Source organism: Schistocerca piceifrons, chromosome 2 (assembly GCF_021461385.2).
Source record: "Schistocerca piceifrons isolate TAMUIC-IGC-003096 chromosome 2, iqSchPice1.1, whole genome shotgun sequence".
Lineage (NCBI taxonomy): Eukaryota > Metazoa > Arthropoda > Insecta > Orthoptera > Acrididae > Schistocerca > Schistocerca piceifrons.
The window spans coordinates 576,553,990-576,698,168 of record NC_060139.1 but is presented as its reverse complement, the minus strand read 5'-3'; the positions used below and the strand labels follow the sequence as shown (position 1 = coordinate 576,698,168).

The 144,179-nt window shown below is 40.8% G+C and overlaps 1 protein-coding gene across 3 annotated transcripts; it reads right to left on the bottom strand.

Annotated features, from left to right (window-relative positions):
• Positions 1-31,968: 31,968 nt before the first annotated feature.
• Positions 31,969-111,460, bottom strand: LOC124776266 (inositol-3-phosphate synthase 1-A). Of its 3 annotated transcripts, none has more exons than XM_047251163.1 (10): positions 111,356-111,460; positions 110,899-111,045; positions 109,386-109,558; positions 56,834-57,104; positions 52,187-52,441; positions 48,721-48,963; positions 47,976-48,084; positions 45,215-45,447; positions 34,095-34,260; positions 31,969-33,511 (listed from the first exon to the last, which is right to left on the bottom strand). In XM_047251163.1, exons 2-9 carry the CDS (start codon positions 111,016-111,018, stop codon positions 34,102-34,104), a joined length of 1,563 nt encoding a protein of 520 aa, XP_047107119.1. In that variant the 5' UTR covers positions 111,019-111,045; positions 111,356-111,460; the 3' UTR covers positions 31,969-33,511; positions 34,095-34,101. The 3 variants fall into 3 exon arrangements, with proteins under 3 accessions (XP_047107119.1, XP_047107120.1, XP_047107122.1); XM_047251164.1 differs by having other exon boundaries at positions 34,099-34,260; XM_047251166.1 differs by lacking the exon at positions 111,356-111,460 and having other exon boundaries at positions 110,865-110,973.
• Positions 111,461-144,179: the final 32,719 nt, after the last annotated feature.

Sequence of the window (144,179 nt, the reverse complement as noted above, 5' to 3'; positions counted from 1 at the left end):
TTTGTTTCTCACATATTATGAACTTATCCTCAAGTTTAGCTGCTGCTATTGGAAGTTTTCTGTGTACACCATGGGAACAGACACTTGTAAGCTTTTCAAAGGTCACTCCTTTCTTTCTAATGTCACTTCACTAAAGACCCCTTCAAATTCTGTCTTATGAAACAATGAAAGAGGTTTGTTCCTTACACTGTGGTCTAGGTAAGCATTGTGTACTGGAATTTTGAGATGTCTTCCTGGTGATTTTTAAAGTTTAAAAAATTATTATATGGCATAATGCAGAAAATGAAAGTATGAGAATTCCTCTCACAAGTTCAAATGATTTTTGCTCCTTCTTCAAGTTGGTACGGTGGCACATACTTACTCTATCTTGGCATGAAGTTACATTCCATTTCTGTGTGACCTGTTTCATAAATGTGTGATGAATTACCTAGTTTTGGGTGGTTTTCTCAGACAGAAATGTAGAGTTCTTCTGATGACCCCCACATCCACCTGACATCATCCTCACTGGTAGCACCGTAATATAATCATACACATATGTCAATTTCAGGCAGTTCCATTTTGCTGTGTACATCATTTCATCATAACGATTTCAAAGATTGTATTAGATCAACTTGTACACTATAAGGTAAATTATTAAGGCCACTCAGTCCATTTGGAATGGTCAACATGGCTGGTAGATCAAAATTTATGGCCACAACCAAAAAATCGAGTGTGACATCACCAGTTATTCTATTTTGAAATCATTAACCCTCCAGTGGGCATGCCGATTTTCATAACATGTGTGGGTGCGTGATGTACTTTGTACACACATAAAGAATAGCTATCTTCATGTTACCGAGGTACACATGTATGAGGAAAATCAGAGTTTAATTTTAGTTTAATTAAACGACTACAAATTAAACTTACATTATATGAGCTAAATCACTATTTAATTAAACAATAATAAAATGAACTTTCATTGTACCACTTTAGTGTTGGCTACATGTGATTCTTGAGTTTTTCCCGGCGTATTTGATAATCAAAATATCCACGGGTGTGCTGCCGGTCTATAGTGTCCAACGGGCACAATATTTCGGCGATCATACATGTCGCCATCATCAGGTGAACTGACGGACTGAGCTCCTGTGAACGTGCCGGCACGGAGATCCGTACGCTATGGCTGCTCAGAGGGAACTGGGTTCGGTCTTTAGAAAAAAGAGATGGGGCCCCTCCACGCCCACACCAACGTGGTGACCAAACCAAAAGTTCTACTGTCACCTCCGTCAACATGTTAGTTGTCTAGTAAGTGGATCACAGGATGCTGGGCTGTGATGTTGTCCGTGCGTCTGGGTAAGGCTACGCATTAACACGGTCCATCAGGTGATAGATAGTGGACGAAACGAGAGTGAGGGTAGCGATTTGAAGAGCAGAGGGAAAAAAGTGCCATGGCTCGTGCCGTGGGAAAAAAACCTGTGCGACAGTGGGATGGGTAGTAAGAGCAGTAGTGGCTTACTAGCTGCAATAGCTCATGCAAGGTTGGATTTGTTAGTATAGGTATCATGCATCATTACCATGACAAGCAATGGCGATGTGTCCCAGTTGCTGCTGCTGCTGCATTCCTGGAACAATCAAGATCGTTATACAGTAGTGGGAGATCGGCCATAGATCATCTCACTGTGTAGGGGATGTGTGGAGCTTGTTTGCATGCAGTGTACGGTACGGCTTCCCTGTGTGGTGCCAGTTATTCGGCAGTGTATTCCAGCTGGATATCCAGTAATGGCGTCTGATTAACAGGGGCTCGCCTGTGCCGTTATGTTTGCATATGCTTGGCCATAGATGTTATGCCCTTAAAAGTATATCTTTTGGTCTTTTATGTTTCCATCTATGGTTGTGGTCGTAGTTCCCCAGATTCAGAATAAACGGGTTCTGCGAATGTCTGGAGTTTCTGTATAGTCTTGTGGTGAGTTTGTCGATTACCTCCGTGAGAGTCTCAAGTCGGTATTCCCGGTGAAGGTCCGCGATGCATGTGTATCGTGGAGCATTGCTTATGATTTTGAGTACTTTGTTTTGTATGAGCTGCAGATGGCGCAGGCATGTAGGCGCAGCGTATCCCCAGACAGGAGCTGCGTACATCATCGGGGGTCGGATAAGTGTCATGTACATGGACCTCGACACCCTCCTGTTCAGTGTGCTACGCCTGTTGAGCATAGGATAGAGCTGTTTGAGCCTCGCGCTAGCTCGGTTGGTCATGTGTTGTATGTGGTCCCCCCAGAGTAATTTCCGGTCCAGCCAGACACCGAGGTATTTAACTTTCTCGCGGAAACGTATTGGACGTGCATGTAGAGTTATTGGTCTGCAGTAGCGGTGTTTGCGCAGTTGCTTCGGTCTTCTAGTGAACAGAACGGCTTCGCACTTGTTGACGTTTACTCTAACACGCCATTTCTCCAACCAAGGCTCGGCCACTCTGAGTGCTGGGTTCGGTTGTGGCGGTGGCCGATTCAAATACCCTCCGCCCGCGGCACGCTCCCTCCGCCGTCCGCGCCCCGTGCCACGGTCGCGCGGTGCAACAGATTGCGACGGCATGAAGAATACTATGAACAAACGGAGGGAGTCGCCATGGGTAGCCCACTCTCACCGGTGGTAGCGAATTTGTACATGGAGAACTTCGAGGAGGAAGCCCTGTCGTCATCCGTACGGAAACCTACTTGCTTTTTCCGTTACGTGGACGACACGTTCGTCATCTGGCCACATGGTATGGATAAACTCCTTGACTTCCTTACACATCTAAACTCCATACACCCCAACATCAAATTCACTATGGAGACTGAAATGGAGGGTAAATTACCTTTCCTTGACGTCTTGGTCAAGAGAAGGGCTGACGGCACCCTAGGTCATGGGGGGTATCGGAAGACAACGCACACTGATCTGTATTTGCACGCAGACAGCTGCCACCACCCTTCACAGAGGAATGGGGTACTTAAAACTCTAGGACATGGGCGCGCTCTATCTCTGACGCAGAGAGTCTACCCCAGGAATTGGAACATCTGAGAACTGTATTTCGAAAAAATGGGTACTCAGAGTGGCAGATTCAACGTGCTCTCCGCCCAACCACTGCAGCACAACCTGTTGAGATGGATGAATTCACGAGGGAGGAGGTAGGCACTGCATTTATTCCATACACAGGCGCACTCTCGGGGAAAATCGCCCGCATTCTGAAGAAACACCGGGTCAGAACTGTGTTTTGTCCTCCAAATAAAACTCGTGCACTGGTGGGGAGCGCCAAAGATGACCTCGGTCTGAGGAAGGCCGGCGTGTACCAGATTCCGTGTCAATGTGGCAAGTCATATATTGGTCAGACGATGCGTACTGTCGAGGATCGATGCCGTGAACACCAGAGGCACACTCGACTGATGTATCCGAGCAAGTCGGCGGTCGCTGAACATTGTTTGTCAGAAAATCACGCCATGGAGTATGACCGCACGAGGATTCTGGTACAGACGTCGAGATACTGGGATAGCGTTGTTAGAGAGGCCATCGAAATTCGCACCAATGATGACCTCATAAACCGTGACTGTGGCTATAATCTTAGCAAGGCTTGGGAACCAGCGATTGGGTTAATCAAGAGTAAATCGAGCAAACATATAGTTGTGATGACCACGGCGGACAGAGCCATCACACCGACGTCACCTCAGACGCCGTCGCAATCTGTTCCATCGCGCGACCGTGGCGCGGGGCGCGGATGGCGGAGGGAGCGCGCAGCAGGCGGAGGGTATTTAAATCGGCCGCCGCCGCGACCGAACCCAGTTCCCTCTGAGCAGCCATAGCGTACGGATCTCCGTGCCGGCACGTTCACAGGAGCTCAGTCCGTCAGTTCACCTGATGATGGCGACATGTATGATCGCCGAAATATTGTGCCCGTTGGACACTATAGACCGGCAGCACACCCGTGGATATTTTGATTTGGCTACATGTGTTAGCCCATGGTAATGATCCCCTTGGAGGATTAAACAGCACAGTTGCATCAGATCCCAGCCAAACTCTTACTCAGTTACTAATTATCTCGTAGACAACAGCCTCATTGTAGGAATGTCCTGATAGTTCAGAATCTGGCATATTTTCTTGCACAGATTGTAAATTTTTTCTCACCTAACTAGTGGTTTATTCTATGTTACTGAGGCTCACTTGGATGTATAACAACACAACGTACCACTGTGTTAATTGAAGCAATAATGAAGGAACAGGAATGGTTTGCAGTTATAAAACAATAATAGAATGGTACATGACAAAGTTATTTACAGTTGGCACACTTTATACATAGGCATGCCCACTCAAGCATTAATTTACCAAGTATGTTGCATACACAGATTTGGCAGACAAGAGCATTAGTGCAGATAGCTGTCCAGAGGGGTGATTATGTGTGACCTGAGGATGTGAAGTGAGGAGTTGGCAGGGTGGAACAATGGTTATTACAGCACTGTCCAGCACTGATAGCATCATTCCTTCTGTATACAAATTTGGTTCCTGACCCATGATATATGAATGTTGTTAGCTATTTTATTTCACTAGTTCCAGCCTCCTCCAAGGCACAATGCAGGAGCTTGGTCCCAGCAACATGCAACTGGTGAAACAGGACAGCAGAATGTCTGATGTGCTTACCAGCCACTGCTCACCAACCTGGAGGAAAGCTTTCAAAATCAATAAAGAAATGTCAGCTGTGTAAGATTCTGTGTACTGGGCACAATGTAGAAATGTTATTCATCTAATTGAAGAAGTGAAACTCATTTAGTTAGGAGATGACAACAGCTTGAGCAGCCCAATATGTATATTTCTTGTAACTGATTTTACATCCAAGAATTCAGCATTAATTCTAAATGGTGGAAACATTATTGCCAAAGGAATAATCTTGTTGAACATTAGTAGTTAATCCTCGAGTGGGTGCACCATTGTATAAAGCACGCCAATGAAAATAACACTGTCTTGTACCATTCCATTGTTGTTAAACAATTGCGAGCCAATGCTTATTCCTTCATTATTGCTTCAGCTAACACCGTAATAATGTGTGTTGTCCAACTTTCAAGTGAGCAGCAGTAATATAAGATAAACAGCGAACTGGGCAAGAATAAATTTACGATCCGTGCATGAAAATGCCCCAGATTCCAAGCTTGCAGCACAGTCTCACAATGAGGTAGATGTCTATGAGATAATTAGTAACTGAATAAGGGTGTGGCTGGGATGTGATGCAACTGCACTGTTTAATGTTGCGGGTGGGTCATTACTGTGGGGTAACACTTGTACACAGCGACAGGGTGATACAATGAAACTTCAAACTTCATCTTATTATTGTTTAATTGAACAGTGATTTAGCTCGTATAAGTTTATTTTAACATTGTTTAGTTAAACTCAGCTCAAACTGCATTTTCGCTCTTACATGTTTATCATGGTAACATAAAGACAGCTATTCTTTACATGTGTACAAAGTACACCACACACCTACTTGCGTCATGAAAGTCAAGTGTATCCACTCCAGGGTTACTTTAAACTGACAAGTATGAGGAATCAGATTCCTGGTTAAATCATGATATGATTAATTTTTTAACTCAAAATGGAAGACTGCCTTGAGAGTTTAATACAAGTGTGGACTCTCAGAATGAAGAACATATAATTTCATGCATCAAATTGACCATATTCATTATGAGAGAGAGAGAGAGAGAGAGAGAGGGAGGGAGGGAAAGAATGGGGTCATTGTCATTGCTATCTTCATAACTGGAAAAGTCTAATGATACCTATATCAATAAAATATGCAATTATTAAACCAGTTCATAAGAAAGGTAACAAGACACACTTAAACGACTATTGTCCAGTTTGCCTGCTGACATCTTTTTCCAAAATATTCAAACATGTAATGTACTTAAGAGTAGTCACACACTTAAGTGGAAACAATTTACGTAGTGTATCACAGTTCGGCTCCCAGAAGGGTTGCTCGACTGAGACTGTTATTTATACTATCTCTCATCAAATAGTACAAGCCTTAAATAATAGCATATGACTGGTACTATTTTTTGTAATCTTTCCAAGGCACTTGACTGTAGATTATGATACACTCTTAGAGGAACTCAAATTTTATGAAACTGATGGGTTGACACACAGATGGTCTGAATCATATTTAACAAACATAATGCAAAAGGTTGTGCTGAATAATTCACACAATCTCGAAAAGGTAGAAAATTTCAGTGGCAGGGAGGGGAAATCACAAAGGGAATACCACAAGGTTTAATTTTTTGGTCCACTCATATTTCTTATATATCTGAATGACCTTCCACTTAAATTTCAACAAACAAAATTGGTACTTTTTGCATACAGTACTAGTGTTATAGTAAATACAATTAGAGAGAAAGCAGTGATATTTTCTAAAGAATTATTAAATGATACTCTGAAAATGGACACCCCCGGCCCATAAGCACAAGAGTCAGTAAATAGGGTAGAATGCTCCCAACTTTTGGTTGTACATATTGATGAAAATTTGAACCCAAAGAAGTATATTACTGAGCTTCTCAAACAATTAAGCTCAGCTACTTTTGCTCTTCGTACAATGTCTCTTCTCTGTAACAAATGTATCAACCTCCAGATGTAATTTGCAATTTCAACTCAATAACATTGTACAGAATAAATTTCTGGGGTAACTCATCACTCAGAAACAAAGTATTGATTGCACATGAGTGAGCAATAAGAATAATATGTGGTGTTCACCTATGGACGTGATGTAGGTGTACCATCATAATACATATATTCGCCAATGAAATTAGTCATAAATAGTACATCAGAATTTGATAAGAACAGTAATTTTGGTCATTTGCCCACCTGTCATTCAACATCCTCTTTGCCTCTGTACTGCCGCCTCGACTGACATCTCTGCCCAACCTCTTTGCATTTACATATGTCTGCCTGTGTCTGTGTGTGTGCGGATGGATATATATGTGTGTGTGTGTGTGTGTGTGTGTGTGTGTGTGTGCCTGTCCTTTTTTTTGCCCCTAAGGTGGGTCTTTCCACTCCCGGGATTGGGGTGGCTCCTTGCCCTCTGCCTTGGAACCCACATCCTTTCGTCTTTCCCTCTCCTTCCCTCTTTCCTGATGGGGCGGCCTTATGTTGTGAGGGCTTGAGGTTTTTGTGTGTGTTTGTGTGTTTTTTGTTGACTCTATCAGCATGCCAGCGCTTTCGTTTGGTGAGTTGCAGCATCTTTGTTTTTAAGAAACATTCCACATGGGAAAAATGTATTAAAAAACAAAGATGCTGTGACTTACCAAACGAGAAAGCGCTGGTAGATAGACACAATAAAAAAAAAACACACACACACACAATACCATATTCTCAAAACAGATCAGGTGTCAACTGTTCCCCCAGTACATCCTGCATTCCCATAATCTCATGCACAAACATTTTTGCAAGTCCTCAACTTTGGCCATTTTCCTCCCACTTTCTTCTCTTCACTTTCATTTTCTTGTATCTTATCCCTCATTGGCACAGGTTGGGCACAGGATTTGGCATGGTTAATCTAAGGGGTGGTCAGATGTTCTCATTGCCACCCTGTTACCTCCTCTGGGACAGAATATGTCTATCCCAACAGTTTACGTGTAGCATTATTAATGTGAAAGTTTTCTAAACGTGTTGTACTGCTTCGAGAATTTCGGAGTAAATTCTAGAACCACTCACCCTTCCACCGTTTCGAACACCTGATATTTTAGAGATGAGTGGGAGAAACGAATACGCCATACTGTGCATCACCTATTTCTATGAGCAGGTCAAAAAACAGTTACGAGAAAAAGGTGGACCCGGCCATTCAACGGTGGCAAACAGGTACCTGCTGTACAGTCCACAGAGTTTCTGTGTCCTCGTAGAGAAGAACAAGAAAAGTTTATGTACCGTGCTCTTTAGTGTCTGTGTTGATTGTAAAAAGACTAATGACCAATTGACTGTAGCTTTCTATGTACATTCACGTATTGTACTCACTTCAGACTAGAGACTTTTAAGTAACTTCATGGCTGTGAACGAAGCAAGACACATGTATGATGTTCATAAATTTTTTGGTTACCAAACCAATGATATTTGAATATGTGTAAATAAGCCTAATGTTTAAGGACTAAGTTAGCTTGCAGAAGTTGTCGTCTGTGGAAGTTGAAAATATAAAGTGATTGAACTGAGAAGTATTCTATGAGTACATAAATTATTTCAAGGATAGAGAAGTAGTTTAATAACTTCCTTTAACCAGTTATAGTCTTCGGAGAAGAAGCTTTTGGGAGATCAACGCAGCTGATTACCCAGAGAAGAGGATTGGCTACACACAACATGTAAGTTAACTGACTTGAGAGATGCGTGAGCCTTGTAACCCAATAGCACACTGTCTCTTGTCGTCCGAAAAACAAGTGCAACACAGTAGAAGACATGAGAAAGTAATAGTTGCAAAAATCCGGAGAGAAGACCTCAACCTTTCGACTAAGAAGATTGGGTGTGGAGAGTAAGCCATCTTCACACACATACATTGCACCGACACCAAAGCAGGAACCAGCCACCGATGCCAACAACATCAGCTGCTGTTCACTGGTGCTGACTCCGTGTTGACTCGCCGACGCTGAAACCAACATTAGACGTCGCAGGCGCCAGTGCTGTCCACCGGCACTGATTACACATTCACTCACCAACACAGCTGGAACTCTATGCTGGATGAGCGAAAAACTATTTGGTAAAGTTGAGGGAACTGTTGAATGATAAAACTGTTAATATAGTTATTATACTCAGAGATGAATTTCTTTTTAATGATCACCAGAGCTAAGAGTAAAAAGAATATGGATCAAGAACAGCAACTAGCAGAACCAGTCACAGCTATTAAAGTGACTAGGGAAATGCCAGACTTGTCTGTATTAGTGAACTTAATTAATGCCCAACAAGCAGATTCAGTAGCTGTAAACGCTCAAATTGCTGCTTTAAGAAAAGAGATAGGCTCAGTACATTCTAGATTAGATGCTAAGTTAGATGACCAAAAGGCTGATTCAGCCACTCTGTAATTGAAAAATTAGATGCTCAGAGTGAAATTTTAAGTAATCAAAGTGAAACCTTGAACAGTCACACAGCGAATATAGTTTTATTAAAGATTGACTTTGACTCTTTAAATAATAAGGTAGAAAATCTGAAGTTAGATTTAAAGAGTAAACTCATTAGTTCTTTGAATACTCACGTTAATCAACTATTTACTGAGTTTAACCACAGACAGGATGAATTTAACCACAGACAGGATGAGCAACTTCAAGATTCAACTAAAAAACTAGAATTTGATACTGAAGATAAATATAATAATGTAGAATTTGAATTTAGTGAAAAATTAAAATTTTTTAAAAATGTATGTAATGTTAAATTTCATTCCTTAAGGCAGGAAATGAATACTTTGAAAGAGAGCACAGATCAACCTAAGGAAGTAATGTCAATTATTCAATCGAAAATGCCAGATGTTGCTACACACATTGTTAGTTCACGAGTAGATAATATAGGACAAAGTTTCAAGGGAAAAATAGCCAAGTTTGACAGGATGACTGTGTCATTTGCAGTGATCACTCCAAGCCAGAAGGACGACAACAGTCACCCTTTTTTTTTGCAAAACTTGTCAGTCCAACCCTTCTCTTCATATGCCTGAGTGCTTCAACAGGTTATCACAAAGTAGCAAAGTACCGCAAGAACTTGTAAAATGTGGTTGCCTATCGAAAAATCGATATGCCAAAGTTGTAAAGTTTGTTTTAAGCAAATATTATGAAATTTTGTAGTTTATTGACATAAATTAAATTTTTCATCCTTCAAAATGGACTTTTTATTTTTCTCCCCACTGACATCCCATAGAGATAAAATTGTATTTTATATGCCATTTTAAAGCTAAAACTTTAAAGAATATGATACAACTAATTTTAATATGTCTAATTCAATGCATCACCTCTCAACTAAAAAAAGTAAAAAAAAATCAAATTTTTCATTTTTTTCTATTTTAACACCACTGCCAAGTCAAAAAGTGCGTGATATGGAATAATGAAAATAGTATGCCAGAAAAGAGCGTGTTTTAAGCTTCAAAAAAAAAAAAAAATTACACCGATAAGACAAAAACTGTAGCTTTTATAAGCGATGAAAGAAACATAAGGGATATGGAACCTGCACAGTGTAGCCGAATTGCTCCGCTTTGGGGAAACGCGCTCTGTCCTGAAAGGGTTAAAGATCGAGAAGTTACACGAGTATAATCTCCAGAAACATTTCAACGGTTGCTTTTTCTGAACTTAATGATGCTAGCAAGGTTATGGACCACTTATGCGAAGAATTCAAACTTGTCCATGTCAAAGTAGAAAATAGAATAACTTTACCTAATGTTGTGTTATCGAGTAAAGTGGTGATTGATTTGTTGTGGGGAGACTTTCACACAAAATTTAACGAGGAGTACTTGTTTGCGCTGCTCAATTAAAATTAATATCAGATCCATGGGATCCGGGCGGAGTCACATTTATCCCTCGGGGACATTAACGTTCTGAGTTAAGGGGTGGAATGATGACTGCTGGATCCTGAGTTGTTTTCAGTGTTTCTTCAAAATTAGTTTTCCTACACTGAATTCTCTTCAAATCTTAAACTATTCTGTTAACTATTAATGGATTCTTAAACTATCCTATAATTTTAGTGTATAGAAAACCAGATATGACAGAAAAATAATAGACTTAAGAGAATCATGGATAAACAGAGATCTCTGATCATTATGGAATGAATAGAATACAGTATTAGTGAAAAAATTATATCAAGGTACTATTCAAACAGAGTGATATCGAGATGACATAAACTATATGTATGTGTAAAAATATAGAATAAATTGAATGACTAAACAAACTATTTGATCGTAGTGTAGAATTGTCTATTTTTATAGAATATTTTATACCTTTTACGAGATGTTATGTATCGGGGAGGGTTTATATTAGTTTTGGAAGGGTTGGTTAGTGTAAGTACAAGCATGACTAACACTAAACACACACCACACCTTTCAGACAACCCTCGCAGACAAGTGTGACTGGTTCTTCAACATTTGCCATTCCATAGGGGTTGCTAAGATTATTCTTCAGGGACCTCAAAGGTGAAGGTGAGAATGTCTGTGCTGTAGGAGACGATTAACACCATATCTCCTCCGGCTTCTCACTCAAGCACTAGCAAGGTAGGGATCTTGGGGGAGGGGCGTGGGAAGGGTTTCCTGTCTTTGGGGCTCTCTTCTTTCATTTCTTCGATCTTAGCAGCCATTTCTACTTTTTCCTTTCTTACTTCTCATCTGAGTACCGGTCTATCTTTCCCTCTTTCCATATACATATACTTCTATTGCTGAAGTCCTTATTTTCCATGGTTTCAATAACCTTCAACTTATTTCATATAAGTAGGCCGAAGAATCAGGCTACACAAACACCCCTCCACATACACACTCTACAAAATTTTGTAGAAATTATTCTGGTAAGTTTGAATTCTATACTTCACTATTATGTTTTATAAGTGTCAATAGGAACACTTTTATTTTGCCCAGAGTTCCTCTAGACTACAAAAAGGTTATAAATAATAAGAAAATTGTTTACTAAAGAAGTAGTACAAAGAATCAGAATAGAGAATAAAGTACTCAAGTGTCGTGAACACCTGGACTTTGCGATTGGAAATTGAAACAGAGTCCTAACGAATCCTAACCATTAGGAAAACTTACTAGATCATGATGGAATATTCGGGGTAGATGTCAAAATAGAGTGAGAGTAGAATAAATGAAAGATTAGCTAAAGTTTATTCTAAATGAGTACAAACATCTATGTTGGAATGTTCATTGTTAGAATTGTAAGTGATATATATTTACATTATGACTGTATAAAATATCGCGTGTTCCATTTAAAGGGGGGGGGGGGGGGGGGGGGGGGGTGGGGGAATATGCGGTGCTTCAAGAATTACGGAGTAAATTCTAGAACCACTCGGCCTTCCACCATTTCGAACCCCTGATATTTTAGAGGTGAGTGGTAGAAACGAATACTCCACCATTTCGAACACCTGATATTTTAGAGGTGAGTGAGAGAAACGAATACACCCTACTGTGCATTGCCTATTTGTATGTACAGGTCAAAAAACAGTTACGAGAAAAAGATGGACCTGGCGGCCGAATGGCGGCTGACAAGTATCTGCTGTGCAGTCCACAGAGTTTCCGTGTACAGGTAGAAAAGAACAAGAAAAGTTTGTGTAGTATTCTGTGCTCTTTAGTGTCTGTGTTGACTTAAAAAGACTAATGAACAACTGACTACAGTTTTCTATGCACATTCATGTATTGGACTCGCTTCAGACTAGAGACTTTTAACTAACTTCATGTATTGGCTGTGAACGAAGCAAGACACATGTATGATGTTCATAAATTTTTTTATTATCAAACCAATGATATTTGAATATGTGTAAATGAGTCTAATATTTAATGACTAAGTTAGCTTGCAGAAGTTGTCTGTGGAAGTTGAAAATATAAAGTGATTGAACTGAGAAGTATTCTACGAGTGCCCTAATTATTTCAAGGATAGAGAAGTAGTTTAATAAATTCTTTTAACCAGCTATAGTCTTCAGAGAAGATGGTTTTGGGAGACAGACGTAGCTGATTACCCAGAGAAGAGTATCGGCTACACACAATGTGCAAGTTAACTGACTTGAGAGACGTGTGAGCCTTGCAACCCTATACCACATTGTCTCTTGTCATCTGAAAAACATTAGAGTATAACTGGGGTGGGACTTGGGTGCGATCCCATTATTCACCTACCAGAATGTGGGAAACTGCCTAAAAACCACAAATAGGCTGGCAGGCACACCAATGCTTATCGTTAATCTTCATGGTGGAATCGAATCGGGGCCAGTGCATCTCCCTCTTCCGGAAGGGGTGCTTTAACACGCATGGCTATCTGGGTGGGTACTTTCTTCTCCTTGATTTATCCTCTTTCATTTTCTGTCCCTGTGCTCTACAGGTCTACCATTTCACACTTTTCAGTTTTCTTTTCTCACACACCCAACCTTACAGATGTGTAATTGTTAGCAACATTAAACCACTGAAACAAAGAGCCAATATGTGTATCCATTACCTACTTGTCAAAACTTCGATAAACTCTCTGAGTTGCCACACAGCATCTCTACGCCCCCAACAACCTTATTGTTGGGCATGACAGTCACTCAGACAGTGGTTACATCATACTGGCTGACTACAATGACTACTTCCATTTAATTACATTTGAATATGCCAGCATTTTATGAGCAGAGAAAACAGTGATCCACTCATCAGTAACATTCAACAGCTTTCAGGTTCACTTCTATGAAGATAATGAGGTTGAAGTTCACAGGTAACAATTTTTAAATATTAATTCAACAAAGACTCATATTAAGCAATTTTACAACAGCAATAACGAAATGGTAGCACCAAAAGTAACATTGCCATTTACCCAATAATACACTTAGTGTACAATCCGTTGAGGGCCAGTTGGATACAAAGTTGCAATGGAGTCAACACACAGATAAACTAACAGAAGCTCAATTTAGCATGTTTTGCTTTTAGAAGCATCTCTCATTGGGTTGACCTAAAGACAAGTACATTGGCTTATTTTGCATTTCTTCAGTTCCTGTTGTCTTATGGGGTTAGCCTCTGGGACAATGTGCCCACAGAAAAATCAAGTGTTTATTTATCAGAAGTGAGCAGTGACATTAACAATAGATGGTGGAGTTCCTGACAGTCTAAAATGGTGGGAAATATATTCATATTTGAGTTCCTTTATTTTAGTGCTTATTAATCCCTACCTTTTTGAGAGTTAAAACAACAGTTATTTCATACAATAATTAATACATTACTTACTTAAACAATAAAATATCTTAACAATTTATCATTGCTCTTGCCGGCAAGTTTCCTTAACTGTAGGCTTTCAAATATTAAGTATTTGTACAGCCTTCGAGATACATTTAGTACATACAGTCCATATTACACTGGCATGTATTCTACATAAGACTCTGTTGTACAGGGTGTCTCACAAAAGACACCAGGATGGGTCCGAAGGCTGCACGGCATGGCCACCGCCTGTTGCCACCGTCACTGCATCCACCAGCGCCGCCAGGCCCTACACTCCAACACTAATCTGCCAGTAGTCGGCTGCACATGCACTTGCCCTGGATTAAGCATAAACAACGTTGTCATCTGATTAACTTAAGCTTACCTTTATTTACAGTAGGTGCTCAAGATGACGTCCCTCTGTTGTAAGAGAAGCCTGACATCTCCTGAAAACATTAGCAAATACTTGACGAAATTTGGCTGCCGATATTTGGAAAATGACTAGCTGAACCCTGTCTTCCATCTCTTCGAGCATAGTCGCATACCTCTCGTCTTTTAACATTTCCCATGGATAAAAAATCACATGGATTTAGATCTGGAGAACGATGAGGCCAGTCAACTATCCTATCATCAAAAACACTTCATACTGCTGTCATAGAAGCATTGGTGATGTGTGGTTTTGCGTCATCCTGCATGAAATAACTGCACATCTTATTGTTAGCTGTTACTTCTTGAAAAAAAAAAAGGATGCATTATATTGCTCACATAACTATCAGAATGTATTGTTTTGTGGAAAAACATTGGTCTAACAATTCATCTTGCACCAATTACACACCATATTCCTGTTTTCACATCGTGCAAAGGTTGTCGATGTATTTCATGAGGATTTTCGGAGCTCCAGTGTTGATTGCTCTGAGAATTTATATTCCCTAACAAATGCTAAGTCATGCTTCATCAGAAATAAAAGAACCTCAGGATCAACTTCATCGTGCACAGACTATAACAGCCAGTTGCAATAATGATGTTGAGCAACAGTATCCGAGTTCCTCAGTTGATGCACTGCCATATTTTTTACAGTTTCAATTTCAGTTTGTGCCTAGCTCTGTGAGCAGATGCTCTTGACACACCACTCTGAAGTGCTAAATGGCGCAGAGATTTCTTCAAACTTCTTCCTAACGCCTCCCCTATCACGTATAATTTATTTTCAGCTAAAACACTAGGTTCCCTCGGCTTTCATTTGTGTAGCACAGATCCCGTCTCTTGAAATTTCTTCACTAATCTGCATCCTCTTGGGTAAAATATTCCGGAGGTAAAATAGTCCCCCATTCGGATCTCCGGGCGGGGACTACTCAAGAGGACGTCGTTATCAGGAGAAAGAAAACTGGCGTTCTACGAATCGGAGCGTGGAATGTCAGATCCCTTAATCGGGCAGGTAGTTTAGAAAATTCAAAAAAAGAAATGGATAGGTTGAAGTTAGATATAGTGGGAATTAGTGAAGTTCGGTGGCAGGAGGAACAAGACTTCTGGTCAGGTGACTACAGGGTTATAAACACAAAATCAAATAGGGGTAATGCAGGAGTAGGTTTAATAATGAATAGGAAAATAGGAATGCGGGTAAGCTACTACAAACAGCATAGTGAACGCATTATTGTGGCCAAGATAGATACGAAGCCCACGCCTACTACAGTAGTACAAGTTTATATGCCAACTAGCTCTGCAGATGACGAAGAAATTGAAGAAATGTATGATGAAATAAAAGAAATTATTCAGATTGTGAAGGGAGACGAAAATTTAATAGTCATGGGTGACTGGAATTCGAGTGTAGGAAAAGGGAGAGAAGGAAACATAGTAGGTGAATATGGATTGGGGGACAGAAATGAAAGAGGAAGCCGCCTGGTCGAATTTTGCACAGAGCACAACATAATCATAACTAACACTTGGTTTAAGAATCATGAAAGAAGGTTGTATACATGGAAGAACCCTGGAGATACTAAAAGGTATCAGATAGATTATATAATGGTAAGACAGAGATTTAGGAACCAGGTTTTAAATTGTAAGACATTTCCAGGGGCAGATGTGGACTCTGACCACAATCTATTGGTTATGAACAGTAGATTAAAACTGAAGAAACTGCAAAAAGGTGGGAATTTAAGGAGATGGGACCTGGATAAACTAAAAGAACCAGAGGTTGTACAGAGATTCAGGGAGAGCATAAGGGAGCAATTGACAGGAATGGGGGAAATAAATACAGTAGAAGAAGAATGGGTAGCTTTGAGGGATGAAGTAGTGAAGGCAGCAGAGGATCGAGTAGGTAAAAAGACGAGGGCTAGTAGAAATCCTTGGGTAACAGAAGAAATATTGAATTTAATTGATGAAAGGAGAAAATATAAAAATGCAGTAAGTGAAACAGGCAAAAAGGAATACAAACGTCTCAAAAATGAGATCAATAGGAAGTGCTAAATGGCTAAGCAGGGATGGCTAGAGGACAAATGTAAGGATGTAGAGGCCTATCTCACTAGGGGTAAGATAGATACCACCTACAGGAAAATTAAAGAGACCTTTGGAGATAAGAGAACCACTTGTATGAATATCAAGAGCTCAGATGGAAACCCAGTTCTAAGCAAAGAAGGGAAAGCAGAAAGGTGGAAGGAGTATATAGAGGGTCTATACAAGGGCGATGTACTTGAGGACAATATTATGGAAATGGAAGAGGATGTAGATGAAGATGAAATGGGAGATATGATACTGCGTGAAGAGTTTGACAGAGCACTGAAAGACCTGAGTCGAAACAAGGCCCCCGGAGTAGACAATATTCCATTGGAACTACTGACGGCCGTGGGAGAGCCAGTCCTGACAAAACTCTACCATCTGGTGAGCAAGATGTATGAAACAGGCGAAATACCCTCAGACTTCAAGAAGAATATAATAATTCCAATCCCAAAGAAAGCAGGTGTTGACAAATGTGAAAATTACCGAACTATCAGCTTAATAAGTCACAGCTGCAAAATACTAACACGAATTCTTTACAGACGAATGGAAAAACTAGTAGAAGCCAACCTCGTGGAAGATCAGTTTGGATTCCGTAGAAACACTGGAACACATGAGGCAATGCTGACCTTACGACTTATCTTAGAAGAAAGATTAAGGAAAGGCAAACCTACGTTTCTAGCATTTGTAGACTTAGAGAAAGCTTTTGACAATGTTGACTGGAATACTCTCTTTCAAATTCTAAAGGTGGCAGGGGTAAAATACAGGGAGCGAAAGGCTATTTACAATTTGTACAGAAACCAGATGGCAGTTATAAGAGTCGAGGGACATGAAAGGGAAGCAGTGGTTGGGAAGGGAGTAAGACAGGGTTGTAGCCTCTCCCCGATGTTGTTCAATCTGTATATTGAGCAAGCAGTAAAGGAAACAAAAGAAAAATTCGGAGTAGGTATTAAAATTCATGGAGAAGAAATAAAAACTTTGAGGTTCGCCGATGACATTGTAATTCTGTCAGGGACGGCAAAGGACTTGGAAGAGCAGTTGAATGGAATGGACAGTGTCTTGAAAGGAGGATATAAGATGAACATCAACAAAAGCAAAACAAGGATAATGGAATGTAGTCGAATTAAGTCGGGTGATGCTGAGGGAATTAGATTAGGAAATGAGGCACTTAAAGTAGTAAAGGAGTTTTGCTATTTGGGGAGCAAAATAACTGATGATGGTCGAAGTAGAGAGGATATAAAATGTAGGCTGGCAATGGCAAGGAAAGCGTTTCTGAAGAAGAGAAATTTGTTAACATCCAGTATTGATTTAAGTGTCAGGAAGTCATTTCTGAAAGTATTCGTATGGAGTGTAGCCATGTATGGAAGTGAAACATGGACGATAAATAGTTTGGACAAGAAGAGAATAGAAGCTTTCGAAATGTGGTGCTACAGAAGAATGCTGAAGATTAGATGGGTAGATCACATAACTAATGAGGAAGTATTGAATAGGATTGGGGAGAAGAGAATTTTGTGGCACAACTTGACCAGAAGAAGGGATCGGTTGGTAGGACATGTTCTGAGGCATCAAGGGATCACCAATTTAGTATTGGAGGGCAGCGTGGAGGGTAAAAATCGTAGAGGGAGACCAAGAGATGAATACACTAAGCAGATTCAGAAGGATGTAGGTTGCAGTAGGTACTGGGAGATGAAAAAGCTTGCACAGGATAGAGTAGCATGGAGATCTGCATCAAACCAGTCTCAGGACTGAAGACCACAACAACAACAACAACAACAAACGTTTTATTTTACCTGTTATTTCTTTTATGTTGTAATTTCATGTACGACACGTTCCATGACTTCGGAGATTTATTCCATGACCTTGGAGATTTGCTGCTCAATTTTGTCCTACGGAACTAGACGTGTAAAATACAATAAAAATGCGCTACTTCTCACGGTGTTGGCATCGTGTTCATTACTGCGATCTTTTGAGCTCCGAACTAGCTTCAGCAAATATCCGCCTGTCAAAATAAACGTTGTACATACGGCATTCTCGACTGCAATAAATTCGTCTATCGATTTTGTAATAGTCAAGTCATGTGGCAACTTTTTCATACTAATTATTAAAATGTCGACTCAATATCCGCCTATTCTTGAGACGCCAATGAGTCTGGTACTGTTCTGAATCCCGCACGGCTAAATAATTTTCCGGCGTGTTTGGCGTCATCGTATTTCATTCAAAACGCAGCATGTGTAACGCTTCTAGACTGATGATGAGATTTTCTCTGCTTGCATCATCACCGAAAAAATCAGGTATGGTACAAAACATGAGTAAACATTAACATGAAAAAAATATGGCGCTCTTGACGAAATACAACGCAATGTGATATTTTTTCTTTAATTTCACTTCTCGGATGAGAATATACACATAGAAACAGCAACAAACCATGTTTACATATAACGTGTCCATTGTGGCGCAACTTGACCAGAAGAAGGAATTGGTTGGTAGGACATGTTCTGAGGCATCAAGGGATTACCAATATATTATTGGAGGGCAGCGTGGAGGGTAAAAATCGTAGAGGGAGACCAAGAGATGAATACACTAAGCAGATTCAGAAGGATGTAGGCTGTAGTAGGTACTGGGAGATGAAGAAGCTTGCACAGGATAGAGTAGCTTGGAGAGCTGCATCAAACCAGTCTCAGGACTGATGACCACAACAACAACAACAATCTGCATATTGTCGCATCACTGGGAACATACACACTGGAAAATTTTCATATGAATTCATGCCAACATTCCACATAAGATTCTGTTTTTGCATAGTTCAACACAAGAAACACTTATTGATCATTCTTGTGCACCATACCAAATTGAAACTCGACAGGAAACTTAAAACAAAACCACAGAACATTCTGTCACACAGTGTAATGGCACACACTAAGTATTGTGTCCAAGAATTACGCACAGCAGCAACCTGCAGACGCAGTGGCAACAGCCTGCAAATGCACCGTTGCGACCGACCCGCAAACCCCTCCCGGGCATCTTTCATGAGACACCCTGTACTTCTTACTCTGGTCAATGGAACCTGCTCAATGGTCGTAGCACAGGTGAATTTTGTTTTATGCGCACATTTTCCACAGTCTACTTTCTGGCATTGTTCCTGTGGCCTTTGCTGAGGCTGATTTGGCATTGGTACTGCTTTCTACATAATTTTGGTCCCAATCGTCCTCTTTTGGCTGTTCTTCTTGCTGCTCTTTTGTTCCCTTGAGTTTATTCACCAGCTGACTAATGAACTATTTCTGTTCAATTTTCTTGTTCATTACTATTTTGTAGATGACACCAGCATTTATTGCTGTCACATCCAAGATGATATAGAAGATACACATTGACCATCTCCTAGGCAAACTTTTGTAGTGTATTTATGAGTCATTTGTTCAAACACGTACACACTATGCTTTGTTGTATTGTAGAAAGTTATGGTTTTAGGTTTCTTGCTTATTGCTACTTCAGCATGCAGGGTACTCTAAAGTATGACGATGTTATTACCCTCTCGTTGATCTACAGTTATGGTGCAGCCTGTGTTGGTGGTTGAGTGTATTTGGCTACTTTACTTCTCTCTCTCTCTCTCTCTCTCTCTCTCTCTCTCTCTCCCCCCCCCCTCTCTCTACCCCCAAGTATTACATTTACAGGGTGTCTCTCCTAAGAGTTGTCAGGTACATTTTTTTCTGATGTTTTGAGATTTTGCAATTATGTTTTCTCATTGTGTAGCTGGTTTGAGCCAAAACAAATACTCCTCAACACTTTTTTCATGTGTCGTCCAGTATTGACAGGAAGCTTCAATTTGTTTCCCGTTACAAAGTTACTTTTAAAGCTGAATTTTGTGCACCCATTTGATAGAGTGGTCTCTAATTAGTATAGTGAGATATTCATTTTATCAATATTAACAAGATTAGTAATACGCAGAATAACCAGGACTCTGGCAGTGGCAGCACCACTCTGGCTCACATTGACTGCTACTGCTGTGCAGCAGTGCTGCTCAGTTACTGCTGGCTATTCATATTTTACTGTCCCTGTTAATTCAAATTAATAAAACAAATATCATACTAGACTTATCTGGGACCACCCTATCAAATGGGCACATAAAATTTCACTTTAAAAATAATTTTGTTTTCAACAGGCAAGGATGTAGCCAAAGAGTGAGTGGATGGGTGAGGGGGGAGGGGGTCCATGTGGTCTACCACTTAAATGAAAGTAGCTGCCATGAAGTGTAACTGAAAGATATTTTGATTTTTATATGACAAAAAAGGGATACGCTCATCAACAGCCAGCAAGGTCAACGGTAGATCTGAACTGTCTAACACATCAACAACACTATCAGCTATCGCCCATCTCTATTTTACTCAAGACCAATTGTTGGCCTTGCAGTCAGAACAGTTCTTACTTGCAGTTGAATTAATGTAAGTGCTACTATTTATTGTTTTTGTGCTGTGTGGTTGTGATAGTTTCTAATTATAAATAATTTTGTAACAAGGGGAAACTGATTTTAATTCATCTGCAAGTGTTATGGTGAGTTAAAATATGTGCACACTACTCTAATACCCTAATTACCTATCTACAGAAGTTTAGTGTTACAAGTGGAGTTGTTATTTGGAGGTTGATTGAACTTCAGAGTTGCCAATTTCAGTATTTCACACAGCAGCGAAGCAGTAAATATCAGAATAAGTAACATTAAATTAAAATCAGTGCATAAAAACACACGTGGATTTGACTGTTGCCCAAAAATCACATTTATCAAGAAAAATAGTGCCTAAATGGTGATTGAAGCATTTCCTTAAAAAGTTTGCTCAATATTCTATTATTAGTAGCCAAAATGGGAAAATATCACCCAATCTGGTCATTTGGGAGGTATCAATTACGAAAACCAGTCGCGATACAGAATGTTGGGCGGGGGGTGGGTGGTGGTGGGGGGGGGGGGGGGCGATGGTTTGTGGAGAGAAGAATGGATATACTGTGACAGCACATTCCATAGTTCGTTCATTTCTAAAGGATTTTTTTAGCAGGCTGCTTGAATTTGTCCTGAGTTGACAGTGTCCTTCATCCCTCCCTCCCCCTTTCATCCATAATCTATTTTTGCTGTTATAATACTGTAATAACTGAAGCCACCAATTTTACGAACAATTAAATCTTAAAATCTGTACTCATTCTGCACTATCAAATGACTAAACATGCACATGTAAGGAAAAAAACATGCAATGTGAGAATTCAGTCTTTTGTTGTGATGTATTTAATCTTATTTTATTTTAAAACAATGTATAACATAGTTTTTCCAAATCCTTCACTGTGTTCGGGTAGCTCTGCACGCTGAGCAGCTTAGCTAGCAACCCTGGATTCAGGAGGTGATGTGGTTTGAATCTACCCGCTGGCAACCTTGAAAATTATTTTCAGTGTACTCCCATTTTCAGTTCAGGCAAATGCTGAGGTTGGTCCCTTACTACAGGCCACAGCCAATTGCTTCCGATAACCTATCTTCCCCAATGGATTACAATTCCCTTAAAGATGTAACCCCTTTGCTTAAATGAAAAGAGCTACATCAAAGGTAAGCCGAGCATCTCTCCAGAGACAAATAAATGATAATCCAAATACTCCCCGTTTACGCTCATGCATTCATCTGCTGGGATGTTCTTTAATGCGGAAAATGATCTTTATTACATTGCAAGAATTAACACACGCATACTTAAATGAGGAAATTTGGGAAAGCATAAGGTTGAAGAATTCCAAATCATTTGCATTTTCGCCACCAAAAATTATTCTAGCTTCTCTGTCGACCAGAGATTTCTCTATCCCAAAACCCCTGTAGGTAATAATCACATTATCCTAAAAGATTAGTGCTCATGCATTCCTGATCACTTCCTTAGCTCAGATCCAGACTGAAAGAGAAAGAGTGTAAAATGACCTTGGATGGAGAAGGGAGGTTGGAACATGACTGATTCTTAGTGGCTTGCCAATATACAGCACTATTGTGTGACAAGGTTGAGTCTCCGCTTGATGAAAACGCCGAGATAAATTTTGAATGAAACTGTTTATTATTCTTTATGGGAATTTCCAGAATAAATGAGTCATCGTAAGATTCTCTGTCACAAATTGGAATCCCCTTTGACAAAATCCTGGCTACATCGCTGCAACAGGATAAAAACTTACGTTGTGCATTAACATCGGGTGTCACATGAAGGACAGAATGAGTACTATTTGTATGTGCTGATTCCAGTTAAACATTGCAAAAATGAAATTGCTACTATCTACTGATATATTGTTGCAGAATAAACTGAGTAGCACCGTGGTGTAGTGGTTATGATACTAAACTGTTGAATGGAGGGTCACGAGTTCAAAACTCACCTGGACTGTACAATTTTAATTTCTATATTCGGTTCAGATACATTCTAAAAGTATCCACAAATGTCAAGAATCAGTGTACTGGAATGTTCTGTAGCTGTATATATACTGTATGTGTTCTGGCCGGAGCCAGTTCGCACTGCACTCTTATATGTGCAAGTGCTGAATAAACCTTCGTTCAGTGAAGTTAGTGTTCGTCATTCATCTAATTACACCTTCTTCTACATGACATTATTCTGGCAGAGGCAGTGGGTATTGGAACTTGTGATAGCGAACATTATCGACGACACAGTGGCTCCCATCAGGCCATGACAGAGCCGCCGTTTATGTGGCGAGAAACCCAAGTTCGAGCCATATTCAACAGATCGCAATCTATCGGAGACAGAAGAAGACGACGACGTTACAATGACAGCAGCTGTGTGCCACCACATGAGACATCCTTCCAGGTTCTCTGGTGATGATAGCCAAGATCCAAACAAGTGGATGAAGGTATATGAGTGTATAGCCAAATTTAACAAATGGGATGACACCATGTGTTTGGCTTACGTATTTTTCTACTTGGAGGGCACTGCCAAGCAATGATATGAGAACAATGAGGAGAAGTTCCCGAGCTGGCAGAACTGAGCAAGCATTTCGGCGACACGCAACTACAGAAGTGCAAGGCTGAAGATAAATTAAAGTGCAGGGCACAGCATTCAGGAGAAACTACAGCATCCTCCATTTAAGACATCTGGGAGCTGTGTAAAATAGTGGATCCTAGAATGAAGAAGGAAGATAAGGTTGCACATCTCATCAAGGAAGTTGCTGAGGACATGTATCGAGCCCTACTCCTGAAGGAGGTTTCGACAGCAGATGGCTTCATAAAATGTGCCAGTACATTGAGACAATGCATCAAAAAAGAATTACACGCAGCTGGAGGTGATGCTCCCCAACACGCTGATCAAGGTCTCCATTGATATTTAGAAGCTCCAGCCAATCACCAAGCCACAACAACCTGGAAAACTAAAGGGTGCGACCTTCCTTGGAGGTGAGGCCGCCGATGAGAAAAATCACCCGCCGTCAATCACTAAAAAAATGATAGGAAACTACGTCGATATCCTCATGGATGGCCAACCAGCCCAAGCTCTTGGAGACTCTGGAGCATCATATTCAGTCATTTCGGAGAAGTACCATGGCCAGTTGCAGAAATCCGTATTTGTTGACAACAAAACACCTCTGCTGAAAGTGGCTAATAGGAAATATGTAAAGCTTACTGGAAGATGTACCATTCGTGTGGGTATAAGTGGCCATACACAGCCCTTAGAATTCATCATCTTACAAGAGTGTAGTCATGATGTCATTCTTGGATGTGACTTTTTGAAAGTTTCTCAGGCAATTATAGATTGCGGTCGCTCGAAGATTATGCTAGACAAGATGAGATACTGTGGACAGGAAGATGTGCATCCGAGTGTGTGGAGACTGTGTGCTGGATGAAGTGATCATTCCTGCAGTTAGCGCTAGAAAGGTAACTGTCACGTGTCATGCCATGCATCAACCCATGGATCTTTTAGTGGAATGTAAAACAAGCATACCACTGAAGAATAACTTGGTCATCCCAGCCTCTGTTGTCTCGTTTAAGAACAGATTTGGTGAACTGTGGTTAGTTAACTGTCACCGAGAACCGCAGATCCTTCCACGACGCATGAGCGTAGCAAACGCTGAGTGGGTAATTGAAGAACAGCTGGGTGTCATAGAAACTTTCCAACCTCAGTGTGTGGGCGAAATTAGCACTACCACTACGAGGCAAGATCTTCCAGCTCGACTATCACCAGATCTCACTAAGGAACGACTGAAGAAGCTACTTGCCATTCTTCAAGAGTTCTCTGAATGCTTCAATCCACAGGTGAAGAGCAAATTAGACAAATTGACGGTGAAGCACCAGATCAGAACTGGAGACCATCAGCCAATAAGCCAGAGAGCATACCGTGTGTCAGCAACAGAACATCGAATAATTCATGATGAGGTAGAGAAAATGATGAAGTATGACATCATTCAGCCTTCACAGAGCCCATGGTCGTCACCAGTGGTCCTCGTCACGAAGTAGGATGGCAGTTGGCGCTTTTGTGTTAATTACAGGAAGCTTAATAAGATAACTAAAAAGGACGTTTACCCTCTTCCATGAATTGGCGATACACTATATTGTCTGAACGGGGCTAAGTTTTTCTCAACCATGGACATGTACTCGGGATACTGGCAAATCGAAGTAGATGAGGCTGATTGTGAGAAAACTGCATTCATCACCCCTGAGGCCTGTACGAGTTTAAAGTAATGCAATTTGGTTTGTGTAATGCACCATCAATTTTTGAACAGATGATGGATAATCTTCTAAGGCATCTGAAATGGATGATGTGTCTGTTATTTAAATGTCATTATAGCGTTCTCAGAGACATTTGATTAACACACAAAAAGACTGAGGGCCGTTCTTATGTGTCCCCAACAAGCTGGACTGAAACTTAATCCAAGAAAGTCTCTCTTTGGAGTAAAAGAAATCAAAGTACTTGGGCATCTTGAGTCAAACGAAGACCCAGAAAAGGTGAGATCTATAACGGAATTTCCTATTTCTAAAAGTATTATAGATGTGCGAAGCTTCCTCGGATTACGTTATTACGTCGTTTTATCAAAGACTTTTGTAACAAAGCCAGGCCACTCCAAGAGTTGTTAAAAGCTGATGCTAAATTTATCTGGGGTGGTGGTCAACAAGATTCTTTCGATGTGCTGCGAAAATCTCTGACGACTGATCCTGTACTTGGGTGTGTATGATGAGAGAGCACCTACAGAACTACACATGGATGCCAGCGGGTATGGGATCAATGCTGTTCTGGTGAAAATTTCGGATGGAAAAAAGGTTATAGTCTATGCTTCTAGGACATCTACAAAAGCCGAGAGAAACTCTCAACTACAGAAAGAGAATGTCTTCTTGTTATCTGGGCCATGTGCAAATTTCAACAGTATCTCTATGGAAGGCCATTCACAGTTGTTACAGACCATCATTCACTTTGTTGGTTGACAGGTCTTAATGATCGAACAGGACGATTCGCCAGGTGGGCAATACGTTTTCAAGAGTATGACATTACCATAGTGTAAGAAAGTGGAAGAAAACACGAAGATGGCGACTGTCTCTCAAGAACCACTGTGCAAGACCATCAAGACTGTGACTGTCTCGCTACACTCCAGGATCTCTCTGCTGCCCTAAATTGGTCAGAGGATGTGAAAGGACAATTTAAGATAGTTAATGGATTACTTTGCAAGAAAAACTTTGATCTGTTTGGAAAGACGTTGTTACCAGTGATTCTTAAACAAATGCGCCTAGATGCTCTACAGAAATTCCATGAGACACCTGAGGCCGAACATTTAGGATTTATTAAGACATACAATAGAATCTGCAAGAGATTTTTCAGGCCAATTTTATTTAGGAGTGTCTGTCACTACGTGTCACACTGCCGAGACTGCCAGAGGAGAAAGGCAGTTCCTCAGAAACCACCAGGACATCTGCTAGTGGCAATAGATGGATTATTGTTTGCACAGATTATCTGACACACTATGTCATTATAAAAGCTGTGAAAATCGCCAAAGCATCCAAAGTAGCCAAATTCATCATGGAAGACATTGTATTAAAACACGGTGCCCCAAGTTCATTAATTACGAATTGAGAGACAGTTTTTCAATCGAATCTTGTAATAGAGATAAATCATCGGTGCAACATTACTCATCACATGACGACTGCCTACCATGCGCAAATTAACGTGCTTACTGAACCCCTTAATAAGACCTTGGCCGACATGCTATCAGTAGTAAATAATGTCGTGTGACGAGGGCCTCCCGTCGGGTAGACCGTTGAATGTTTGTCAATGTTGAACAGAGTAACTGGGATGAGGTGCTACCTTTCGTGACATTTGCCTACAACACCGCCAAACAAGACACCACAGGATTTATGCCATTTTTCCTGGTGCATGGGCGTGAGGCGACTACAACGATGGACACTGTGTTTCCGTTACAGCCGGATGACGTGGACAACAACTACATCGGCCAGGTATTAACCAGAGCTGAGGAAGCTCAGCAGTTAGCTCGACTCTGCATGCTGCAGGCTCAAGAAAACTATCGCTGAAGATATGACGCAAGCCACCGCCCTGTTGTCTACCAGCCTCGTGACCTCATCTGGATCTTCACTCCTGTTCGGAAGGTTGGTGTCTCTGAGAAGACCCTCTGGCACTACTTTGGACCTTATAACGTTGTAAGACAGTTGTCTGATGTTACTTATGAAGTTGAAGATTTCGACCCCGACACAAGATGACGAAAGATCAGAGATACCGTCCACGTCCTTCAAATGAAGCCCTATAGGGATCCTGCAACCCAGGGTAAATCCGAAGCTCCAGTGACAGGCAACAAGCAGAAAGGTAATGAAGAGCATAGCAGCAAAATAAGTCCTAAGAAGATCACCGTCAGAGCGAGAATCAGTCATCGGGAGTCGGAGTATGCATGAATGACGACTCGTTCCCAGACTATGAGGACATAACACCGAGACGCTGTTCTCTTAAGGAGCGAGCAATGTCGCAGAAGATGCTGAGTAGCACTGTGGTGTAGCAGTTACGATACTAAAATGATACTGGGAGGGTCGCGAGTTCAAACCTCACCTGGACTGTACAATAATTTCTATATTCAGTTCAGTACATTCTAGAAGTATCCACAAATGCAAATAATCATTGTACTAGAATGTTCTGTAGCTGTATATATATACACTGTATGTGTTCTGGCTGGAGGCAGTTCACTCCATGCTCTTGTATGTGCAAGTGCTGAATAAACCTTCGTTAAGTGAAGTTAGTGTTCATCATTCATCTAATTACACCTTCTTTTACATGACAATGTAGAGAAAATGCACCTCACGACTCTTCAGAGGGACAGCCAGTATACAATGGTCAGGGTGTATACGACCCGGGACAACCGGGAAAAACCTGGGAATTTTTTCATCCGGGAGAAAAGCGGGAAAAACCCGGGAATTTTTCATTGCTTTTGTTTTCAGTTAAATTTTTGTAATTTTGACTGGTAAGAACCGATACTCTAACAAAGGATATTACTGTATCCCTCTACTACAGATAATACTGCAGCAATAAAACATGAACGAGAGAAAAAACGAAAATAAAACTTAAATTGCAAAGGAAATGCGCCATATACAGCAACCAAACACAGTGCTCATATAAGCGTCTGCCAACAGCAAAATGAGCCAAGGCTGTAAGAAGACTATGCGATGCTTCGTAACAACAAATTGCCTCCGATGGGCGTGACGTCACAACTGTTTACATTAGATTCGTTTTAGCAATTACAAGCAGGATCAAGCGCATGCGCAGTTGAGTAGTACCTTCTCCCGCTTCTGGCTACAGAAATGTGGCTGTTGACTGTGTAAGCAGTCGCAGCAAGCAGCCAGATGCTACCGAGAAAAATTTTACTGGAGCGCCCGAGTTGCCAGATTCATGCATGCGCAGCAGGACCAGATCTAGGAGGGGGAGGGGGCGAGAAATTCATATTCTTGAGGCGATTAGCATCCAGCGCACATAAGTCTATTGATTATTCATATGACTTTGAAACGCATCCTTGTTGGTTTTTGAACACGTTCTAACTGAATGAATCGTAAGTTGATTTGTGAATGCATGCATAGTGTACATGATGTGTCTGTCAGGGGAATCCTAATCACATGTAGAAACAAACTTTCCTACAGACAAAAGCAGCTATACGAGCTGACTGGAGTAAAGCCGAACGGCTGAATGCCAACCGCTGTCTGATTGTCTGGTTGATTGGGTTTACGAATGATGAGCGTTGTTATAATTATTAGCAAAATCCACAGATTCAGACTACGGGAGTGGAAATAAATGAATAACAGGTAAGAAAGATCACATATTACCTTCTCAGTGTACCGAAGAAAATGAAATTTTGACGGAAAATTTTTGGTCAGATCGCTATACTAGTAAGGGCCAGTTGCATAGTCCCCAGCTAGCAGCCGCTTTAAGTTCTATTCTGGAAGAAGCGTGGAAAACACGTTGTACGAACATGTAAAAATGCCTAACCGGAGAATAATCGCGGGATAACTAAACCGGCGATTCTAGCAGAGTTAGTGAAGTTAACCTGTGAATAAGCTTTGACATTGGCAGGAATAGTTACAGAATTAGTGATAACAAGACTGTTTGTTAGAATGAGGAAGGAGAAGAAGTCGGGACATCACACAAATTATGGAACAATATGACGATTCCAAGTTTGTATAAAAATTTCGTACTACTACTTTTTGATCTCATGCTTGAGAAACTGGAGCATATGAATAAAGTGTGAAACTATTGCCTAACGTAAAGCTCTTTGCTTGTAGTAGGCCTAATAGGCATTTGATATTTCAATTGTTGCAGTATTTGAAAGGCTTAGTTTGTTTCATCTAGCAGACAGTGACAAAATAGACATAATCAGATCGGGAAACCACACCAGTCTTGGGCCCTATTTGTATTAACAGCTTTTGCAGTATTAGACAGCGACATTTCGATTTTTCATGTAGCAAAATGTTTGACGAACTTTCGCAAAAAGGGAAGTAGGACATGTAAAGCTGTAGGAAGATTACAGAGAAAAAAACTCTAGAGCTAAGGATTGAATAAATGTGTATTGTCTTGCTTGTCTCATGTCTTTACTGGGTCTATGCATCCTATATTTAATTTTATGTCACACAAAGCAGCAAGTTGCTATCTGATAGGGAATAAAGAGTGCATATTTTCTGAAGAGTTGTTTTTGACGTCCTATCCCGAACGCTCGAGGGAATGGCGGGGTATTGCCCCGGTTCGGGTATATCGTAGACCCGGGGCTGATGCGCAGAGCTGTCCAAACTATAGTGGGGAAGTGGGTAGTCTCCACGTGACCCGTGTTTACATTTAGTGATTTTGCTGTTTCCTCTTCATCTACTGCTCTCACGTCAAATGAAAACAAAACAGATTTCTGTAGCTGGGAGCTATCCAGTGAATTAAAATACATTCACATAATTATGGAAGGCTAAAATGTGTTGTTAGTTGCAGATTTTATTTTATTTCCACCTTCCTGACAGTCAAGCATTAATTGCCTTGCAGAACAATGAAGTTATTTTTGCCGATTTGTTAAAGAAATTTTCTTTTATTAATCTTTTCCGCTGAGGCAGACAATATATTTGAAACGAAGTGTTTAATTCCACACACTGTTCGCTGCATTTCAAGTGTGCATTTTTAACTTCTAGCACGTATGGCATTATGCCATAATAAACAACCAAACATGAGGTAACACAGTATTGGTACTACAAGAAAATTTACATCCCAAAAACCACATTGATAAGCTTAATATCAGGTCGTGGCCTACTTCACTGGGAATCTGGACATACGAATGTGCACTTTAAATGTGCACATTTTAGTATGGGTCACGAAATTCTGATGCTCTTGGAGTATCCTCTGATGTCTTGTTTCTTTTATGACATAATGTAAGATCTTTTAATGTTTTACACGTACAAACATAAGGGCTCCCTACGGCATCGTAGTTGCGCAAGCGCGGTGACACCTGTCATCTGGCGCTCTCTGGCAACTGCAAAAAAGAACCTATTTCTAACACGTCGCAGGAACATATTCCGAATGGTGGTTTGAAAAGCGTTACCATCAAAGCAAATTTCCTTTTACGCAAGTTGAATCATGTGCGAGAATGTATGATGAATTTCTTAAATCACAGAGCGTTTGACTTTCATTTAAAAATAAACTCTTTGATGACAAGCCATTTAGATGAATTTTGAGCCCAGAAGATCAGACATTTATGTTGTTATTAAAAATTTTACTGGCACATTTGTGTGATACATCGTAAATTGCAATACGTGCATAAAAGACCAACATTACATGTGAAAGCTTAGCTTCTCTTGCCACTTATTAATCTTTCAGACCAATATTATATGTGAAAGCTTTGTGTTTCGTGTAGCAACACTATGTATATTAATTTTAAACCGTTAACTTTTTCTGTTTGTGTGTGTGCGCGCTACTTACCAGTGATGTTGCTATTGGCTGACTACATCACGTGTCCTAAGCTCTGAATACCCGCTGTCATCGACTGGCGAGATCACGTGACATGAGCTATGACTGGCTTACAAAAGCACATCGCAATCTCGATTTCAATGCTCGGAAAGTAACATGCGGTTTTTGGTTCAATTCGAATTTATACTTTCGTAAAACATGTTGCTGCACATCGAAGATCTTTCCGAAACGTGTTTTTTTCCCCCCCCCGTGTTTAGTTTTCTAAAGCGCCGGGAAATTCTACGCCCGTGTATAAAACCATAATCATTCAAAGGACTGATAAGTTATACAGTTCCGAGAGAAACTATACTGTCAGTTAACAGGGAAAAAGTATGTTTTCACCCAGAAGAAAGTGTATTTTTAACAGGGAAATACGGGAGAAATCCGGGAATTTTGTTTCCTTGTCCACGTATACACCCTGTATGTTGCTACATCGACAGGAATCCAGAAATTGAGACTACATTTGCGGGATCTTTTCGGCATGAATTGAATGGACCTGCAATTGCTTGGCACTTATTGCTTGTCTATGGTTATATTTTCTCTAGGGTAGTAAGAACAAATAATTTCACCAAATTTAAGATACAAGAGTGAATTTATTGGCTGACAGGCAGTCAGCTTGGGATAAGTTTTTCTCAAAACAGAGAAATATGAGAAGCTTCAGAAACCTGTTCCTTGGCACAACATCCTTGGTGAAAGTAGTCCCCCCTCCCCTAAAACACACACACACACACACACACACACACACACACACACACACACACACACACACACACACAAAGGAAACATCAAATCATCATCTACGGACATTCCTTTTGCACAAAGTACACCCCAAGCATATAAAAAGCTATCAGTTTGCCAGTTCCTCATGTGACATGTTACAATAATTGTTTCTAGTGCTTTTTGAAAATTTGATTTATTTCTTCATGTGATACCAGCACTGCTTCATCACAAATAAGAGGGAAAGCAGAGTCATCTATTCATTGGCTAACATGAAGTAGGGGGACCTCTTCTCTCCTTTAGAACTTTTGCAGTCAACAGAAGAAGAAATGAAATGGGTAAAAGGAGAGCGTGGAGCACTTCACACAACAATACAAGGAAAAGGAACTGATAGCTTACTGTGTGAAGGACTATAAACTATAGGAGACCATCCGCTTGCTTTGACTAAAAAAATTAACATGCGAGTTGGACATTAATTTTCAAATATTTATTCAAAATTAAAATCAACACAAAAATAGTAACAACTACTTTACAAACATTTATAACAAACTATTAATTCTATTACACAGATTACATGAACAGTTGTGTATTTATTCATAATCTATATGTCTTTGGCCATTTTCAGACTTCTGTTACTGGTCCAATGTGTCACCTGTCCAGTTTCACCTTATGAGACCTGCAGTAGTCATCATAAAATGATCCATACTTTACCAATAAGCAGCACAGAATAGGAGGAATGCAATGTATAGCACCATAACACATTTGTATTCTTTAATATTTTAACATTTTTCTTGTGCCCTTTTAAGAAATTACGTCATTCAACATGAAATATAATGGGTTTCTCTCCTAATCACCACCAGGTACATTTTCTCCACTGTTTTGGCAGAAATTTGCCATCTGTTTATGCACTGTATAGCTGTAGTCTGCCTAAGCAAACACTGCCCATGATGTCTTTCATGCAACGTCCAATGTCAGTGGAATGCATCAGTTTGTCACAAGTTACAATCAACATGATTTTTAACGAGGAATTTTACATGCCCATTCAATAGGGAGGTTCCAAACTAGTTGAGTGCAACGTTGTTTAATTGACGTGTATTAACAGGGACAGTAAAACATGAAGAATAGCCATTTCTTTAAGTCAGCATGGGACAAGATGGCGCTGCTGATGCTGGATTACTGGTTATTCTTCGTTTTTCCTATTGATACTGGAGTACTGGTTATTATTCTTTTTTCAACACGTATCAATGAAACTAATCTAGCATTAGATTAGTCTGGGACCATTGTATCGAATATGCCTGCAAAATTTCACTTTGAAGATAATTTTGTTTTTAAAGGGAAACAAACCAATGCATTCTGTCAACACTAAGCGTTGCATTAAAGATGTGATGAGCAGTATTTCTGTAAGGATGACTGACTACACATCGCAAAATCAAAATTGCAAACATCTGCCAAAACACTGAAGAAATTGGGCCTCAGGTCTCCTAGGAGGGACACCATATATATTACCAGTTAAGTGCCACAAGAGGAATTCAAAACTTAAAATAATTGTCATTCCTATATTACATTAAATGACTAACTGTAATACTGAATTCAGATTCACTACAATAATTCTGATAACATACATACAGTGCATCACACAATTTCACGAGCCTATTTGCACATAAAGTTTACGTAACTATGAGATCCTTTTTCATAATACACAAATGGAGAAACATCAAATGCATGTATTATTCTACAACATATAGCAATTACATATTTTGATCTACACTGGTCACAAACAAAAATAAATGCATCTCATGATATGACAGTGGATTTCTTTATCTACAAATGTTTGTGGCTTAAATGAAATGGCACAAAAAGTTTTTGGTTGTTAGGAATTATATGGTTAAGTACACAATTTTTAAATGCATAACATCATGTTTGGCTGTTTAAATAATGAAATATGTGCTTACTGACAAAAAGTTATTGATCTGTAGTGATTTTCAGTACACGCACCCAGAAGCTCCACCTGTGAATGAAAAACCAGTACAAGCACTCTTTTCTAAAAGTTGTAATGGTACGGCAACAAAATAGTTTAATGGACATAATAAACACTGTCTAATAAACAGTCTGTCATTGTTTTTGGGATATAAACTTATCGACACCAGAAAGCAAATAATAAGAAATCTTTGAAAAATCATAACAGCTCATATATTGTTACAATCGTAAAAACACATGAAGATTAAAATTATGTAGGACTCAAAATGTTGGAATACTGGGTCTTTCATAATTGATGATCATGCTTAGAAACTTGCCTACTTTATTTGCACCAGCAATATGTCACACACAAAAAAAGCTGTCTCCCTAATGTCACTGCACACTATTCTATCTCTCATTTCTTAATGCACTGAGGAATGCATATGCTCATTTTGGGAACAGAACTCGTTATGATCTTTCTTAAAAAACAAAGTGTGGTCTGCAAAAAATCATGTGCAGTTTAAAATTTCAATTACTAAGAACGTGAATGATAGATGATAATCACTGACTAAAGAATTGGAAAATTTTCACCGTTGAGATTACAGCTATTAAAGTTTAGTATGAAATACATTTACCCATATGTCATGATGTACTCTCCAATAACGGAAACTGAAGTTTGTGCTCCAAAAGCATATTATTTTCTGGAGGAAGCCCAATACAGGCACGCATTATGTTTTCAATACAAGCACGCTGCTTTGCTAAGGCATTAACAACTGGTGTCCCTGGTGGAACTAAGGGAGCCTGAAAAGTAACAAGTGAAACCTATATCTGTAATCATTTTAGTAACAAAAAATTTTAAAAAGCACAAGAAGACAATACAGACATAATGAAAGCAGAAATATATTTAATTTATTTCACACAATTTGAACAATTCTTCAAGAGGAATACACATTTAACAAAAAACTTGTTTACCTGCTCAAATGTATTGTGCTGTACTGATTCTCGAATGGAAGGATATAAGTGATTGATATAAAACAGAGATAAGGTTTACAGCAAAGAATGCTCCGGTCTAAAAGAAATTATTTTATTGTTCAATATCTTTACACTGTTAAAGTTTTGTGCCTTTTTAATTGTGTCTTTTGAATATTGTGAAATAAAACCTAAGCAACTTCTTGGCAGACGATCCATGGGCCTTCTAGAGAATATAATCCTAAACCTTCTAATTTGTTGGCTGGGGGGGGGGGGGGGGGGTGGGGGGGGGGGGTGGGGGGGGGGGGGGGGGCAGTGGGTCAATCTAGTATGGTCGATACGAAGACAGCAGAGGATGGTAGATTCCTGGTAGGAGTGGCAGAAGCAAGGATGCCACCTGGCGGGTGCCCCTTAGTAGCACAAAGTTTATTAGGCAGGGGAGTGTGCCGCCAAGATGATCAGCAAACTCATTGCCCATGTAGTCGAGTATCCAACGGAAATTAACCAAACAAGCACCATGCCCAAGGTTGCCGAAAAAGTCATGGATGGTAGAAAGCAATAGATGGAATTGGGGGTGGGGGGGTGGGGGGGGGGGGGCGAGGGGACAGGTTATAGTCTAAAGGCCACTCATCAAGTCCTTACATAACAGAACTTCGTTGAAGTAGGGCCGTTTAACAAAGCACAGGGCCCAGTAAATCAGTTCCACAGAGATGGTGTTCCGTGACAGCAGAGGACATGAAGGCATATCACACAAAATCTGAAGATTTGGAGACAATGATGCAAAAAACAATAGCATCCCAAAACTTCAGTAAAAGGGGCAAAACAAACAATGCAACACCATCAGAGCAATGGAGGCTTTTGGATCGTGGCAGAGATCCGTATGAATCTGTGGTCAAGGAACTAACCAAGGGCGGGTGTTCAGAAGAGAACATGGAGAACAGGACAAAGATGGAAGACGAAAATCGAAATGGAGAGAAGCAAGGCAGAGCCCAAAAAGTAAACCCACCTAAAGGCTGGCAGTGGATGGGCAATGTCTTGAAACCGCAAAAAGACTAGAATAGAAGGGGTGAGTAGGGAAACAGTGGATATCGATGGTATAGGTAACCAGGGGCTGGGACATACAAACTGAAAGAAGAGGCTTCCAGGGTCAACCTGAAGACTATCGAAGAGGGTTAGTGCAAAAGGCACCTGTGGTCAAACTGATACCAAGATGGTGGACCAAGTCCGAGAGAAGCAGTGTGGAAGGGTCAGCAAAGCCACAAACTTAAGAACCATAGTCCACATGGAGGAGAAGAGTTTAATGATCTGTGCCCCAAGACGTGTGGGCAAGGAACCAAAGGTCACTGAGATAATGGAAACAGCCAATCTTTGGAAGGTGGATATATAAGCTTGCTGTTAAAAATAAGACCCAAAGAACAGAACCTGGGGAGCACTTAGGCATGGGGCATCGAGGTAGAGCTCTGGACTGGGATGGACCATAGTACAGCAACATAAACACACAACTCGTAATTTAAGCGGAGGGAACTGAAAACAGTGTGTGAGGGGGCCCCCATTACCAGCAGATGCCAAAGAAGCACGATACTTCTCCAGTGAGGTGGAGTGAGCAGCCCCCGGAGGGGAGTGCATGGGAACCGCAGGGGAGTGGGAGAGGAGAGGGGATAAGGAGGAGAGGGAAAAGAACATAACAGGAGCAAAGCTAGATGTCTTAGACACAGGGTGCACATGATCATATTTCTGATGGGCCTCAGTGTTGGATAAACGATCAAGGGACTTTTACTCCTGTCCCTTCTTTTCCTTCTTATAAACTGGAGAATGCAGCAAGCGTGGAGAGTGATCCAGAATGAAATTTCCACTCTATAGCAGAGTGTGCACCGATATGAAACTTTCTGGCAGATTAAAACTGCATACTTGACTGAGACTCATACTCAGGACTTTTGCCTTTCGCAGCCAAGTGCCCTGCAGACAGATAAGAGCTTCTGTGGAGTTTGGAAGGTCGAGATGGGGTACTGGTGGATCTAAAGCTGTGAGGATGGATAGTGAGACATGCTTGAAGGTAGCTCAGTCAGTATAGTATTTACTCGCAAATGGAAAATGTCCTGAGTTTGGTCTCAGTCAGGCAAACAGTTTTAATCTGCCAGGAAGTTTTCTGGAGAGTGATGGTCATGACAATTAACGCACAAGGGTGGCAGAACACAGGTGCTCCCCTCATGGAGTGGGTGTCCACATTCACTGCATACAGGGGTCCGCTGTACAGTGAAAAGACATCACCCCAAAACAAAGACACCGAAAACACCTCACAGGTTATGGGACGTACAGACTTCATGTCACACCGATAAACCACGACCTTGACCTTCTCCCGGGTGGTAAACCCCTCCCTTCAAATTCCAGTATCAATGTGGTTGTCCTTATGGCCTTTCTGAACACATCAAACAAAACAAATGCCCTGCTGCTCCTCGTCAGCTTGCAGGATGAGGTCCCTATGGAAAATGACACTGAACCATATTCAAAGACTGATGAGGAGTAATAGACATCGTGATGTTGTCAACATGGTCACATGCATCACGGGCTGCAGAAGGAGTTCTGATCAACAGGGAACCCAATTCCATCTTACTCAGAGTGTCCAATTTTTATCCTAGTCAGTCATGGTGCAGATCAGGTAGCAGAAAGGGGGTTTCACCATAAGGCAGCGAGACTGGCCCTTCCCTCAGTGGGTAGGCAGGGAAGAGAAGGCCACAATGTCACAATAAGCAGCATTAAAGGATCGATTCCAAACTAGAGAGAGGGCTGCAGAAGAATGGCCACGTTTTTGGAGCTTACTATGTTTCACATGAAAAGCATCCGCTCTGATACCATAAATTCCGATAATGGGCTCTTCCCTTGGGTACCACCCAGCCACAGCAGGTACAATCTGGCATGGCAGCCATTGCTGGGAGTTGATGATGCTCCAGAATGATAAGCAACTACTCAGACATACATGGTGAGGTAGCATCTCAGGTATCAGAAGTGTGATCCCTGTGTTGTCAGGGGGCTCAACCAAAAGAGCACATAATAATAACAATACACCCCCCTCCCCCTGCCACCCACTGACTGGCTACAGTATTGAAACAAAAACAGGTCAAGGAAAAGATGGAAGATGTGATAAGGCCACATGACGAAGATGCTAAGTAACTCTGTTTTCCCCTGTTGGGTCACACTATGGAGACTTAACTTTAGATGGAGAGGTCAAACCCCAAAAAGGAGGGAAGGGGTAAAAAAACAATGGAAATAAAAATTAAAAATAAAATAAAATTCAAAAAGGACCAAGAGGAACAGAACCATAAGGGATCACAGTAACCAGGTGGATAGCCCGGGCGATGTATGCATGGACATCGAGAGAGAGGAGGAAGGGGGTAGAGGGAAAGGAGGGGGCATAGGGAAAGGGATGGACAGAGGAAAAGGAGGGATGGACAGAGGAAAAGGAGGAATGGACAGAGGAAAAGGAGGAATGGACAGAGGAAAAGGAGGAATGGACAGAGGAAAAGGAGGAATGGACAGAGGAAAAGGAGGAATGGACAGAGGAAAAGGAGGAATGGACAGAGGAAAAGGAGGGATGGACAGAGGAAAAGGAGGGATGGACAGAGGAAAAGGAGGGATGGACAGAGGAAAAGGAGGGATGGACAGAGGAAAAGGAGGGATGGACAGAGGAAAAAGAGGGATGGACAGAGGAAAAGGAGGGATGGACAGAGGGGAGGAAGAAAGGGCCACAATAGGTCATGTCCTACCCACAAAGTCGTGAAAGAGCTGTGAGCCTCCTTGGGAGGAAGTAGGGAGGAAGGAGTGCATTCATAGTCAATGCTGTAACATTTCAATGTATGTACAACAATTATACTTCAATATGGTGCACAAATATTTTTCCTTCTTTATCTTGTGTGGAATTAACTGGAATTGTGACTTCACAATACTGTTTTTCTCATAGAAGATGCTCCACTCATTGTGATGCATTACCCGCCAATCAGTGATTGCAAGCTGAATTGACAGGGCTCTCCGTGCATGTTATTGGAGAGAGAAGAGATTTGTCATATCCTTGTGTCCTGCTACAACATAATATCCAGCCTTTTTTCCCTTTTTCCTTCTACTGCTGCTCTAGAATATCATTTCACATATCCCCTGCAGTCCCTTCCAACATAAAAGAAAACCTAAGAAGGATTCTCGCACTTCCACAATGTGGTCTTCTATATGGACATATCTACTTATATGGCACATTTGATCAGTTCTGCTTTCACTCAGAGTGCTATCCAAAATTATTCCATAATACTTTGTCTTTTTTATATAAGTAATAATTTTTTTCCTTAGTAGTTCAACAACTATAAAAATAAATTCATTTTGTTTCTCTTTCACCCATCTTCAAATTTTAAATGTTGCTCTTTCATTACTGGATATCTCCCACCATCAACTGAACCATCTCTAAGAAATTTCCCATGTTTTCTGATGAAATATCTTCACAATAATTGTGGAAAGCACAGTTTTTCTGGGCTAAAAATAGTTTAATTTCAGAAAGGCAATGTAAAATGTTTCTCTATTTCTTGGTCTTATCATTATTTGTCCATGTAATTTTAAAATATATTTACAGTACAACTGTGAAGATGGCGTAGGCTTCAAGAATAATTGAATCTACCAGACATCTAGTTATCATTCTATAGTTGTTAAGTTCCATGCAACGTTTCATTAAAGGAAAAAAAAAAAATTCTAAAAATTATGAGCACACCCAATGATAATTGCCATGGCCCAAAAATAGGTATTGTTTATATTTTGCACATGTATGGGGCCTCAAACTGCAAACTGCCCCTTGTTTTTTGAACATCTTCAGATTTGATTAAAAATGGTCTGGTTGCCATTAATTTAGATACTCTGCTATTTCTTTGTTGTCACCCTTGCTAAGCAAAAATATTTTCCTTTCTTAATATTTCTTGTAACACTAGTTGTCACTTATGCTAAAACAGCCTTTTGGACACTGAATCCTTCTGCTATATTGACTGATTAGAAAAGTTTTGATCTATTAGTTACTACATGGTGTAAGACAATGTCCTCATGAATCAGTACTCTATCTGCTCGAAGTAATTTTCGGACAAGAAGTTTAGAACACTACCACACAAAACCCTGTCTCTCTTGTCAGTTATTATTGCATGACTACCTCATTCTACACCTGGTAATTGATGTCTTTTTTACATACAAGCACCACAATGACAATTATCATAAAAACATTGAAATCAAAAACTATTTTGACATCTTGCATAATTCATGAAAGGTGATTGTTTACATGGACAACCTTTTCGTAAAAGATCTGTTGGAAACCATACTCTGTTAATATTCATGAAAATTTCTCTTTCATCAGAAAGCCTGGAAGTGTACCAGGCAGACCAGATCATCTCATTAAAAATTGGAAATGAAAGCTGCTGATGCACTACTGACTGTATTTTCATACAGTCTTTATGGAAATTTATTTCTCTATTATTTTCTATCAGACTTTTTGACCTGTCTATAAAATTAGAAGTTACAAGGTTCTACAAGAGTAGTACCTTTTGGAGGAATCAATTTAGTTGTACATGCTGGTGATTTCTTGTCATCCTGAAAGATTTCGTCATATAATTCAAGCTTTGCTTGTTCACCCAAAGGGTCAATAATTCACACAAACTGTTCTTTTCCCACGTAAGAATTCAAACAATAGTTCAAAAAGTCAATATACAGTCCTGTTCTTAGCCTCCCAGATTTTGAAGAAGTTGTTATGACATTTTGATACTTTTGAATATATTCATTTAATGTTTTTTAACTTAGGGGCCAAAGTTGCCAATTGCTTCTTGTAAACAAATACTTGATGTAGGACTTTTCCAGAGAGATGAGAGCACACTGAATGGTACACATATGTGTCACTTTATTCATGTTGTGCCTTTTGACAAAAATAATTTTGTTTTCTTTGTCCAATACAGTCCTGTTGTACACCAACTGATACTCAAGCTCTGGAAAGTGAAAACAATCAAAATTGAAGTATTTTGTGAGAGAGTTGTAAAAATAAGAGAGCAAAATGAATCTCTAAATACTTTGCAATAATTTACCTGTCTGATCAGTGTTTATAACAAAATCCTTGGTATCAACCTGAACGACTAGGTTCAAAAAGTGGCTGCATAAGTCAAGGTTTCTTCAATCCTCTTTTTTTAAAACAAACTTTGTCATTTTTCATTAACGACTTCCATGCTTATTTTTGACTTTATGAACTCAGGTGTCAGCAGGTTTAAGTTCAAAATCTGTAAATTATTGTGCTGGTGCTACGGCCTACTGCTGTAATCCCGAGTAGTCACTTGTTGATCATTGTCTTGGGCTTCAACAAAATAATCATATGTCCAGGAATTTATTATTGTATGCTTATCAAATTGACTGCCTCCTTTCTTTATTTCTCCTTCCCACTGGGATATGTTTCCATATGGGATGAGCCCTTGCAATATTAACAACTTTAATTCCGCAATCCAAAGAAAGATAGTCTACTTATCTTCTTTTTTCTTCTTATAGCTCACATTCAACTGATGAAATATGGTCTGCGACTTTTTCAAAATATTCCTCATCACAGTTTTCATTTTCATGAGCAAGTTTATCATCAGGCACAAGTATTTCTTCAGCCCGCATGTCCATCGTACTTCTTGGGCCAGAGATGCTGGAGTTGGTGGCCATGTGTGTATCCGGTGTGCTTGCTTGTGAGTATGAATGGTTTGTATCTCTTTTATTGATGAAGGCTGTGGTCGAAAGCTGTATGTAGTGTTTAATTGTGCCAGTTTGCAACTTAAAGCACCTACTATACAGTAAGCAGCAATTTGTCTTTTCATACACTGTTGATTAACATGTTACTTATATATTCACCTCCCTTCCTATCTCCTTCCTTTCACAGTTGTTTTTAGTGCATTATTTTTTCCACTTTTTATGTACCCTTCACATTTTAATCTATCTCTGGTTCTCACTACGAGTTGCTTATCATATCTGAACTGAAGCTGGTACACCGCTTATTATTGTACTATCTTTGGCTCTCTTTTTTCTTTTTCTCCTTTCCCTGGCATAACACAGGGTGACAAATATAGAATTATATGAAAGAAAATTTAAATTAGTTACAAACTACAGTGTGCACACAATTTATTCAATGTGTAAATGCCACTCCAGATATTCGAATTTAGGTTATGACAGGTTCAATATCCTGCCATCATTGGCGATGATGTGGCGCAGACGAATAGCGAAATTCTGCAGGGAGACCTGCTGAAGTGTCGGAACATCGAAGCTGTCAATGACCTCATGATTGGCTGTTTTCAGTTCAGCAATGGTTTTGGGGTTATTTCTGTACATGTTGTCTTTAATATACCCCACCAAAAGGAGTCAGATGTGTTCTGACCCAGAGAATATGGCAGCCAATCAAGGCCCATGCCAGTGGTCTTTGGGTACCCCAGAGCCAGAATGCAGTCACCAAAGTGCTCCTCAGGACATCGAACACTCTCCTGCTTCAATGGGGTCGAACTAAATCTTGCATCAACCACATCTTCTAGAATCAGGGGCATTTTGGACATTGGGGATGAAATAACCTTCCAAAACCTTCAAGTACCATTTGGTAGTCACTGTGCCATCACGGAATATCACACTGACTACTCTATGACTGGACATTGCACACCACACAGTCACCTGTTAACGGTGAAGAGACTTGTTGATTCGGATATGTGGGTTCTCTGTTATTGATGAACTCATCCCAATGAAAGTGAGCTTCACTGCTAAACCAAACCACATGCATGTGCATATTAATTCACATCGTGCCCCACAGCCAACCGTGCAGTTTGAAAGTCCTAACACAAACCATTCATAAGTTATAACGATTTTATTTCATACAGATAGATAATTGTTACCCAGCACGTCAGACGCTTTTAACCTGGGGTCTGAGCGACATGGCACCTCTCCCATCCCATTTACGCCTCTTCCACTCAATTCTCCTTTGCTCCCTAAACAAGCAACCTATAGTTTGGAAAGTTGGGAGTACTATTTTGTTATTCTTTCAGTAGTGAAGAGAATTGCACCTGCTGTAGATAAGTAATGGTCAGTACTTTAATAATTCCCTGACAAGCAGTTTTCTTTTTATACAAGTAGTTCTAGTTACTGTTAACAATTACATTAATTCCTCCCCAACCTGTGCCTTTGACTGAAGCACGTAAAAATTTCTGCATGTTCTTAAAGACTAATCTGAACAATAAGAAGATGAATTTTTGCATTCAGAATAGTTCAACCAAATTTCAAAATTAGGTTAAAAATTGTTATCTGCAGACAATTTTATTAAAAGTTCCTATCTGCCTTTCAAACAGCTGGGAACAGACACTTGTGATATATATGATTATTAAGCAGCAAAATTCAAAGGTAATTTGATTTAGTTAGAAAGAGAGATGAAAAGTGCAAATGACTTATCTTTCTGAGCCTCATATGCTTTAGCATTTAGAAAGCAAGGTCACAAACAGTAAAATTAGATCCAGTATGAGACATTTTAATTGCTGGTCTACCTTCCCTACTTTTGATAAACAGCCTAAGTTTCTAAGTGGGCCAAGGGGTCAATGGATTAGTTTTAGCAGTGCTGAAATGGACGAACTGTACCATTCCATGTTCTAATGTGTGGAAAACAACTATATGGTCTGATAATTTCTATGCTCAGAGTACGGCTTCCTGATTCTATACAAATATCCTCAAATCAAACAGTTTAATTTTACTTAATTGGAGCATCCACACATATGGAGTTAGGCATGCAGCATGAAATGACAAAGAAAACTAAAGCACTCGCGAATCTACACTGAGATTACCAATAGTTGGTTCATTATTGCACCAAAAATACACTGAACAATAGGGTACTACAGAACTTTCAAGATTTTCAAATTGTAGATAATATGTTACAATCACTACAGGTTATATTCCGAAAGAGGATGACAAGTAAGCAAACTGTCTTGCTTTCAAAATGCAAAGTTATCATTTTACATGAATATATTAGTATAACATACTTCACAGTAGCTTTCTTGAAGTGATCTTTATGGATTACGTTGACAACGCATAAAATTTCAGACGAAGATTGAGTTTGTATGCATTGGTGTCATGTTACAGGGTATTTCTGATGCAATTCTTTTCCCCACTGCTATGGATCTTACTGTAATTAACATAGTGATTGGACAAATGTGTCTAAAACATCTCCTGTGCTAATATCTAAGATTAGCAGGATTCGCACAGAGTAAAATTTACTCGCATGAGAAGTTTCCACGCTTTTTATCATTATTGGAACAATTACTAAAATGATAAACTATCAGATATTCAGTCAAATTATTTGAAATAGCCTTACAATACTTTCCTGAAAGGCATAAGAAATCATACACAACTTTTTTTTTTTTCAAAAATTTGGCCACTGTCAAAGCATTTGCTAGGTGGTACCTCATCAGTACTTCATAATCTCTAACTTAGACAACAAATAATTGCTGTAAATGTTCAGCATAACTCAAAACTTGCAAATAAATTCATATGGCTTTCTCACAAACTCTACTTTTGTGAGACAAGTGTACTTTTTTCTGGGGTACAGATTTTTTGCATTTGTTAAGAGACTTAGGTACCCACTTGCAAGTCCTGTGCTCTTAACCTTTCTATAACATTCTCAAACTTCCTGTGATGTTCTCCCAGCATTTTTGAAGGAATATTCTGACCAGTGACTGCCACTTCAGTTCTCAATCCCTTTTTGATATCCATATCTTTGAACACAAACCCCGCACTTCCAAGCCAAAACCTCCTTCAAGGATGATGGATAAAAGGTTACCACACCACACAGCTCCAATGGGGCTCCAGGGGTTGGTTGCTGATTTATACCATGCACAAGATCAAACCACACTTACGTTTATATAATATATAGTGATTTGTTGGTTATGAATGTTAAAGGAACTGTTACTGCCGCACTCTCAATATTCTTTATATCACAATAGAGCAAGACATCGAAACATTGCACTCTGAATGTTTAGTGGTTTATAATTCCTAAATTCACTGTTTTGGTCAATACTGGAACCATTACATCACTGTTACTTTACGTCATGTTAATGACAGCTCCTGATGGTGCACATATCTACTAAACATTAACGTCCCTAAATTTCCCTTGTTCCAACCAAAAAGCACATTCAGCACATGTGACTGAATACCCATATAACCTCACACACTTCTACTCTCATAGACAGATATCCTATGGCTCCTAAGTACCCAGTGACTAAACCACGTATTGCACTGTGAAACTGTGCATGATAATGCTCAGGTGTAAACTAGTATATAAAGCATGCTAGAACAGAAGACATTACTAGCTATAAGTCTTCCAACCTGCAAATAGTACACATTGTCTAATACATTCCATAACATAGTTTTTATCACTAATATGATTCATGGAACAAGTATTTATCAATGGTGTCAAAGATTTACGCAGTGTCTTAAACATCCATGGGTGACATTACCAATAATTGTTGCGCCTACATCCTGTATATTCAATTCATAAGATTTGACAGTTGTTCATCAAAAATAAGAATGTGCATATCTGTACATAGTACATGCTAATGAACATTAAATAAATGTAAAATACTTATTTTATAGATTAGTTATGATGTCAACCAATAGTGTCTAAAAGAAATGTAATGGACGATGAATGTCTGAAAAGAATGAGAACTATGTTCAGGTTACACACACACACACACACACACACACACACACACACACACACACACACCCTTACCTTGCATAAGTAGCTCAGTACTGAGAGGACAGGGTGGAAATTAGAGTATTCAGAGTGAAGCTCATCAGGAGACCTGAATTCGATTCGGCTGCACAATTCAGTGAGAAGTACTAGATCCAGTATGATCGGACTTGCAAGTAAAGAATCCTCACATGTATTGTGAATTACTATAGTATTATGTCCTCCCATCATTATCTCTGAGATATATTCATCCATCGCTCTTTTACTGTCACCTGGAACAAGTCAATGGATATAATGGTCATCATTACCATAAAGCACCTGCACAGTTTTTATACTTACACAACAGACAACTGTAAACTCACTTTTTGAAAAGAATAATTGGTCATAACTTTTGATAACACAAAATATCAGTTTTTCATGACAATATTTTTGTTCAGTTAGGAAATACAATACATGAGGTCTTGTTTGGCATCTATAGTTTTAAAGATAGAATAACATGATAATTGTCACTACAACAATTTTAGTAAATTACTACATTGAAGTGCGTGTGCGCACTGCTTCCTCGTCCGATAAGTTGAACAGAAAAGTGATGCATTCTAACCACTTTATTCAATTCCACAAACTTTATAATAACCACGTAGAATAGCAAAGGAAAAAAAGAGATGAGGTAAGGGCATATACACAGAAACAAAAATTGTATTTCTTGCAATGTTGAGTGACTGCAAGAACAAACTTGAGTCAGTTTCCTTCTTCGTTTTATTCTTCCTCAGCATTTGTCCTATAATGTAGTGAGGTCTACCCCTTGTAGCTCTCTGTCTCCATTTGGTGTGATTCTGTGCTGGGTCAGGATGGAGACTCACTATCTTGAGGTCTATATGATGGGGTATCCAGCCGATGCTGTGTCAGTCTCATGACAGGTTGTTTATAATCAACTTTCAACCAAAGCCCACACTTTGCTAATGATATGCTATAGGTATGAGTCCAAACCACAATAGACTGCTTTTCCTTGTCCTCTCAATAAGTGCCACCTCTTTACTGCCTGCAAATTTCATCAGTGGCCATATGATCTTGAAGTGTCAGACCAGATGCCCTTTGAAGTACTTTGGTTTGCACCATACAAGGCAACTGGATGGCTTACAGAGTGGTATATTTTGGACTTTGGATGGTCCACGATCATACACCTGTAACTGCCTGCCAGTGATTTTTGAGCCAAGGTTTTTGAAGCGATGTGTTTCTGGCAGATCTGTACTGTCATCATGCTGGCATTCATAATATTTGCACCTGTTGACAAAATATTCAGTCTTCTTTGCCTTCAGACTTAGTCCAGATGGTCCAAGGTGGTTCTTCAATGCTTTGACTTTTCACTGAAGATTGTTCTTGTCTTTATTAGCCAGAAGAACTTTACAATATAGCAACATCCAAGGTGCAAATTTCTGAACGTCTCTGGTGAAAGTGTGCATATTTATGATGCAGAGAAGGGGAGAAAGAACAGATTCCTTTATTTACACTTGCAGTTAAAATACTCAACAGAATTAACTGATAATGCTCTTACACAAGTCACACTGATCAAACATTTTACAATAAATTTAAAACTTCATAAAAGAATTGGGAAAGCATGAAATTTATGGCCAATAATACTGCAAACAAACAATGGAAACTTTAGGTAGGAATATCAACAATGTGGGAAAAGATAGATTGACACAATAAGTTGCAGACAGGCACAATTAAAAGACACTTACTCAAAGATTTTGGCCACATCCTTCATCAGAAAAATAGAAACACACATCATTCATATGCACAAACAAGCACACTTCACACACACTTGACTGCCAACACCGGCAGCTCAGGCCGGAAGCCGGACCTAGATACTCAGGTTGGCAGTTGTGTGCATGAGGTGTGCTTGCGTGTGTGTATGAATGGTGTGTATTTCTCTTTAGATGATGAAGGCCATGGCCAAAAACTCTGTGTAAGTGTCTTAATTGCGCCTATCTGCAACTTAACAAGTCATGTTTATGGTAAATAGCAATTATTTCCTACATTGTTAATAGCGCAAACAAACTTATTTTAAGCAGAATATTTACATCACACATACATGTTTTGTTTTCTGGAACTACACTGCATCACATCTGAATGTTACATACAAGATGTGCACATGTTGCTTAAAATGCACACTAACAGTTGGATGAAAAGCGTGGGGGAGTCGCACGAACCATGGCAACGCGCCTTAGACCGCACAGCTACCCCACACAGCCATTGGATGAAACAAGTAAATATGGTGTCAAGTAGTCATTCCTCCCTTTAATGACAACATCTTTCAAATGAGCAGCTCCCTCTGTGTTACACAGAAAATCTTAGATATGCCAATGCTCACAACTAGAAAACTATGTACTTAGAAGTTACAAATGCTCCAACATTCTGAATAATATAGAAATCCCACTGTTCAAAATAATTACTGTATATGTATTGACTGAAGAGGAGTATGGACGCTATGTTCCCATTCAAAGGCAACAGTGCAGACAACAGCTACATCATCACCAAGGTACAGAGATGAGCTGACTAGACATGTTACAAACTCAAGAAGACTGTCAAAATCCTCACAGTTGAATACGCACATGATTTTCTACGTTCACAGTAATGACTCAGAAAATGCCACCTGTTGTAAACCACCCCCTGCTCTCCAAGTTCACGGCCCTCAAAATCACATGAACAAGCGCGCGCACATGCACCCCCCCCCCCCCCTCCACACACACACACACACACACACACACACACACACACACACTCTACATGTAATACTCACCTACATAAGGCACATATTTTATTACAACACAGTGATCCGGTTTTTCTTCTGGTTTGTATAATATTCTGTTTGACTCCACCATGTCATCTACAACACTGCTTTTAGAAATCTGAAATATGAAATGAAGATCATATAGAGTAAGAAATTGTTAGAAACTAAAGATGTCTAAACTTTTTCTATGAACTCAAACTCTTACACAATTTAAACTACAATGCACATACAGAATAGAAAATCCAGGATGGACTGTAACAATAATATAAAAAATATAATTGCTATTCATCATATAGCGGAGATGCTGAGTCACAAAAAGAGCTTTTAACACCCAAGGGTCTCACACACACACACACACACACACACACACACACACACACACACACACGCACGCACGCACGCACGCGCAACTCACACACATGACAACACTTCAGAAATACTCTTTCTACACTGGTTTTTAATATCCCATTTACATATGAATGTTCCCTCATTGTAATACATGTGAAACATTTTAACTTTTAAACACAACAACAATATGTTATATTACATATGCATGTAAATCAACTGCATTGACTGAAGAAATATCACATATAATATGTCTATATTAAATTATAATACAAACTATCATTCCAGAAAAATTGGTTTTCCTCATTTTATAGTCTCTACTGTAAACCCTACCAATATGATTTGTAGACTGTGCAACTAATATGCACAAAGATAGCTAAACAAATATTTGGTAGGTTGGAATGCATACCTCCTTGGACCGAAACTGTTGGGGTGCCGACAGATTACAACCATCATTATTTCCAAGATGATTGTAACTCACTATAGAAACAGGCTTAATCCCAGCAGTCACCAAAAAATCCACTAACACTGATTTCAGTTTTGTCTGGCCAGATTTGAAGTCATCTCCACCAATCAACACATTGTGTTGCTCAGCTAGCTGAATGCAGCCAGGAACAAATGTGTTTTGTGGAGATCCATTTAAGTATGGACTCTGCCAAGCAAAATCATTCCCATTAAAATTATTTATGAATTACACTATTTAAAGCTACACCTAAAAGTATGCTAACACAACATACAACACAAACTCAACCTGAGGGAGTGGTTGAATTAGTATCTTTGATAATTATACTTTTAAGTGCCATACTTTCCATATTTGTCATTTCACTTGAGTCTCATGTAAATAAATAGTGGACGTCAATTGAACAAGTAGTTTGAAAGCCGAAGTGCCTTACCAGGTGTGGTCCCACTGAGAATGATATGCCCTGGCTTCCCCACGGTTGTGTCAATTAACTGACCCAAGCAGTTATGGGGAGGACCTATGGTTCTAACAGGCTTCCAAAGCACTGTGCAACTTTGCATTTTCACACATATAAATTGTAGCCACAAGTGAATGCAGCAATCAGTGGTTGAAAAAAAATCCTTAGAGCAAGCATGAACTGAACATCAAATCTTTGGATTAACAGTCATACAAATTCACACAGGCACTGAGCTAATCATTTTAATGAATTATATTGACTATGTAACTGTTGCTAAATTTCATCGTAATGTACACAGAGAGCAAGCTGTTTAAGTTTTAATATCTCTAGTAACAAACATATTAGCTATTCATTACAAATTTTGGACAGACAATATCTAAAACTATTACAAATATTGTACAATTGACAGAAGCACCAATTGCAAGAATGAGAGAAGAGCTAAAAATAAATGACATCAAAGAATCAGACGTAACAAAGAAACTTAAGAATAAAGTATTAAATTTCAAAGGAAAAGACAACATGGATTGAAGAGACAGGGTACTGGAAGAATAGGCGACAATGAAGAAGAAGAAGAAGAAGAAGAAGAAGAAGAAGAAGAACAGAAGTAATTAAACGGTCTAAGTTGGTTAATATTAAGCTCAGAAATTACAAAAATCAATAAACCTGTAGCTCTTGCTGTGACAATCCCAAGCATAGAGGACAACCTTACAGAAAAGCCACAAAAGAACTTAAAATATGAAAGAATCTTAGTGGCACCACAGGGAATAACAGACCAAGTTTTAACTAGATGAGCAAGCATTCAAGGCAATTGAGTAAAAATGTTTCCAGAAGAACGAAGCTAACTAAAGAGAAGCCTGAAGGGATAATTTTGAGGAAACCCAAATGATTATTCCAAAAATTACACATACTGTGCCAGATTACAATGTCTTCTTTTTTGTAATGCCTTGCATTTTTTTCTCACCCAGTATCTCAAAACTTTGATGGTTTAGAACCATTTCTAAGAAATTATAATGGAGACATAATTTTCAAAAGATATACCAAATTTGAACAACAATATGGAAACGATGCAAGAAAAGCATGCTTGAACATAAACGCAGGTGCCAGCCAAGCTTGCAGGTTATGCTATTGCATTCGACCACCAATAGCACCTGTGCAATGTCTTCAATACATTGAAAGTTTCAGTCGTGGTCACAATAGTGTTCTATGTAGTCGTGACTGCATTATGTCAGAGCTCAGTACAGTCGAAAGTGGGCAAATTTTTGGTGCTTGTATGGTGAGCTTTTTTTCCGCAGTTGGAGTGTTGGGTGTTCCAAGAAGCACTGAACCAAAGATCTATACAATATACAGGGAAAGTGGGATATTATCATCTGTTAAGTCATAATGCAGACAAATGTGTGTGTTGAATGATGGTGACAGACAATCATTGAAGAGGATTGTGATGAAAAATAAGGAGACGACAGCTACAAAATTCACTGGAAAACTGAATATCACACTCACGAATTCTGTAAGCACCAAAACAACATGAAGGGAGCTCCTTACGCAGGAAATTGCAGGATGAGCTGGAACTGCAAAAAAACCTTGTCATCAGTTATACAAATGCCAATAATAGGAAAGCATTCTTTCTTGGCCACCACAGTCACAAGGTCAGAATATTACTGACTCTTTGTGGTCTACTTTGGAGAGAAGGGTATGTGACTACTATCCACCTTCATCATCATTATATGAACTTGTCACAATTTTGCAGGAAGACAAAGACTCCCTTGAAAACCATACAGGACGTGGATTTACCACTCTGAGATGACTGGAAGGTGTCTTGAATGCCAACGGGATTCCTACTCTGTATTAGGCATAGTAATGTGTTGTGTTCTTGGTGTTTCTATATTTTGCCCACCTGGAGTAACTCATGTATTAAAATAGATAGTACTGCAGTTACTAAGTGATAAATACAAAAAAATGCTAACTAAAAAATAGATGCATATTTTAAATATACTTCTTTCAGCAGAACTATGAGTGCTGAAGTAGCAGGCACAGGTAAATTACAAGCTGTAAATATTTTAGCAATAAAAGATGTTCCTTAAACTGAATTCCTAGCATTATACATTTTATTCACTCAACCACTGAAGTGACCCCTTCTGTGATTAATCTAGTGGTTAACATCAGCGCCTATCATGGGGAGGTTCCAGGTTTGAGTCCTGTGGCCGTCTCACATTTTTCTTTAGTGGAAAGATATAGAAAGGGTTCAATCTGATTCTTAAAGACCAACTGAGAAGCTGTATAAATTACAAAGCAGTGGAACTGATGCACAAGCCACAAAAGTGCCATCAAATGAAAAAGACTGCATCAGGCTGTGAACTACATGCCATATTTTCAGTACCAAACTTTAATAAATTAATAAAGAACTTACACAAGTTTGAAATGTACTTCTAAGTAGTTCACTATTTTATTATCCCACACAGTGATTTATAATTGAAAACAAATCAAACAGACTTAACGACATGCATTTCCAATTTAACTTGCAACATATCTATCCTAAAACAATGAACATATGCTTCCATTTTATCAGCATTTTTCAAAGATTAAACCTTTATTTCCGATACTGTACGTAACGCCATGTGTGTTTATCATAGATATGACTTGTAGAAGTTCTCAATTACTCTCTCTCTCTCTCTCTCTCTCTCTCTCTCTCTCTCTCCCCCTCTCTCTCTCTCTCTCTCTCTCTCTCTCTCAGTACTAATTTTAAAAAATGTTGGAGCAGGAGGAAATACTCCAGTCATCTTCAATTTCTTTATGTTTAACTATTTAACTATACTGATGATTAATATTAGTCCTGTTTCTCCTACAGCTTGGATATAAATAACATTGATTTCTACAACCAAGACATTAATTGCACAACCTTACTTAAATAGTTTATTGCCATTACCTGCCTTTGTTTTTAAGGTAATATGTATTACTACTTACACCCTCCAATATAGAAGCAACAGCGTACAGTGTTGATGGAGATATTTCACTGGCATTACTTTGTATGGCTGAAATCAAATTTTCACTTGTGTCATTAATACCCGGCAGAACATCACAGAATCTTTCAGTGTTTGCTGTCCACAGAACTATAACTTTATCCAGTTTCTTCATCTTCTTAAATTCACGAATATCTTTTCGTATCTGTTCAACCTGATCCCACTTAGTCCCAGTGAGTACGTTATCTGCACGTCCAGCCTGAAAATCAGCACGATGACTGAAAAAATTGTCTCTTCAATAAATGCTACACAAAGAAATAAATCCATCCATCCACAAACTCTTAGTTTACACTCACACATATCCATGAGGAATTGGTTCTTGCTTACAGAAGGCACACATGTATCAAAACCCACTTAACAAGTTTCAAGAACCTATGTTAAGTGAGGAATCTATGAATGCACTCCAAACCCCTATGTTTCGCTCCTATAGTGGCAGCAAAGGACAAGATTAGACCAGTTACAGAATGCATAGAAGCATGTAAGCAGTAATTCTTATGTTCCATATGCAGACTGAGTTGAGAGAAATAATGGGATAGCGATACACAAATAGTATCGTGTATACAAGATATGAAAGGGTACCGCTTTCGCAGAGCTGTCATCCGTACTCAGGTGATTCATGTGACGGTTTCCAACGAGATTATGGTTGCACAATGGGAATTAACAGGCTTTGAACTTGGAATGGTAGTTGGAGCTAGACACATGGGACATTCTAATTTTGGAAATGGTTAGGGACTTCAATATTGCGAGATTCACAATGTTAACAGTGTGCTGAGAATACCAAATTTCACTTATTTCCTCTCATCACAGACAACGCAATGGCTCATGGTCTTCACTTAATAACCAAGAGCAGTGGCATTTGTATTGACTTGTCAGTGCTAACAGACAAGCAACATTGTGTGAAATAACCACAGAAATCAGTGAGGGACATGTGACGAAGTTATCTGTTAGGACAGTGCAGTGAAATTTGGTATGAATGGGCTACAACAACTGAAAATCAATGTAAGTGCCTTTGCTTACAGTACAAGATCGCCTGCAATGCCTCTCCTGCACTGGTGACCACATCGACTGGATGCAAGAGGACTGGAAAACTGTAGCCTGGTCAGACGAGTCCCAATTTCAGTTGGTAAGAGCTGATGGTACGGATCGAGTGTGGTGCAGACCTCATGCAGCCGTGAACTTGAGTCATTCACAAGGCACTGTGCAAGCTGGTGATGGCTCCATAATGGTGCGGGCTGTGTTTGCATGGAATGTACTGGGTCACTGACTGGAAATGATTATTTTCGGCTGCCTTAAGACCATTTGCAGTTATTCATGGACTTCATTTTCTCAAACAACACTGGAATTTTTACAGATGACAATGCACCATATCACTGGGCCACAATTGTTCACCACTGGTTTGTAGACCATTCTGGACACTTCGAGCAAATCATTAGGCCACTCAAACCACTTGACATGAATCAGATCAAACATTTATGGAACATAATCGAGAGGTCAGTTTGCAAACAAAATCTTGCACTGGCAACACTTTTGCAATTATGAACAGCTACACAAGCAGCATGGCTCAATGTTTTTGCAGGGACTTCCAATGACTTGAGTCCATGTAAAGTCGAGTTGTGAACTGCACCTGGCAAAAGAAGGTCCGACACAATATTAGGACTTTTGTCAACTTAGTATAAATGGAATGGGAAGAAGCTCTAATATGTGTTATGATGGAAAGTACCCTGTGCCATGCACATGATGATGATGATGATGATGATGATGATTATTGCAGGTCGATGAATGGCAAGATTATCAGAACCTCTACAGAATATCAATTAAATGCTTATGGAAAATAAAGTTTTTCCTTGCAAGCAATCTTCCTGGGACAATGGCCCGTGGACACACGTTAGACACTTTAAAGACTGCCTGGCAATAACGACATACCAACAAACTAAAATGTGTAATAAAAAATCACGCATGGAAGTGTACACTTCCGTATGCAAATTTGTGCCTTTCCCATTCTTAAAGCTATATACAGTCATGACAAAAAATATTAAATAAAATGAGAATTAGCTGAAGAAAGTGCTAAATGTTACTGCCTGGTACATGTGAATGCTGATACTAATAAAAACAGGAAAGAAGTCAATCACTGTGAGAACAAATATATGCTGGGTAACAGTCCTATACACAGATGTTGGAAGTGCTTAAAAAATAAATAAATGATAGCAGTTCTCAATTTAACAGTATTTACTAAAGGAGAAATGGACATACATTTAAAACTGTAAGACTGATTCAGATAACCGTGGCTGGCTTGATCACTGACTAAAACAGGATGAACCAGATACTCTGTGATACAGCAAAATACCTACCCAATAATTTAGGCAGCAGTCATGACAACACACAAAATATTAAAGCCATTTCCACAATCATCTCATTGTTTTAAAACCATGGGCTATAGCATTACCATAAAAACTGTTGCCCTATTGTGAACATAAAATGCATTCAAGTAAGATGTTGTGCACCTACAATAATATGGCACAAAGACAGCACATTAGTGGGCCATCCTGCCAGAGGAGTGGCCTGTGCAGCAGAGGACAGGACCCTCTTCAGTGCGACTTCTTTCCATCTGTGTTACTGGAATGATGTTCACCAAGGCAAAACTGTAGGCTTCATCAGCCTTAATTTATTACTTTGTACATCCAGCCACATATTCTCCCACTGACATGTAACTCTGATCCTCAATAATGAGGTAATATCAGTCAAGGGAACAGCTTGAGGCAGTACATTACTTATCTTGCATGCATCCCTTGCCGCAAAATACTACTACTCTCCCTTGATGTTACAGTATGAAAAGTGTGTGTCATATGTTCTGTGCCACTTTCCTGGGTACATTTGCTGAATGGTCTGCACAGCATCAGGGCAGACAAGAAAGTTATTCCATCAATTTCACTATACTGCTCCAGTGCCTTTAGGATTGATAGAGCTCTGCAACAAAGACTGTAAAAATTCGTCCAGATGTTTACTCTTAAAGACACAATAATAGAAAACAACTAAGTAACCTATAGTATTTCTCACTTAGACCCAACAGTGTAAATTAATTTCACTGCACCTCTAAACACACATAAAATGCTTGCTTAAAAGTAAAATTTGGTGTACAAGATCCCTTGCACTTTGTCAGATTTAAAAATTGCATTGCTCTCACTACTAACAATGGGGGAGCATATTTGTTCCAGTCCTGTGTTAAAACATTCAGGTCCTTCATTCTAATTCTAAATTATCATACTGCTCTTCTGTGATTTAAATACATTTGTTCTACTGACTGTTGGACAAGAAGATTAAAGGTCAACTGGGGGATTAACCAGAAATTATATGCATGTTGCACCAAAGAGAACTTCTACCGGTTGGTTAGAGGTAGTTCCCTTGTCTCTACAGAGGCTGGGTTTACCGAGCTTGTCCCAAGCTCCAATGCCAATCTCATGTCCTTATAGTGAGCTGATTCTAAGATTTTTAAATGGGAAGCTTGTTCAGAACCATAAACAATATAGCCATAGTACAAGATGTGACCTATCAAAGGCTCTGTAAAATACTGGGGTACCTATAAGCTCCCAACATTTGACACTTAGTTTACAGCATTTAACGCTCTTGCTTGGAGATGCTTCACATATACCAACCCAGCAAGTTTCTCATCAAAGATGATGTCCAAGAACTTTACTGTTTCCTCAAAACTAAGAGTGATGTTCCCCAGCACCAGTTTGCATCTATTACAAACATTACCCATACGCACGCACCTCTCTCTCTCTCTCTCTCTCTCTCTCTCTCTCTCTCTCTCTGTGTGTGTGTGTGTGTGTGTGTGTGTGTGTGTGTGTGTCGAAACATTGAAGCCTGTCTTTTTGCAGCTGTCTTGAGATTGAGAGTGAAAGACAAACAGATGATTGAAAAATCATCCACAAAAAGAGTGCACTTAACACTCTCCCTCAGGGACATCATTCTCCTGGGTATGTCAGCCAGAGAGCTGGCAACCCAACCTAAAATACTGTCCTGAAAGGAAGGGAGATAAAAACCTGCAACAACAGTCTAAAATTAATTCCTAGACCAGCGAAGATGACCGAGCTTGGAAAGAAGCATGGGGTATATACAACTGCATTATTGAACTTCTTTGCCAGTGGGGATGGTTTTTATGAGGGTTACAAATGCTCAAATTAATATTTGTCAATTAATAAATGTAACACTGCAAAACTAACAAACTGTTATTATTTTAAACATACTCAATGTTGTCACAGAAAATATAACACAATGTCCTCATCCAAACCACGGTCTGTCCTCTAATTGGTAAACAATTCTCATTATGTCAATATGTGGTACTCTGATAGTTTTTTATATATGCTACTAAGATTTGTTTCTGCATAAGCAGTTCTGTGTTTTGACCAGTGTAATCATGTGCGTAGTCCATATGGCTACATGGAGATCTTAATCTAGAGCTATTTTATTAACACTAAACAGAAACAAAAACAAATACCACCCGACTCTACACAAAATTAATGACAGCATTACAAGAATAAAAGAAACTACTGGGTAAAAAGGAAAAAGTCACAACAGCTTTTTAATTGGGTACCTGATTATCTGCAACAAAATCACCAAAGAAAATAGCAGGTCGTGGCTTCATGTTTTTCATATGTGGATAGAGTTGCTGCTGTAAGTTCCAATTCAGAACACAAGCCCTTGCCATTGCATCAGCCAAATTTAGTGAAGATATATCCCAGCCATCAACTACCACATCATTGGGATTCACCATTGGCAGCATGTCACTCATGGGAACATAAACATCTTCACCACCATCGCCAACTCCTAAACGGACTGTAGAGGCCTGTGTTATTGAACCATACCTGCAACAAATTTTAGTATTTATTCTTTAAACATTTGTATCATGAGACATCTGCATTTCACATGGGTGACATACATGTTTTTAATCAAAGATTTAATTAATTAATACAATTATAAAACAATTTACTGCACGTTTTGCTACTGTCTTTCTCTGTAGTGTTCTTAATTGGTACACTCCCAGCCAGTGTCTACGGGATGGACAGAATGACAGAACGATTTAAGCGACAATCTGGTGTAGATATTTCTCATTATCTCCACATACACAAATCAGTACCCCAGATGTTATGATTCAGCAAAATGTTTTAAATTGTTTCACTCAATAAGATATTGAAATATTCATCACAAGCACTGTCTTCTTCACTGCAACCAGTTTGTTTCTTCTCACAATACTTCTCATGGGGATACTACTATATGGGAAAGAAATTGGTAAAATTATAAGGCTTACCCAGACTCGTTTACTGTGTTTCAGTTTCTCATGTGTTCATTTATGTGAAAGAGATTTCTTCTATTGGTGAAAGAAGAGGTGGGAGGGGGAGAGAATAATGATTGTCTTGTCATAAATTAATTGAATGGCAATTCCTCCCACATTACAGTTTCAAAATTCCTTACAATGTTTTTCTGCAGCATTCTTACAGTGACAATACAGTAATGAAGAACTGGTCATTTATCCACTAACAAGAAGTATCCCAATTTGAATATCATGTCTTCCCGAATTATGAGATACTTGCCGTTGCAACTGCTTTATCATGAGAGGATGTGGTCTGGCTTCTTTGGTTTTCAACCACATTGTATCTGGTGACTACTGTACGCATTTGTACGGAACATGGCCTGTAAGTGCTACAATGTATCTGTTAGACTTTTATGGCCCGAGATGTAGCGCGCTCTTTGTGCTAGTGTGCTTAGGACTCTGTCATTGTCGAGGGACATTACAGCTGTAAGCATGCAACTACAAATCATTGTGTGTGTGTTTACAGTAGACACTGTGTTCTAGTGTGCCATCTGGTCTTCATTTGATGACCACATCCACAAATAGAAGTTGGTGGTTGCCCACTAACTCCATCATGAATTTGATGTTCTGGTGCAGCAAATTCAGGTGTTGTTGAGTCTCATAGGTGCATCGTCCTTGTGGCCAGATTACTATTGTATCATCTACATACTGAAAAAAGCATGAGGGCTTGTAGATGGTCAATTCCAGTTTCTTCTTCAAATGCCTCCATAAACATATTGGCCATCATTGGTGATAGTGGACAGCCCATCCCTGCTCCATTTGTTTGTTCGTAATAATTTGCATCGAACAGAAGGTAGGTTGATGTAAGCACAAATTCAAACCACTTGGTTAGTACTGGCAAAAACTTTCTCCTATGAGGTTTAGGGCATCTCTTAGTGGGATCCTTGTGAAAAAGAGATACTATGTCAAAGCTTCCCATGAGGTCTTCTTGAACAAGTCAAACAATTCTGGAGCTGCTGAATGAAATGCACCAAACTTTGTATATGATACTGTCATTTGCCCACAAGACGGCTGAGCATCGCTGTCAGACGTTTCGCTAATTCATACGTTGGTGTGCCAATAATGCTAACTTGGACAAAGAGGCATTTCTTGCTTGTGTAGATTAGGTAGTTCGTAAAGTGTAGGTGACACAGCTGCTCATGACTGATGTGTCCTCACTGTCTTTTCGACTGGGAATGTATGTTGGAGGAGTTTGATGGTCTTCCTCTTCATTCAGTTGATAGGATTGTCCTCAACTTTCCTGCATGTGTTGTCCTCTAATAGGTCATCCAATTTTTGTTTGTGTACGTGATGTGGTAGAAGCACCTTTGTCTGCTGGCTGGATGACTGTCTCAGAATCATCTCATAGCCACTTGTTTAAGTGCTTTTCTCTCTTCCTAAGAGACATTCAGCTTTGGCAGAGCTGCCCTGGTAAGTGTACAGCATGTTTCAAATTTCATTTCCTTTGCACATCCCATGTAAGTGCAAGAGCAACCTGTTCCATAACACTGATAAATTCTGCTGTTGGTATGGCCATTGATGCTGGTGCGAAATTTAGCCCCTTTCCTAACACAGAAAAGGTAATATTGTCAATTATTTTCTCTGTATGGTTAATGACAGTTCTCCGAGGTTCTTCTTGCAGTGGTTTAGCCGTACGGTGTTCATACTTAGCAGTTTGTCTGCAGGTGGCTGATTGCCATGCCTTGGCTTGAGATCAGCTATCTGCATCCATGAGCCAGGGGAGAGCATCAACATCAACTGCAGGTGGAACGAGAAGTGTTCTCTTGAGGTGTCGCTGAGTCTGCATCGGGTGTACTGGATCCTCTCCCTGACTAGGGACAGGCTGGCTCTTCTCATGATCCAGGTTGTGGCTGGAGTTCTGATGTGATGAAGGACCTTCACATAAGGTGGTACGATTCGGTTCTCTCGGCACCTCAGCAGAAACCTAAGTGAGGCCAAAAGGTGCTCCTTCCTGTTCTGAAGCTAGTCAAGCTTCTTAATTTTGCTGTGCATCACCTCCCCATAGAAGTACAAGAGCTGCGATTTCAAGTTCTCTTGTGTAGCAAAATCTTTAATAGTTCTAGGGTATTCAGCCAGATGCCATCATCTCAAAGGTGTGATATTTCGGCAAGCCAACTTGCTACCATCTTTAGGCATTCTGGATGACTGGGTGACACGTGCTGGGTGCTGCCAAGTTGTTGCAACAATCCAACACCTCCTAGGATTGCATTGTCAAAGAAGCTGAAGAGATCCAACTGCATGACAGGCTAATAGATAAGGACACCAATTTTCAAGTAAGCAAGGCCTGGAACGCAGGCTGGAGCATGACCAGGACACAGCAGGAATCTATGCAGAGGTTGGCTCCTGTCGCAGCTGAGGGGGGATGAAAAAGCATGGTCATCTTGCCAGCAGAGATTCGTATCCAGTGCCAGCCATAGTGCTAATAAAGCCCCTGAATCGACACCTGACACAGTGCTTCCCCCACCATGGCATCAGGTCCATTCCACAAGGCACTGGCTGGAGGGGGTGGCAGGAGTGGGGAAGATGCAAAAGCAGCACCCAGCAACACCCAGTCACCAGGAGCAACTGAAGATGAAAATAAGTTGGCTTGCTGAAATATCACGTCTTTTAGACAACAACACCCTGATGAATACCTGAGATCTACTCAAGATTTTCCTAAAAATTTAAAATCACATATATGCAATACTAACAAAAAGTATACCTCTCAAAACAGAAGTAGCTGTGTTGTCGCACGGTCTATTATGTGTCGCTTAACTGTGAATGTGGAGTTTCAATAAAATGGTTAAAACAAAGCAGAATGGAATAGCACACACTCTTGCCAAGTGAAACATGTGGACATGGTAAATCAGTTTTTGTAAACCCACACTGCAGTAGTTAAGTATCAAATTCCATAATGCTCATAACTATTCAGATCTGTGTCACTAGTTGCTCCATTCCCATTTTCAATCATCTCACTGAAAGTACATGTTTATATTTTGATAACAAATAAAGGAAGATTATACAACAACAACTTCTATTTTTGGAAATGTAACTCTGTAAGTAATGGATGAGTTAACATATACTGTTTCAAGTTAATGTTTAGCCTTTTGTCAAATAATATATCAACTGCGAACCTGATGGCACAACTGTATGTTACACAGGACTGTACCTTCAGTGACTCGTGCTTCTCTAGTCTTTATATCTGTTGATCTGCAAACATATGTACACAAATGCAGTTTTACAGCTAAATCATATTGATAGAGAGCAGAATTTATACATCTAAAAACAATTTTTACTCAGTTTTAATTGAGCTTTGTAAGTAAATTGAATTACAAAAATTTAACAAGTGCTTCAACACGTTACATTTGCAGCATAGTTCTGCATATGAATATAAAGAACTATCATCTTCAACCATACACACATAAATTCTCTCTAAATCTTATTTCAGGCTACCAAGAGGTTCTAAGAAACACCTAGAATAAAAGTGAGTGGCTATGTTTACAGAAAATATACACATTTTGTTACAACACACATTAAAAGTCTTAATTGCAAGAATAGCTATACATAAATTATAAAGATTGCCAAACTACTACAAATCAACATTACAGCTCTAAAGCATAATACAATACAAATGACAATAGCTATACATGAATATCAAGGTCTTTTATGTAGTTTATTATACTACTCATCACTACCAGCAAAACTTCAAAAGGATCTCTCTATGCATGTGTGGAACATGTTGATACCACATGCACAGTTGTGTCATTCAGTACCACAGGCACAAAATAGTGAAGAAGTTTTGCCCCACTTGTGGAGAGTGTCTGCACACCTCCCATGGCCCGTATAGAGGCAATTCAGAGTGATCCAAATTGCCCAAGGTTGGTCAAATCCAGGGGGGCTTCACATTGGTGCAGAGCAGTTTCACATATTATGGAGAACAATTTTGTTGCTGACAGCATTTCCATTCAACAATGGCATTGAATTAATTTTTAGTAAGAATCCTAGCTGACAGAAGTGAAATGTTTTTTCTTAATCTTTTTCGATCCACAGGTAATACATAATTTGGTACTGCAAGGTCATGGAGTGTGACTCAAAATAGATAACAAGTATGTGGGAATAGATCATATTGACCCAATGAAGCATTTACCTATTTCATATGTCACTGTGACCGACATATGTTAGTACGAGAATTGCAATGGTCTAAGATGAGAGTTTATAAATCATAAAAAGTTCTTACTTAGGTACTCTTCAGGACAGATGGTTTCAGTTTAATTTAACTGCATTTAAAACTAAATGTAACATGCTGATAAGAAGAGTGGATTTCACAAGGTACACAATTTTCTAGTTTCAGAAAAAAGAATGCCACAGTGAAATAACAAAATATGATAACTGTCATTTTATTAAGTACATCAGGCAGAATGCAAACAATGTCATGTTCACACAGTCTCTCAAAAAATTATGGACTTTACATAAATATTCATTGACTGTGAGGTTGTGCCATGTGTATGTTATATCTTCAGAGTATATAAAGTTACATTTTTTGTCATTATCTTAAAAAGTTGAGTTGAGAACCACATACATTTACTTCAGGTTAGCAGAGCACGAGTTGCACTTACTGATGCAACAAGTGATTAAAAACTTAGTGAAAATTCATTTATTTGTTGTGTTTTGAGTTGGTGCAGACAATGTAATTTTAGCTATTGTGCACATGGTCTGCTGTTCTTTGTTCTTCCTGTATTTAACACAAGAAGATGTCAAGTTTCAACCAAAATCAATTCCATATCGAGAAACTCACCAAATGTGATAATTATGTGAATTGGAAGTTCTCAGTACAAGAGCATCTAGAGCATGATGAACTTTGGGACTGTGTATGCAGTACCAATACTAATTCAAAGAAAGAAGTCAAGGATGCAGTCAATTTCATTATTACATCCAATCAATTATGTGCATATACAACATGCACCTAAAGCTAAGGAGGTTTGAGAGAAACTGGAGTAAGTTTTCGATGATAGCTGTTCATTAAAACAATACATGGCATTACTGAACCATCCCCTTAACACTACAGAATTGTCTAGAAGTTTTGAAAACTATGTGAACAATATCATGTCAACCACTCAAATTATTATAGGAAATATTAAATTGGAAGTCAATGATGAGTGGCATGAAACTCTCATGTTGGCCAGCTTGCCTGAAATGTATAAGCCAATAGCAATGGGGACAGAAAGCTCAGTAATAATAATTTAAATAGATCTAATAAAAACAAAGCTTTTACAATAAATAAAATGCCCAGGGTGTTCAGCACTCTTCACCAGCAAAGGACCTTTTCCAGGAAAACAAGTGCACAAGCTAAACACAGCAAAAGGAAATAAGGGATCTGGGTGTTTCAATTGTAACACAAATGGCCACACTGCTGCATACTAAAGAAAAATATGAGTAAATTTGAGGAAGAAAAAAACTTTCGCCGCAGGTTTCTTTACATTCAAAGAATGTAGGTGTATGGTATGTGGACACATGACATGGTGTATTATACACACAAAACGACCAGTACCTACTCTGTTGTTCCCAGCTTGTTGTGGAAATATGGGAAATCTCAATATGATACTGAATGGTCATGAATATGTGATGGTACAAGATGGTGGCAAGTATAGGTGTACATGATGTTACTGCTAAGCTAAATTACAGCGATGTAGTTAAAGAGATAGCTTGTGTGAAGTCCAAAGATGAACTTAAAATGTATAGTGAACGTATTTCAAGTTTACAATCAGTAATCTTAGGATTAAGAAGAGAAAATGACAGCCTAAGGCATGAAAATATGGACCTTAGGTCGAAACGAAGCATGAGTGTACTGCCGAAAATTAGTTCCTATAAGTTGATGGAATGGAAGACAGTGAATGGCAAATGTAAAGCACAAGGCAAAAAAATGTCACCTACAGTGAGTAAACCAAGTTTCGAGTGTGAAAACAATTTTAATATCTTTTATTCCGAAAACTGTAGTCAAGTGACTGGATCGAAACATGAGGTAAATTCGAGTGTGTCTATGGAAAACGTTAAAAATCTTCACAGCAAAAAAAGTGAAAACTCACGCAAAACAGTTAGATTTGCTCTACCTGCACCTCAGCTCTTACCAGAAACCAATAGCGATAAATGTGAAAGTGTGAAATGTGGCGAAAACGAATTTCGTAAACTATGCAGTGGAGAAACAAACAAAAGAACGGTAACAAATACGATTGTCAAACTGTCGAAAAAAAGGTACAACGTTCTCTTGTTAACAGACAGCCACGGCAGAAATTTGGCAAGTGTTTTACAGGACAATAACAAAGATATCCAAGCAATAGGAATAGTGAAACCAGGTGCAAGTACGAAATATGTTGTTGATGTCGACCTGCAGGAGAGAGAATGAATATGTAGTGTGTATAGCTGGTGCCAATGACATCACGAGAAATGAAGAACGAAATTGCCTAGCAAGCCTGGAAAACTTCCAAGAAGCAAATAAATCACGAAACACCATTCTTACAACGCTGCCTCACAGGTACATTCGTGTGCAAATAAGTTGATTCGAAAAACCAACATTAAAATGAAACAAATGTGTGCTCATTTTGGCAAATGTAAAATATTAGATATAGGCAAACTAAAAAGAAGCCTACATACCACACATGGTATGCACCTAAATTTTGAAGGCAAAAAATTCTTGTGTGACAAAATATGGAAAATTATCAAAGAAAAAGACGATTTAAACAGAATTCTCAGTCACAAAGTAGACAATGATTTTTTTTTAGAGGAAAACAAAATAAATTAACCCTTGTATATCAGAATGTCCAGTATGTAACTAATAAAACAGAGCAGCTGAGTGTTTACCTAAATGAAACTAAGCCACACCTCTTCCCAGTGAGTGAATTGGGATGCAAGGAAGAATTACAAACTTATAAACTTGGTGGTGTGGTCTTCAGTCCTGAGACTGGTTTGATGCAGCTCTCCATGCTACTCTATTCTGTGCAAGCTTTTTCATCTCCCAGTACCTACTGCAACCTACATCCTTCTGAATTTGCTTAATGTATTCATCTCTTGGTCTCCCTCTACGATTTTTACCCTCCACGCTGCCCTCCGATACTAAATTGGTGATCCCTTGATGCCTCAGAACATGTCCTACCAACCGATCCCTTCTTCTGGTCAAGTTGTGCCACAAACTTCTCTTCTCCCCAATCCTATTCAATACTTCCTCATTAGTTATGTGATCTACCCATCTAATCTTCAGCATTCTTCTGTAGCACCACATTTCAAAAGCTTCTATTCTCTTCTTGTCCAAACTATTTCTCGTCCAGGTTTCACTTCCATACATGGCTACACTCCATACAAATACTTTCAGAAATGACTTCCTCACACTTAAATCTATACTCGATGTTAACAAATTTCTCTTCTTCAGAAACGCTTTCCTTGCCATTGCCAGTCTACATTTTATATCCTCTCTACTTCGACCATCATCAGTTATTCTGCTCCCCAAATAGCAAAACTCCTTTACTACTTTAAAGTGTCTCATTTCCTAATCTAATTCCCTCAGCATCACCCGACTTAATTAGACTACATTCCATTATCCTTGTTTTGCTTTTGTTGATGTTCATCTTACATCCTCCTTTCAAAACACTGTCCATTCAGTTCAACTGCTCTTCCAAGTCCTTTGCTGTCTCTGACAGAATTACAATGTCATCGGCGAACCTCAAAGTTTTTACTTCTTCTCCGTGAATTGTAATCCCTACTCCGAATTTTTCTTTTGTTTCCTTTACTGCTTGCTCAATATACAAATTGAACAACATCGGGGAGAGGCTACAACCCTGTCTTACTCCCTTCCCAACCACTGCTTCCCTTTTATGTCCCTCAACTCTTATAACTGCCATCTGGTTTCTGTACAAATTGTAAATAGCCTTTCGCTCCCTGTATTTTACCCCTGACACCTTTAGAATTTGAAAGAGAGTATTCCAGTCAACATTGTCAAAAGCTTTCTCTAAGTCTACAAATGCTAGAAACGTAGGTTTGCCTTTCCTTAATCTTTCTCCTAAGATAAGTCGTAAGGTCAGTATTGCCTCACGTGTTCCAGTGTTTCTACGGAATCCGAACTGATCTTCCCCGAGGTTGGCTTCTACTAGTTTTTCCATTCATCTGTAAAGAATTCGTGTTAGTATTTTGCAGCTGTGACTTATTAAACTGATAGTTCGGTAATTTTCACATCTGTCAACACCTGCTTTCTTTGGGATTAGAATTATTATATTCTTCTTGAAGTCTGAGGGTATTTCGCCTGTCTCATACATCTTGCTCACCAGATGGTAGAGTTTTGTCAGGACTGGCTCTCCCAAGGCCGTCAGTAGTTCCAATGGAATGTTGTCTACTCCGGGGGCCTTGTTTCGACTCAGGTCTTTCAGTGCTCTGTCAAACTCTTCACACAGTATCGTATCTCCCATTTCATCTTCATCTACATCCTCTTCCATTTCCATAATATTGTCCTCAAGTACATCGCCCTTGTATAGACCCTCTATATACTCCTTCCACCTTTCTGCTTTCCCTTCTTTGCTTAGAACTGGGTTTCCATCTGAGCTCTTGATATTCATACAAGTCGTTCTCTTATCTCCAAAGGTCTCTTTAATTTTCCTGTAGGCAGTATCTATCTTACCCCTAGTGAGATAGGCCTCTACATCCTTACATTTGTCCTCTAGCCATCCCTGCTTAGCCATTTAGCACTTCCTGTTGATCTCATTTTTGAGACGTTTGTATTCCTTTTTGCCTGCTTCATTTACTGCATTTTTATATTTTCTCCTTTCATCAATTAAATTCAATATTTCTTCTGTTACCCAAGGATTTCTACTAGCCCTAGTCTTTTTACCTACTTCATCCTCTGCTACCTTCACTATTTCATCTCTCAAAGCTACCCATTCTTCTTCTACTGTATTTCTTTCCCCCATTCCTGTCAATTGTTCCCTTATGCTCTCCCTGAAACTCAGTCCAACCTCTGGTTCTTTCAGTTTATCCAGGTCCCATCTCCTTAAATTCCCACCTTTTTGCAGTTTCTTCAGTTTTAATCTACTGTTCATAACCAATAGATTGTGGTCAGAGTCCACATCTGCCCCTGGAAATGTCTTACAATTTAAAACCTGGTTCCTAAATCTCTGTCTTACCATTATATAATCTATCTGATACCTTTTAGTATCTCCAGGGTTCTTCCATGTATACAACCGTCTTTCATGATTCTTAAACCAAGTGTTAGCTATGATTAAGTTGTGCTCTGTGCAAAATTCTACCAGGCGGCTTCCTCTTTCATTTCTTAGCCCCAATCCATATTCACCTACTATGTTTCCTTCTCTCCCTTTTCCTACACTCGAATTCCAGTCACCCATGACTATTAAATTTTCGTCTCCCTTCACAATCTGAATAATTTCTTTTATTTCATCATACATTTCTTCAATTTCTTCGTCATCTGCAGAGCTAGGTGCCATATAAACTTGTACTACTGTAGTAGGTATGGGCTTCGTATCTATCTTGGCCACAATAATGCGTTCACTATGCTGTTTGTAGTAGCTTACCCGCATTCCTATTTTCCTATTCATTATTAAACCTACTCCTGCATTATCCCTATTTGATTTTGTGTTTATAACCCTGTAGTCACCTGACCAAAAGTCTTGTTCCTCCTGCCACCGAACTTCACTAATTCCCACTATATCTAACTTTAACCCATCCATTTCCCTTTTTAAATTTTCTAATCTACCTACCCGGTTAAGGGATCTGACATTCCACGCTCCTATCCATAGAACACCAGTTTTCTTTTTCCTGATAACGACGTCCTCTTGAGAGGAGATCCGAATGGGGGACTATTTTACCTCCGGAATATTTTACCCAAGAGGACGCCATCATCATTTATCCATACAGTAAAGCTGCATACCCTCGGGGAAAATTACGGCCGTAGTTTCCCCTTGCTTTCAGCCGTTCGCAGTACCAGCACAGCAAGGCCGTTTTGGTTATTGTTACAAGGCCAGATCAGTCAATCATCCAGACTGTTGCCCTTGCAACTACTGAAAAGGCTGCTGCCCCTCTTCAGGAACCACACGTTTGTCTGGCCTCTCAACAGATACCCCTCCGTTGTGGTTGCACCTACGGTACGGCTATCTGTATCGCTGAGGCACGCAAGCCTCCCCAAAAGACACGCAAAAGTGGTGGGGTAGGCATTTACAGTAGAAATGATGTAAAATGTGAAAAAGTTAAATGGATAGATGATCTGAGTACTGAAATGGTATTTGAGGTTGTAGCAGTAAAGCTAAAGTATGGAAACAACAGTCTTATTATAGCAGCACTGTATAGGTCACCTGGAAGTAACACAGAAGAGTTTCTGAATTGCCTAGAGGACTTGCTGGAGGGGACAGCAGTGTATAAAAACCACTTGTTGCTTGTTGGAGACATTAACATAGACTCATTAAATAATAGTGTTAACTATTTGCACTATATGAATGTATTACAGTGTTATAACTTTAAACAAATGAACTCAGAACCTACAAGAGTCACTGCAAATACGAAGACATGCATTGACCATGTTCTCACAAATGTAGGAAAAGAGAAAGTAAATGTAAACACCTTAGAAAACTACATTTGTGATCACAGAGCCCTTACTATGGAAATTGATGTAGAGCATATAGATGTAACTGAAAGTGATACACTTATATACAAAAGAAAATTTAATTATTCTAAACTTAAGATGGCACTAGGGAATGAAAAATGGGAACCAGTGTACAATGCAACTGAAGTGAATGAAAAATGGGAATATTTCTATAAGTTATTCAGTAACACTTTAAATGAAACCTGTCCTTTAGTTAAAAAAGTAAATAAAGATGTAAACCATAAAGCCAAGAATCACCCTTCTAAAATTATTGAACTGAGGGAGAAAATGAAAGATTGCTATATACTTTTTAGAGATACTAAACTACAATATTTCTCAACCAAATATAAACTGCTCAGAAAAACATACAGAGTCCTTGACTAACCTAAAAGCACAGATATATACCTCTGAAATAAGGAACTCTAGCTGTATCAGTAAGACTATCAGTAAGACTGCCTGGAAAATAATGGATAAAGAAAGTGGGAAACAGAATTCCTATGAACAATGCAACATAACATTAAAAGAAAATGGTGAAGAAATAAATGACCCAAAATAAATGTATGAGAAATTTATACAGAAGTTCAGTACAGTTGGTACAAATGAAGTTTGCGTCAAGCCACAAAATTTTAGTCTTGCAAAATCTAGCCAGTCCTTTTATATCCACGGCATTACTGAGAGGGACGTCCTAGCAATCATATCAGCACTTCGACCAAAAAGGTCTTGTGGCTGGGATGACATTTCACCTAAACTGCTAAAGGAATGAAGGGATGAAATAGTGAAACCCCTGACTCACTTGATAAATACCTCCCTGAGAAATGGAGTATTCCCAGACCTTTTGAAAATTACTGAAAAGGATTAAAAACTGACACTAAAAACTACAGGCCAATATCATTAACCTCAGAACTAGGCGAATTGTTAGAGTAATACTAAATCAAGTTGAATCATATTTCACCAAACACAATCTGTTAAACAACCTACACCATGGATTTAGAAAAGGGAGATCTACTACAACAGCAGTAGCATCTTTTATACATGAAATATTAAATAAGCTGGACAAAAGTGACAAGGTAATAGGCACTTTCCTAGATATGAGTATAGCCTTTGATACTGTGAATCATACCATTCTTCTGTGCAAGCTATAAGAGTACAGGTTGAGAGGACTAGCCTTGAAACTACTTACCTCCTATTTGAAAGGCAGGAAACAGTGTGTAAAGCTAACTTATCAAAATAATGAGCAGCTGCTAACAACCAAATCAAACTTCAGGACACTTCAATGTGGCGTGCCTCAAGGAAGCATACTAGGGCCTTTTCTGTTCCTTGTATATGTAAATAACTTATTTGAACCCCAAAATTGCATGGTCGTAAGCTATGCCGATGACATAGCCTTCATCAGCTGTGGCAGTGATATGCAGTCTGCAGCTAACAGTACCGAGATCAGTTTCAATACTCTGTCCGAATACCTTACAGCAAACAAGCTTCTTGTAAATAAAGACAAAACGGTAATAATGAAGTTCATCCACAGTTATAATGCTGCCATAACTGATACTGTATTTACATCCCCATTGGGTCTTGCATATGCAAATTCACATAAATTTTTGGGCATCACTGTTGATGAACACTTATCATGGAAAGAACATGTAGATAATATTTGCAAGAAAATCAGTAGAAATGTGTATCTACTGAAACGGGTCTCAGCCTTCTTGGACCATGATACTTTAAGGCAAATATATTTTGGGTTAATTCATCCGCACCTTCAGTATGGTATTGAGATATGGGGTGGGGCATCAGCAGTTCATATAGATAGACTTTTTAGATTACAAAAAAAGGCAGTAAGAATAGTAGCCAAGGTAAAGAAGAGAGAGCCTTGTAGAGACTTCTTTAGAAAATACAACATTCTTACGGTGTACTCCATGTATATACTGCAGTCATGTTTGTGAAACAAAATCCTGAATTTAATATGAGAAACAGTAATGTACACAACTATGATACACGGGGAAGGGAAAATTTTCATAGAATTGTGACCAATAAAAAGGCAACGGACCACAGCCCACACAGAATGGGAGCAATTTTCTACAATGCACTACCCTGTGAACTCAAGAAAGTAAATCTAAATATGCTAAAGAGTAGACTGAAGCAATTATTAATAGAGAAGTGCTGTTACTCTATAGTGGACTTTAAGCTGTAGTGCCATCTTGGAAAACAGTGTATATAGACAATGTCTCCGGTCTACCAGTGGTATGAAAGAATGTAATTATACACTATATTATGTGTACAGTATAAGCTAAATTGTGTTACACTATAGAGGGATCTACTTGGAGTGCCCTTTTGAAAAATAATGTGTACAGACATGTGTCTGATCCATATGTTGTTATGAAAGAATGTAAATATTTTACTGTATAAGTGTAAAGTAATCTAAATTTTCCTGACAATGTCCGAAAACTTTGTTATATGGACAGAAAATAAATAAATAAATAAATGAAAATGGAAGAGTTCAGGTAAGCAATGCTAGTCTGTCACTTAGTCAAAAAATGGTCAAGTACATTTGCAAAGTAAAGTTTAAGCATGACTATTGACATGCACAACAGAGAGAGAAGGTTTGAGTGTTCAATGGCAGTGGTAAATCTAAAACCTGCTCATAATTTACATGTCATTATTCTGTGGCATTAACACATGGGAAATTTGAATTTAAATAAGCTATCAGATGTACCAATGGAGTGACCTTGTCATCTGCAAGGAGTGGAAAACCTGCCCCATCTACCATACAACTCCAAGCAAACCAAAGAAAGACTTCTACTTAATAATAATGGAACAAAACCTTCATAACCATTAGAGCTGATTGACATACACATTATGTGGCCCCAAGGAAACATAATCACTGGGAGATATGAAATATTTCATCACATTCTTAGATTATTATTTCAGGAATATGCATGTATGTTTTCTAAAATATAAATTCCTTGCACTGGAAATTTTCAACACTTACGTAAGTCTAATGGAGAATCAACTGGAAGGGAAAATAAAAAAAAACAATTGCTCAGACAATGGTAAGGAGTACTGTAACAAATAATTCAAGAATTTCTTAAACAGAGGTCCTATTTAGCATAAGATAACTATTGGTTACTCTCCTTAGCAGAACTGGGCTCAAAGAGCATATTAACAGAAGAACAGAAGAGAACACTGGAGGAAAGATCTAAATGTATGTTATTCAATGCTGGTTTTCTTTAAACAGTTTTGACTGGAGGCAACAGCAATATCTTCCTGTATTATTAATTGGTCACCTGCCAAAGTAAGTGATGGAAACAACTTTGGAGGTATGGTAAGGTACAAAATCTGATATACTATACAAGACTTTTTGGATCACAAGATATGACTAATTTCCAAGGAAAAATACCAAAAGTGGGATTTCAAAGTCAAGGTAGCTGGTATTTGTTGGCTATCATGAGTTTACCAAAATCTTATCTTGACACAAACAACCTGAGAAAGAGTATAAATGTATTTTTTAGGAAATCCACAAAAATGTAACCTATATCTATACTTCTATATAAAGACAAGTTATCTTCAACTTTGCAACCAAAAATCTAGGAAACTAGTTGACTAAATTACTTTAAAAATTTCACATGATACTCTAATAAATGTTCAGATGGACATATGTTATATATTTTGTAATATATATAATATATAAATATATATGTAATACATGAAAGGAGATTCTGTTGCCAAAAATCTGAAGTTCTCGACTCATTTCTTCACATTTATACAGACACTAATGCACATCTACACAGGCATGAAGTACATTTTTTTAAAAAATACATATAATATATAGACATACGTAATGTATAAAGGGGAAACATTGCTACAAAAACTCTCAAAAAGTTCTTGACTGATTTACTTCAAATTTTGACATGATACACTAATAAACATTCAGATAGACACAGGCTACATACTTTTTCAGTCTTTCTTGCAGTCAGTTTCAAATATGATAGGAAGGCATATAAACCACTGCACAGTTTGTTTCTCAGGTGTATATTCTTTCTACTTGCATATAATTCCAAATAAAAATGGTATGCACAACAATGTGCTGTTTTGTTTTCTTTCTCGCAGTTGATTTTACACAAAACAGGAAAGGTTTATTTATGGCTTACTGCTTTCTGATTAGAATACTACAATAGAATCCATATCATTTGAAACTTCGTTATCCTACCAATTCACAGATTATTCTACCATTGAAGCTACTATTGTCACAGATCTAGCAGTTGAAAGTATCTGTTGTACTCCATATATCAATGATCCCAACTGATTTACCCATTCACTGTAAGCGATTTCAATTTCCAATTGAGAGAGAGCGAGAGAGAGAGAGAGAGAGAGAGAGAGAGATAGAGAGAGAGTGGGGGGGGGGGGGGGGGGGGGGGCAGTAGGAGATTAAGACATACATCCAATTCCCATACATATTTAGCAACTGCAAAGCACTGCCAGGTTCAGTACTAAAATAGAATTGCACCATACATCTGAAAAAACATGGAAACATCTGAAGAAATCAGGAGATCAGGTGGAAGAAACACAGACAACATTTAATTCACAAATCATAATGAAACTTTCATCACATGCACGAGTGGTGGTGGTGGTGAATATAAATCAGCTAATGATGCTGTGATTATGATACCTACATAATTGAGGACAGAATATCAACAGATATTAACCATATGAGATTATATCTTATGGCCAAGACAGTGGCTGTTCAGTATGGGCAGAAATAGGATGATGACCTCAATTTATTTTGTTCAGTTCCACGTCAAAATGATTCTCAGCCTGCTGATGTGTTATCATCTGTTCATGATCGTCAGTGCAACAAGGCATTGGATTAAGAATATGACTCACTGATGAAAAATAAAATGTGGTCATTGGAAAATCAATCTGACCAAAGGGAAAAATAACTCGCTACAAGGCAAGATTAGGGGTTGAAGGACATGTTCAAAGAAAGGCATCAATGATGAATTATACTAACCAGTTGTGAAATACACTTCAGTTCATTACCTATTTGACTGCTAAATATAATCTAGAAATGGGTCAGGTGACGTAGTAAGTGCATTTTTGCAGTGGGATGTTGACATAATTTGTGTGCCACAACCAGAGATGTAATCAGAATGCATCCAAATATGTTTGTTACGTAAGTTTCTGTATAGTTTCAAGCAAAATTAAATCTAATGTTGAATAATGTACTACTGGAAATACGATTCGGAAGTAAAGATTTTATTCCTGTACATGTATAAGGGGCATTCAAATGAAGCCTGGTCACTAGTGTAAAGTAACGGTAATGATTTGATTAACTCAAAAATGTAGTTATGCACAGTACACATACTCAAAAATAGTTGCCAAAACTGTTGGCACATTTATTCCATTGCAACATTAGCTGGCCGATTCCATCCTTGAAGAAGCTAGTAGGCTGCTGTCGGATCCAGACCTGGACCCAGTCACAGCACAACTTCGTCATCCTTTTGCAAATCGATGTCCATGAATACCTTGTTTTACAGGTCCGAACACATGAAAGTCATACAGTAAAGGGTGGGACTGTACGGTGGATGTTCCAGCATTTCCCACCAAAACTATTGCAATTGTCGTCTTCACTGCATTGGCCATGTGGTGGGCGGGCATTATCATGCAGGAGGATAACGCCAATGGACAACATGCCTCGACATTTCGACTTGATGGGTTGGTCTAAGGTTCTGTAAAGTGGCTTGATAACACTAGACATTGATGGTGGTTCCCCATTCCAGGAACTCAACGACCAGTGGATCATTGTGGTCAAAAAAGAAGGACAGCATGACCTTGCCAGAACTGGTGTGCCCGGCCTTTGATTTCTTTGGAGGTGGTGAAGTCACATGTTTCTTCTGCCTTCCTCTGACACTTGCTTTCCAGCTGAAAATGGTGACACCATGTTTCGGTCACCTCTGACAATACGCAACAGTAGGCTGTATTACTCCTCATGATAATGCTGCATATTACTCAAAGACAGCGTTCATTCGACTACTGCGCTGTTCGGTGGGGAACCTACTGGGCACAGATTTTTCGAAGTTGAATCACTCCTCATTGTTCTCTGCTTACTCGCCTGCATGTTCTGTAGTGGACAATAACTTGTGTGACCACCTTCTCTTCGTCGTGAAACTACACTGGCAGTATGCAACATCAAATGGTGCACATGCGTCAATCTCTCTACCAATAGATGGCACCTCCAAACCCGCAGTTACGTGGTGCCACCTTATGTGTACGGCAAAGGTAGATTCACTGACCATGATTCATTTGAATGAACCTCACAATTCTATAGGCAAATCAATAATGTTATTCCTTGGTGTGTGTGTGTGTGTGTGTGTGTGTGTGTGTGTGTGTGTGTGTGTGTAAATAATATACTCATTTCTTTTAGTCATTAAGCACAACAATTTAGATATCAAAGAAAAGCTAAAAGAGAAAATTTTTCCCTAAAAGGCATTGGCAAAGAAGCACTGTACTGGCATGAACGTAACCAGAAATTGTGAAATGAATGTGATTATCAAATGAATCACAACAATGAAGTATTACACTATTTTTGAATGTAATATTACAGACCAGTTTGAACTCCCATTGAAATACAAGCAAAGTTTAACACCAATCCTACTGACAGGAGAAACAACAGAGACTACAGCCAAAGGGTAAGATGTTGGTTATATCTTGCACTAATGATAAGACCTCATATTTCATGTGTCATAAATAAATCAACACTGCAAAGATCTGAGAAACCAATAATGGGTCAACAGAATGGAATTTGTGCAAGCAAACTTGTAGGGATTTCTGCAACGGAATCGGAAGTACATGGCAATGGCGTTGGTAGCTCAGGAGGGCTTGGGCTTCAACAGGTGGTGAAATAAACTTTTTCTACGAAGGAATGATGTGATAATTTTACATGGGCAACAATTAAAGCACAATAAAATGGCCATCTACAGACTATCATCATCTAAGGATAAAACATATAGATAAATTTTCTGCACTTTCTAAGAGAAAATGTTAAATCTACAAACATTTTTATTGTGTCCATACAATAAGTTAATGTTCTTGGGGGGGGGGGGGGGGGGGGGTGTCAGATATTGGACTGCAAATGATTTTATGCTCCAGCAGTCACTTACAAGATTGCGGAGTCTTCATAATATTTGCTAGTTGTGAGGCTAGTTCTGTGCTATACATGATCTTTGGAGTAAATACAGTTACATTTTCTGTCATTTTAGGCTGTATAAGCACTGGCAAACAGTTAGCAGTATTGAAATGCCAAATAGCTAATACTACCACAAACTCAGTTCACACATCGAAGTTTAAATAAATCTTTTTGATAAAAGCAGTAAAGGCAGATGTCCAGATGTCAACACAGCGATTATCAGAGTAATATAAATACCTGTAAAATTTACCATGAATCTGAGTACTTTACAGAATTTAATGTAGCTTCGAAAAGATTGTGGGATATGTTATATTCCCATTGTAAATTTATTTATTTATTTATTTAGGATTTTTTGCATGGAGTCATCAAAATGATGGTTTTTGCAAATGTCAAGTAAAAATACAAACATAAAATACATTTAGATCTTAGCCTTACAGGAAGTAGTTAAACAGGTAAATTGATGCTTGTCAAAATACTTTTCATCTTACACATATTAATACAGCCAATGATTTTTTTATACATTATTTTACAGCTCTTAAGTTTAACCATATTAAAATTTGTTGAGTGAATAGACACACTCTTCAAAACGGAATTCTTTTAGCTTTGATTCGAATTTCTTTTTATTACTGTTCTGGCAGTTTATTATGCCATATCAGTCCATTAGTATATGTGTTCTGGTCCGTCATTTTTAATCTTGTTCTTTGTCGGGTAGTAATTTTCTTCGGAACCCTGGTGTTGTGGTCATGTATATTACTACATTTAATTACTTCAGTTTCTGTGAGACAAAAAAAGTAATGAATTTATAAAGATACAAAGAGTATATGATGAAGGACTTGTGTTCGTTCCTGAAAACATCACAGCAAGAGTCTTTATAGCCTAGTCCATTGTATAATCTTTAACCCTCTTTTTTGTAGCAATAGTACTCTTAAGGTGTGAATGTCTTGCAGCACATACCCCATATTTCTATATATTAGCTAGGATGGGGATAGATTGTCCCATAATATACAGTTTTAAGCAGTGAGTGGGCACGATTTTGGACAGTTGGCTAAGTAGATACAGCCCATTCCTGACATTTTTACATACAGCGTTAAATGTGGCTAATCCACCGGAGGTTTGAGTACAGATGGACCCCTAGAAATTTACACTTGTTTACTTCCTCTGCCACTATGCCGCATACCTCATTTAGGCACAAGTGGGTGTGAGCTGCCAGTTGTAAATATTAGCATCTGGGATTATTTTACATCATTGTGCATGAAAATATTAACTTAATTCTAGTATCCCCACTACTTGCTGAAAATTTCTGTTCCTCACAATCTTTACCATGAAATAAAACTGAGGTGTCATCAGAATAATTTATAGTGTGCAAGTTAATGGCATGTACAACGTTATTAATACGTGCTAAGAAGAGGAAAGGGCCAAGAATTGAGCCTTTAGGGACTCCCTGTGTCACTGTTTCACTTTTGGATTTGAAAGTTAAGATCTTATTGCCAACCTAATGTGTAAGTTTGGTACATTGTTCCCAATTCACCAGATAGGTGGATAGAAGTTTCACTGATGCAACAATGATACTGTACACCCACAGTTTTTTTAAGAGAAGCTCATGGTTTACTGAGTCAAATGCTTGGCTCAGGTCGAGGAATATTCCGACTTTGTGCATACCCCATTCTATATTGCTATATACTTCATAGAAGAAACTGGTAACAGCAGTGGCTGTACTTAGGTCTTTCCTAAACCCATGCTGCAATTCAGAAAGCATTTTGTGTCTTGAGAAAAATTTTGTGAGTTGTGATAGGATAACTGTTTCAAACATTTTACTGAAGGTAGGGATTAGTGATATCAGTCTATAATTTGAAGCTACTTCTTTATTTCCCTTCTTATGGACTGGCTGAATTACACTTATTTTTAAGGCATTTGGGTATATGTTTTCATTAATACTACAGTTAATAAGATAAGTAAGGGGTTTAGTTATTTCATTGGCACATTTCTTTAACACTACACTTGAGATACCATCCTCTCCAGATGAATGCTTGTTCTTTAGCTTTTGTATTGTATTAAATATTTCCTGTTGATTCATCTCCATAAATTTGAGCTCTATACCATCCGTGACATTATTTGGTGAAGATTCTACTGAAAGGATACCCACTAAAGCAAGTAATGCAGTATATCATATAGTTGCACCCTCTTAACTATAATATACAACAAATATTTTGAAAGCAATATTTCCAGTGTGTTGAAGTGTGCAATAATTAAATGTTTGTTCAAGGAAAGCTCAACGGAAAACATCGGAAACCATCAGACATTTTCTAGTCTTCCAATCTTGCAGAATGTATTGTAACTGCAAACTAAATTCAAAATTTTATTTCATGATATATTATTACTCTAAGTGACAAATTTGGATCCCAACAAGAAAAAAGCACTATGAAAGCAGTAAACAACTTCCTCAAGAGGCCTAGCTTTCCTATATATTAGGTAATTATGGGATTAGTGGCAATGCTGTGTGGCGGCTTACACTACCCACAGGGTAAAAAGCAAAGAATGATTCTCATTTCAAAAAGCAGTGATCTATAGTTATAACTTGGGTATACCACTACAAGCTGCCGCTCAAGACTCCTTGCTACAGCCAATTCTGTTGTTATTGTTCAAATTGCAGATAGATAACTAAGCTGCAATTGTGTTGAAATCCTAGCAAATAAATTAAGCAGTTTTTCCATCCCCTATGAAACCTACCTCCACTCCCACTGACCACATCCTTCATATAATTACATTGTGACAAAATTTTATCTGCTTTGTGCATTTGTGTTAAGACACATACACACTAGAACAACAAAGGCCAACATATGCCAGCCAACTGTTTCGTTGGCGAGATCTGCTTAGTGGGAGTCAATGAAGCAATTGGCATTTGTTGCGGTCCAGTCTGCTGGCAGCAACATCAAAGTGTTTACAGTTAGTTGGCACTGGGACCCCCCCTCCTGGTAGATGCCAGGTCAAATGTTTGTTTGTTTAGTAGTGATTTGTCGTGTCTCTGCAACGAGTGTGTATTTAAGTTTATCAAGACAGCCACAAGTCGCATTTAGCATGTTTTATAGATCAGTTTGGCTCTTTAATTTAAGAAGAGAATCATCAGAGACTCTGGAATTTATAGTTTAAACTACAGTAGTTGACCGCTAAATTAAAGTGTAAAACCAGTCAATACTAAAATTCGAAGTGCGACTTCTGGCTACCCTGAAAATGTTAATTTCATCAGTCGCCGTTTCCCCTGTAGGCAATGTCTGTTCTCACTACAGGTGCAAATTTATTGTGTTTAAAAATACTACAGTACGGAGTGGAATATAGAGAGAGAATAAAAACTGATAGAGGTTTATCGTGAATGGGAATGTTTATGAGCCCCTCAAACTGTGATTATAAAAACAAATGGAAAAGATCAGACGTGTGGAGTGTAATAACCCAGATATCAGAAAGTGATGCGCACAATGTGAAAAAGAAAACAGTGTCTTTATTGACATATTTTCGCAGTGAATGACAAAGAGGAACAAACAAACTGGGAATGACAACTTCCTGCTCCAGGCACAGCTTTCCGAAAAGAGGTGTTATGTACGGAAATTTTAGGGTTCTACACAATTCATAACAATTCAAACTCTGCAGCTTTCGTTAGGGAAAACTTTATGAAATAGCCCATATGCCAATTCAGCTTTAAGGTAGACATTAATTTTGTCCCACCATATGGCTCCCTACTTTTTAAAAGAGGTCGTCTATCAGTGTAGTTTCTTCTTCTACTTCTTTCTCTGATGATCAGCTTCTTGCAGTAAAATAAATGCTGCACATGTGATGAGTGCTAGATCCCCTTCTTCCCTCATAATGTCGGCCAATGAAATTTTAATTAAAATGCTACGTTATAACAATAACAAAATAGGAGCAACATTGGCAAGTTATCAGAGCCAACTGTGATTTCACATGGCTGAACCCCTTGGTCGCACGTCCTTCATTTGGTGTGGATGATAAGCTGAATGCCAGAGCATTGGCCACCAACATTCAGCCGATTCCAGTCACCATCATTCGTTGGCTTAGTCTGTATGCACCATTACAGTCTGAAGAGCAGTTAGGGGTAAAAAGAGAAAACATTCAATTACACAGTACTTGCCGAAGTACTTTTGGAAACAAACAGTTCTCCTTGTCAAATACTACAAATACAGCTGAAGGCAAATCCGAAAGACAATATCAACATAAGTAGCTACAAATTGTCTGTATGTATGTGTACTCTAGCTTGAAAAAGGATTCACTGGTAAACCAATAATTTTTCAGTCTTATTTATGTGTTTGTCAACGACTCAGCACCCTAATTTTTTTACATTCTACCAAGACTTCCCATTGTCATAAATAACTATGAAGTCACACTGATTACCTAAAATTACAACAAAGGCCTGATTAAAAATAAAATTTGAAGTCACAGTTTTTTTGCTTCTTGAAAGCTAAAAATAACATGTATTTTACTAGCAACCATAATACATAATTACCCCTATGCTTCAGGTCTGCCACATCCAAATCAGTGTTTTGCACCTTTGCTTGGAAACCAAACTGTCTTTTTGCCCTACTGTGATTCAGGAACTTTTTCTGCTGGCAGTTCAGTGGCAATATTTAACGTCTGAGGCAGGTAACAGCCCTATATTATAGTCACACTATCCTAAAAGGACCTTCTGTTTGATGGTTAATGATAATTCCTTACAGAAAATCTGGTTTTGGGATTGCTTCTGAAACCCTTCTGAAGTTCTAATGCCTTCATGGTGGTCATGCTAGCAACACACAGTGGTTCTGTATTCCAGACACAACTAAACATAGTTTTGCAGAACAACTTAGAAGTAACAACTGTCTATGTGCCCCTCATTCCTATAAGAAACTCACACTACGGTACTTTAGGCTATTAAGTGCCATGTTATTCAAATCTACATCTTGATCCATACACTAGAAACTACAGCAAAGAGCATGGCATAGGATACTCCCCATTACATTAAATATGGGGGTTTCTTACAGTTCGAATTGGTAATGGAGCACGCGAAGAATGACTGCTTGAATGCCTCTTTGTGTACTACCATCAGCCTAATATTTTATTTGTGAACACTACAGTAAGGATATGTAAAGAGCTAATAGTATATTCCTAGAGAGCTGAATACTCAAAGAGGTTAATTTCATTTCTTAGTCACCTCTTTGTAGTATTTGGCACTTTTGGTACAAGTGTTTTGTAGTAAAGTAGATCAACAGGGCATACCGTATGTTCGAATAGCCCTTTGAGCGGATCTCTGAAAATGTGAAGTATTAAATATTGTTGACACTGGTAGCAACAAAACAATTTCTTACAGGTGTACGTACTTGTAAAGCTTCATGCACAACTCCTTGTATTGGCATACTCATTTCAATCTATAAATGTACTGGTGTTTGCTTTTTACACGCCAATGTTGTATGACCATAGTTACAGCACTGTACAAGAACATCAGATTAAGTGTGAGACCAAAGCTTCGGAAGAGGAATACTTCTTTAATATATATAATATATATTAATAATATATATAATGTCTTCAAATTGAAAAGTACAGTTTTACTCGGTGGGGTGTGTGGTGGTGGTGGTGGTGGTGACGGGTCAGATGGCATAGTGGAAATACTGCTGACAGTAAAGAATGTTTTATTAAACTTCGGTACATGCTTTGTCGAAGCTCAGCGAGGCAGAACATACCTCACTCTGTTGAACCTGGCCAGTGCTTACAAGTGACAGCTTCTGCCCTGGTGAGAGGATGCTGCATAGGCACCCTGTGTTGTTGACTGCAGGCGTATGAACAGCCAGCGGCCTCTGTAGGCCGTGGCTGTTAAGTCAGAGTGTGCTGCTGCATCATCGGCAATGGCACCTGGAGTGGCCCCTTGGCCCTGAATGCGTTCACCATAACAGTGTGTGGAGACTGCTGTGCATGGGATTCAACCCGCTGCCTCCTGGCAGGAGTTAGAAGGCAGCTGGCAATGAGGCACTGGGTCCTGTGGGGAACATAGTGCTGTGACGACAGGTGCAGCCTGGTCTCAAACCCATGGTTTCTGTGGCAATGCCATGTTGTCTTGCTGTCCTACGTGGCCATGGCATTGTGGTGGTGGTGGTGGTGGTGGTGGTGGTGGTGGTGGTGGTGGTGGACACCAACGGAAAGAAATGCTTCTGCCTCAAAATTCAGACATTTATATTGCCCTGAGATGCATTTTTTGACAAAAACGTGGCACCTTGTCACATTGCCCTGGTATAGCGACACTGACCTTTCTGCTACGGTTATTACTGCCATGCAGTTTCCCACTCAGTGTGGATAGTCTCATCTCGCAATCCCCTTACATGCATGTTATTCTTACCCATGTCATGACACTGAAGCCTATGGCTGCTAATGCAATATTTCATGGCAGCTTTCTCACCACTTGTTACTTTTGCTAAAAGACTGGGTAGCAATATTGTACTGCCCCCTCCATGGAGAAGACCCGGACCATTGGGTTTTGCTTCGGTCCGGTTCTCTACTTAAATTACCTTCACTTTTTATCTTTAAAACAAGTACATACTACTAGATTGGTTATTCTCAACTTCCATACAGTTACTATATTAATCTTCAACTTCATATATATCTATTTTTCTTCCCTCACTCAGGGAATCCAGTTAACAGGAACTTGGATTATCCAGGATCAGGTTTCAGAAGGACTCTGTTTCAGATACAAAAAAGCTATGCAAAGCAAAATCAGCATCACTTTGGCACTAGGAACTGTGACACTCAAGGTCACTGTTACATCACCTCTACCATCCTGATATTTTTTCACATGTTGCAATAACTACTCCACAATGATTTGCTGTTCCTCTGCGGCTATCATCTGACTTAGTGAATGGACCAGGCTTTGTTCCCACGTGGTGTTTAGAAAGATATGGTTTTGTTTGGTTAATATCTCTGGAGCTTTTTCTGCCCAATGCAACTCCCCTGCGTTACATTTAATAGAGTAAATCCCATCATTGTAGCTGGTAAATAAAACTTAGGCCCTGTGATATCACAGTTAGCCCCACTAGCAATCCACTGCCTTGCAATTCCAAACATATCGCACCCTTGGGCTTTCCTTGCTCATAGCAACTAGCAACCATTAGCACACTTATGTACCACTCTCTGGGAATATGGTTTTGTTACCATCATCGATAGAGTAGCATGGAGAGCTACATCAAACCAGTCTCAGGACTGAAGACCATAACAACAACCATCATCAACTTTTGGCATGGATGCCCTCTGCTTTAGCCCTGAACAACTGCATGATGCATGTGCTTCCACCCACCATGAAGTTGCAAGTCAGGCATAGGCCACTAACAATACCCCCCCCCCCCCCCTTCCCCAGTTACTCGCACTGGTCTCCCAGCTGCCGTGAGCTTCAGTGGATACGTGTTCACCGTGTAACATTCCCACAATGCATGCTTGGTCACTACTGGAATCCTCCCTGATATGTAGAACTGTGCATCTCACTTCCCTGGCTGTCTGGCTCTGCTACCAATTGTAATTCCCACAGTAATCCTTGCACCTTTCTCAGTGACCTGAGATACTGCTCAAGAGACAGCAAGACCAAACTTAACACTTAATGTAGTGCCTGATGAATGCCTTTCTGCAAGAGCGTCAGCTCCACTCTTGAATCCCAAATACAATTCCATAGTGACTGCAATAGTCTTATCAGCATTATTCTTGCATGTCAGCATTATTACTGCATCTAACCCTTGCAACCAAGCTTGAACTGCCTCCAAATCCCAGTTTAGAGCACTAGTCCAGGTTCTGGCATAATCCACAACTTCCTTAGTAAGCTATCTATGCATGCACGCGTCATTCAACACGCCTCTCTCTTACATTCACAACCCGTGTGGAAAGCTACTCCATAGCTGCTTTATTCACCTCCCCTAACCCCCTAGCAGTTTTGCTCAATTCGCTAATGTCATTTGCCTCTGCTGTCACAAATATGGTCTTCAGTATGCTGCCTGCAACATCTATCCAGCCCATTTTCACACCTCCTTGACTCATGAGACACAACTCACTTCCTCCAACTGTTTCTTCAACTGTGCATACGCCCAAAGCAACTTACTGTGTGCCTTCGACACCTCCATAAGCATTCTGTTTCTATTCACTAATTGTTGCACCCCTGAAAACACTTGCTCCAGCCTCCTTATCTCATTTCATAATCCCATGCATTACCTGCTAAACCCAACTACCATCTGAGGTTGGGTAATACTACTACTTGCTGCATGGGAAACAGAACTACTCTGTCCAGGCGACGATTATGGATCAACCCCAATCCCCCCCCCCCCCCCGATGAAGAGAAACAGCACAGCCAAAATTAGCCCTCTTCTTCTCTCTTCAGCAGTCTGAGGACAAGGACCATTATTACCTCCCCTCCCCTCAGAAGACTGCCGTCTCCGAGCAGCAAGTCACACTAAAGCTAATTCCGATCTTAACATAACATATAACCTTATACACAATAGCTTCAATAACCTATCCGGTACATCAAAAGAAAATATGCAAATCACAACAACACAATATATACCAAATTCTTCCTTGGCCTCAACGTATACAGAGCCTGAGGTATATGGACTTCCTCTTCCCACTGCTTATCATTCCGCTTCCTAATCCTTGGTTCCTTCCCTGATTTCACTAATACCCCTCGTGGAATTTCTTCTGGTGCACCCTTGAATGGTCGTAGATTCCCGACATGCACAATCATTGACATTGTTGACCTCGTTGGCAACTGTAGTCTCACATTTACTGCTGATATAGTTTCAATTACTTCATACTGGCCCTGGTACCATGTTACAAACTTTTTTGCTTTCCACTCGACATCACCCATTGGAGTACTTTGTACAAAGGTAATATTCCCACTTGCTTTACTGCCTCTTCCTCCTCCTCCTCCTCCTCCTCCAGTGCCTTAGTACTTGCTTGCTGGGCCATCTACCACACTTCCTTCATCATTCTTGCAAATTCTCAGACAGACTCTCCATTCTGGCCTGCTTTCTGTATAATCATATCAAATGGCAATGGCATCTTACCATTCACCACCTAGAATCGTGACATCCCTGTGCCAAAGTGCACTTCGGAGTTACACATACTGACTATGAAAGAAATATACCTACATTAATACTCTGTAATTCAAATTTAAGTGTCTGGCAGAGGGTTCTTCAGACTATTTCTCTACCATTCCACTCTAACAGCGAGTGGTGAAAAATAAACACTTAAGGGGGTTAGGATGTCAAATGTGCCGACTTGGAGCAGGAGAGGCATCACAGGACATTTTAATTTCCAGTGTCTATACTTTTACAAATAAATTCATAAAACTTTATCAGCATCACCAGGAAGGATTCAGGATTCACACTCATTGCAGTGGAAGTTCGAAAACAAAACAAAATAATTTTTTTTAACTAGTGAAATTTTATCATTTTTTCACTTACTAATGGCTGCATTTGTTGCTATAGGTACACTTTTCTTAATAAGTTAGAGAGATTCTTCGATGAATTTTGCACAGCATACATACCATACTTACAGATGTATGAATCTCTAGAATTTATTTAATTTATGAAAAAACGAATGATCTGTTGTATTTTAAACTTCATGTTTAGAAAAAACACATATTTTGTAGTCAATTACCTCAATTTTCACCACAGCTTTCAATAGATTTGGAAAATTCTAGAGTTTCATACGCCTTTAAGTACGGTTTGTATGCTGCGCAAAATTCATCGAACCATCTCTCTTACTTATGAAGAAAAGTGTACCTATAGCAACAAATGCTGCCATTAGTAAGTGAAAAAAAATGATGAAATTTCACATGTAAAAAAAAACTACTTCGTTATGTTTTTGAACTTCCCACTGCTATGTGTGGGAATTCTGAATCCTTCCTGGTCATGCTGACAAAGTTTTATGAATTTATTTGTAAAAGTATAGACAGTGGAAATTACAATGTACTGTGGTGCCTCTCCTGCTCCAAGTCGGCCCGTTTGACATCTTACCACCCTTAAATCTTTCTGTATGAGCTCCAATTTCTCTTATTTTATTACAATGATCATTTATCCCTATGTAGCTTGGGAAAAGAAAAATATTTTCACATTCAGAGGAGAAAGGTGGTGATTGAAATTTAATGAAAAGATCTCACCAAAGTAAGAAATGCCTTTGTTTTAATGACTGCCACCCCAACTCACATCCATGGCAAACACCCCCCCCCCCCCCTTTTTCCCATTTCACTTTCACTACAATACAAAATGAGCTGCCCTTCTTTGGACTTTTTCAAAGTCCTGTCAATACTATATGACAAGGATCCCATATTGCACAGTCATACTCTAGCAGAGGGTGAACAAGTGTGGTGTAAGCAGTCTCTAAGTGTTTGCCAATAGAACACAGTGGTTTGCCTTCTCCACGACATTATCAATGTGATGGTTCCAATAAGTTGTTCATAATTTCAATTCCTAGGTATGTAGTTGAACTGACAGCTTTTAAATTCGTGTGATTTATCGTGCAACCAAAATTACAACTTTATAAAACTGTAAATGACAGAATCTTCTGCAAACAATAGGGCTACTCAGATTGCCTCCTAATCGTTGGATTAGGAACAGCAGAGGGCCTGTAACACTTCCTTGGGTAATGCCAGATATGACTTCTGTTTTACTCAATTTACAGTTAATTACTATGTACCGTGACCTTTCTGATAGGAAATCATGAATCCAGGAATCCAGCCACACAACTGAAGCGATACTCCAGAGGCACACAATTTGATTACAAGTCTCTTGTGAGAAATGGTGCCAAAAGCCTTCTGAAAATCTAGAAATATGGAATCAATTTGAGATCCCCTGTCAATAGCACACATTACTTAATGCAAATAAAGAGGTAGTTGTGTTTCACAACAATAATATTTTCTGAACCTGCCTTGCCTGTGTGTCAATAATTATTACCTTTATAGTAATCCATAATTTTTGAACACACTGTATGTTTCAAAGTCCCACTGCAAATTGACGTCTGTGATACAGGACTGTAATTTAGCTAATTACTCCCATTTCCCTTCTAGAGCATTGATGTGACCTGTGCAACTTTGCAGTCTTTCAGAACTGATCTTTTGTCGAGCGAGCAGTCGAAAATGATTGCCAAGTATGGGGCTATTGTATTAGCATACTCTGAAAGAATCTAGCTGGTATGCTATGTGGACTGTAAGGCATGTCTTTATTAAGTGCTATGAGCTGCTTCACTACTTCGCAGTTACTAATTTGGACAGTAGTTCTAGATTCAAATTATAGACTATCTACTTCATCTTTGGATAACTATGTTTAATAACTTCACTTTAGTGGTTCTGTCATTGGTATATTGTCCAGAGAAGGTACTGATTGTGTCTTGCCGCTCGTGTACCTTACTTACAGCCAGATTCTCGTTGGGTCTTGTGTCAGAGCTCGAGACAGAGTGCCACTGTCGAAGCTTGCACTGAAATCCATGCTAAGTTTCAAGCTTTGGTAAAACTAAAATGGTATGGAGCTAATTGGTGGAGCAGTAAGGTGCTGGGTCCTAATAAAATCCACAATACTTGAAAGAAATTTATTTAAATATTCAAAAAACTGCGAGTGTGAAAATGGCTTTAACCTTTTCTTTTACAATACAACATGTCCACAACGGACGAGAGGAAATAATTTTGATCAGAACGAATTTACTCAAAAACAACTCCAACCAAACACAATTACTAAACGCTCGGTTCAAAACCCTTAAGGTATTGAAATATGTTCCTTAAGGTACTTAAATAAATTCTTCAGCCAATTAAACTCATAAAACTCAACGACAATGCATGACCTTTAAAAGAATAAATCTCCAATGTTTAAAAGATGTTCTATAATAAAAACAAAATATCAGGTTTATATTTGTAATTTCACAACTCGCGACAATGCAAGCTCTGCTGTACAAATTGAAGGCCCCATTTGCAATGTGGTCACTATGTACCACTTCTATTAACTAAAGCATATGAAAGCCTCCACATAAACAGTTTCAAGGCTTTTAGAATACAATAAATAAGCTATTTGTAACACATAAAATATGTATATAAGCACAAACAAAGGTAACACAAATATACAGTAAAATAACCTGTTCCAACTTCAACAGCTGAAAGTACTTAAAATCTGAGAATTTTCAAATTATTACGCAATAGCCACAGCTGAATGAGTCACAGACTTCGAAGTACTAGGTGGTTATAATTGGGGTGCAACTACTTGCAGGGAAACTTAGTACCTATTCTAATGTGCATTAATATGGAATTGATGATGTTGGGGAAAATAAATTAGTTCTAATTTTGGTAACCAGGTACAAATTTGGCACCGTGAATATAAGAATGACATATAGAACTGTTTCCATATGTAACGGATTAGGAAAAGGACTGCAGAAAAGGTCAAACAAATGAGAAAGATGTAATGTTGATTTTATTATTAACTGCCACTTACAAAATGGAGATGTGGATCCGATGCTGTGCAGTTCCAGATTTGTGGCCAAAATTGGAACTAATTTTTTTCCCAACATAAATCAGTTTCACATTAACGAATTAGCCCATCTACCAAGTTTCACTGACATAATAATTAGAGCCCACACTGGACCTCCGTGATTAACTGCAATTTAATTATAATCGCCTGGTAGTTTGCTTGAAATAATTTTCTAAGGGCTCAGGAAATTTACAGACCAGAAACAAAGAATACTGATTAACAATACTACACAGTCCTGTCACACTAATGTGACCACCACCTATGTTCAATGTCAATGTGCAATAACCACTTACAGATGGCAGTTGGCAGTATTAGCAGTGAAGGGTATATAAAGTGTGTTAGAGGGACGTGGAAAACAGTGCACTCATTGTCATAATGTATAAACGGAGCGATTCTATGTCCAAAATGGCAAGGGTCAACAGAAGCATTTCCAAAATGGTCGAGTTTGTAAACTGTTTGTGTACCACTGTGGTTTAAGTATACGATGCATAGCAAAATGGCTCTAGCCACAACTGGTGCTGAGGCAATTGTGGTGTACCACAGTCCATAGTTGACATGGGTGAGTGACAGATATGGAAATGTGTACAGGCAAATAGGTCTCCAACTGCTGAACAACTGATCACCCAGATCAACCAGGAGCTACCGACAGTCTCCCCAAAGACCGTTCAGTGAACATTGATGCATATGGGCCTCTGCTGCTGGCACCTGGTTCATACACCCATGCTGACTGCTATTAATTAGTGACGAAGGCTGGAATTTGCAAGGCAATATTGCAACTGGACATCCACTGAGTGGCAGCACATAGACTTTTCAGATGAATCAGGTTTTGTACTTCTCAGACAGACGGCCTCAGGCATGTACGGTCCCGCAACAATCATCAGAAGTGTCCTGGCAAGATGAGGGAGCGTATGGTCTCTGCAATGTTTTTGTGGCATTCTGTGGGTGGTCTCATCATTCTGGAAAGCACAATGGGTTGACACAGGTATGCAGCTAACCTTGGGTATCCCTACATACTGCTTGTTTTTTCCTCAGCACAATGGCATCTACCAGAAGGACAATGCAAAATGTTACACAGCTTGCAGTGTACATGCATGGTCTGAAGAGCTCCAGGGTGAGTTTACCATACTTTCCTTTCCACCATATTTCCCCCACATTTAAACGCAATCAAGGGTCTGAGTAACCACCTCGATCAGGCTGTTCACACCGCGGATCTCAACTGAGAAACCTAGCGCAGCTGGCCATGTCACTGGAGTAAGCGTGGCTCCACAATCCGTGTCAGTGCCTTCCAGAATATTACTGACACACTTGCTGCATGTCCGCACTGCAAAAGGCAGTTATTCAGGCTTTAAACAGACGATCACATTAATGTGACAGGACCACATATAACTTAAGTGCAACAGCACTCGGCCATCACTCAGGTCAGAATCACACACGAATATTTGGTAAATGGCTACACTTTTTTATGTGCAAGACAGTGGAACACATATTACTTGATTTTACACTTTATTCTAAATATAGCTTCGACTGCACTGCACTCTCAGAGTCCTCTTAAGGAACTACCATGAGATAGATTGGAAACAAAGACAATATAGACTGACGGGCTCCCTTGAATGAAGCAGATAACTTCTTATAGAACTTAGGAAATGCAGATGTTCACCATTCAAACACAGATACAGTCCACTTGAAGTACGCTGGTCAAAAGCCACAGTAGGTTGGTTGGTTGGTTGGTTGTTTGAGGTTAAAGGGACCAAACAGCAAGGTCATCAGTCCCTTGTTTCAAATAGACTCCATTCTGCTAACGGGACATCTCAGTATAGTCAGAAAAATAAAACGGATAAAGGGGAAACGTAAAAGGGCAGTCACGTTGTCATGAGTAAAAACAAATGAGGGAAATTGGCAAGAGAACGAACCCAACACTATGCTGAAACAGCATAGGCAAGACCACCTGTGACTTAAAAGGTACAACTGCTATAATGCAGAAAGTACGTATGGCAATAGAAAAAACTAACCAAGCCTTAAAAAGAAGGGGTAAAAACAGAGTAAAAGGGAAAGAAAAGAGGATTCCGGTCAGGGAGGTGAATCGGGAATCTCTGAACACTGCCTACAGTGGGAGACACCCAAACACTCACCGCCCTGCCCCAACACCAGAGGGAGATTAAAAACTTTAAAACTGAGAATAAAAACCACTCTCCCGGAGGAAACCTAGAACCAGAGAGACCATCCGGGAATCGTCAGCCAACATCAAAGGTAAAGTGTGGGGGAGTCTGTACTTAGCACGCAGAGCCAAAAGAAGGGGGCATTCAACCAAAATGTGGGCCACTGACTGGAAGGCTCCACAACCACATAGCGGGGGTGGCTCATCACGCAAAAGGAAACCATGGGTCAGCCTGGTATGGCCAATGCGGAGACGACACAGTGTGGTCGAGTCCTTGCGGGAGAGGCTAAAGGAAGAACTCCATGGGCCTGTATTCACCTTAATGGCACGAAGTTTATTGGACAGTGGAGTAGCCTCCCAAGAATTGGCCCATGACTGTGCAAAGTGGGATTTGATGTGAAGCCGTAAATCCGCTGCAGGAGGGGTTACAGAAAACGGGGGGTAAGTAACTGCTCCCCCAGCCAAACGATCAGCGAGCTCATTACCCGGGATACCCACATGGCCCGGGACCCATAAGAAGTCAATGGAACAAGCAGCACGGTGAAGATCAGCGAGATGGTCATGGATGGCAGAGACCAAGGGATGGCGCGAAAAACACCGGTCAATAGCAAGAAGGCCACTCATCGAGTCCGTACATAACAAAACGCGGTTGTGTTGGGATTGTTTAATAAAGGTAAGGGCCCGGGAAATTGCCATCAATTCCGCAGTAAACACCCCACATGAGGGTGGCAGTAGATGATTTTCCGTTCCAACGAAGGACGTGAAGGCATACCCAACATGATCAGCAGATTTAGAGCCATCAGTGTAAAAAACAACAGCATCCCGAAACTCCCATAAAATTTGGCGGAAAAAGGAACGGAACACCACCGGGGGGATGGAATCTTTCGGACCGCGGCGGAGATCCATCCGAATTCGAGGCCGAGGAACTAACCAAGGAGGGGTGGAGGGGAGGGAGCGAGGAAGACAGGACAAAGAAGGAAGCCGAAAATCACGGGTAAGAGACGCAAGGCGCAGCCCAACCGGTAAACCCGCCCGAGGGCGGGAGTCAGGCGGGCGACGTCCATGGTCTGGGAATAGGATAGAATAGGAAGGATGAGCGGGAGAAGAACGGATAGTAAGGGCATAAGACACCAGAAGCTGGGACCGCCGAACAGAAAGGGGGGGGGGATCCCAGCTTCAACCAGGAGACTATCAACAGGGCTAGTAGGGAAGGCACCGGTGGCCAAACGGATACCACGATGGTGGACTGGATCCAGCACGTGCAGCGTGGAAGGAGCAGCTGAACCATAAACTTGACAACCATAGTCCAAACGTGACAGAACTAGAGCACGATAAAGACGGAGGAGGAGGGAACGGTCCGCACCCCAAGAGGAGTGGGCAAGGAAGTGAAGGACATTGAGTTTACGGAAACATCCTACCTTCAGGAGTCTGATATGGGGCAGCCAAGTGAGCTTGTTGTCGAAAAGAAGACCTAGGAAACGAAACTGTGGGACCACAGGCAATCTTTGTGCAGCGAGATAGAGCTCTGGATCAGGGTGGACCGTAGTACGGCGACAGAAGTGGACCACCCGCGATTTTAAAGGAGAGAATTGAAACCCGTGGGAGAGGGTCCATGCAGAGGCACGCCGTATAGCCACCTGGAGCTGCCGTTCTGCAGATGGCATCGAGGAGGAACTAACCCAAATGCAGAAATCATCCACATACAGGGCAGGGGCGACCAAGGGACCGACAGAGGCCACAAGTCCATCGATAGCAATGAGGAAAAGAAGGACACTCAAGACAGAACCCTGAGGGATGCCCGTCTCCTGGGTCCGTGGAGAACTAAAAGCAGTACCAACTCGAACTCTGAATGACCGATGGATCAGGAACTGGCGGATAAAAATCGGGAGTGGGCCCCGAAGACCCCACTGATGAAGGGTTAGTAAGATGTGATGGCGCCAGGCCGTGTCATAGGCCTTGCGAAGGTCAAAAAACACTGCAACCAAATGGCGGCGCTGGGAAAAAGCCTGCCGAACTGCGGATTCCAAGCGAAGCAAATGATCGATTGGAGATCGTCCCTCTCGAAAGCCACACTGGTAAGCGGACAATAGATCCCGAGATTCGAGGACCCAAGTGAGCCGACGGGCTACCAGCCATTCAAGTAACTTACAACCAACATTGGTCAAACTAATTGGCCGATAGCTGTCAACAGATAGGGGGTTCTGACCAGGCTTAAGGACAGGAACCACAATGCTATCCCTCCACTGAGAAGGGAAGTCACCCTGGAGCCAGATACGGTTAAACACCCGAAGAAGATGGTGCCGTTGTGGAGCACTGAGATGTTGAAGCAGCTGGTTATGAATGGAATCTGGGCCAGGAGCCGTATCATGAGAAGCAGATAGAGCAGAAAGAAATTCCCATTCAGTGAAAGGTTCGTTGTAAGATTCTGACTCACAAGTGGTGAAACATAAGGTGACAGCTTCAGCCTGCTGTTTTTGATGAAGGAAAGCAGCTGGATAGGAGGCCGACGCTGATGCCACTGCAAAATGGGTCGCAAGATGTTCTGCAAGAACTAATGGGTCCGTACAAATGCCATCTGGGAGGTGAAGGCCTGGGAGGGTGGACTGCCGATGGCAACCTTGGAGAGGGCGAAGTGTAGCCCATACCTGTAACAGAGGGACAGTGGAACCAAGGGAAGAAACGAATCGTTCCCAACATATCCGCTTGCTCTGTTTGATTAAATAACGGGCTTTAGCGCGAAGGCGCTGAAAGGTAGAAAGGCTGGCTACAGATGGGTGCCTCTTAAAGTGTTGCAAAGCTCGACGGCGATCACGGATGGCAATGGCAATGGCCGTACTCCACCACGGGACTTGCCGACGACGAAATTGTCCAAATGAGCGCGGGACAGCAAGGTTAGCAGCGCGAACAATCGCGTCAGACACGTCACGTAGGACGTCATCAATACAACCCGACAAAGAGGGAGAAAACTCGACCTGTGCAGTATATAGAGGCCAATCGGCGCGGTGGAAAGACCAACGAGGTAACCTCTCCATCGGGGAGCGGGAAGGGAGCGTGATAATCAACGGGAAATGGTCACTATCACAAAGGTCGTCGTGTGGCGACCAGTGTAATGAAGGGAGGAGAGAGGGAGAAGAAAGAGAAAGATCAATGGCAGAAAAGGTACCATGACCAGCACTGAAATGAGTAGGGGAGCCATCATTAAGAAGGCACAGGTCGTGGTCTGCAATAAATTGGTCGATAAGAAGACCTCGTCTAGATGGAAAGGCACTGCCCCACAAAGGATGATGAGCATTAAAATCCCCAAGGAGGAGGAAGGGAGGAGGAAGTTGCTGAAGAAGGGTGGTTAAGGCAGCAGGTGTAAGAGTCCTGTCAGGAGGGAGATAAAGATTGCATACTGTGACTGCAGAGTCTAAGTGGACCCTAACAGCAACTGCTTCCAATGTAGTTTGGAGAGGAATCCACGTGCTAGCAATGTCTGTACGGACCAACGTACAAACGCCACCAGAAGCCCGCAAGGGTCCGACCCGATTTCGACAGAAAACACGGAACCCACGGAGGGTCGGTGAGTGAGCATCAGTAAAATGAGATTCCTGGAGAACCACACAAGCTGCTGAGTAGGACGAAAGAAGGGATTTCAATTCCGGAAGGTGACGATAGTAGCCATTACAATTCCATTGGAGAACCACAGAATGATGGTTTAAATGAGGGCTGAACACGCTAAATCCAGTCATACCGCCGGGTCCCCACCCGTCACCGACAAGGAGGGGGCGACATCCATAAACGACAGGTCAGAATCCGGTTGTGAAGCCGGGGAAGGGACCTCCGGTGACACCAGAGGCTCTTTGTCCCGGGACTTATGTTTCTTCTTCTTTTCAGGCTGAGATCGAGGAGGGCTGTGTGGCATAATGGAGCCAGCTGCAGCAAGATCAGGAACAGAAAGAGACCGGGCGACCTGGGGGCCGATAGACCGCGGCTCTCGCGGTCGCCGCGCTGCAGCAGACCTTTGACCTGGAAGGTGCCGGGAAGGGGCATCCCGGGAGAGGCGCCCTTGACCGGCAGACGCCGAAGGAGTGGGACACTTCTCCGGCTGGGGAGGGGGAGCGGCGCCCAGAGGAGAAGGTGTGGGAGCCGCAGGGGAGGGGGGAAGGAGAGGGGTCCGGGACGGGGGTAAGGAAGGGGGAGGAAGGGATGAAGATGTAACCAAGGCGTAACTAGATGTCATGGACACAGGGTGCAATCGTGCATATTTCTTACGGGCCTCTGTGTAGCTTAAACGATCAAGAGACTTATACTCCTGTATCTTTTTTTCTTTCTTATAGACTGGGCAATCTGCTGAACGTGGAGAATGACTACCATGACAATTTACACATACAGGAGGGGGAACACAGGGACTCCCCTCATGGAGTGGACGTCCACAGTCACCACAGAGAGGGTCCTGGGTACAGCGAGAAGACATGTGGCCAAAACGCAAGCACTTAAAACACCGCATAGGAGGTGGGATGTACGGCTTCACATCACAGCGATAGACCATAATCTTAACTTTCTCAGGAAGGGTATCCCCTTCAAAGGCCAGGATAAAGGCACCAGTATCAATACGATTATCTTTAGGACCCTTCTGAACACGCCGAACAAAGTGGACACCCCGCCGTCCGAGATTGTCCCGAAGTTCCTCATCAGTTTGAAGGATGAGGTCTCTGTGAAAAATCACACCTTGTACCATATTTAGAGACTGGTGAGGGGTAATGGACATGGGAATTGTGCCAAGATGGGTACAGGCACGAAGGGCCGTAGATTGGGCAGCCGAAGCAGTTTTTATCAGTAACGAACCCGACCGCATCTTGCTCAGGGAGTCCACTTCGCCGAACTTGTCTTCAATGTGTTCCACAAAGAATAAAGGTTTGACACTGGTGAAAGTATCTCCATCAGTCCTGGTGCAAACTAGATAACGGGGGAAAGGTTTTGCCCCTAGACGACGGGCCTGACCCTCCTCCCAGGGGGTAGCCACGGAAGGGAAGGCCGAAGGGGCAAGAGAAGCAGCACTTGAGGAATCAGTACCACGCAGAGAGACGGCCGCAGAAGAGCGGCCAGAGGTTTGGACCCTTATGCGTTTCATCTGCATAGCGTCCGCCCTGATACCACCCACTCCGATCAGGGGCTCTCCTCACGGGCGCCACCCAGCCACAGCAAGGGCCGTCTGGCACGGCGGCCATTGCCGGGAGTTCCGATGCTCCAGGATGACGAGCAACCACTCCAAGGCATGCATGAGGAGGTCACAGCTCAGGTATCAGAAGTGTGATCCCTGTGTGTTCAGGGGGCTCAACCAAAAGGGTACATAGCGACCCCACCACACGGGCTGGCTACCGTGCTGGCTATGCACCCTAGCATCAGACAACGACGTAGAAGAAAAGGTGGAATATACTAGGAGGGCACACGTCGGAGACAATAGGTAAGGTGCTCTTCCCCAAATGGCTCACACTACGGAAGAGAAATTTTGGAATGGAGGTCAAACCCCAGAGGGGGACCAAGGAATGCCAAAAGGAGGAGATGATTACGCAACAAAGCCAGAGTGTAAAACCAACAGAACCAGGAGGATAGCGGGGGCCAACATAAGCAAGGACACCAATAGAGGGAGAGGAGAGGGCGAGGGGAAAGGGGTATGGAGGGGAAAGGAGGGGAAGGGAAAGGAAATGCAGCCCGGGAGAGAAAGAAGGCTGCAATGGCTCGGGGCCCCGTGCTCGCCACGCACGTATCCACGAAAGAGTTGTGGACCCCCTGGGGGGGCCACAGTAGGAACCGCCGTGTGACCGAATGTAAGTTTCAATATGTGGGTCAACTGTGGTGCCGTTCTAACAGCAGCTCCTCCCAAGACACTATTTCTTTGAATTCATGTCCTCTCTGGCCTGCACTTGCATAGCTAGTGTCCCAATCCGACTGGTGCACGTTCATGTAATCACTAAGCATCTCGTTCTCTCCAGCCTATTAGTTTGAGAATGAATTGGATTATTTGCTAACTTTGCTCCTTTTATAAAGCACCACAACTCTTTCATCAGGTCTGACATGAATTTTGTACCTTCATCCGTAACTATTGTCGCTGGCACTCCAAACTCCAATACCTGCCCATCAACTAACATTTACAGGGCTGTGACAGCCTGTTGGTTCAGCATCGGCATCATCTCAATGTAACAAGAAAAAAATGGTCTATTATGGTTAGCACAAAACGATTGCCCACTGGTTTTTCGTTGAATGATCCTAATACATCCACCCCAATAAAACGAAATGGTTCTGCTGCATCTGCAACCTATGCAGTAATACCTGCTCCCATTTCAAAGCCACAAGCTGAATACATTCTATACAACTTCTTAAGTAATTAACAACCTTTTTGCCTCCCTTGCACCAACACTTTTCTGTCATTCACTCTCCAATATGTTTCCTCCAACCCCCCCCCCCCCCCCCCCCCCACAGACCCGCCAAGATGTTATCATGCAGTACTTATTGCTTGAACTCTGCAGGCCCAATCACTTGTGGTCCTAATTTTGTTTCTCTACACAATAATCCGTCATGTGTGCTTAAGTGCTGTTGCTTGCTATACTGTTTACACTCCTCGTCGGTGCTCAATGTCGTTTGCCATTCAGGAAGGCCATGACCCAGTGCTGGTACTATTGCCATTTTCTTGCTTAACTCCACTGATTTGCATTGTTTCTTCTCACGTGAGGATTACTTTGTTCTCAAACTCATCGAGTTTTAATGCTCATCTCGTCAGTCTACTTGATGGGTACTTCAAAACTAGTAACCACTTTGAAGAAGCACGATCCACCACTTCCCTCAACTTCCTTTTTGGCTCAAAATGCACCCAAGAGCAAGGTTCCGCGCATCATATGAACACCTTCTGATAGTCTGAAATGCCAACATTGGACTTCTTGTTAACACCTTTAATTCGGCAAATGCTCACCGACAACACAAACTTAACAGCTTTCTTCAATAACTCTGTAGCAGTTGTGCAATATCTGCAAACCCCGTCACAAACTTCCTACAATAATTTGTGAGACCCAGGAAAGATTGTAACTCCTTAGAAAACTTGTGCTGCTTGCACTCAGTCATCACCTTAACTCCTGCATATCTCTAAAAGACGATTGGTCAGCAAGATACAATGATTTTGGTACTCCGTCCATAAATGCTGGTACGTTGCTGATGCATTTTTTTAAACCCAAACAACATACAACATTCTTCTGCCCTATCCTCTGGAGCCACTTCTAACTGACAGTATCCACTCTTCAAGTCATTGTTGATAGTTATTGACACTGCCTAATATTATCAATCATTTCTGTGATGTTCAGAAATGAGTAGACATCTTTCATAGTTTCACTATTTAAATGGTGGTAATAGCAACAGAATCTATTTCTTCACGTCATCCACAAACTTATTCAGTACAATTACAATCATCCCCCCCCCCCCCCCCCCAGGCTACTACTTTCTTCTATTATACCTTTGGCAAATTGTTGTTTAATAAATTCCTCCAAAATTGGCTTGAGAGATCAAAGTTTTCTGTACAGTCTGCAATATACCGGTGCTTCATTCCCTGCTGGGATGATCCTGTATTGGGTTATTGTTGCAGGAGCCAGCAACCCTTGTAGAAAAAACAGGTTTTTAAATTATAGCAATGGATCCTCCACCTGCGTCATTTCTGTTCACATCAAAAGCTTTAATTTTTCATGAAATGCAGCCATAGCAGCATCCTGTGACCTCTTATAGCGTACATCTCCTGTGCAATGATCTTCCCCATCCAGAATTTCCTCAGCACCAAAATTATCCACAGTGACGGGTACTACCATGCCTCCATCCCATTCTTGTGTGCGTGCAATACTATCTCTCACAAAACAAAGACATTGTATTCAGTAATTATCACTATCCTCCAGCGGTTGCACTATACACAACCTGTCACTTGGTTAGTCAAGCTCCACATTTTACCCACAGTGACTTTCTGATGCTACTCTACACACAGCCATGCAAATTAAGTCTCAGCATTATTGTTCACAGTTTAGCTGGATTATCCTGTGCACAAGACACTCCTTGCAAGAAATCAACATTGGATACAGCTTTCCCTGAACAAAATGTTTTCTCACTAAGCTCCAATACACATTGTTGAAGGTCAATTATGGCTTGATGTTGATGCAGAAAGTCAAACTATGGGATCACTCTGTAGCCCTCGCTTATGTGAGACACCACTTTCACACTTGGCCAAAATTTCGTTGTCTCAAACGAAAAATTCATCATTACCAACCTCAATGGTAGTGTATCACTATCCCCTACTCCATACAACTTGTTATGCAGTGGGTTCTAATGGCTCCTACCTACTAACTCTCCTGAGGCCACTAAAGGAAGCGTCCGTGTCCAGTAAAAGTTTATTTCCCTACCATCTATCACACCCACTATGGCACCATCTTGCATCCGTATCCATTTCTACTGTGCCTCTGCTTTCATTTTTACTGCATTTATCCTCACTGAGAACTCCTTCTGGCAGCTCTGGGGTGCCCTCTTAAGTTTAACGGGTGTTGCTTATTCCCCGGATCACTCCTTCCATTATCCCTATTAAATCATGAGTCCATGCCATCACGATTACCTTTCTATGGCTCAAAGCACTGCCACTGCACATGCCCTGTACGTACACATTTAAACATTTTACGTTTGACACTAACACTTTTCTCTGATCCCCCACATCTGCTGACACATCAATTTCCCCATGCTCCAATGCTAATCTAACCGCTGCAGAGATATCTTTAGGCACCCCAGTAAACAGTCTCCTAGATCTCTCTGGTGCCTAAATCTCTTAGGAAAGCATGAAGCACACTTGATCCACTTCGTTTAACTCCTACATATGCCCTACATATGTCTTCAATAGCTTTATTATGCCTTTTGGAAACCTTACTCAACTGCTCATGGAAAAACTGTGCGCTGTTCTGTTTCCTATGTCTTTGTTCTAAATCCTGTCTGAGCTGATCAAAAGCCTCTGTTTTGCTCAGCACTTCTGTGCACCGTACACACAATTTCACTTCTCCTGTTAAATGTAACCTTGGTATCTGTAATAATTGCTCATCTGATCAAGGTTAGCAACAGCCAGACCCACTCCTAAAGTCTGTGAGGAACAATTCTCTCTTATTTTTCTCCACTACTTTATTATTCGAAACCACCTTATCTGTCCTTAACTGAGCTACATATTTTACTAATGACTGAACAGCCTCCTCTCTGGTAAAAACGTTGTGTCTCTGATATCGCCATTGCTTTCCTGTCACTCATTTTCATAATTCAGAATTAACACTCCAAGAACAACACAAAAATAATAATCCAAAAATATCCCAGACATTCTACAGCTACCAGAACTACCAAGCTACTTCTTTTGACTAATCATGAGCCGTCTGGACACATTACACTGTCTAGCCACATGCCCAGAATGATTGCACAAAAAGCAAACAACTGCCACAGACTCAGGACAGGGAGCAGAATGACCAAGCAGATTGGACTGCATAAAACATACAGGTTCTAACCACTCACCTCTAGAATTATCCCTTAACTGGGCAAGTCCACTGGTTCTTCCGGTTTCACAAAGTACATCATCGTCAACGCCACAACTGTCACCACAAATGAACAAAACAATCTCACTCACCCCAAATGACAACGTTATAGGCTGTGGCTTGGCTGCCATTCTGCAGAGGGGGTGGCACATCCTCTGCAGTTGACTATGACAATGTTGGCTCTCCTACCACCACTCTGAAGAGTTCAGTTGTAGTCAGTGGGATGATGAGGAGGAGGAGGAGGAGGAGGAGGAGGAGGTGGTGGTGGTGATGGCCATAGGGCTCAGTGGAAACACTGCTGACATTAAAGTATGCTTTATTCAATTTCAGTATATGCCATGTCATGGTGAAGCAGAAGATGCCTCACTCTGTTGCCATGTTGATCCTGGCAGGTTCTGATGTACAGGCAGCAGCTTCTTCTCTGCTGAGATGATGCACAGTCCCCCTGCATTGCTGATGACCCCTCTGTAGGCCACAGGTATAAATTCAACGGTGCACTACTTCATTGGCGTGGCATCTGGAGTGGCCCCTCAGCCCAGTACACATTAAAAGTGGAAGTGCTTGGAGACTGCTGAGCATAGGATTCAACATGCTGCCCCCTGGCACGAGCCTGATGGCAGCTGGTACTGAGTCCTATAGAGAACTCTGTGCTGGCAGCTACAAGGAAGGACAGCACTTTGGCGGTGCTGTGGCACTTAGTTATATGAGGAACGCAATTTTGGCAGTGGCTGGTGCAGTCCAATCCTGAACCTATGGTTGCTGCTGGCAATGGCCAGTTCTCTCATGTCTGGTGTGACCCTGGTGTGGTGGTGGTGGTGGTGGTGGTGGAAGGGGAGGAGGACTCCAGTGCACAAGAGTCCCACTGCTTCAAAATTCAGACATATTTGCATCGCTATGAGGCTCATTTGTCTCAATAAGTCTGGCCTAGTCATGTGACCCACAACAAAAGACTTCCCATGGTCTGATAATATTGATCAGCCTGCTACTGTTATTACCACTGAATGGAGCAGTTTTCCTCTCATGCCACTGCACGGTGCAGTTTTCCTCTAGTGCAGCTAGCCTTATCTTGCATTCCCCTTATGTGCATGTTAATATGACCCACATTGTCAGACTGTGGCTGCTAATGCAATACTTCACAACAGCTTTCTAACCACTTCTTATCACTTTTGTTAAAAGACTGTGTAGCTATACTATAAAATGATTGAAAAGGTGGTGAACCTTTCAAATTCTCTATTCATTCTTAATGATGTTCCTTGCATTTGTTGCAACTTCACTTTCCCATTCTTTAACATATCTTTTAATTTAATGTACAGTAACACTTTGCAAGTAACAGTAGTCTTTGGTTTAGCTGAACGGATGCATGTTTGAACTTTTACAGGGTAGCTGTCCAGTTCTTTTGACTGTACTTTAATTGATGAATTTATCTTGATAATACGTGCCCTAATACAAACTTTTTACTGACTGCAAAGTGTCGGCTAAGATTTCTCTGGATCAAGAAGGGTAACACTTCTTCAAAAGGTACTATTTATGAGGCACATAGACTGGGGCACAATTTTCATTTCAATTTAACTATCTTCTTTGTTCAATATATATTCTGACATGCATACTTATTCTGGAGAGAAATGATCTAATGATAACAGTGAGGAGAAGCCAAGTGTGATGTTAAAGAGTCTACTGGTTCTGCCTATCATCTCAGAGCTCAACAGAAACTGGTTCTGACAGAGCTACAGAATTACTACGGCACATTTTCTCCAGGACTCACAAGTAACTCATTTTCACCAATTCTCTATAAACTTGTGGGGTGAAAGTTTATCTTCCAAACTCATCATATGTGATTCGTTGCAATCCTATTTGATTAGTGCTTGTTATTTGGTCTTCATTTGAGATGGGCTGCCACAGTTGAAAACTCCCTCTTGTTGTCTATGAGAGAATGTCATCGTATGTCAACTGTGCATTGGCCCAGTATCAAAATGTCCAGAAGTACCTGTACAACAGATATTCTTATCACTGAACTGGAAAGGAAGATCTTGTCCCAAACCCTGGACAATCACTGGATGCCATGGGTTTTTTCCCCCTATTGTACTGCATGAAGTCAATGATGTATGAAACCACCACGAGAAACTGGTTCCAATTATGAATAGTTACTATAAGCTTACAATGTTGCTGTGAGGTGCAAGTTGCTCATGTCAATAAAAGCTAAATAATCCCCAACAATTAATTCCATACTTCCAAGTACAGTAATCAGTTTAGGATAGGCACCCCCTTACGATGTATGGAATATCACCAAGATCAGCAGCAAAGCTAGCTAAGATTTAAGACATTCACAGAGATCCAGATATAAAATAACTAACCATAGGCATGTGCGTCCTACAGGTTCAGATTACAATGACCACTGACTCAAATGGCCATGACAACATACAGCAATGATCTAATTCCAAACTCACTGTCATCAGATATCAAAACCAGGTGCTAACAATACTTCTTTTAAAAACTATGTTGGATTGTGGGTTTGAGTAAAAGTCTTTAAGAAATGTAAAGTTAACCCTACAGACATGCCTCAAGATATTCTATAACCTCACTATCATAACCCTTAAGGAATGGCACACAGTACTGTAACAGTACAACTGGTGTACGATGTTGGAAACATCCAGAGCTTTAAGAGCCTAAATAATGTTATACGGCAAAAATTCTAGGTTGTAATATTATTGTATTCAAGTTTTAAACTCTTCCACAATTTTATAAACTTTCTAAGCTTTTGTAATATCAATTTTAACATTAAAAACACAAATAGTAATTTTTCTTTCTTTCCATGGTCAATTGATATATATTTATTAGTTCTGACAAATTTCAACTTTTCCACATTGTTTTGTGTTTTAATTCCTAATCGGAAATATGGTCTTTATTGAAGAAATCATTACATATTGTAACCATACGACTGACATTTTTAACGCACTTCATGTGGAAACTTTTTGTTTTCATTTCTTTACATCTTGAGCACTTCGTACACCTTGCCTTCTAGTTTCTTTCATTGTTCACATTTCTGTTCATAATCTGAAGCTCTTTGTCATCAACATATTTTGACATCTTTTTCCCAGTTTCTGTTTGATATATTTGGGTAAGGATGTCACTGCTCTCTTGTGTATAATTGTAGTATTAGCTGAACTATTTTTGTAGGAATAATCTTCCTGGCATATTATCATCTCATTATTTCTGGTTCATATCAATTGAGGACTTACTCCAGAACTATCCAGGACATGGAAAAATATTGCACAGTGCCAATATATTGTTTTTATTAATACGGAATATGTGGCACACATTTCATCCAATGTATTGATTCCTGTTTTTAAGGAATGTTACACTGTGATAATTTCAGGCTTCTTTTTCTGTCACGTGCTGTCGTATTTTATTACTGAGGTGCATAGATGAAATATCACATTCCTGTTTTTCTTGGCACATAAGAGAAGACAGTCAAATCCTTTTGATATCCAAAGAAGCTGCTGTTTACTTCAAATTGCTCCACACTCACAAATTCATGAGGAAGTTTTATTTTTACAACAGTTGCAACCATTAGCTCTCTACATCTGCTGGAACTAGTAAAACAATTGTCTGCCATTATAATATGACCGTTTCCCCTCAACCGTCTTGCTAGACAATTACCACATTTTGTGGCGAGTTTGAAACACTGTATGGCGAATCTGGCTGTTTTCTGATGTATATCTCCATAGTAAGGGTGTACCAAGACCTGACATCACAAGAGTATTAGCATTTTCAAACCACATTTTGGTGGCTTACTTGGTATATAGGATGAATCGTGTAAAACTTGCACTGCAAATATTGCAGAAATGGAAAATGCTATTGATATGTGGTTTTCATAGAAAGAACTGGTAGTCAGGGGCTTGTACTGTTTGCCAATTAATAGATTGTAATAATACTTAGAAAGTGTATTTTTGTGCTAACACACACTTCTTTAAACAGAACAATGCCAATTGACATTAACAAACTAAATAATTCATAAAAGTAGGTAAATTAGATTGTCAGTGATGTTTGTTGCAGGACTAATGCAAGTCTTTTACAAGATGCCGTATTTCGAAAAGTTCCCACACTGACACTCGTTTGTGCCATTCAAGCTACACAGTTGCTAGGAATGATTATGTTATGTTAGCTTACAATATGCTTGTGGATTGTGAATTGCTTGTCAGTGTGTGACAGTCCAAGCAGTAGGTCGTGAATGTACGGTGGGATTTACCAATGCAGAACAAGCTAACACGCTCATGCGGTGTGGACAGTATGGGAAGAATGCAGTTTGTTGTTCTGCGGTGTATGTAGTAAGATATCCCAATAGATGTCAACCATCTCAGCAATTATTTATCAGCCTCCTGAACCAGCCACGTTACAGTAGTATTATAAAACAAGAAACCAAGTGTCAATAGAAAAGGGGGAAATTACTTTCTTGCTGCTTATGCAGTTGATACGCACGTTAACTCCCATGCAATTGCAAGTGGAAATGGTGTGAGTCAGGCAAGTGTCCTATGTATCCTCCACTGACATTGGTTCCATCCCTGTCCTTCAATATCAGTATGGAAATGATTATGAGAATAATGTTAACTTCTGTAGATGTGTGTTAAGACAGTATTTGTTTAGTGATGAAGCCACATTTCCTAATTGTGGCCAGGTAAACCACCGAAACATGCACTACTGGTCTGCTGACAATCTCCTTTGGCTTCATAACGTGGAACGTCAGTGTCCATTGAGTGTAAGCGTGTGGTGTGGGATAGTTGTACCATTAGCCCATACACCAATTTTCGTAGATGGAACACTAAAGGTGCACAAGTATCACAGCCTCCCAACACGCCATCTTACATGGATGCTGGAAGAAATTCCTCTGCTGACTGGGAAGAACCTGTGGTACCAAAATGATGACTGCCCAGCCCATAGTGCACGAAGTACTACAGCATGTCTTCGTCAATTGCTTCCAAATCGTTGTACTGGATGCAGAGGACCTGTACCTTGACCAGCCTGTTCTTTGGATTTGACACCTGTAGACTTTGAGTGGGGAAAGCTGAAATATGATGTGTACAAGGACAAGAACATGACACTCGATGATATGCAATGACATACTGCTGCAGCCTGCTCAACCATCTTTGGTGAAATACTAGCACGTATGCAGCAGTCGTTCGATACCAAATTGGTGCTGGTGGTCAGTTTGAACACAACCTGTGATGGTCAACTATCTTGTTATTGGTCAAAATCTACATAATTAGTATATGTGGTCGTGTTGTTCTTTATTGTGTGCTACCACAGGAATTGTATGTACAAGTGTTGCAGTGGGAACTTTTCAAAATGCGATACCTCGTTAATGACTATCACTAAAATCCTGCAACAAACATCACTGACATTCTGATATAAACTAATTTTAGTTTGTTAATGTCAATAGGCATTGTTCCATTTTAAAAAAAGAGTATGATTGTACAAAAATACACTTTCTCAGTATTATTACGACCTGTTGATTGGCTAACAATAAGAGCCCGTCACTACCAATCCACTCTGTGAAAAACACACATCAACAGCACTTTCCATTTCTGCAATATTTGTGGTTCACGTTTTAGGTGATTCGCCCTGTATATAAGCAAAAAATTCACTTCCTTCTGGAAGCTACTAAAGTGCGTGTCATATATCTTGGCGGCCGAGTTTAGGTTCGTTCTGCGCATCTGACGTCACAAAACACAGTCAGCCAATGAACAGAGAACGACGTTGCCAGAACTCGACAGCAGTGCAGAGCACGGACGAGTGTCTTCAGTTTTAGAAACGTTCAGTCATAAATAAAGTAATAGAACAAAAGCAATGTCTTGATAGCAGGCTTTCTTTTACAGAAAGTTTGGAAAAAGCATTTTTATACCAATTGCTTCATATTCTATTAATTAATTAAACCAAACAAGCAATAAGACTCCTAATTCAGGCGATAGCAAGGAAAGGTGTTTGTTTCAATCTCACGAACTGCTTTTTCGCAATAAAGAACAGCGGTAATTGTTTATTTCCTATTGTACTTCGACGAAGCGTGAGTAATTCATAGTCATACCAACAGTGTTTATAAGTAGTTGCGTGAGGTGTTAAGAGTCCTTATGGAGATTTACTGTTTGCTGATTTGAGGTAGCGGAACGGTTAAGGTGTTGGGCTCCCAAGTGAGAGGGTAAGAGTTCAAACCTTGTGTGGAGCTTAATATTTTCTTTTTTTAAAAACAATATTGGAGTGCCTTACTTCACGAATTTTATTCGTTTGAATGAAATTTCTAGTGCTTTGCCTCTTCATTTAACGTTTTCGCTGCTGCAGACACGTGCTCCCCGCATTCCACGCTGTGCGCGATTTTGTCATCACTGCACTTCTCGCCTGTGCAGACACATGGTGTTCCCACTGCTTTGACACACTTATCATTCGATTTCACAAAAACTATTTGGCCAAAAAATTTGATTTTTACACGTCTTCTTGCCTGGTACCTTCCCCCCATAAATGACTTAATTTTGTTTTGATGTGCAGCATTAAATGTAGTAAGCCACTGCACGAAATTTTGAAGAGTTTGCAGAGGTAAAAGTCCATAGCGTATACTTTCCGTATGGTCGATTTTAGTTGCCACAATGTTGAGAATGAAATGTGGACAAGATACCTATATATTTCATTTAATTTAAGTACCACATAAGTGTCGTATGTAATATTGAGAAATATTCCACCTTTCGCGACTGTAACAAAAGTTTTACTTACACTGGGCACGTTTGGCTTTATTTTAAAGCACTTCAATCAATCAAAAGGAAGTAGACAAAATACATTAAACAAAACTGTGGACTTACAAAAACAATTATATTTGACATAGCTCTGAGCCCTTCACTGACAGACGGTATATTCAAGTCTTAATGTTTTTGTAAATCCACAGTTTTGTTTAATGTATTTTGTCTACTTCCTTTTGATTGATTGAAGTGCTTTAAAATAAAGCCAAACGTGCCCAGTGTAAGTAAAACTTTTGTTACAGTCGCGAAAGGTGGAATATTTCTCAATATTACATACGACACTTATGTGGTACTTAAATTAAATGAAATATATAGGTATCTTGTCCACATTTCATTCTCAACATTGTGGCAACTAAAATCCACCATACGGAAAGTATACTCTATGGACTTTTACCTCTGCAAACTCTTCAAAATTTCGTGCAAAGGTTTACTATATTTAATGCTGCATAATAACTGCGCTGAACATCGAAACAAAATTAAGTCATTTATGGGGGGAAGGTATCAGTCAAGAAGATAGGTAAAAATCTAATTTTTGAGCCAAATAGTTTTTGTGGAATCGAATGATAAAGAGTGTCAAAGCAGTCGGAACACAATGTGTCTGCACAAGCGAGCAGTGCAGTGACAAAATCGCCCACAGCGCGGAATGCAGGGAGCACGTCTTTGTAGCAGCGAAAGGTTTAATGCGGCCGTGGTGGCTTTACTTCATGAACTGCGCGCTCCCTCCTAAACGTAAGCTTGCGAACTATGCTATACTATGGCGCTGCTTCTATTGGCGCGTGCGTCGTGTGCAACTGGCAACGCAGCAATCTCCCGCGTCTGGGCGGGCATGCGCGAGCCACCAAGATAAAAGAATTGAACTATAACTGTTCATCCGCAATAGCATATTCAGATAACGTGAAGTTCTTTTTACAGTTTGCCCGAAACAGGTCAAAATTTCGCTAATAGGTGCAAGTTTGGCTACTTTCTTTTCTTGTGCTTCATATGAATGTCATCAAATCATAAAAACTCATCAGTGTGAAATATCTGAATTCCAAAACAAATTTGTGATCCACAAGTCCTTTACGCTCCTACGTCCAGAGCAGTAAAAAAAATTAAAATTAATAACCCAGCAAAAGCCTTTGTTTTCGGGCAAAATTACCTTAAGCACTTCTTCACCCATTTTGTTGTTTTGTGCTCTACAATGTAGAAATTGTTATTTTCAAAACTTGTTTGATTAGCACCACCATCTTTCTGTATCAGTTTCATGTTCCAGTTCTTTCATTCATCTGGTAATTCTGAACCTGATTTATCATTTTTCTTCGCTATAACCTCAACTAGTCTGTTTCATTCTTCAATTTCTTGATACATATACTTATAGATTTAAGTTGTTACCATACAGTGGCAGAAAGCAGACTGACTCCAAGACGTTTCTTTCACTTGGAAAGCAGTTAGAATAGCAGTACCAGACAACAATGAGTTCACTTAATATAGCAGAAATGCAACACAATGGAATGGCCACAAATTTAAAAACTAGACACTTGGTATTATTTTTATTGTTGTTATATTAGGACTGGCATGGGTCGTCCTGAAAACCCGAGTGTACGTTTTTGGCAATTTGGCAACAATGATAACTGAAATTTAATATGTTCCAATTTAATTATTTACGCAGCTGTTAAATAGAAAGCTAACAGGAATTTTACACAATTATCAAAACATAAACTAACAATTCAAGTTTTTTCATTTTTAATTTTTTTATATGTGGTGGTCACCTTACCACACCCCCACCCCCAAAAATCTCTAGAGGGTTAATAGTCCCAGTAACTATTCTGATACTGGCAGTCTTCACAGTTTAGATAGCTTTTTCCACTAGCCTATTGTTTTTAGTAAGCTAACAACAGTGGACTGGAGTATTTGGTGAAGATTGGAACTTATAAAATGAATACTAACTGCTCTCAATAGTACACTTCCTGGTTTTCTGATGAGTTGTTCCCATTTAATGCACAATATTTTGATGATTGGTCCAGCTGTCTTCTTCAGATTGTGTGTGTTGCTGTTACATGTATCTGCTGCCCGGACTAAATTAGAAAGTGAGGTTTTTGGTGTTCTAATGCCATGGCATGAAAACCAATACTTCTGACTGGTTGGGTCCAGGCAGTGAGTACAAATAACAGCAACACTCTCAGCACTTTAAGACAACTGGGCAGGATGTTGAAGCATTGTGCATAAAACGGAAACAGTCTGTCAGAACACCCATAAGCACACCACTAATCATACAGAGAGATCTCCCAAAATGCTGCTGCCCACAAACAAGGCAGTTAAAATGGCACACACAAATTACTTCATGGTAAAAATTATTCGTGTTGCTGCTGATTTTACAAGTCTACAGCAGTAATTTCTACTAATGGAAACAAATCTGGACACTTCACAAAATGGAAGAAATACAAGCATGAGAAAGAGTTACTTTGCAGTTATCTACACTTTTTAGTGCATGGTCAGCAAAAGTAACACTAATACTCATGCACAAAGTGCTCACCCTTCTGAAAACTTAATAAACAGGCCCATTACCCTTAACAATTGTGATTTCAGAACTTACCACGAAACCCATATAACAGGTACTTTATAGCACATCACATGTTGTGCTTTATGCATAGAATCTGCACAGCTGAAGGCTGTCACGCAATGTGCACAAACAGTTTAATTTTTGATGGAACTGAAGAAGAATTTGCATTCAATTTTATAGAAGTACAAAGTATTTAACACTACAATCTAGGAATCAACTCTCACAAAAATTCAACATCGAAAACAATGACAGAACGCAACATTTATTGCCATTACATATGCTGGTGAAGTGAAAGGTTTGTGGCTTCTGACGGCTACAGGAAACTTTGTTGAAGTCTTACAGTGTGTCACAGTTAAGAAAGTTCTACGGTACTAAGAAGCAAAGAGAACAGGCACAAATCACATCTATAACACCAAACAGACAACTTTACTAACATACCAGTTTGCAGTTTGCTTTCCATCCTTCGTTTGCCATGTCAAATTTAGTTTGTTGGCAAGAAGAGCAGCTGTTATTGTTGAACCATTATTCCCTCCCCAGCCGACCAGCATCATACCTAATTTTGGAACCTTACGCTTTGTGCGAATGTGAAGAGTTTTTGAAACCGGTGTGGCCTAAAAAAATAAAACAGGTGTGAATAAATAGTGTGAGGATAATTTCTCTACTAACTTCAATACACAAGAAAAATTTTAGACACTTAATGGACTTAGCAATATTTCAGAACAAAAAAGCATCCAGCTTAGCTAATTTTAAGTTTTCCATGAGTACGTAATGTTGCTTACGCACCCAAATCTTTTTAAGTACACAACTATTAAGGAAATCTAAAGGACATACACTCATTGCAACACAAAATACAAGAATGTTGTAGCAATATTGTAACAACACCAATGTAACTAACATGGGCCTACTTTCAGTAAAAAGGCACTCACAAATGTCCAGACAACTTTACTCGTTTTCTCTTTTACAGCAATTTGCCTCAAGCAAACTAAACACACTTAACTCCGAATAACAAGATCACAAATGAAAACTGAGCTTACCACAATTTAAGATGAGATGAGAACCAATATATCAATAATTCCATATAATCGTCAGAGATGCCAGTACTTTTCCCCTCTCATTTTCTGCCTTCAGTCACATACACGCAACTTATTTCTAGAAATCTAAACCTTTACATTCCCACAATAATAAACTTTATTAGCTTTTGATTTTTAATCAGGTTTAGTTTCAATGTGCATTATTTGCAAGTGCTACGCTTTAGTAGAAACAGAATGATTCTATCAGGTGAATGTGAATCACTAAACCTTTGAAGCAAGCTTTTGTAGTGAAAGGCATAAATGCCATCATATACATATTACAATCTTGAAGAACTTAATGGACGTGTTAACTTTTAATGTGACATCCCAGGGAAAATATGCCTCACTACAGTTCCAATGCAAGCTTGGCCCTATAGTAAAATTTGTTCCACTGTTCCAAATTAATACAACAGAGAACTGTAGGCATACCATTCAGACATATATACTAACATCTTTATTGACAAAATTCTTCAAACTATTATGAAATGAGCTGCTGCTTCACTCATTTACGTTAGTCATCCGTTCTACATCCCACAATAAATGTGAATTATTAAGTTATTATTTTTTCCTGAAGCCGATATTTATACTTCGACTGTTTGTATGAAAAACATATTAGTATAAAAATTACTATTAAGTTGTAGCCAGATATCAGTGGTCAAACGTAAAAGCACATCAAAGTGAATTTTTATTTATATTTTACCACTGGTTCTATACAAATTATATAAACAGAATGCACAGTAATTTAGCCGTGATCGTAGTTAATTTTAAATTTACAGTTCTTAACAACAATGTTACCAATTACCAATATCTCTTAGACCTAGAAAAATTTTATTGTAAGCATTACTATCATCCAATCTGTCAGAATCAGCTGTTCCACATACCACATGCACGCCACGCTCCATCTTAACTTTTGTTGTCTGATATTCATAATCTGCTTCTATATACTCTTCTGTATAATTCACGTTTTTTGCTTTCACGCAGACTGCTTCACCGGACGCCATCCGTGAAATTCAGCAGAGCCCTTCAGCCTGCAATACACCAAAAAAATTCCACTTAATCACAATGTATCTACTTTTCATTAACTATACCTCAGACTTTAACTGCGAAACGACAAATAATTTTGAATATCCATCAACATTTTTCCCTATAAATCAACATATATGATAAAATATCAGTGGCCGTCGCAAATTATTAACGCGAAAAAAATCAGCATGATCAGCTTGGTATGGCTTCAGGAACAACCGCGGATTTCTTTTATAACCAACGCAAAGGAACCCAAAACGCTGTTACGTTACACATACTGATTATTGTAACAACAGCTAACAATATTTACTGCACCAGATATTTGCCAGCAACACCCTGTCCTGTTCAACAACCGCAAAACTTTCATGCAGCACCCCACCCAACGGCACCAACCCCTAAGACACTTCTAGAAATCCAGAGTCAGATCCGGATTGGAAGGGCAAAGTAAACAATTCTCGCCTTGTTACGGGGCTCGGAACGACAGAGCGCGCCCTCTTCAAACAGCACAGAAAACGGAACTACTGAAACAGCAACACCAAGCATATAAAACCACAGTATAATACTTGGAAGGGCAATATCATACAAGTGACTTATCGCTTTACGAAACCGCTTAGTATTTCCGGCATTGTTGGTGGAGATGAGGGAGTTTCTCAAAAACAAAACAAAAATGTTCTTTGTTGTATTTAAACGTGCTATGAAAAATTAATCTGTTTCTTGTCGTATTGTTGATTGCATTTATTTAAACTTAAGGGTTGGTCTTTTTTCGGGTTCATAAACATTTTATTTTTATCTCTTATTACTTTTAAGTTATAATTTCATGTACTGATACGTTCCTTGATCTTCGAGATTTGCTCCTCAGTTTGGTCCACCGGAACTTAACTTGAAAATAAAATAAAAAATGGCCGAAGTCTTTTCACGAACCATTTTTTTTGTTGTAAATGATTGAGATGACAGCAACTAATTTCGTACACGTAATACAATATTCCGCTTCAGCGTGGTTAAATCTCTGATCGAGAACTTTAAGTAGTGGAACAATAACCTGTCTGGCAAGGAACTAACCTTGAAAAGAGCAATCCCTGTACCCATATGAAATAATGTAAGAGAACTCTCAAATATTTTAGTCCATTCTTCTTTAAAATGTTGCAGCGATTTAACCTTGCCCCATTTTTACCCCGTTTCGTTCCCCTATAGTGATCTATGATTGTTATTATCACAAAACAAGAAATCTTAGACAGCGTCTCATTACTACTACGACAATATAATGAATATATGCAGATTTATCGCTGAACGTATTTGGTACCGTAGTTATACTCTTCTTTACCATTTCTCGTGCTTCCCGTGGTTCGTCATTAAGCATGTTTTACGTGTTTCGGCAATGTTTAGCAGTAGTAGTAGTAGTAGTAGTAGTAGTAGCAGCAGCAGCAGTAAAGTAAATCTCATGTTCAAACGTGAGAACGTTTTCTAGATGTTTGTGTAATGTGTAACCCTAGATCACCTGATCTAGGGTGTAACTGAAGGGGAATATGTGACCAGCGCGTATTTGTTTTGTTGGATGTGTGTGTGTGTGTGGGGGGGGGGGGGGGGCACTTGGAAACCACACCCCCTTATCGAATCCTTACAGACATTGCACATAAATGGGACTGTTTGTGTTGTAGTCTGGAAAGATCGTTGGAAACCACATCCCCTTACCGAATCCTTACAGACAATGTACATTAATGGGACTGTTTGTGTTGTAGTTTCGATAGATCGTAAGTTGAATAAATTGGAACTATCGAATGTCGATTATTTGAACCAAACAGTTGGTTCAAACTCATTATGCAAACATTACATTCTTCGTCTTCAAAACTGAAGCCGAGTACGTACGTTTAAAATCTTGCGAAATAATTACGACGTGGCAGAGGTCGCAACTCATACCTATGTTACCACTAGAACAGTGAAAATTTGACACCCTTGGTCCAGCGGAAAACGGGCATATGGCCTCTAATCAGATTTGGATTGATAATCCGTAACATGACTAATGTAAACTCTATATTATTTTCCATTAATCTGTACGTCAATACACATTTCAGCAAAGGTTAGACTTCTAACACTTTCATAGTTTCAGATTAATTTTTTTGGATACGTATCATGTCTACCCCGAAATTTGACATATTTCTAAAGTCTCTATTATTTAATTTATTTCAGTTGTTTATAAAAAATATTGTTTCCGAGTTAATTTCAAAGGACGCTTTTCCCCTCCAGGCATTTATCACAGATGTCACTGGTCTTTATCCTTCGTACATTCCAATTTGCAAATTTTTTGCTTTTTTTTTATTTGTGCGTTCATACAGTCATTTCTTAGACAGTCTATCTCACTGTTGTTCTGCTCTTTGTTGTTGTCTGCACGTGAATTCATTTACCAGCTAAAGAATGAACGCCTTCTTATTCAAATCATTTTAGTTATGGACAATACATGCGTTTATTCCTGCCATAATATCTAGCTTACAAGGGGAGGCCGCCAATTGTGAAATTCAGATTCGATTCATACTGCGCATAATAAAAGCTCATGGCCAGAGGTGTAATGTGGCAAAGCACCAAGATGCACTTCTCAGCCGTTTTCGAGAAAACCGACAGTTAAAAAGAAACCGTTGCGGTGAAATACTCTCTACGATTAATAATTTTCTACAGCGTTGTGGCGCAGCGGTAAACGCTCGGGTTTGTAATCCGAAAGTCGCCGGATCAAATCTCGCGCCATGCAACCTTTTTTTTAGTATTTGTTTTTTGTAATTCAAATGTGTATATATATACACACACACATATATATAATTCCCGGCAATCAGTTGCAACAATTATGCATATAATAAGTTGTTGAAAGTCGTTTGTCGTGGAAAAACTGGCGACTTTGAACATCATTATGTTTTCCGCAAACAAAGTTGTATTTCACAAACGTTATTAATTGTCTTCATAATGTTTACCACGTATAGTTAACGGAAGACGTAGAAACGATATTCCGAAACGAATACATACGTATAGCGTAAGTCAAACGTTCGAATTAGAATAGAGACCCCACGAACACAAATTTGCTGTGGCAGGTATGAAATATAAACTCCGTTACTCGCTCGTTACACTTGATGGACAGATGTTGAATGGGCCGAAACGAGCCGCCGCATAACAGCGTAGTTGCCTGCTCGCTGCGCCACGACGCTGTAGAACATTATTATCCGTTGTAGAACATTATTACCCGTAGAGAGTATTTCACCGTAACGGTTTCTTTTAACTGTCGATTTTCTCGACAACGGCTGAGAAGTGCATCTTGGTGCTTTGCCACATTACACCTCTGGCCATGAGCTTTTATTATGCGCAGTATGAATCGAATCTGAATTTCACAATTGGCGGCCTCCCCTTGTTAGTGAAAAAGATCTGTAACTGCGATCTCCTGAAAGCGGCCGTAGCTAAGCATATATGCATTATTTAATCAATGATATCCACATCAGACTTCACGGCGCAGCGTTATAGAAAGTAATAGAATTAATAGTTCTTCCTTCATCGCTCACTGATACTCCAGGATGTAGTGTGCTGAGAATAGCGACTATTTTATTCTTCTTTCCTTAGAACACTGTCAGTGTGCATCATCTTCATCAACATACATACACCGCAACCCACCATAAAGTGCAGGGCGGAGAGTACCCAGTATCGTTGCTATTTATTGCTTTTCCTGCTCCTCTCGCACTGTATGTCTCCGTACGAGCCCAGTTCCCCTTATCTAGTCTCTGCGGGCCTCACGAGAACTGTACGTTGGCGGCAGTACAATCATCTGCAGTCACCTGCAAATGACGGTTCTCTAAATTTTTTCTGTAGCATTCCGTGAAAATATTTATCAATCATTTCCAAGAACATCGAGGGATTTAAGTCGGGCCTATTGCTCTGTACGCAACTGGGGACCACCAAGAAAATCTTGTTCACTGTTCCCACTAAAGACGCTTCCATCTGTCGAAGTTTTCTTTTTCACGCTGAAGCGGTAAGAATAATTCATCTATTGTCACGCTACTTCCCTGGTTTAGAAATAGCTGTCTGGTCAGTCTTCCTCCTTGTCGAGGTACGTTTATAGCTATACAACATTTTAGTGCGTATTTGTTGGGTTTGTCTACCATTAACACCTGCACCTTCCTTTGCTTGGCAGTAACTATCCATTAATCGTAATATTTTCTCTGGGACGGTAACAGCGCAGGCAGTTTCCCACGAACTTGTTCCATTCTTCAGAAATAGGAGTTCACGACAACTTCTTATCAAAGAGGAGAAATCAGATATTTTCATGCAATTACTCTCTTGTCTTTGTATCCCTGATAAAATTAGGTAACAACGGAGGCAGTTTCCCACGAACTTCTTCCATTCCTTAGAAATACTAGATCAGGAGAACTTCTTATCAAAGAGGAGAAATCAGATACTTACATGGAATCACTCTCTTGTCTTTGTATCCCTGATAAAATTAGAGCCCCCAAAAATACGACCGAAGGTCACCCAAGGAAACATCTGTGGCACAAAAAACGTCTATGAAGTACTTGGCTGCCGCTTCCCTCGCTCCTGCAACAGTACGGTTCACGTGGTGTATTTCATTTCATTTTGAGTATCTCATTCTGTGTAGCATTTTTTTTATGATACACATCGTAGAATATCTAAAATAAGCGCACAGCACTGATATGGCTTCGTCCAATTGGTGGCGACCATATCCAGTAAGTAGGCCCTCCTCTCTCTTTCAGAACATTCTGAGACTGTTTGCGAGTGAACCGAAATTACTCCTTCTCAGTCTTACAGTACCAGACGTCAATTGTCTCTGGCAGAAAATCGCCCTCTGAACCTGGTCGGTCACTTTCTGATTCAGTTATATCTGAGTTCTTGAGAATATTTAGAATATTTTACATAGCAAGACCGCGCTGATGCAACGTAGTTGAAAGCGGATATAGGTAGATAGATATATAAACACAGTGATGACGGGAAGAGCGAAAGCAACACGTAAAACAAGACCGAAAAAGTTCCATAACAATGACGACTGTGCAAATCTATTCGAAGAAGACTGTTAGGCAGCTAGTTAGTTACATGTGAGGTATTAGGCTCCGCGGAAGTTGAATGCCCGCCATAGAAGATGGACCTAGATGGCTGATATATTGTATAGTATCGACACAGAGCCGCACAAGCAAAGCGAGTGCGCAACTTATCTCGCCACGAAAATATGTCAGTCAATAGCTTCTTCCCGGTGAGGATAAGTACGGTCGTCCAGCGATCTACAGAAACTAGTACAACATGTAGAACTAGAACGACTCCTGCCAGACGAGCAGTTCGGATTTCGAAGAAACCATTTCACTACCCAACAACTCCTACATCTAGTAGAAGGGATGGAAGCCACGTAGCAACGGGAATACCTAGGATCCGTCTTCCTAGGCGTCTCTCGTGCGTTCGATCCAGTGTGGCACAAGGGTCTCCTATACATACCGTTAATAAGGCGGATCCCCTGTCACAAGCCAGACTGTTCCATTCATACCTACAGGGGCGCACATTCACAGTGTTTAACACATCAAATCAATCATTCCTGTCGAGATGCTAGTAGAATGAATCACAACTTGGATACCGTAAATGATTCATTCTCAAAAAACATGTAGAACGCAAAAAATTGTATACATATTAAGTATACAATGTCGGATTATACCCAAATGTAATTTCGAAATTGGCAGACTGTATGTTTGACTTTCTTTAGACAGTACTTCCCTTTCTTAACAGATACAAAGTTGGCTGATATGATTAGCAGTGAGAAACAGAAGACACACACCCTGACCTGGCACTTTCAGAAAAAGCTCAGTGGAAAAACAAATGGTACTCAACACATTTACTGTGAGTGTTTCCTTATCTGCTGAACCAGAATGTGTATATCACTTACTGAAGCAAGAACAGCAGTTATAATGCACCGATGATCTTCTCATTCAGGCACTGGCTGCTATGCAGATGATGTACATGGCGTACCTACAATAATTGTGCTCTTTTTCTTTATGTGTGTGTATCTGTATTGGTTTCAGGTGGGGGGCCCCCATGGCTCAGGTTAGGTTCGGGATAGGATCAAGGTAGAGCTTGTAAATGGATCCACAACGCGTTACGTCAGGGATAGGGTTCGACGGTGAATCCACCACATGTTATGGTTGGGATAGGTTTGGAAAGTGGATCCATCATGCATTATGGCCGGGATAGGGTTCGGAGGTGGATCCGCCATGTGTTACGGCTGGGGTAGGGTTTGAAGGTGAATTCACTTGCTATACGTCCAGGAATGTGTCTGAAGGTGGATTCACCGGCGGTATTTTCAGAGTATGATCTGCGTGTGTGGGGGTGGGGGGGGGGAGGGGGGGCTACATGAAACCGATACAGGCACACATACATACAGAAAAATAGCGCAGCGCGCTAGGTGTTGACAACTGTACTACAAAAATTGGTTCAAATGGCTCTGAGCACTATGGGACTTAACTTGTGAGGTCATCAGTCCCCTAGAACGTAGAACTACTTAAACCTACCTAACCTAAGGACATCACACACATCCATGCCCGAGGGAGGATTCGAACCTGCGACCGTTGCGGTTGCGCGATTCCAGACTGTAGCGCCTAGAAACGCTCAGCCACCACGGCTGGCACTGTACTACATTTACAATCAATTTTAGAATATATGGCGAAATAGTGATGTTATGATCACATGAGCAGAAGTGATAAAATCGGTAAAATTACGAAAATAAGTATAAATTGAAGGAAAATACGCCAAAATGCAGGGAAATTGCGGAAGAATGAAGGAGGACTTCCATGTATGCTTGGTGCAGGAAAATTCTTGTACCTGGGAATGAGTACGTGATAGCAAGAGGAAGACAGTTGACATTGAAGCACCGAGGACTAAGGAAACAGGCGTTTTTCGTGGACAGCAATAAGACGGCTGGAATAGATTGTTTAACGTGTATGACCACCAAATGAAGAGTAATAAATTTATGTATGTCGGATCACAATCCCAGGTGTGACCCCACAGTTATTGGCAATCACCTTATAGATTTTTATGAAGTGTCTCCAGCTAAAGAGCTTTGTATTACCAGCTGAGGGTCTGCACTATACTAAAGAATAGATTTGTGTTTGACTCTGTGCAAGACTGTTTACGTGTTTTAAACTCTAACATGGTTGATTTGGGGGAGGGGACCAAACAGCAAGATCATTGGTCCCATCAGAGTAGGGAAGGCTGGGGAAGGAAGTCGATCAAAGGAATCATCCCTGCATTTGTCTGACGCGATTTAGGGAAATCATAGAAAACCCAAATCAGGATGACCAGATGCAGGCCTGAACCATTGTCCTCCTGAATGCGAGTCCAGTGTGCTAACCACTGCACCACCTTGCACGGTTGAACTCAAACAAACAATATTTACAATGTGCTTCTTTGTACTCCCTACCAATCACAACCATGCAGTGTCAATTAGCACATACGTTACAGAATAGATTTTAACAACATTCTGCTGTATTCCTGCTGAGGTAATAGGTTTACATAAAAGTTGACTTCTATCATTGATGCTTTCCAGGAAAAGATAACCATCTGCCTCTAAACTGACATGGATCTATGTTAAAAGCATGATAGAAAGTAGATTGGGTAATCGGTTGAGATGGTTTGTAATAAAGTATAGTTTAATGGTAGACTGATAATGCATTCTAGAGAGAGGAGATGCTGCGCCTGGTCATTTATGACACATTTAACCATTTTTCCCCAATGTTCTCTTGAAGTGTATCAGTTGATTGGTATAACCTGCATTCGACTCATTTAGAATTGCATGTTCTGTGTGTGACTTAGAGTGCTATCTGCCTGCAGTCGTTAACAGCAAACCTCTCCATACCACAGTCAGAAGAGATATTCCAGCACGTGTGTGATGAATCATGTCCACCAAACTGAAGGAAAAATCAAATTCAGCACTCTCATCTAGACAAACGAAGATGTATGCAAAGTAATCCATGTCCCTGCCACTTCTTCGATCTAAATCGAGTATTTAGTTCTGTAATTTCAGTGATTTGAAATCAGTGGCAGAGGATTTTCAAGTACTGCAATACCTGTGTACACAATTGCATGACAGATGTGAATGGAAGAGACTGTGTTCTGTGCACAGAGTTAGTGCAGCATGGCGTGTGATTTCACATGTCAAACACCATTGCTATGCATTTGACTGTTTCCTCATAAGTTGCCGTTGTTTCATGTATTTTCTGTTGCTAATGATCATTTTATGGGAGTGATGCGGGCAAAGCATAATTTCAGAATCATAACTAGATGTGAACAGTGAGCGCTTGCACCAATGGAAAGCTATATAGTGCAAGTATCACGAAAAATCTACGTTTTTATTTTCCTTCGGTGTAGAAGATAGTAATTTTATCGTCTTGAAGTTTTCCGCCATAGTGAGAGTGGGATAGACTTGCAGATTGTATGTATGTCAGGTGTTGAAAATATATTTCCTGCATTGGAGTACTAACAACGTTGCATTCCACATGACACACACACACTGAAGAGCTAAAGAAACTGCTATAGGCATGCATATTCAAACATAGAGATATGTAAACAAGGCCGGCCGCTGTGGCCGAGCGGTTCTAGGCGCTTCAGTCCAGAACCGCGCTGCTGCTACAGTCGCTGGTTCGAATCCTGCCTCAGGCATGGATGTGTGTGATGTCCTTAGGTTAGGTAGGTTTGAGTAGTTCTAAGTCTAGGGGACTGATGACCTCAAATGTTAAGCCCCATAGTGCTTAGAGCCATTTGAATCATATGTAAACAGGCACAATATGGCGCTGCGTTTGGCAATCCTATATAAGACAAGTGTCTGCCGCAATTGTTTGATCGGTTGCTGCTGTTACAATCGCAGGTTATCAAGATTTAAGTTACTTTGAATGTGGTGCTACAATCGGCGCATGAGTGGTGGGACACTCTTATGGGTTTATGGACAGCCTTGCAGGATTCATGGTGTCAGTTCCCTCCAGCGTTACTTGAGACATTAGTCGAGACCATGCCACGTCATATTGCGGCACGTCTGCATGCTCACAGGGGTCCTACGTGATATTAGGCAGATGTACAAGTTTCTAGGCTCTTCAGTATATATCAGAAACCTTACTGCTTTAACATTCTAGCATGTTGAAGTTCAGAACCGTGTGACCTTAAGAGTGTGTGTTTATGTTCTACAATAATTTTTCTCTTTCCCTTACATTCTTGATATGAAATCAAACACTACAACAATACTACGGAATCGATAGTTCAGGTGATTTACGTCAATTGTTTCCAACTCCTTCTGTCTGTAGCTCCATCATGCACAAACCGTACAGTTCTTCATTTTCTTAATTGTCTGTTATATCACTACAACACACTCAAATGTATCAGGCTTGTATCTCCTATGTACCAGTAAAGGGTGTTAATCTCCTCTGCATACATCCATCTAGAGAGATTGTGTGTAATTGGATGGGTCATGTGAGTAAGACTGGTACAGAACAGTCTTCACAGGATGGTAGTTACGGTATTTGAATGAGAATACCAGTCTATGTATGTCACAGACATTGACCAGATGTGCAAGTGTGGAGCACATGTTATGCTTCTTCTGAAAGCTAAATATGAAAGTGTATTGATTATGTGGAACTCAGCTTGTTCTGTTTCTTAATTAGACATCGAATGTAGTGGGCATAGTGTGCTCCTATTTCTGGTCAGTTCCAAATTAACTCGGATGCAACTTTGCAGAGAGGAATGGTTAACGACAGAGGAACAGTTACAAGATGCGTAGAGAGATCATCTGGAGTTTTGTTCGGAATCTACGAATGCAGGAGTACTGTGTGACTGCTGTCCGCATTGATGCGATATAGATTTTGCACCCCTTCTCTGCTGATGGATATTTCCTACACTAAGAAGCAGTATACGCATTATGTAGTGCAGGCAGTGTAACAGGATTCACGATAATACTAGGCCAAACATCATATCACCCCACTCTGCACTGTAGCCAGATTTATTCAAGATGGCGGCTCCATGACGGCGGCCATAAAAAAAATGTTCAAATGTGTGTGAAATCTTATGGGACTTAACCGCTAAGGTCATCAGTCCCTAATCGTTACACACTACTGAACCTAAATTATCCTAAGGACAAACACACACACCCATGCCCGAGGGAGGGTTTGAACCTCTGCCGGGACCAGCCACACAGTCCATGACTGCAGTGGCAGCTATAGATAGGGCAACAATGCACTGATGTCATGATGGGAATTCAAATTTTAGTGGGAAAGTAGGCCAAATTGGCTACCTCCACTAACCTAACTTCACCCCCCCCCCCTTCCCCTAACGTCACCCATGGTGGGAAATTGAAATTTTGGCGGGAAATTCAAATTTATTGGCGGGAATATCATATTTTGTGTGTTCACCTTGAGGTCCGGAGACCAACTGAACTAGTTAACAACATCACCACCAGAGTGCGCTGTTGGCCCTCCCCTATCCCTCTATCTAGAAATAGGTGGTAAAACAAATCAGTCTGTGCTGGGCTGCTGGATAGGATGGATGTAAATCTTTATTTTGTATTCAGTGTGGTACATTGTTTATTTTAGCAATTTGATTTAGTAGTATTGTAAAGAGAGCAGCAGTGCACTTTGTTAGTGCAGCTTGCCTGCATCAGGGACAAACATACATTCAGGGCAAAACCTATTGTTCTCTTTTGATTGACAGGTTCTTAACCTATTGTTCAGCTAAGTGGATTATAACCTGCTGAGGACAATCAGTCATGCCATGTGTGTGTCTATCATCCGAACGCCGCCACTTAGGTCAAAACCCTTCAGTGTCATAATTACAGATCATGTTAGTAAATACCACTGACCAAGGAGAGGATATCGACCTCCTTGATTTCGGATCCCCCAAACAAAGCATCAATAGACAGCATTCTATTGTTGGGGAATTTCTAGTCCCATTTCATCTCTCTGTCTGTCTCAAGAGCCTACTTCCTATTTGTGTGTGTGTGTGTGTGTGTGTGTGTGTGTGTGTGTGTGTGTGTGTGTGTGTGTGTGAACGAATATCTCCAAACACGCAGATGGAGGTTTTCATCTGTGTTCCTTTCCTATTGCCTAATGCTGGAGACAAAGCGAGAGCTGACACAATTTCATTCCTCGGTGATAACAGTTATTACATCATGGGAATCAGGGGTGGCAGGGGTGCAGACGTGAGTTCTATCTAAGTGGAAAAATCCTGTCTCCTGCAAACTGCTAAAAAATAAAGAACATGCCTCAATATATTATTGCATCGATTTGAATTTCATGTCGTGAAATCCTTTCTCTCCAGCACAGAGTGCATCTTTTTTCTGCCAATTTTTTCTGAGTGTTGGGGAGGGACGGTACGAGGGGTGACTGGGCGGGACTCGAATGGTCGTGGCATTGTGCGTTAACTCAGTCGATCCCTGCACATCATTGTGAGCATGCACCAGGAATTATCTTCCAACAAGACGACACAATCTGCAGCAGTGTAATTACGTAATTAGGACATGTAGTTGATGGATGTGAGCTTTCCCCATCAAATAAAAAAGAGATCCAACCCCTGAAAATCTTTGCTATGTAACTGACACTGATTGAATTTCCTGTCGTGATATCCTTCCTCTCCAGCACAGACTGAGTCCTTTTAAATTGGTTAAACAATATTCCATACACTGCAATCGATTCCTACTAATTTCTTTAAATAAATAAATAAACCATATTCTATACACCGCCTTGTATCTCTTAAACTGTTTAAATAAACAATATTCCACACATCGCCTTGGGGTATGGGTAGGGTAGGGTAGAATAAGGTCTGGGGGATTTCCCAGTTTGGGAGGCGTTAATTACTTCATCGATTTAATTAATTGTGAATTAATTTGGTATCAAAAGTGTGCTTGTATTGGCGAGGGGCATTCCCTGAGTGCTAGGGGAGGAGGAGGGGGAGAGAAGGGAGGGGGGAGGTGGAGGAAGGAGAGGTGTGGGTGGGTTTTTCGGTGGGATGGATTATCCCCAGGGGATATAAAACACATAGCTGAACAGTAGGTTAAGGACCTGTCAATCAAAAGAGAATAATAGGTTTGCCTTGAATGTATGCTTGCCCCTGATATAGGTAACCCACACTAACAAAATGCAGTGATGCTCTCACTACCAACGGAGTGAGATGGTGCAGTGGTTATCACACTGGACTCACATTCAGAAGGATGAAGGTTCAAAGCTATGTCTGGCCATCCTGATTTAGGTTTCTCATGATTTCTCTAAATCGCTTTAGGCAGATGCCGTGATGGTTCTTTGAAAGGGAACATCCTATTTCCTTCTCAGTCCTTCCCTAATCTGAGTTTGTGTTCCAACTCTAATGACCTCATCGTCAATAGGATGTTAAAATCTCCTTATCATCCTCCTCTCATTGCGCTACCACTTGAGTTGCAATTGATCGAGCACGTAGACAGTAGCTCCATCTAGTATGTTCACCTTCAGGTCCAACTGACATAATTCACAACATCACCACCAGATGCCACTGTTGGCCCTCCCCACCCCCACCACCATCCCTCCCCAACTACCCCAAATCCCCTCCCCTTCTCTGCTTGTGAGGGAGTTTCAGTCTGTCCCAAACTTTCTGGGAGGACAGACGTAAGTGTTTAAGGAATACTACTTGTCCAGTGGATGTTATATATGTGCTGGATATATGAGCTGTAATCATGCACCTGAGGCCTCTGTCCATAGCATGATTATTGGAATGTAATGATACTGAATGAGTGTATGAAGAACACAAGTACTCTTCATCAAATAAGTAATATGCAGCAGGATGGAGATAAGTTTCAACTCACAACTCATACCGTTGAATGCCTGTTCTGGGACTGTAGATCATTCGAGAAATGTCCAGTAAGTCTTCCGAAGTGCAAGAGGCAAGCTGTTCACACAATCAGCACAAGCATCGAAGTATACAATTAAGAAAATGCTGGTGAGAGGCAACTATGAATTTAATAAGTGTACTACATGCAAGCACAGAGCTGATGACTGTATCCATACCCTCCTACATCACGAGTGGAAAAGAAACATAATGGACGAGAACAGGGTGAATACTTTTAGACAACTAACGGAAATGCAGGGGCATGAGGTGAAGATGTATTTCAAAACTCGTGCAGACAGATATTTGCGTTGGAATTACCTACCTTTTCTGAAACTGGCAGAGGTGTTCAGGTCTAGAGTGAGTTAGTTCATAATATCACACCAGAAGGAGCTTTCTTTCACCCCCACCCCCAACCACATCCCTTAGGAGCCAATAGGACTGCAGGAATACTATACCCAGTCAGGTGGTCACAACGTTGGGTGTATAGGGCAGACATGGCAGCTTGCAAGTCTCAGCCAGTCTCTGAAAGAAAAAGAACCATGAAGCATCACCAGCAGCAGTCGAGATCGTGCAGTGCAGCACACAGCAGCAGCAGTATAGGAAGAACCGTAAGAGTAAGTGTATATATAGCTTCACTACAACTCCATACACACACACACACACACACACACACACACACACACACACACACACACATATACACTCCTGGAAATGGAAAAAAGAACACATTGACACCGGTGTGTCAGACCCACCATACTTGCTCCGGACACTGCGAGAGGGCTGTACAAGCAATGATCACACGCACGGCACAGCGGACACACCAGGAACCGCGGTGTTGGCCGTCGAATGGCGCTAGCTGCGCAGCATTTGTGCACCGCCGCCGTCAGTGTCAGCCAGTTTGCCGTGGCATACGGAGCTCCATCGCAGTCTTTAACACTGGTAGCATGCCGCGACAGCGTGGATGTGAACCGTATGTGCAGTTGACGGACTTTGAGCGAGGGCGTATAGTGGGCATGCGGGAGGCCGGGTGGACGTACCGCCGAATTGCTCAACACGTGGGGCGTGAGGTCTCCACAGTACATCGATGTTGTCGCCAGTGGTCGGCGGAAGGTGCACATGCCCGTCGACATGGGACTGGACCGCAGCGACGCACGGATGCACGCCAAGACCGTAGGATCCTACGCAGTGCCGTAGGGGACCGCACCGCCACTTCCCAGCAAATTAGGGACACTGTTGCTCCTGGGGTATCGGCGAGGACCATTCGCAACTGTCTCCATGAAGCTGGGCTACATTCCCGCACACCGTTAGGCCGTCTTCCGCTCACGCCCCAACATCGTGCAGCCCGCCTCCAGTGGTGTCGCGATAGGCGTGAATGGAGGGACGAATGGAGACGTGTCGTCTTCAGCGATGAGAGTCGCTTCTGCCTTGGTGCCAATGATGGTCGTATGCGTGTTTGGCGCCGTGCAGGTGAGCGCCACAATCAGGACTGCATACGACCGAGGCACACAGGGCCAACACCTGGCATCATGGTGTGGGGAGCGATCTCCTACACTGGCCGTACACCACTGGTGATCGTCGAGGGGACACTGAATAGTGCACGGTACATCCAAACCGTCATCGAACCCATCGTTCTACCATTCCTAGACCGGCAACGGAACTTGCTGTTCCAACAGGACAATGCACGTCCGCATGTATCCCGTGCCACCCAACGTGCTCTAGAAGGTGTAAGTCAACTACCCTGGCCAGCAAGATCTCCGGATCTGTCCCCCATTGAGCATGTTTGGGACTGGATGAAGCGTCGTCTCACGTGGTCTGCACGTCCAGCACGAACGCTGGTCCAACTGAGGCACCAGGTGGAAATGGCATGGCAAGCCGTTCCACATGACTACATCCAGCATCTCTACGATCGTCTCCATGGGAGAATACAGCCAGCATTGCTGCGAAAGGTGGATATACACTGTACTAGTGCCGACATTGTGCATGCTCTGTTGCCTGTGTCTATGTGCCTGTGGTTCTGTCAGCGTGATCATGTGATGTATCTGACCCCAGGAATGTGTCAATAAAGTTTCCCCTTCCTGGGACAATGAATTCACGGTGTTCTTATTTCAATTTCCAGGAGTGTATATATATATATATATATATATATATATATATATATATATATATATATATATATATATATATAATCACTACAGTAACATTTTTTTCCTTTGTTCAACTCAATTTTCTTTGTCTCTGTGGATGCTTATTGCTTCTTCTCTGTTCAGCGTGACCTCCAATGTGTCCAGACCAGCAGCAGCAACAGATACTGACTTGTTGGGACCTGTGTGACCTCTAACGTGTCAGGTCAAGCATCAGCATCGGCACCGTGGGATCCTGTTTCGCACCTGGGCAGAATGCTGCAACAGGACAGTGATATGTTGTTGTCTATACCACTGAGTGATGAATACACCCATCCTGTACTCAACTCACAGCAATGTGCTGGTGGTCATAACCTGCACTGTACAGGTCAGTATTGGTTGCCAACATAGGAGCCATCTCAGAAGATTTAGATGCACTGCTAGAAGAACAAGGTGTATAGATGTGGAGCTAGCAGTTCCTCTTAGCGCTTTAATGCATTTCGCTTCAAAATATAATTTAGCATCTACAGGTTCAAAGCGTTTAAATATCAGTATACTAGCAGCTGTACAAGCCAATGACTGGTGTGTGTTGTTAGAAATCGTAAATGTATTAAAAATGATAAAGTTCAGTTTACTGGCCATGAATGGAATGAAATGAAACGTGCTGAAGCCCATATCAATCAGCAGATAACCACTGAGTATTATCCCAACTCATAACTCTCCCAGACATTAACTGTGGTGTTATAACTTTCTCAATTACAACAGTGTATGATGACTCTGCTCTATGTATGAAATCAGGGAACACAATCATTTATCTGCAACACCTCACAGTTAAAAACATCGTAAGTCTAGGGATGGTATTATCCTGTGTGTTGGAAAGACAGAACAAACGACTGCATTGTGATAAAAGTGTGTATAAAGATATTTTAAACTATCTCTGAGTGAGCATGCTGACCGAGTTACACCAGTATATCAATACAGTGTCAAAAGAAACTAAAGAACAACCATTAAGTTTGAGAGAATTCAAGCTGAATTCCGCATGTACACAAAACCGTATATATACACTCCTGGAAATGGAAAAAAGAACACATTGACACCGGTGTGTCAGACCCACCATACTTGCTCTGGACACTGCGAGAGGGCTGTACAAGCAATGATCACACGCACGGCACAGCGGACACACCAGGAACCGCGGTGTTGGCCGTCGAATGGCGCTAGCTGCGCAGCATTTGTGCACCGCCGCCGTCAGTGTCAGCCAGTTTGCCGTGGCATACGGAGCTCCATCGCAGTCTTTAACACTGGTAGCATGCCGCGACAGTGTGGACGTGAACCGTATGTGCAGTTGACGGACTTTGAGCGAGGGCGTATAGTGGGCATGCGGGAGGCCGGGTGGACGTACCGCCGAATTGCTCAACACGTGGGGCGTGAGGTCTCCACAGTACATCGATGTTGTCGCCAGTGGTCGGCGGAAGGTGCACGTGCCCGTCGACCTGGGACCGGACCGCAGCGACGCACGGATGCACGCCAAGACCGTAGGATCCTACGCAGTGCCGTAGGGGACCGCACCGCCACTTCCCAGCAAATTAGGGACACTGTTGCTTCTGGGGTATCGGCGAGGACCATTCGCAACCGTCTCCATGAAGCTGGGCTACGGTCCCGCACACCGTTAGGCCGTCTTCCGCTCACGCCCCAACATCGTGCAGCCCGCCTCTAGTGGTGTCGCGACAGGCGTGAATGGAGGGACGAATGGAGACGTGTCGTCTTCAGCGATGAGAGTCGCTTCTGCCTTGGTGCCAACGATGGTCGTATGCGTGTTTGGCGCCGTGCAGGTGAGCGCCACAATCAGGACTGCATACGACCGAGGCACACAGGGCCAACACCCGGCAACATGGTGTGGGGAGCGATCTCCTACACTGGCCGTACACCACTGGTGATCGTCGAGGGGACACTGAATAGTGCACGGTACATCCAAACCGTCATCGAACCCATCGTTCTACCATTCCTAGACCGGCAAGGGAACTTGCTGTTCCAACAGGACAATGCACGTCCGCATGTATCCCGTGCCACCCAACGTGCTCTAGAAGGTGTAAGTCAACTACCCTGGCCAGCAAGATCTCCGGATCTGTCCCCCATTGAGCATGTTTGGGACTGGATGAAGCGTCGTCTCACGCGGTCTGCACGTCCAGCACGAACGCTGGTCCAACTGAGGCGCCAGGTGGAAATGGCATGGCAAGCCGTTCCACAGGACTACATCCAGCATCTCTACGATCGTCTCCATGGGAGAATAGCAGCCTGCATTGCTGCGAAAGGTGGATATACACTGTACTAGTGCCGACATTGTGCATGGTCTGTTGCCTGTGTCTATGTGCCTGTGGTTCTGTCAGTGTGATCATGTGATGTATCTGACCCCAGGAATGTGTCAATAAAGTTTCCCCTTCCTGGGACAATGAATTCACGGTGTTCTTATTTCAATTTCCAGGAGTGTATATATATATATATATATATATATATATATATATATATATATATATATATATACACATACATACACACACACACACACACACACACACATATAAATATATATAACACATCAGGACAGTGTTTGCTTTGAGTATGTACGAGGGCCGTTCAGAAAGTAACCTCCGGTTGATTTAAAAAAATACACCAAGTTAAATAAAAATATTTTAATATATACATCTTACAACTACATCTTTGCACTATTTTTCTACATAGTCTCCATAGCGATTGAGGCACTTATCGTATCTCTTCACAAGCTTTGAAATTCCTTCTGCATAAAAATCACCCGCTTGTGCCTGGAGCCAGCCTGTGACCGCATCTTTGAGCTCTTCGTCGTCATCAAACCCCTGTGACCCGAGCCATTTCTTCAAATGCATGAAGAGGTGATAATCACTTGGCGCCTGGTCTGGGCTGTAAGGTGGATGGTTGATAACGTCCCACTTGAAGGACTCAAGAAGGGCCATTGTTCTGCGAGCAGAGTGAGGACGGGCGTTATCGTGCAAAAAAACGATACCGGAAGTCAGCATACCACGACGTTTGTTCTGTATAGCCCGTCGTAACTTTTTTATTGTTTCACAGTACACGTCTTGATTAATGGTCGTACCACGTTCCATGAATTCAACCAACAACACCCCTTTGGCATCCCAAAACACCGTTGACATCAGTTTTCTGGCAGAAAAATCTTGCGAGGCTTTTCTTGGTTTGGTAGGCGAATTTGAATGTGCCCACATCTTTGATTGTTCTTTTGTCTCAGGGTTCACGTACTGAATCCAGGTTTCGTCACCGGTCACGATTCTGTTTAACAATGGTTCTCCTTCATCCTCATAACGTGACAGAAAGTCTAATGCAGAGGCCATTCTTTGAGTTTTGTGGTGGTCGGTAAGAATTTTGGGCACCCATCGTGCACAGAACTTACGGTAACCCAATCTTGCTGTCACTATCTCGTACAAGAGAGTCTTAGAAATCTGTGGAAAACCAGTAGACAACTCCGACATTGAGAAACGTCGATTTTCACGAACTTTTGCATCAACTGTCTGAACGAGTTCGTCAGTCACCAATGATGGTCTACCACTCCTCTCTTCATCATGAACGTTTTCTCGTCCACTTTTAAATAAACGTACCCATTCACGGACAACTCCTTCACTCATAACTCTTGGTCCGTACACGGCACAAAGCTCACGATGAATAGCTGCTGCAGAATATCCTTTGGCTGTAAAAAACCTTATGACAGCACGCACTTCACATTTGGCGGGGTTTTCTATTGCAGCACACATTTCAAACTGCCACAAAAACTAAACTAGCGCAGGTACGACGTTCACTCGACCACGGCTTGATGCCGACTGACCTGTTGAGTGCGTAAACGCACAGATGGCGTCGCTACTCCCCCCACAACCCGCACTGTGACCAATCGGAGGTTACTTTCTGAACCGCCCTCGTATGTGTATTTTCAAAAATGCTGTGATGTTGTGGTAGAAGACTGGATGAAGAAGAAAAATGGATACCCCATCCTGATAACATAAGAACCATCAACTGTTGGTCCTTCCAACTGCGCTAAGACAAATCCTGTGTGTCATTTCTTACTTCATAACCATCTAATTGTAATGTAGTCACAGTAGCTCAGTCAGTAAGACGACTGTGCAATAATGGCTACACATATTATTATTATTATTATTATTATTATTATTATTATTATTACAAGTGTTCGTTTTTCTGTAAAATGCCATTCCATGTCAGGACGTGATGTAATTGGTATGATGGCAAGGTCAGTGAAGCATCAGGAATTCGTTGTAAGAGTCTGGTCCTGTGATGGTGTGGTAGAAGACTGGATGAAGAAGAAGAATGGATACTCTCCTGATAACATAAGAGCCATTAACTGTTGGTCCTTCCAACTGCAGTAAGACAAATGTTCTCATGCCACTGCTAACACATCAGACAGCGTTTGCTTTGAGCATGTATCTGTATTTTCAAAAATTCTGTTTCAATCTAAGTACAAGCAACTGCAAAAGATACTGCAGGGTGTAGAAGGTGTAACATACACGACAATCAGTCAAAGCAGTCAAATTCATGCGCTGGAAAAAGTAAAGCCAAACACAATGTTCATATTTGATGATGTTACTGTGGAAAACCGAGATCAAATTCTATGATATTTCTGCTTTGGTCGTCATACCGGCACTGATGTATTTTATTTGAATCAGACATATTCCAGAATCCTGAAACAGTTTGTGAGCAATAATTCTTTCAGACAAGGTAATTTGAATCTAAAACACATTTATCAGGCACATGTAGGAGCTGACGTGTCATTTAATGGTACTGTAAAGATATGTGCAGATTGCTGGAATCATACACAGTACAGGTTTCTTGTTGTTGACAAACTGAGAAAACTGAATGACAGAAGGTATAGACGAAATTTCCAGTGGTTTCTATATACGAGGGTTGTAACTTTAATAGTGGCAACTATTTACTTACAGCTCGTACAAAATAGATACGTTTTTCAAAGCTTTACCGACCTTCAAAATAGTCACCATCATTGTGTATAACCTGTTGCCAGCGATGTGGAAGTCGTAGGATACTCTTAGCAGGGCCAATTGTGTTGACAGTTTGAGCGGCACCGTCTATCGCTCGACGAATTTGTAGCAGGTCTGAAGTGAATGCCATGAAGTGTTTCCTTCAGTTTAGAAATCGAGTTGAACTCGAGAGGCTTTAAGTCAGGGGAGTGCAGTAGGTGGTATACCTCTTAGCAGCCCCATCAGTCAAACAAATAAGTAACAGCATGCACTGTACGTGCTTGAATAATGTCCTGCAAAATGATGGTCAGGTCCTGCAGAAAGTGTCATCACTTCTGTCTCTGTGCTGTTCATTTTTGGAACATAACCTACGACCAGCTTAGAGACAGAAGTGATGACGCTTTCTGCAGGACCTGACCATCATTTTGTAGGACAATGCTCAAGCACATACAGTGCATGCTGTTACTGATTTGTTTGATTGATGGGGCTGCTAAGTGGTATACTACCTACTGCACTCCCTTGACGTAAGCCCTTGTGAGTTTCTAAACTCAAGGAAACACTAAACGGCATTCGCTTCAGTATTGCTTCAAATTCGTCAGGCAATAGACCGTGCCACTCGAACTGTCAACACAACTGGCACTGCTAAGTGTATCCTACGACTTCCACTCGCTGGCAACAGGTTATACACAAAGCTGATGACTACTTTGAACGTCAGTAAAACTTTGAAACACGTATCTATTTTATACAAGCTGTAAATAAATAGTCGCCACTATTAAAGCTTCAACCCTCGTATACAGGTATGAAAAAAGTGATGAATATGTTAGTGTACATCATACTATGAACAAGTTTGCAGATATGTCAGGCACTCAGCCCAATAGGATATATGTGCATAGACAGAGAATGTGTCTGTACATAGATGGAAAATTTCAGTCTCTAGGACGTAAAGTTAAGGAGCTAGAGACATATGCCCACACCCTTCTGAGATTTATCAGCGAATTACATGCTAGGGGTAAGGAACTAGAGACATACAACCACATCATTCTGAGAAAGGAAGTAGACAATTTAGCTCTAAAAGTTGATGGAATTGAAAAGAAAGTACATGACTTAACTGTAAATATTGAGCGAAACGAATATAAGGTACAGCCTGTGAAGCAGCTCATTTAGTACAAGATCAGCCTGTCATAAGTCATCCAAACCTTTAATAAGAACAAGCCTATGAGGGTGTGTTTTTCATGCTGGTTTGTGCAATTCTCGAACTACTGTCACTGTACTCATTCGATTATACCTCTCTCTCTAGGCTCTGAAATTATTGAGACAACCTCATTTGAATGAGTGGTACTGCCCACAGCAGCTGAAGCCATGAGCAGTCATAGTCTACTATGTCTCTATACGCACTTTTAACACAATGCAATCGTCTGTTCTGTCTTTCCAAAACACAGGATAATGTCATCCCTACACTGAAGATGTGTGTAACAGAGTGTTGCAGATAAATGATTGCGTTCCCTGATTTCACACAGAGTGCAGAGTCATCATACACTGTTGTAATTGAGAGAGTTACAACACCACAGTTAATGTCTGGTGGGGTATGAGTTGGGATAATACTCGGTGGTTATGTGTAGATTGATAGAGGCTTCAGCATATTTCATGTCATCCCATTCATGTCCAGTAAACTGAACTTTATCATTTTTAATACATTTATGATTTCTAACAACACACACCAGTCATTGGCTTGTACAGCTGCTGGTATACTGATATTTAAACCCTTTGAACCTGTAGATGCTAAATTATATTTTGAAGCCAAATGCATTAAAGCGCTAGGTGGAACTGCTAGCTCCTCATCTATAATATATACATCTTGTTCTTCTAGCAGTGCATCTAAATCTTCTGAGATGGCTCCCATGTTGGCAACCAACACTGACCTGTACAGTGCAGGTTATGACCACATGCACATTGCTGTGAGTTGAGTACAGGATGGGTGTATTCGTCACTGAGCACAACACTGTCCCGCTTCAGCATGCTGCCCAGGTGCCCAACAGGATCCCATAGTGCTGAAGTTGATGCTTGTCCTGACATGTTGGAGGTTACTGTATGTCCTGACAAGTCAGTGGTCATTTCTGCTGCTGGTCTGGACACGTTGGAGGTCACTGCTGATCAGAGAAGAAGAAGAAATAAACACCCACACAGACAAAGAAAATAGAGTTGAACAAATGAAAAAATGGAATTGTAGTTAATCTACATACATGGTTCTTCTTCTAAAGAGACTGACTGAGACTGGCGAGCTGTGGCATCTACCCTATATACGCATTGTACTGATCACATGACCAGATACAGCATTCCTGCAGTCCTATTGGCTCCTGAGGGATGTAGTGTGGGGGGTAGGTGGACAACACTGCCCTCTGGTGGTGATATTATGAACTAACTCACATGAGACCTGAACACCTCTGGCCATTTCAGAAAAGATAGGTACTTTCAGGACAAGCATCTATCTGCATTAGTTCTGAAATGCATCTTCATCCCATCCCTCTGCATTGCCATTATTTGTCTAAAATTATTCACCCTAAGCTCATCCATTGTGTTTCCTTTCCACTCACAGTGTAGGAGGCTATAGATACAGTCCTCAGCTGTGTGTTTGCATGTTGTGCACTTATTAAATTCATCCCTGCTTATCACCAGCATTTCCTCAATTGTACACTTGTATAATTGCGCTGGAGTGGGTGAACTTCTTGCCTCTTGTGCTTTGGAAGAGTGACTGGCATTTGCTCAAATGTCATTGGCTGATAGCATCATGAGATCGACATGATGAGAGGTTTTGTTTACATGACAAGTAGTCGAGAGTGGTGGTTTGTAAGTCGAGTAATTGGATGAAATGCGCTTAAATGATGGGAAACCCGATAAAACTGCGAAAATTGATGGAAAATATGTAAAACTGAGGTAAATTCGACAAAAATGTGAATGAATGAGGGTACTTACATGCTCGCCTGGTTGTTTGAAAATCATTTTATTCCTCCACCAGTGCGACTGATAACTGATGATCCTCCAGTTGGGCTATGGGTTTAAATCCAGCAGATAACCTCTTGTTCCACGATCATTTATGCACTGTAGGCCATACATATCAACGACACACTGTTATCATATACCTGGGTGATATATGTCCTGCCAATATGATGAATCAATGCTCTTGGTCTCTTTGAAAATGGAACATTGAGACATCTGCTACGCTGTCACTGTGGAACATGAGATTAAAGGTAGAGGGCACCACCTTCGGAAAACTGTTTGGAGACAATCCACAATGCTGCAGACTCTTGGAGGTTTCATATCTTGCCATGTCTCTCACATTTTTGTCAGCAAGAAACACAATATCTGTCTTTAATTTCAATTATCTCGTGTGTTGTGGTAGCAGCTGAACTTAAACCATACAATGTCCAGTTTTCTGTGAGAGACGATGGATCACTTACACAGACCTCAAAGTCACGGTGGAAATATAAAATGTATGGCCATGTACAAACCTGTCGTCATACACTGCTTGGATCTGTTACAGCAGAAAAGCAATGTATCAAACTGCTTATGAACGAATGACACAAGGACCCTCTCTTGCAATTGATGGTCTGTGGGATATGGTTCTCCTACAGCATGAGTGAAGAAACTTTACACCAGTCTATACACTGCTTGGATCTGTTACAGCAGGAAAGCAATGTATCAAACTGCTTATGAACGAATGACACAAGAACCCTCTCTTGCAATTGATCGTCTGTGGTATATGGTCCTCCTACAGCATGGGTGAAGAAACTTTACATCAGTCTATACACTGCTTGGATCTGTTACAGCAGGAAAGCAATGTATCAAACTGCTTATGAACGAATCACATAAGGACCCTCTCTTGCAATTGATAGTCTGTGGGATATGGTCCTCCTACAGCATGGGTGAAGAAACTTTACATCAGTCTATACACTGCTTGGATCTGTTACAGCAGGAAAGCAATGTATCAAACTGCTTATGAACGAATGACACAAGGACCCTCTCTTGCAATTGATAGTCTGTGGGATATGGTCCTCCTACAGCATGGGTGAAGAAACTTTACATCAGTCTATGCACTGCTTGGATCTGTTACAGCAGAAAAGCAATGTATCAAACTGCTTATGAACGAATCACATAAGGACCCTCTCTTGCAACTGATAGTCTGTGGGATATGGTCCTCCTACAGCATGGGTGAAGAAACTTTACACCAGTCTATGCAGGCGATTTCGATCACTGGCTATCAGCTCCAGCGGACCAATACCTGTATATTTAATAGGATCGCTGCATATGCTTGATGTCAGCATGTACACGCTGTTTGTCTTTCATGTATCGAAAGGGAGGGACTTGGTAATATCTTATTGAATTCTCTACTGGGTGACATTAGTGGAATTTTCATAGTTCTTAGTATTTCTCTGTTGTATGTTACAAAATAATGAGGATAAAGAGAATGTTTGGATGACAGACATGAATGCACCCTGAGGGACATAGATCTCCTTTGGACTGCTGTAATTGTATGTGGTTTGGAGATGTCTCTGTCTTTTTATTTCAACTGTCCTGTGTGTTGTGGGAGCAGCTTAACTTATACCATGTGATGTCGAGCTTTCTGTGAGAGACGATGGATCAAAATGTGTCAACGCCGGTTTAATACTTGACACAGACCTCAAAGTCATGGTGGAAAAACAAAATGTATGGTTGGGTGCAAACCTGCAGTCTTATACTGCTTGGATGTGTTACGGCAGAAAAAAACAATGAGTCAAACTGCTAATGAAAGAATAACACAGAGACCCTCTCTTGTGATTGTTAGCCTGTGGGATATGGCCCTTCCGCATTGTGGGTGACAAAACATTACGCAGGTCTGTGCAAGCGACTTCGTTCACTGGCCAACCTGCTCCAGTGTATCAAAACGTGTATATTTAATAAGATCAACACCTACTCTCAATGTCAACACGCTGATGGTATTTGTCTTCAATATATCGGAAGAGAGGGATGTGGTAATATCTTGTCGAGTTCTCTACCAGGTGACATTCGTAGATTTACTTCATTAGATGTTATAAAAGTAACGAGGGGAGAGAGAGAGAGAGAGAGAGAGAGAGAGAGAGAAAGAGAGAGACTGTGCTGTCAACAAATTCTCTGACACCATTATACTATCGAATTTCTAACTCGGTTATCATAGGAATATAATAGAGGAGATCAGGACATGCACAGAGTGATATTTATAGACTGTCTTTCGATATCGATGAATTGTAGGGGATTATGCTTCTGAATTTCTTTGTGGAGTCCACGTATACTCTGCATAGTTGAGAATTTGCTTCTGTATGTTTGCATGCTGTTTTTCTAGTTGTGATAGCTCACTACCTAGTCAGCATTCTAACTAATGGAACAATTTACTGTCAGAACGTAATGGGATTTCGAGAGCATTAGCAAAGGTCTGCGACTTGGTGGGGGACATCTGTCACTCGTGGAAAACATATCGATTCGAGTGCTGTATATCGAAGACTGGAAGTTTCGTGAGAATAAGGCAGGTAAGCGATACTCTGACGAAAATGGAGTTGAGAAGTGAACTCTATACCGCTTCTTCTAAGTGTCGTGGGCAAATATATTACAAGTTCTGACATCCACGTCGTGAAGTGACTGAAGTGAGAAAATTAGGGGACAATACAAAGATTTTTACCAAGAGACAACCACAGCAGTAGTTCCATCTTTTGTTTTCTCCAGAGATAAGAGACAACATTTTGCTGTGAGTTTTGTGTAGCAACAAATAGATGGAGTGACATCTTAAAAGGTAGACTAAATTTATGTTTACATCTACATGCTTACTTCACAAGCCGTGGTACTGTATGTGGCTGAGGTACCCTGTACCATTACTACTCATTCTATTTCATGTTTCACTCATACATAGAAAGAAGGAAAAAGACTGTCTACATGCCTCCTTCTAAGCGCTAATTTCTTGTATCTTACCTTCGTGCTCTTATGCAAAATGCACGATGTCGATGGTACAATCCTTCTGCAGTCAGTTTCAAATGTCAGTTCTCAAAAGTGTTCCTCGAAAAGAACATTAACTTCTCTCCAGAGATTCTCTTTGAGTTACGTGGCGAGCGTAACCCGACTGCTGGAAAAAAATTACTCACTGTGCAAAATGACTTCCATGACCAGTGTAAGTAATTATCCTTTCAATTTAACGTCAATGATGTGCTGCTGGTCGGGTGGAAATGAGGGCTGGAGCACCAAGGATATGATTCAGGAGCTTTAGTGGTGATCAGGCGTTTTTTCGTTGCAGCGAGATCTTTTAATGAAGTTTCAATCTCCCACCTACACAGTGAGAGATGACCATCCTAATAAGATCAGGTATATTACCATTTTATAAAGTGATATGTAGTATAAACATGGTATTTAGGAACTTCTCTGTGTTGTTACTTTAAGAGACTTTGTATGTGACAAAACATTTGTTTACTTTAAGAGAATTTCAAAGTGAGGAAGTATCCCATGACAGAAATACGTTTTAACACTCCATCATGAGACAGAAACGAGTTTAATATTCTTGTCCTGTGATGCAGGATGTAACAGATATTAAGCTGATCAGAACAGATTTCTTTATCTGATGAATGAACACCTAGAGGAAATATAGCCTATGCCATAGTGTTACAGGATTTTCGCAAGAAGTAACGATACTTTACAATGTGAAAACGCGTGTATGCCAGATTTCTTCTGTCTTCGAAAATAACTGCTTCAAAAGAGGGAAAACTACATTTCACCTGAGAAATTCGAGGCGTATTGTCAATAACATCAGATTGGGTAAAGTGGGTTTTTTAAAGAGGAGAGGGTGTATGTTGGGGTGGATCACGATTAGAACTACAGGTCCAAGACATCTGAGCTTGTCTCACAGTGCACTATGGCTGGTGGCACGAGTGGGCATGAGGCTTTGGTCAACCAGCAACTGCAGCTTGGCATGTGACAGGTCGTTAATAACAAAGAATGCTCCGACCTGTCGGTTCTTACCCGCAGCCTCGAGGGCAAGTTCCCCCGCTGGCACTTGACTAGTGAAGTAACCAGTACGCTGGGTGGCTGGTGACAGAAGTGGACGTGTGTGTCACATGACAACATTCTATATGATGGTGTTTGCACTGGACTATTATCTCCCCTCCCATCTATATGGATTGGCTGTGTGTTTGGTGACAGTTTCTCTGACCTCTGAGCATTCAGTAGGGCCGGAGTATGGAAGCTGGGGGATGGGCCTGCAGCTGCCAGTATGACCGATGTGTGTGTGGGTCTCTCCCCACCAGTACTTGCACAACAACACCATGTTCTAGCCGGCATAGCTGGGAGTGGCCATGGCTACCACAGATGGTGTAATCTTCGCAGTTGCGAGTGTGTGTGACCGGAAGTATTTTTTCACCAGGTATGTTTAATGGAAATGTCGTGGTGAAGGAGGTTGCTCGTGTTCTCAAGCGCTGGCGCATACAAGACCTCAGATATGTTTAGCATTATGATCTATTTGCGGCGGAAATTTAAGTACTTGATTTGCAAAATGTTTGTGTGTGAGTCTCAAACTTTGGAAATATGTCTCATTACTGAGAAGAATCGCTGTAAGTTGGTGGTGAGTCTTTTAATAATGTATTTGACTCCTGTAAATTGTTCAACAATTATTTTGATAGGGTAGTGAAAATGCACTATTTCTCTCTATTTTTGGTATCGAAATCGTGTCAGTTCTCCCTTTGCCCCCAACATTAGGCAATAAGAACATAGTATTCTGAGGAGAGATGAAAACCTCTGTTTGTGTGTTTTGAGATGTTGGTTCACACACAAAAAAGAGGTAGCCTTTTGAGAGAGACAGAGATACGAAGCGAGTCTCGAATTTGCCAATCAACAGAATGCCAGCACCTGATACTTTGTTCAGTTCTGTGAGATGAAAGGAGGTTGTCATCTGGTCCGTGGTATTTAGTATCATGATTAGCACATTGGGCGGTTTTTGATCTCTGTAATGCCCGGACGACAGAAACACACACAGGAGATCGCAAACAGCAGCTAATAGACAGCACTTCATTCAATTTCTCGGTGCTTACAGTTATTGCGTCATGGGAAGTGGGTGCAGACATGAACTCTACCCAACTGGGCGAGCCCTGTTTTCCAAAAACTGATTAAATAAAGACTACACATCAATATATTGTTACTGTTGTCATCGATTTGAATTTTATATCGTGAGATCCTGCCTCTCTACCACAGACAGAGTCTTTTTCCCACCAATTTCCAGGTGGACAGGGGAAGGTTGGTTGGTTGGTTTTTAAATTAAATGGGATAAACTGCATGGTTATCAGCCTGGGGGGGAGGGGGAGAGGGGGAGGGGAGGGTAGGAATGGATTTTCCAGAAGGGGATAGGTTAATCAATTGATCGATTTAACTAATTAGTCAATTAATTTGATATCTCAAGTGTGCTTGTATAGGTGAGGGAGGGGGATGATTGAGATATGCCAGAGAATTGGGGGAGGCGGAGGAGGAGGGGTGGGAATGTTTCCCAGAAAGACACATTATCCCCTGAGGACTATAAATCAATTAAGCAAACAACAGGTTTGCCCCTGAAAATATGCTTGCCCCTGAATGATGCAACTTACGCACACAAAATGCACCTGCACCGCCATTACCCTACCACTGACGTCTGATGTGGAGACAGAATGTCAAGATCCTGCAGCAGAAGGAAATGGGTAAAGTTAGGACGCTCTATCCATTCCTTAACCTCAGATCTATGCCCCCACAGGAAATGGGGATCATAATTTACCCCACATTAATGTGCCCACTACTAGAATATACAGCACTAGTGTGGGGTGATGCAGCAGCAGATCAGATAGATCATCTTCAATGAGTACAGAACCGTTCCCTCAAGTGCACTCTGCATTTCCCCACAGACGTGCTACACAAGCTGGTCAGGGTTCTAAGACTCCGTGAGAGGTACCAACAGTCCGACAAAAACTCAAAAGGACGCTGTGGTCTGCCAACCACCTTATCAAAGAACTGGGTCAACGGGTGCACATCTCCCCTCTCATCCGATGGCCAGACTTCTTTGCACACTAAAAGGCTCCTACCCGAAGGGACTACTTGTTAAGCAGTCCCATCTACCTCCCAAGTAGATCCTTCTCCCCACCTAAGTCTCTGCTCTCAAAACTAGACAGCGAAACCAATATCCCACACATCCCCAAGAAAACTTGAGAACTCCATCCTGTGTTATGAATGTCTGCAAATGGAGTGAATGGGTGGGTGACCGATACAGGTAGTAGAAACCAACTCAATACCCTTCAAAAACATCACCAAAGAGGATTGCTACATCGAGCTCAATTTTTCCTTTTCAGGTATACTTCTACCTTAAATACCCCCGGGCTCCAATTAGACTCCATGCATAAATGTCCCAGTCTCTTAAGAAGAAGACTCCACGCGTAAATATCTTTGTCTACCCACAAGAAGATTAATACCCCCATTTTTTCTATCCCAAGAAGATAGCAAAGTTAATATTCCAGTCTCTCCCTAGAAGACAAAGCTAATCCATCCTGTGGCGTGAATTTGTGTGAAAGGACGAATGAATTTGTCTGTGTGTATGAGGAGGGGAAAGAGAAAGAGTCCTTATGCCTGTCAGCTTAGAACAGGGCTGCACAGACTTCCTAGTACCACAGGCCGCAACCGCTTCTCTGTGACTACGTATGAGCAGGAAGAAAAAAAAAACAATGCGATAGCTTTTCATCATTTGTTTGACAAATAATCACTTTATTTAACAACTATAGTTACAAAATCATATTCTGAAAAGATTTAAGTTCTATAACGGGCCGCCCTCTCGTTTCCAGCAATGAGTGAAAGATAACGAAAAAAAATTTTACAAGAATGAAACGCAATGAGCAGGCAACTACCAAATCAATTGCGAGTTGTGTGGTGTCACCGCCAGACACCACACTTGCTAGGTGGTAGCCTTTAAATCGGCCGCAGTCCGTTAGTATACGTCGGACCCGCGTGTCGCCACTATCAGTGATTGCAGACCGAGCGCCGCCACACGGCAGGTCTAGAGAGACTTCCTAGCACTCGCTCCAGTTGTACAACCTACTTTGCTAGCGATGGTTCACTGACAAAATACGCTCTCATTTGCCGAGACAATAGTTAGCATAGCCTTCAGCTACGTCATTCGCTACGACCTAGCAAGGCGCCACGTTCAGTTACTATTGATATTGTAAATAATGTACAGACAAGAGCTACATTCAACATTAATGGATTAAAGTTAAGTATTCCACCATCTGCGTCCGTTTTTCTAAGTTCTAACTTCCTTGTCCTGTTCCAGACCTCACGCCAGCCTGCGTGAGCTTAAACGCGTGCCTTTCGGCTTCCTCTAAACTTCGTGGGTTGGCTCTCCTGCCAATCCACAACATTTTGGCGACGAGGTTTTCTGCGTTCTTAACTATACTGCCCTGATTTACTTGTGTAATGGCTTCGCCACAATCTCCAGATGTACTGTCCGAATTTTATTGCTTATAGAATCAGCAGACGCAGGCCTTACTGGATGCCCTTGGACAGCTCGTCCAGGGTCAACGAGCAATGCAAAACGATGCGGCAGCCGCCGCTCCACCGCTAACGCAGCCACAACACGCAGTTGCACCAACTTTTCGTCCTTTTGATGCTGCACTGGAAAGCTGGAAGGAGTGGTCACGCCAATTTGGATTCCATCTTGCCGCCTACAGAATTCAAGGTAATGAGCGGCAGCCTTTTCTCCTTTCCTCCGTTGGGGTGACCACGTACCATGTGTTAGTCAAATTATTTCCACGAAGCGACGTAGCAACTCTGACCTACGACGAAATTTTATCTGCATTAGATGCATATTTCAAAGACTCAGTTAATGTCGTTGCAAAAAGGTATACCTTTTTTTCGTACAAAACGTACAGCAGGTCAAACTAATTGGGAGTGGGTTGCAATTTTGCAAGGCCTTACTAGGGATTGTGCTTTTGAGTGTCAATGTGGACTCCTTTATTCAGATACTATGGTACATGATGCAATTGCACAGAACGTTTCTGATGTTCATATAAGGGAACAGATTTTGAAACTAGTCAATCCCTCCCTTCAACAAGTGATGGACATATTGGATCGGCAGGACTCACTTGACTTTGCTCAGGAATCATTTGAAACTTCACCAGCCGTGTGTCACGTTAACCTGCCCGCCGGGCGTGCTGCACGGAACAGTAAACAGCCCTTGCGCCCGGCCACGCAGCTGCCACCAGGCTCTCATCCACGTGTGCCGTGCAGGCAAACAAATGCAGTGTTAAAATCATGCCCGCGGTGTGCTACTAGACATTCGCGTGAGAATTGCCCGTTACACCAAGCCATTTGCTTTTTCTGTAATAAAAAAGGACATGTTCACAGTGTTTGCAGAAAAAGCACAGATCGGACACACACAACCATTCCAGGCCCTTTGCTTCGCGCCAGAATCGGAATCGAACCAAGGATACTCAGGCTTGCGAAACTTCGCCCATGGAAATTCATGTAGTTCATTCCACTCCGCCCAGTGCCACTCTCTCTAACAGTGACTGTGTTCGTCCCACAAATAGTGTGCGTCGACATCGCTAGAAATCCCGTCAAGTCGCAAGTGATTTTGTACCAGTGTCGGTTCACGTTGCACGAGACAGTCGCTCTTGTCGTCAGCAGGACAATAAACTTTTTGTAGGTTTGGACAGTAACGGCAAAATGATACCCTTCCAGCTCGATACCGGAGCTGCAGTTTCACTGATCAATCACGACACGTACAAACAGCTGGGCACACCTCTGTTGCGTGCCGCAAATGTTAAGTAGTTATTCAGGACAAGCAATCCCTGTGTTAGGACAGTGCAGCCTTCTTGCAATATACAAGGGACAAACAAAACTTGTGTCATTGTACGTCCTTCGTTCTTCTTCTGCAGTGAACTTGTTTGGATTCGATTTATTTCAGTTGTTTAACTTGTCTATAGCAAATCAGGTCCTATCAGTGAACCAGACTGTGCCTTCAGACAGTGTTTCTCGTCTATGTGAAGAATTTGCAGACATTTTTGCACCAGGCACATTTGGAACTGCAAGTAAACGCGCAACCGATTTTTTTCAGAACCCGCAATGTTCCCCATGCATTGCATGATGAGGTCGCAAAAACATTACACGATTTGGAATCACAAGGTGTGATTGAACGTGTGCAGGGTTCTCTCTGGGCTCCACCCTTAGTAATTTTGCCAAAACCTTCTGGAAAATTGAGACTTTGTGTGGACTTCAAGGCAACAGTGAATTCACAACTAGTGATTGCAACTTTTCCTTTACCCCGCCCGGAAGATCTTTTTGACAAACTGTGTCCGGGTAAATATTTTTCGAAGTTGGACCTAGCAGATGCGTACTTGCCAATACTGGTGGACAAAGAATCCCAGCGCGTTTTGGTGGTTAACACGCATCTTGGTTTGTATTGATTCAAACGACTGCCATTCGGGTGTGCATCCGCCCCTGCATTGTTTCAGCAATATCTGCAAACTGTTTGTGCGTCGGCCTCTACTGCAGCAAACTATCTGGACGATATTGTGATCTCCGGAAAGACGGAAGAAGAACATTTAGCCAATCTCAGAACATTATTTCAGGTCTTGCGACAAAATGGTCTTCGCTTGTGGAAGGACAAATGTGTGTTTTCTGCTCGTGACTTACCCTACCTGGGACATGTACTCAATGCCCAAGGCATACATCCCAGTCCCGAGCACCTCCTGCCATACAAGACTTGCCTTCGCTGCAGAATTTGAAGCAGCTACAGAGTGTGCTGGGAAAAATTAATTATTATCATCGCTATGTTCCCCATGCCTCTTTCATTTCAGCTCCGCTTCATCGCTTACGCCGTAAAGGTGTTCCGTTCATCTGGGCGACGGAATGCGAACGCGCCTTTCGCCAGTTGAAATCGGCGTTGCTTTCCAATACTTGCCTCACGCCATTCGATCCCCAGAAACCCCTTTTGTTGATGGTGGATGCATCGGATTTGGGTATCGGTGCTGTGCTTGCGCATAAAGATGGATCGCACGATCGCCCTATTGCCTTTGCGTCCAAATTGCTCTCGTCTGTGCAAAGACATTATTCACAGATCGAGAAAGAAGCATTAGGTCTCGTATTTGG

Coding starts and splice junctions, on each gene's coding strand:
- LOC124776266 (XM_047251163.1), bottom strand. CDS start 111,018: ATGGCGTCCGGTGAAGCAGTCTGCGTGAAAGCAAAAAACGTGAATTAT. Junction 57,105..109,385: donor GGAAAGCAAACTGCAAACTG/GTATGTTAGTAA, acceptor AATTTGTTGCAG/GTATGGTTCAATAACACAGG. Junction 45,448..47,975: donor AAAATATGTGCCTTATGTAG/GTGAGTATTACA, acceptor GACTTGTTCCAG/GTGACAGTAAAAGAGCGATG.